Source organism: Lepisma saccharinum, unplaced genomic scaffold, assembly GCF_977018435.1.
Source record: "Lepisma saccharinum unplaced genomic scaffold, izLepSacc3.1 HAP1_SCAFFOLD_117, whole genome shotgun sequence".
NCBI lineage: Eukaryota > Metazoa > Arthropoda > Insecta > Zygentoma > Lepismatidae > Lepisma > Lepisma saccharinum.
The window spans coordinates 497,654-641,832 of record NW_028142937.1 but is presented as its reverse complement, the minus strand read 5'-3'; the positions used below and the strand labels follow the sequence as shown (position 1 = coordinate 641,832).

The 144,179-nt window shown below is 37.0% G+C and overlaps 1 protein-coding gene across 1 annotated transcript; it reads right to left on the bottom strand.

Annotated features, from left to right (window-relative positions):
• Positions 1–47,186: 47,186 nt before the first annotated feature.
• On the bottom strand, positions 47,187–141,149 carry LOC145982326 (uncharacterized). Its single transcript, XM_083115887.1, has 9 exons — positions 141,090–141,149; positions 130,232–130,345; positions 125,303–125,341; positions 87,145–87,216; positions 82,245–82,418; positions 78,472–78,525; positions 75,878–75,925; positions 64,105–64,308; positions 47,187–47,252 (listed from the first exon to the last, which is right to left on the bottom strand). The coding sequence occupies exons 1-9, from the start codon at positions 141,147–141,149 to the stop codon at positions 47,187–47,189; spliced, it is 831 nt and encodes a 276-aa protein (XP_082972013.1).
• Between the last annotated feature and the right edge of the window lie 3,030 nt (positions 141,150–144,179).

Here is a 144,179-nt window from a genome sequence, read left to right as displayed (position 1 = left end):
TTAAACGTAAAGGCATTTATCCTTACGAATATGTAACCGATGAATCTAAATTTGACGATGACACTCCCACCTCAAATAGAATTCTTCAGTCAACTGTAAAAAAACGGAGTTACGAATGAAGAATACGAGCGTGAGAAATTAACATGGAAGGAATTGAGATGCAATACTCTCGGGGATTATCACGATGCATATCTCAAATTAGACGTAACAGTACTTGCTGATGTTTTTCAGGTATTCAGAAAACAGCAATAAATATTTATAAATTAGATCGAGCATACTTCTACAGTCTTCCTAGTTTGGCGTGGTCTGCTATGTTGCTCCAGACCGGGATCAAGTTGGAATTGATATTGGATGTGGACATGTTACTTTTTATAGAAAGGGGATACGTGGGGGGATGGTGCAATGCTCGCAGAGACATGCAAAGGCAAACAATATTCACATGTCTGAGAATGAATATGATGCAAATCGACCATCGAATTACATATTTTACGGTGACATATATAATGTCTACGGATTTGCAATGATACAAAAACTTCCCTACGGAGGATTCGAGTGGATAGATCCCATTTCAATTGATATTAATCATTTCGACTATCGTGAATTTGATCTGTTCATTGAGGTGGATATTGAATTTCCAAATAATTTGCATGATACTCTTTCCGATTTACCTCCGGCTCCCGAAATTAAATGTCCACCTGATTCTAATCAAAGCAAGCTCTTGTTAACTCTGTAGAGAAAAGAGAGATATGTCGTCCACTACAAGAATCTCCAGTTTTTGATTGGCAAGGGTGTTCAGGTAGTAAATGTGAGAAGAATTCTCCAGTTCAAACACTCTCCATGGTTAAAATCTTATATTGAGACCAACACAAGACAGATCGGCTGCCATTTCAGAATTAGATAAAGATTTTTATAAACTAATGAATAATGCCGTGTATGGAAAGACGATGGAGAACGTCAGAAAGCATGTAGACATAAAATTGGTTTCAGATAACAATAAATGTAGAAAATTGGTATCTGATCCTAGATTCAAATCGTGAAAAATTTACAACGAGACTTTAACACTTTTTAATCTAGATATAAAATTAAGAATATTCAGAAAACCTATTTACGTTGGTGCAACAGTCCTCGACTTGTCGAAACTGTACATGTTCGAATTTCATTATAATATTATGAATCCCTTCTATAATGATAAGCTGTCAATTTTGTACATAGACACCGATAGTTTTATTTATGACATACAAACACCTAACCTTTACGAAGATCTTAAACACCCTTCCATGCTTGGGTATTTCGACACTTCTTCCTACCCTCATTCCCAACAGATTTGGAATTCCTTCCCACAACAAGAAGGTTCTCGGCAAATTGAAAGATGAGTGTAACGGTAATATTATTGTTGAGTTTGCTGGTTTGCGTTCGAAGATGTATACATTCAGAACAGAAAGCAGCGTCACGAAGAAAGCAAAAGGAACGTGCAAAGATACCGTGGAAAACAAACTAATATTCCAGGATTATATTTATTGCCTTTCTTCACAGTCGAGGATACTTCGAGAAGATAATAGAATACAAAGCTCAAACCATGAGATTACAGCTTATAAATTAAAAAAGTAGCCCTGGATCTACACGACGATAAGAGGTGTATCCTCGAGTGTGGAATCCATACTTTGCCTTGGGGGCACTTTAGTTTAGAAGTTAATAATAATTGCACTCAACACATGTAAAAAAAAATAACCTAACATAAAACCAAAATTTTGAAAATAACAAAAAAATCTACACGTAGTCTAATTTTTTATATATTATTCTCTCCTATTAAAATTTTTCAATCACTTTCATTTTTACATCATAAATATATGATTTCTCCATAATTAAAATTGCACTGCATATTGTATTTTCAGGTAGAGTTTCAGGAAATTCACATACTAATTTAATATTAGTTCGATCATTTATAACTACCAATTTTCTTTTTGATGCATTTATTAAAAACATTGGTCTGTGAATTATGAACTCATCTGGATTATAATACATGTCTATGTTTCCTTCAGTAACTCTTTTAAATGGACTATAAGCTTCATATAATTTTAAATAATCTTGTTCTGTAATATTTAAATTGCAGTTTTCACGAAGAAATACTTCATTTCTGCCATTCATCAGATACACATTAACTTTACAATTATCAAACTGGCTGCTATCCTTCTCCTGATTGTCATCTCTCCCTGTTTGAAACAGTACAGCTACGAACTTTGGCATGTCATATTGCAAAGATTGGAATTGATTAGTAAGGTCAAATTCAAACAATTTACCTTCCACAGGCTTGTGAATGCATTGATAAGTATAAAATTGAATCGGAATTTGGGGATTTTTCAAAATATTGGCTTTGTATTTGAGAGCATAATTCGATTCATATTCAACTATAGGCATTCGCAACTCCATAGATTGGATCACACATTTCGCAGCTTCGGGTAAACTAGCCTCATTAGCTGTTTCATCTGCATTTAAAGTTTTGTATCTCATGATACCATTATGATCATTGGGTGCTCTGCGAAATATGACACTCAAACCACCTTTCCACATAATTTCTTTATAATCAGAGAAAAATCTAAATAGCAATCTCATGGGGAACAGTACTGTGTGACTTTTTGCTTGAATTTTTGTTCCAGCTTCGAACCCACCAATTTTATAATATGCACTCTCTGATTTGGATGTAATTCCAGGACAATCATTCCTGTCAATCACTGTACCATGCTTCCTGACTTCAATTTGAGAAAATAAGAATGGAACAAAATTATCTACAACTTTTACATTAGCCCCGGGGACGGGATATTCTTCACCATTACTTTGTTTTACAATATCAAATTTTATATACAGATCAGATCTATGTGGATGAATAAATCCGTCCCCCACCTGATGTCATAGTGTATCTCTTTATTGGGCTGATTCAAATTTGCAACTGTCCTGTTTAGAGGGAAGGACTGTAATTCATGACTCTCAATATTTTCCATTTGGTATTTATTTATATTTTAAATATTAATTTCTATTATCGCAGTGCTATTAGCACCGGCAAAATCGATGATCTCATTTTTCTCATTTGTAATTGTTATCTTTATGTAATTAACTTTACCAATACAAACAGGGAAATAGACTGGTGGGATTGGGGAATAGAAGATGGGTTCCATAAATTCCGAATTCTGTTTGAATGTAGCAAAGATACCTGTTTCTTTGTGACTACCAATCGAATTTTCTTCTGCTTTGATAATAATACCTTTGGCAATGTTGCATTGAATATTCAATGTATCAATAGCTAAGAATTTTGGTAAAAATTTACCTATGTGCCTAACACTAGGTTCTAATTTGCTATTGTTCTCAAATCCTAAAAGTTCTCCCAAGTTTCATTGGTAGACACAATCTCCACTCTGTGTGTTACAGAATTTTGAGAAAGCAAAACAGTGTTTGGAAGTTCAAACTGTAAAGTAGATAAGTTATACTGTCCAGGAGGAATAATTATTTTCTCATTACCTACTAATATAGTATTGTTGTAGGTAGTTACATTCGGTATCAGATACATACTGTAAAATGCTCTTAGAGCTATGGATTTTGGATAGATAATATCATCGTGAAGTAGTAGTTTCAAAACCGAAGTTTCGCTGGAGAGATGAAAAATTCCCGTATTTAATATATAATACAACTTTTTGAAAATCTTTTAATTTGGTGTTTGGTATTTTATTTAAAATTCTGAGCATGCAAACATGACCACATATAATTTGATCGAAATCTTGAATACGATCGTAGTAGTTGTATTTACAATATAACCAGGACGAGAAATGATGAACCCCCTCAGGCAGATTTGCCTACACTTAAAACTAGCTCAACATGAGCATATGAGCTTATTGCTCAAGTGTGGAACCCTGTCTAATCCAAGATTTTTGTAAAAATGCCCTCGGGAATTTCCTGTGAAATGATGAGCCCCCTCAGATTGATTTGCCCACACTTACAAAAATTGCATCAGCCAGATTGTTGTCCATAAACTTGTCAAAAATATGCCCCTCTTGATATTTTTTTGGCTATACTTAAAATTAAGCTAAAAAGCCACACACACACACACACACACACACACACACACCTACCCACACATATTTACTTCCGGTTTAAGTTTAATTGGACCCCAGCCTCAACTTGCATATCTAATATTAAAACAAAGTAATATGCAAGATTTTCTAGAATTGCTCTGTGACTCTCTCATTTCTTACATCATAAACATATGATTTTTCACCTATGAGAATAACATTACATATGGTGTCATCGGGGAGTGTATCGTGGAATTCACAGATAATTTTAATGTTTGTCCTGTCATTAACTACAACTTGTTTTCTTTTTGAAGTGTTGATGACAAACATGGGTCTCTGTGCTTTGAATTCATCTGGTGTGTAATACATGTCAGTATTGCCAGTAGTGACCCTTTTGTATGCTGTAAATGCTTCATATAATTTGAGGAAATCATCCTTGGACATGTCTAAATTATAATTTTCTCTAGGAAATACCTCATTTCTGCCATTTTTAAGATATATGTTCTTGATGTTGCAGTTATCAAATTTACTTGAATTTTTTTCCTGATTATTGTGTCTTCGAGTCTGAAACAGTACCACCACAAAATCTGGCATGTCATATTGTATACTGGAGAATGAATTTGTAGCATCAAACTCATAATAGGTACCAGATGCGGGCTTCTGTACACATTGATATGTATAAAATTGTAGAGGAATCTGTGGATTTTTTATTATATCAGCTTTGTATTTAAGAGCATAACTGGCCTCATATTCAACAACAGGGATTCTTAGCTCCATAGTCTGAATAATGCATTTGCCTGCATCTGGTAGGGTATTAGGCAGAGCTTCCCCTGTAGAGTTTAATGTACTGTACCTCATCAAAGCATTATTATCATTGGCAGCTCTTCTAAATGTAATTCTTAAACCACCCTTCCACATAATATCTTTGTAATCTGAGAAGAATCCTGGCAATAGGCGCATGGGGAACAGTACAGTGTGGCTTTTAGATAATATCTTATCACCAGCCTCAAATCCACCTATTTTGTAGTAAGAAGCCTCGGTTTTGGATAATTTTAGTGTGGCCAAAGCTGTGGAGGTAATGCCGGGATAATCTATTCTGTTTATAACAACACCATGCTTTCTGATCTCAATTTCAGAAAATAGATGCGGCACAAAATTTTCCACCAATCTTATATTTGAATTTGCCGGATAATCTGTACCATCGAGCTTTACAACATCAAATTTGATGTATAAATCTGCTCTGTGGGGGTGTATAAAGCCATCACCTACATCAAGGTCAACCTCAATCTCTGTGTTGGGTTGATTTAAATTTTCAAATGTCCTCCTGTTTGGAGGGAATGATTGTAGCTCATAACTCTCAATATTTTCCACTTTCTTCTTGCATGTATTTTTATTTAAATATTAATCTCTATGATAGCAGTTGTTGTGGCTCCAGCAAAATCAACTAATTCTTCTTTTCATTAGTGACCATCAATTCAATATTATCTATTCTATTATGACACACAGGAAAATATAATGTTGGGGATGGATTGTAGATGATGGGCTCCATGAATTCAGAATTAGATTTGAATGTTGCAATGATGCCAGTTTGTTTGTGAGTGCCTATGCCATTTGATTTGGTGATCATACCCTCGGCCACATTACAGTGAATATTCAGAGTTTCTATGGCTAAGAATTTAGGTATATTAATAGCAGTGTGTTTGATGGCCGGTTCAAGTTTTGTGTTGTTCTCAAATCCTAACAGCTCTCCTATAGTACCCAGATCTACTGTCTCTGTAGCAGATACAATTTCTACTCTGTGAGTGACAGAATTTTGACTTAACACTACACCTCTGGGTAATTGAGCATTTAGAGTGGAGAGATTATATTGCCCTGGAGTGATGACAATTTTTTGATCCCCTACTGCAATTGTGTTGTTGTGGTGTGTAATATTAGGGATCAAGTACATGCCATAAAATGCTCTGAGAGCTATTGTTTTGGGATACACTATGTCATCATGTAATTTGAGTTTCAATATTGAATTTTGGCTGGTGAGATGGAATACCCCCATGATGTTTTAAATACCACAAGGCTTTTTGAAAATTTTCAATTGATGGTTTATTTATTTGAGACATATATCTAAGAACAGATAAACACAAATGTCCACAATTAACATCTTTGAAGTTTTGAACACGGGTATTATTGTAATAAAGATTAGCTGATTTTAGATATTTTATTAAATTTTCAGGTGGAACACCTCCAAATGAATCAAACACAAATGCCTCATTTTTTAAATATATAAGATAACAGATCCAGTGAGTGCCTTGATTTTTGTACTTATCCAAATTAACAATGCCACACTCTTTGTTGAGTGGTTGTTCTGGCAAAGAATCAGACATTTACACACCTCTAAAATGTTTGATGCCCAGTGGCTTGATTAAAGCTTCAATATCTTGGTTTGTAAGCGGCTCTTGTTTTTTTAAACTTATTCATGGCTCTCTTAACACCTTTCCCTTGTTTCTCAATGGCCAGGTTATGGCGCTTCAATTCATCTAATTCTGCCTTATTCTTCTTGGCATCTATTACTGTTTTTGCTATGGCAGCTGATCCCCCAGCCAAGCTCCCAACAGCCCCAAGTGCTGCTAAGATGGCCGGGATAGTAAATATAAATCCCCCCACATGTGATTTTTTTCTAGATTGTTGTAATTTTTTTTAATTGGGGGGGTACTAAGTAACAATTTCATACCATGGCCCTTGGCAAGACAAGAGCTTTTTTTCTTGCGCTGCTTTTTTGTTAAAAGACTATCAATAGTTTTAAGAGATTTAAGACCTGCATAAGGTATTTGATACATAGCACCCTTGGCCTTCATTGTAGGTTTATTATATACATATTCACAACCCCCACCCCAGTTTTTGTTTGGTGTTCATAGCTATGGTGGTCCCCAATGCTGCTATTTTTTCACTCAAAGAAGCATCTTTGCTTACAAATCTACCAAATGCAGCCTCTTCTAATTTCTTGTCTGCAACATGTCTCTTGTCAAGATCAGAATGTGTGTTGTATGCTATGTCATGGTCTCTACAAGCAGCATCTAGGGGATTAACACCAGGATCACCTCTGTTTAATCTATGCTCCAATTTTGTGCCTGGACCACAATACTGATAGCCTGGAATGTGTAGTTCAAATGGCAGCTTGTTTATAATGTCATTAACCAGCCCCCGACCCTCAGAAATATTCCAAAATTTAGGTGGTAGAGTATTAATAATTTTTATAAGATATCCAATCCCCTTAGTGTCATTCATTATAAAATTAGACAATTTGGTGCTTATCATGTCCATAATTCCAACCTTTTCATTGTAAAAATTGTGGTTGCCAGCATTTTCCTCCCCAGCTATCACCAATAACCTATCTACAAGTTTCCTGACATCATCAACCCAGACAAATTCTTTAGGCAGGGTGTTGTATTGTTTGATTCCACTGCCAGTCTTGATCTGTGACCATATGGGCTTGATTAAATTGTTGTATTTTGCTCCACTGCTAGACTTGACTCTTTTTTGTGTGGGATCATTGTTCTGGTACAGAGCATCTGATTTTATTAATATTTCTTTGTAATGCTCATAATCTTGATCTGTATAGCTGCCAGGCCTTTTCCTAGTCATCAGTTCCCACAATCCAGGTGTTCCGGGATACTTAACAAAAGCACCTTTTTCTCTGAGACGAGATTCTGAATAAAAAAATCAGATCATCTCCCATAAATGTTACTCTGAAATTGCCAATTCTATGTATGATGCTACCATCACGCTCTGTGTCAGCATATAAGCCAAACACCTCATCTTTGTTGTCTTTAGGTGTGCTTAAATATTTTTGAGCAAGAAGACCCAATTCAATAGGATCCAGACTAGCTTCAATTCTTCGAGGAGCAACAGGACTAGTTGTATGAATACTAGAAAGTGGGGTGAATGGATAATCTACTATGTTTCTTGCAGCTACAGGTACAAGCTCTGTGATCAAATTTTGATTTTGCTCTGTAACAGTTTTGATATTTTTACCTAATTCACTAATAGCATCAATAACAGGCTGCTCTGTTTGTTTGTGTTTTTCATAAATTCCTCGGTTCTCTGATTTCCATCCCTTAAATCTTTTTACAAGATAATCTCTTAATTTAAGATCATCAATAATTGGCCTTTTCATGGTTATTTATATATGTTTCAATGTCTAGAAAATTGTTGATTTTATTTCTATATTTGCCACTATTAGGTGTTCTTGTCATATCAATTGCGACAAACCCATAGCTGTCGTGGTTCCAGCACCCACTGCAAATCTTGGAAAAATCATTGTAGCTCAAGTCCCCACCTACATATTCATCATGTATGTGTTTGAGGTTGGTATGATCTTGATGAAACACACATATAAAATTGCTGTTGTCTCGGATCAGCTGCTTCGGAATTTTAGAAAAAGTCTGTGCAAGGTAGAAGCAATCAATGTTTTTGTGTCGGCCCTGTGTAAAAAAATTTCTAACCTTGTTTTGATTATCCAGTATAATGTCATCAAACACAACAACAGAATTAACGAGACATTCATGAAGTGGCTTAACATCTGGTTCAAAAGTGGCTATATCCAGTTTATCATATAGCTTCATCAGCTGCTGATATTTTAATTGTTCCAAGCTTTTAGAGAAGATATACAAGTGCCTGTTTTTCCAGTCTAACCAGTTGGGTGCCAATAAAAAAATTATCAATCATTAGTGTAGTTTTACCACAAGCAGATGGCCCAACAATAAGACACCTAATATTATCAGGCAGCAATTTTCCATTTCTCTTATTCTGCTGTTCAGGTTCTGGCAGTCTTTTTATAACATCCCAGGTGTTCATATTATCACTTTGTTTGCATCGATCCAGCTGTGTTCTGGAAGTCCTAGCCATTTGACAAATAACTTGTTGCCTTTTCTGCGGATAATTTTTTCTATGAGATATGTGTCAGGCTGTTTAGTTTTGTTGAGTTCTTCTTCATAGAACCTGCCTTTGAGAATTTCTCCTCGGTGGTCTTTTATTATATATGTGTTAAGAGTCCCAGGTTTAACTTGAACCACTGTAAATAATTCAGTGCTCCAGTTTCTTGTAAAACCTCTTTTGAATAAGTGCTTATATTTACTGATTCTTACTTGATCACCCACCCTGTATTTGGCTTTTCTTGTTGTTGGCTGATATTTAGGATAATAAACAGTACTGATCAATTTTTGCTCATCAGATGAAGTTACTTCAGAGGGTTTCATGTTGATTGTGGAATGGACCGAGTTGTTATATTTTTGTAGAAGTTCTGGAAGAATATTAATCCATTTATAATTACCTTGGAGGGTAAATTGTTTATACATAAGATTTTTTAAGGTTCTGTTGAATCTCTCTACAATTGAGACCTTGAGATCACTGTAACTCGAGTAATGTTGTATTGCCTGGCTTTTAAATAATTGTTGAAACACTGAATTATAAAATTCTTTGCCATTATCTGTTTGCAAATAGCACGGTGATCTTCCACTCTGATTGATGATTGTCCTGAAGGCTTCTGTAACACATGTTCCAGTCTTGGATTTGAGTGGCACAGCCCAGGCAAATTTTGAAAATGTGTCTATTACAGTGAGTAGATACTTGTAGCCCTTGTTGATTTTGTCTAAGTTTTTCAGCTGTCCACTTGCCATTTCAATCAAGTCGCTCTGCCATAAATCATCTATGCCCTTTGTGACTACTGGCAGTCTCTTAAAATTATGTCTGGCTTGTCTGTGTAATTCATCAACAATAATTTGTCTAGACATAATATGTAAACAAGAATATTGCAACTATAGGGTGTTCAGCAGCTGATACTACAGGATTTTCTAAATATAATTTGTCCCCTATTTGTATTTTAAATTCCAGAGAGCCATCATCTTCAACATATGCTGTTTCTAATGTATTGGGATCTGTAAAATCCTCTAATTCTACATGGGTGATTTTCACTTTGTTATCAGCACTTGTTATTGATAAAGTAGGGTAGTGGTGTGCCTGTGGTTGAAGCCAATATTTGATCTTGATTGGTCTAAGTGTACCCCCAACAAAAAACTGGTAATAAAATTGTGCAGGGGACAGCATATATATTTTGCCTCCTGGTGTAAATGGTGAATCATATTCTTTGTTGGGGATGCTATACAATTCAAGAATTACTGTATGTTTAGGATTCTCGATTATGCCTGTTATTTCTTTTTCTGCTGTAAGCAATCTGCTTGTTACAGATTCAAGGTGCTCATTGATGGTCCTAACAATCTCATCGTGCCCCGGCTTGATTCTTATGTCCACAGCAAGTTTCTTGTATTGTTGCACAATTTCTTGAAGCTGTGTGGCAAAAACAGACAGAGCATTTGCTTGATTGGATTCCATGGTCCCTAGCTGTTGCTTGATATTGGCTACAATTTGCTGTAAATTTTCAACAACTGCCAATTTTGAATTTTGAGCAGTAAGATCATGGACTTGTCTTCTGATATCCTCAAACAGGGCATGCAGTTCATTAATATGTTGATTGGTTGGAAGAGTGGCCACTGTCTGAGTAAGTTGTTTGATCTCTGTCTGGATATTCCTGATATCTTCTGATTTCAATATGCGATTCACTGCTCTCTTAATATTTTTAAGTTCCTGTGATGTAGGCAGATTTGATACAGTATTCTGCAAAGATTCAAGTGCCAATTTTACATTGTTTAATTCAGAAGCATCAGCCACACTTTGCATAGCATTTTGGAGCAGGGCTATATCTGCCTGAGTGGGTGTTGATTGTTGTAAAATTTCAAGCTTTGTTTGGATATCATCAATCAAGTGATGAAAATGAGATAGCTCAGATTCAGTGTTGAGGTTTTCAAGCTTTGTGATCTGTTGCTGGACACTGGCAAAGGTATCTACAATACCGGGCAGGCGAGATTCTAGAGATTCTTGTACATTTGTCAAATCACTTTGCACTGCTGCTATTGTACCCTCAAGATGGGATATGATACTTTGAATTTTTCCAAAATCTTCATATGTTTCAAGTTGCAGCTTAATATTGGCAACACTCCGAGTTATTGCACTCAAAGCATCAGAAGATGGCAAGTTGTTCATAAAAATTTCAAGTGTCTCAATTTTTTCTTTAACCTCGGATATGGCATTGTTCAGAGGGTCCAGATTAGGTATCTGTAATGATTGAATCTGTTCTTTTAGAGTGGAAATCACTAGATCAAAATCTTCTTGTGATTTTATGCTTTTGACAATTGTTTGGAGCTGTACCTGGACATTATTTATCTGCTCTTCCAATTGTTGTTTCAATTGCTCAGAGTTGGTAGCCTGGGACTTAAATTTGGCTTGAAGATCTGCTACAGCTTCTTCTAAACTTTGAAAATTATCCAATGTGGTCAAATCAGTATATTTCTGAAGCAATAATTTGAGTTCAGAATCAATTTTAAGAAGAGGGTCCATGCATTGTGATTGCAAATTTGTAATTTCTAGTTGAAGACTGGCATTCAGTGTGGTTTGTAAAGCTTGTAAATCACTTCTCAATTTCTTGACTCGGACATCAAGCATCAGAATCTCATCACTGTGATCTTCATGTCTTGTATTGCCAAATATATCATTAGGCATTTTTGTTTTAGTGGTTATTTATTATTGAATATCTAATTCTTAATTCTATAAAAAAGGGTATAAGCTTGTCATAGGATCCAGGGACCTAAATATATAAGCAGTCACCAGCAGAAACAGTATAAACAGTGCCAGAAATCATGTTTGAGTGCTTAATTCTATAAATATTTTTCCCTATTGAAATCTTGACATCACCCTCAGGGGTTGTAATAAATTGCAATTGACCACCTACAGGTAATTGGTAATGATTTAAATTATTGTTAAATATGTACAATGTTTTACCTGTTTCATCATCAACATCTGTAAGTATGCTGTTCAGATGAATAATTAACAAAGCACTCAGTTTAGATATTATATCAGAAGAGGGTTGTGGTGTTGGCAGCTCCACAATAGCCTGTTTTTTGAACCCAAATAAGTTCATAGGCATTTTTATTTATTTCAAATTCTGCTCTGTAATTGGGCATTGATTGCCATTTTTCAAATCACAATGACCCCATGGTAAAGTATGTATGCCACATGATAAAATGCATCTCTTATCATCATGTGGGTCCAGAGCCACTTTTCTTACAATATTGCTAGTCAGCAAGTGACCCACACTCTGAATTCTGGATTCTGATGTTTTGATTGTGCTACATGATTAGAGGCAATTTTTATAATCTTCAAATTCAAGCTCTTTGTCTACAGTTACTCTGCCAATGCCCTTGGCTTTTTTGGCAACAATATCACTACATGTTTCAAAACTGTACATCTTGGCCCTTAACCCAGCAAATGCCGCAATAACATCACCAAGTGTCTCATCTTTTAACTTGCCAGGCACCTTTTTGTTGTGGGGTTGAATCTTTGTATGTTCACTGGTATCAAAATATTCAAGCAATGTAGGCTGTGCTATATCTTGATAAACATCTTCTGTTTGAATATCAAGAACAAAACTATCTGTATCCATGTACATCAATTTTACACAATCACCATAAAAAGGTTTCAGCACATTATAATACAATTTTAACATATGTAATTTGGCCAATTCCAATATCACAGCCCCTACATAAATAGGCTTATCAAACTTAATTTTTGTTTTTTTCATGTTGAAGAGTGCCATATTTTCATCATAAATTCTTCTATAATTGAAATTAGGCTTTGCAATCAATTTTTTGCTCAGGCTGGGGTCAGTAATTATTTTAACATCAGTATGTTTTCTGACATTTTCTATTGTTTTGCCATACACAGAATTGACCATCAATTTAAACAAGGCCTTATCAAATTGGCTCATTGCAGATGTTCGAAGCTCTGTGTTTGTATCAATATATGGGTTCAACCATTTTAAGTGTCTGAACCTCAAAACTTTGCCAAGTTTGGTCACTTGAACACCATGATGCATCAGGAAATGGAGGTTTTTGTAATATATGACATAACCCTGTTTTGGCTCCAGAGTCATCATCAATTTCTTTTGTTTAGAGCCAGGTAAGCACTGAACCTCGGGAATTGGGGGCAGATCAGAAAATGTGTTGTGTAAATCATCAGGAATTGTCAGATCAACCTCTAAGAAGAGGCCATAGTCACTGTCATCAAAATCCTTAAGATCTGCAATATTGAAATCTTCAACCCACTCAAGCCCTGCATATGGCAGTTTATCCATCATGGCATAACCATAGAGGCTGTTTGCATCCACATACAGTATATAATTTGATGGCAGTGCTGGATCATAATCAGGCATATATTTGTTATTTGCTCTGGCATATCTCTGAGAGCATTGCACCATGCCTCCTCTTATACATTGCTCCATAAACAGATACATATCTTGATCTTGGATAAGATCCAATTGCATTTTAGTATTTAAAAACATTGCAGACCATGCTAGCCCCGGAGCACTGTAAAAATACATTGGATCCAGCTTATAATTTTGCATAGAAGATTTTCTGAATGCTTGAAGTATATCAGCTAAGAGGGTCACATCAAGTTTTAAATATGCCATGTGATAATCACCAAATGTCTGGCATTTTAAATTGTTCCACATCAACTGGGCATGGTGATAATCTTCATCAGTGATTCCAGATCCTCTGATTTTGCTGTAAAACTCTTGTTGTGTTGGCAGAGCACACTCATCAAATTTATAAAAATGTGTAACATAGTCATATGGATATACACCCTTCCGCCTAATTAATTTCAGGTCCTGATTTGGAAACAAAGCACATGTGATTTTGAATTGATCATCAGATAATTGAGTGGCCAGTGTAGCCAGGCTAGCAGACAGAATTCTGTATGAATCAAGAAATCTTAAGTGAATAGGAACACCATTAACTTTAATTATTTTGCTAATAGCAATATATTTTTCATCATTTTCAGCTAAAATATTTAAATTCTGTTTGTCAAACCCCTCGTACCTGATCAAATGATGAAAATCATAATTGGATGCTCCATGGCAAAATATGGGGACAAATTTTGGTCTCTTGATCTTAATATTACAGCTATTACACAGGGCCATTTTGAATTTACCATCTGTATGAGAATGGTGTTTCACCTTGATTTTTGTATCTGAAAATTCAGAATCACATACCGGGCATTTTTCTGCATTGTTGAAATCTTCAATCTGTTTCTCTGTTAAAGGCAACATAGGTTTTGATTTTAATAAGACATTAGATGCTATGTTATGGCACTCATTTTCTATTCTATGTGCAAATTTTTTGATGGCATCTGGTCCCATGTATAAATCTTTCTTACTAACAACACCATCCTGTACAACAACATAATAAAAACTAGAAGGTTCATGTAGCTGGTATGATGTACTTGAAGGTTCATCAGGATCTGGGCTACAGAATGCAAGAGGTTTGAGATTTGATTCAAAATCACAGACTATATATGCTGGGTGTTCCAACAAGGCTTCAAACTTTTTGAATTTTGCATTTTCTCTTGGATTGGGCATCACCATATTAACAGGTTTATGATTTTTACAGTATTTTAAATGTTCAATTAACTTGTTTTTAGCAATTTCTGCATTCACTTCCCGAACCCTATTCACCATTTTTTGACCATCAAATACAGTTAAACATCTTCTGCACAACTTGAATATTGTATTGGATTTGTCTAGTTGTGTTCTCACTAAAGCTTCAAGATTATGTATCAGAGTGTAATGATATGTGCCATCCCCTTCAATTAAGAGCAGATCAATCGGAACAGCAGAATCATCATCAAATGTACTGATTCTGAGAGGTGCTATCAAGCAATTGCCACGGCCAGTAGAACAAGTAAATACATTAATAGATAATTGTTTATCATTGATATTCCTGGCCTTTTTTTCAAATTTATCAATATTCTGAACAGACATTGGATATTCTAAACCCTCCATTGCCTCATCAAAATCGTGCTCATGTTGTTTGTAATAAGTTATTCTCTCAGGATGCCTTGAAACTGGATACAAAGCAGCTAAAATACACCACAAAAAGCATTTCTCATCATTATTTTTTATATTAACCACGGCTGTTTTGTTTTTAATATTGGCAGGTAATGGCAAATATGTAGAACCTTGTAATGGGCTGAATTCAGAAATATTAACATAGAGCTTGTGTGGAGAACCGCATAGGCTCCATCCAGACTCTTTTGCTGCAAATTCAGAATGTTTAATATTCAATTGATATATCAAACTGCTTATTATTTTGTTTGAATTTGTATTTGAGTATACAGGTACAGTTTCTGTTATGTGGGGCTGTGTAAATTTTGTGCCATTTGGTTTCTTATATTGTGTAAACAATTTGAGAGACAGCTTATAAGAGCCATTTTGTGCATTTAGAATTGCCTGCACATCAGGATTTACACTGTTCAAAAAATTCTTAATACCACATCTTGACTCTGATACAAACCGGTAATCCCTAAGTTGGCCATTAAAACTGCTATGGATAGGTGGTTCATAGCGTGGCTGTCTTGCCGGTCCAGCATTAACAGGTGCTTCATGCTTCCTTTTCAGACCAGATATAGATGGTTGTGGGGGCAATATTGATGACTGTGCAGAGCAAGTACCTTTATGTTTATATGTGAAATATTCCATGCTATATTTTCTATGGCATTTAGGGCATATTTTAGTGGGAGTTCTGCATTTGTCTAGAAGACAATTTCTTTGGTGCCTGGCCCAATTGGGACTGGATATATTTTTATTACACTGATTGCAATATTTTTGATTCGGCATTTTTGTTGTTGTTTATTATATAAGATTTCCTGGGGTTCAATTCAAAATTTTGCACTTAATATATATATATATTGTTCAGCTGTGTGCTTTGTATATTTCTTGTGTATATTTAATATGTTAATATTATTAATTTTTATCCTCGGTTTATTATATAAATTTTTTTGGGTTTTAAATCAAAACTCTATGCCTATTATGGCAGGTTGTAAAGCTAATAGCCTACAAGTGGAAAAAGAGAATAAATATTGATCCACACTGACCTAGCACAAATACCTGCACGGACATGCATGTCTAGAATGGCAATGACCTAGCACTGTGTTATGTATTGATTTTTGTATAACAGGCTGGGACAGATATAAGCCCGACTCTAAATATAAGTGGATTACAACAAACAAGCTGGGTGTAACAAATATCAGATTTTTTATACAAAATATAAGCCTTTTTGTTCAATATACCAGAAATTGAATAATAAGAAATATGTTAAATTAAAACAAACAGGCCTGTAGTATGAGAAGCACTGTAACAACACATCTGTACTCCTCAGCTATTCTCACAATACTAGCTGATATGTGATGCAAAATCTCTTTATATACCCTAAGCCAGTCCGAGAAGAAAAAAACAGGAATTTCCCGTGAATTTTGTTTTTACGGGAAATTCCCAAGGGCTTTTTTTTACAGGAATTTCCCGAGGGGTCATATTTTTCACAAGAATTTCCTGAGAGCTTTTATTAAAATTATCTGGCTGATGCAATTTTGTTTGCACGCAAAGTTTCAATACTCGGAAATTGTACACATTAATCACTTTGATCTAAACACTGACGCAGAGGAGAATCACTTGAAACATGCAAAGCAAAAGTTCAATGCTACCGTGTCGGGAATTGTGCACATTAATCACTTTGATCTCAATACCATAAATACTGAGAATCAATCAATATGAAACATGCAAACATATGATGTAAGAAATGAGAGAGTCACAGAGCAATTCTAGAGGGTCTCTGCATATTACATTGTTTTAATATTAGATAAACAAATTGAACCTGGTATCCAATTGAACTTAAACCGGAAGTAAATATGTGTGTGTGTGTGTGGCTTTTTAGCTTAATTTTAAGTATAGCCAAAAAAATATCAAGAGGGGCATATTTTTGACAAGTTTATGGACAACAATCTGGCTGATGCAATTTTTGTAAGTGTGGGCAAATCAATCTGAGGGGGCTCATCATTTCACAGGAAATTCCCGAGGGCATTTTTACAAAAATCTTGGATTAGACAGGGTTCCACACTTGAGCAATAAGCTCATATGCTCATGTTGAGCTACTTTTAAGTGTAGGCAAATCTGCCTGAGGGGGGTTCATCATTTCTCGTCCTGGTTATATTGTAAATACAACTACTGATCGTCGTTGTAATAAATTTCAACATGTTTCAAGTAACGAATTAATTCTGTAGGGGGTACCCGCCGAAAGAATCGAAAATAAAAACATTGTCATTTTGTTTATAATAGTATATCCAGTGAGTACCAACGTTTTCGGACTTATCCAACTTCACCACGCCACATTCTCGAGAGTGAGGACTATTTTTAGGGAGAGCATCAGACATGAAAACCCCCTGAAGTGTTTATTTTTAAATATTTTAATTAAAGATTCAATGTCAAGGTTGGTAAGAGCTTCTTTTTTTAAAATTTTGTGAGTGCTCTAGACTTCACATCTTTGCCTATTTTTTTCTCCATGGCAAGATTATGACGCCTTTGCTCTTCTACTTCTACCTTATTTTTTTTCGAATCAATTACAGTTTTGGCAATAGCAGCACTACCCCCAGCTAAGCTCCCCACTGCCCATATGCAGCCAGGATGGCTGAAATGCTAAATATGAATCCTCCACTGTGTGTTTTCCTTCTTGCATTTTGCAATCGTTTTAATTGTGGCGTACTGAGTAATAACTTCATTCCATTTCCTTTGGCTATACATTGCTTCTTCTTTTCTTGTTGTTTTTTTTAGTTAAAATCGAATTAAGTTTTAAATTTTTAAGATCGTAATATGGTATTTGGTAAACAACTCCTTTTGGTTTCATGTTGTTTTATTATTATTATTATTTTTCAGGGTATTTATATTACAAACCCCACCCTCATTTTTGTTTTGTATTCATAGCAATAGTTGTACCCAACGCTGTTATTTTTTCACCAAATGATACATCTCTGCTTGTTAATCTTCCAAACGCTGCCTCTTCTAGTTTTTGATCAGCCACATGACGATCATTCAGATCTTTGTGTGTGTTGTATGCAATATCATGTTCTTTACAAGCTGCATCCAGAGGATTAATACCCCTGTCCCCTCTCTTTATTCGTTTCTCAAGTTTTGTACCAGGACCACAATATTGGTAACCAGGTACGCGTAACTCGAACGGAAGTTTATTAATAATATCATTTACTAAACCTCGACCCTCTGATATATTCCAGAATTTAGGAGGTAAAGTATTGATAATTTTAATTAAGTATCCTATACCTTTAGGATCGTTTACAATAAAATTAGCTAATTTGTCACTAATCATGTATACAATACCCATTTTCTCATTATGGAAATTATTGTTTCCAGCATTTTCCTCCCCTGCTATAACCAGCAACCTATCTATAAGTTTTCTCACATCGTTTACCCATACAAATTCCTTAGGTAAAGTATTCTACTGGTTTATACCACTACCGGTTTTTAGTTGATTTCAAATAGGTTTAATCAGATTTTTGTATTTATCCCCGCTGCTCGATTTCCCACGCTTTTGACTGGCATCGTTATTTTGGTACAAAGCATCACAGAGTGTCAAAATTTCAGAGTAACTTTGATAATCATCTGTAAAATTTTTTGGTTGTTTTTTGGTAATAAGCTCCCATAGCCCTACGGTACCAGGATATCTGGACCAGCTGTTTCTCCCACCCAAATTATTTTTTATGTTGTCCCCTTCGAATGTTATTTTAGATTTGCCAATTTTCCATACTACACCTTCACTACCCTCCATAGTTGGATACAAACCAAATACTTCATCTTTTTCGAATTTTCCTGTACTCAAATAGTCCCTTGCTAAGGGACCCAACTGATTCTTCTATAGCTGCTTTAGCAGGTGGTTCCTTAAGTACCAGAGGAGTATGAATGCTGGATAATGGCGTAGGAGGAAAATCTGCAAACTTTTTAGCAGTAAGAGGTACCAATTCATTGATGAGGTTTTTATTTTGTTCTGTCACACCCTTAATCTCTTTACCGACACCACTGATTGCATCGATAATAGGTTGGTCTTGACGCTTCTGTTGTTTGTAAAAACCTCGATTCTCTGATTTCCAACCTTTGAAACGTTTGGACAAGTACTCTCGTAATTTCGAATTATCTTCTATTTTATGTTTTGTCATATTTATTTTTTTGATTAATGGTTATTTTATATCGTTTCAACGTTTAAAAAGTCGTTGATTTTATTTCTAAACTTACCATTGTTAGGTTTCCGAGTCATGTCGATAGTAACAAATCCAAAATCGTCGCTGTTCCAACAAGATGAACAGAATTTTGAAAATTGGTTGTAATTTGTCTCCTCCCACATAATCATCGTATACATGTTTCAAATTAGTATGATCTTGACGAAACAAACAGATTAAGTTTGTATTATCTCGTAGTAATTGTTTGGGAATTTTGGAATAAGTTTGAGCTAAATAACAGCAGTCTATTTCTTTGTGACGACCCTGTGTAAAAAAAATTCTAATTTCATTCTGATTTTCCAGAATAACATCATCGAATACCCAAAAAAGAATTTTTCAAAGATTGGTCGAGAGGTTTTATTGTTGATGCAAATGTAGCTATGCCCAGTCCGTCGTACTGCTTCATTAGTTGTTGGTATTTTGGTTGTTCTAAACTCTTTGAGAAGACATAGAAGTGTTTATTTTTCCAATCTAGCCAATGGGGGGCAAGCAAGAAATTATCAACCAGCAAAGTGTTTTTTTCCACAACCTGATGGGCCTCCAATGAGGCATCTTATGTTATCAGGTAAAAACTCTCCATTTTTTTATTAGTTTCCACTACATCTGGTAAACGCTGTACCACATTCCATGTTGGTGTCAAAGAATCACCTGGTTTGTTTCTATCCAACTTTTGTCTGGCAGACCTAACCATTTCACATACAATTTATTATTTTTCTTCTTCAATATTTTCTCGATTAGATATGTATCTCGATATTTTGTTTTACTAAGTTCCTCTTCATAAAATATCCCTTTCAATATTTTGTTATGATTATCCCTCATTATATATGTATTTCTACTCCCTGGTAAAACTTGAACCACTGAGAATAACTCCGTACTCCAATTTTTAGTAAAACCCTTCTCGAATAACTGTTTATATTTACCTGATCCCCTATTTTAAGCGTTGGCTTCTTGGTAGTATATGTATATTTTTTACAATAAACAGTAGAAATCAATCGTTGCTCATCAGATTTGGTTACCTCAGCAGGTTTCATGTGAATAGTACTGTGTACTGTATTATTATAATCATGGACTAGCTCGGGTAAAATTTGCACCCACTTATAATTGCCTCCACATGCGATTTTTTAATGTTCTGTTGAATCGTTCCACTATACTAGTTTTCAGATCACTGTATGTAGAATAATGTTTAATATTATGTTGTTTCATTAACTTAGCAAATGTAGAATTGTAAAATTCTTTCCCTCTATCTGTTTGTAAATATTTTGGTATCCTTCCCTCACTAAATATCGACTTAAAAGCCTCGGTAACACAAGTACCAGTCTTGGATTTTAGGGGAACAGCCCATGCATATTTGCTAAAGGTATCAATAACTGTAAGCATATATTTGTAACCATGATTTATCTTATCCAAATTTTTTAAAGTACCCCTTGGGGGGGGGGGGGCATCTCGATGAGATCAGCCTGAAACAAATCATTTACATCTTTTGTTACTACACTCAGTCGCTTGTAATTGCGACGGGCTGGTTTGTGTAATTCATGAACTATATCTTGTCTTGGCATCGAGTTCGAAGTGAGAATATAAAATGGATATTTTGTATAGGGTATAACCGCTTTATGACGAATACTAGCTTGTCACCAATTTCAATATCAAAAACTGATAATTGTTCGTCGTCATGTACTTTATATTTATTGGAAGACTCATCCCAGTATGCAATAGGTATTTGAACTGCCTTGTGTATACCATCTTTTCGCAATATAGTAAACTGAGGAACTTCAATATGTTTTCCATGTTTTAGAAAACTAAACTTCAGAAGTCGTAAACTACCATCAACAAAAAATTCATGTACCTGAGTATACGGATATAATTTGTAAACATTTCCAGCATTGACGTACGTCCAGTGCCCTCGAGCATTTGGAACACTTTGTAACCTAACAATTTCCATAGAATAAAATTGACGAGTATCTACGTCAGTTTCTCTGATTTGCGCAATTTCGGCTTGAATGTTTTTGATATCCTCAGATTTTAAAATTCGATGTACCGCTCTCCTCAAGCTCTGATTTCCTGAGAAGTAGGCAAAGCAGCTACAGTATTTTGAAGTGTGGTAAGAGTTAATTTTATAGCATCGAGTTCTCTTGCATCAGCTGCATTTTTCAAAATTTCTTGCAGTTGCGTTATGTCATCCTGTGTAGGTGTAGACTGTTGCTGTGTCTCTAATTTACTCTGAATGTCGTCAATAAGATGATGGAAATGCGATAATTCTGATTCAATATTCAAGCTTAGTAACTTGCTGTTGAACTATAGCTAAAATATCAGTAATGCCAGGCAGTTTCAATTCCAGAGTTTCCTGTACACTTGTTAGCTCATTTCTCATAGTTGCCATAGTATGTTCTACGTGAGCTATGGTACTTTGTATCTTCTCAAAATCTTCATAAGTCTCCAAATGTAATTTGATGCCGGCAACGCTCCGAGCAATAGCATTTAATTCAGAAGATGAAGGTAAATTATTGATAAAATCTTCCAATGTCTGTAGTTTCGATTGAACTTCTGTTATAGCTGTAAGCAGTTCATCTGTCTGTAATTCAGATTTGATACTTTGCAATGTAGGAACTTCGAAAGATTGAAACTGTTCTTGCAATTTAGCAATACTAGCATTTACCTGCTCATATTCTTCTTGAATTTTGATATTCTGGATGATGGTTTGCAGTTCGGTACGAATACTGTTTGCCTGGTCATTTAATTGCTGTTTCAGCTGTTCGGTATTTGTTCTCTGGATTTGTCTAAATTTATCAAGTTATTTTTTCAAGTTGGCAATATTCTCTTCTAAGTTCTGAAGATTATCTATTGAAGCTAAATTAGTATATTTCTCAAGCAAAGATTTGAGTTCTCCATCAATTTATACTATAGGATCAATCAGTTGAGTTTGAAGATTTTTAATCTCTGCTTGAATATTTAGATTTAGCGAATTCTGTAATATGAGTAAATCTGATTTGTTTCTTTAGACGTGCATCTAAACTAGCAATCTCGCTGGAAATATCTGGAATCTCCTGTCGCCTTCTATTACCAAATATATCCATGTTTTTTTGTTTTTAGGTATTTTATATATTAATAAGAGGATAGATTATTCTTATTTCGATAAACAGAGCAATCAATTTATCATACTCTCCAATTATCTCAGCATACAAAAATTCACTAGCTTCCACATCATAAGACGTATCAGGAAGTAATGTACTATGTTTAATTCTATACAAATTTCGACCTATGTGCAAAACTGCCGCATTGGGTGGAGAAACGTTTGTTTGAATTTTCCCACTAACAGGTAACTTACATGATGATAAATTATTATTAAATACAAATAAGTGCTTTCCAGTATCCTCGTCAACATGAGACCAAATACTATTCAAGTGAACAAGAAGTAACCCTTTCAATTGATGATAAATTTCTCTAAATACAACCATGTTTACTGGAATTCTCTCTACAGGCTGATTATGTTGTTGCTTCTTAAACCCAAAAATATTCATGATGTTTTATTTCATATTAGCCATTTTTTATTATATATAAAATATATATATTTGTACTAAGTATAAAAAAATTAAAAATACACCAAAACTCAATCTGATCGAAATTACTATGTAAAAGAAATCACTTGATACACTTTTTTAAACTTAAAAATAATAAATAGTATGTAGCTTTAAAATAAATTAAATACTTAACTTTTAACAATGCAACAACACATCCGTACTCTTCAAACACTCTCACGATACTGACTGATCTGTAATGCGAAAACCCTTTAAGTAACCTAAGCGCGGATGAAAACATCCGAAACAGTAAGTCAATCAGAAGACACCCATTACGCCATAATCAACAACACGTTAGATACGGGTCTGCGTAATAACTTGTTGCGTAAACATTGCACAATAGTTTACCTTACGAGCCATCGCAATGTTGCGTAATAACTTGTTGCATAACATGATGCAATAATTTACCCTTACGAGCCATCGCAATGTTGCGTAATGTTGCGTAATTTAACTCGTAAAAAATTATGACACTCGTACCAAGTACAAGGTGAAAAAACACAGATTTGCAATAGTATAAAATCGACAAAAACATCGTCAAAATAGGTTTACCATTGTGGTTAAATTAATAAAAACAATAGGCCTCGTACCAAGTATTACTTTGAACCCCTAAAATATATGTACTTATAAAAAACTAGAAAAACCCACAGGTGTCTGTCAGTAGACCGGAAGTAAACCGGAAGTAAATTTGTGTGTGTGTAAGTATAGGTGTGGTTGGGTGTGGGTGTTACGTACTTTAACTCGAAAGAAATTATGACTCTCGTACTAAGTATGAGATGAAAAATCACAGAGTTGCAATACTATAAAATCGACAAAAACATCGTCAAAATAGGTTTACCACTGTGCTTAAATTAATAAAAATAATAGGCCTCGTACCAAGTTTTATTTTGAACATATCCAATCACACTACTCATCTCTAAGTTTATTAGCTTCACTTATTATTTGATCCTGCGTGGTCGTTGTATTCTGTAAACGTTATCAGTTATTTTGATTTACACTGTTCCACTATTTGTTCAACAATTCGGTATCTGAAGCAACAGGCTATGCTCCTTCAGAATTATTATTCAACAGACCCGTTCCTAACGAAGTCTTTGGTAGACCCGCAAATCTCCAGGGTTTTTTTTTTATTATTAGTTATGGGATACTGAGTATCTCGAACATTTCTTCCCTATTATTTTCCCGCCATTCTCTTGTAAAATTGGACACTGGATTGCGTTAATAATTAAAATGCAAGGCTTTCCTGTAACTGTTTCTTTTCACTCGGCACGTCAGAAAATTCCCTGCATCCGGTGAAAAACTTTAGTGGTAAGTAACACTGCAGAGTGCTGTTTTCTCGAACCTTTACTTCGGCTGTACTGCAACACTCCATCGGCTCCGAAGCTGATCTTTAACTGAAACGAGCGTGGCACTTTCTGTTAACAGAAGTGTACAACAACCCACTTGCTATGAAATACATGAAGCTATGAAGCGATTCAATCGTGTGTAATTGTTTTATTAAATGATGTGTGCGTTGCACTGCGTCACCAATATGTATGTAGATGTGCCGGATTTGTTTGGATTCTTCATTTCACGAAGGCGGTGCAGATGAAAGTTGTGTTCCTCTTTCCTAGTGCCGGTGCATCTTGTTGATCATTGCAGTGGCGGCGATTGTGTTCCAAAGCCGGGGGGACAAAGACAGTATATTTCCATTTCTAGATAAGGTTTAGCATAGTGCGGGGGTAAAAGTGGCGAAAAGTGGTGGGCAAATGTCCCCTCGCCTCTTCCCCCGCCGTAATCGCCGCCACTTTAGGGATGCTGCTCTGGGAATCTCGGAGTATCTCTTGGAGTTTCTAGATAGATTCATTCTTCTGGAGGTAAGAAGAAGTTTATTTGTTGTTTCAAGTAACCCACAGGAAGATTATCGTGGAAGGATACGTGCTTATGCTGGTTGTATGTATTACAGTAAGAAATCTTAATCATCTTATGGAGATTGGAAATTATCGGAAAATCATTGTTTGATGTGCTCACCCTGTTTTCGAAATTAAGGCACAGATGCCAAAGTGATCATTCCTTTTAAAAGAGAGTTTATTAATAGTAATAAAAGTCAGTCGTCGAGCAAACAAGTTAGACTATTGAATTTCAGAAAGCAATTTAAAGACTGCATGGCAAAGTGATCATAGAAAACCTCCTTCCAATGTCATAATCGGTTTTCTTTTGACATCACTTAGCCAGGGTTATATAAAAGTTATTTGGTATTGACGATCCTCATTTAAGAGTCTAGTTTTCAGGATAATTAAATATATTTCGCCTATAGATAGCAACTTTCTACATTTAGAATAGGCCGGAAACGTCTCCTCATTAGTGAATAAAACGCATTAACTTCAAGTTCCCACGAGTGCATGAATCAGCCTTGACTCATCCTCGCGTATAAGAAGAGCATAAACTGGCTTAGAATAGGCCGGAACTGGGTAGCTTGGTTTAGAATATGCCGGAACCGGGTTCCATAATAGTATCTATTATGCACTAATGGAAAACCATGAAAACCAAGCTCCACATCTGTATGAATCATCCGTGACTCATATCCATCTGTGACGCATATATAAAGTACAACAATAGGGTTAGGTTAGGGTAAAGAAACAGCCTCCATAACAGTAGCTCCCATGTGTGCATGCGGCATCCATGACTCATATCCGGCTGTAACACATATATAAAATACAACAATAGGGTTAGATTAGGGTAAAAACGGGATACATAATAGTATATTTTGTACACTAATGGAAAACCATTAAAACCAAGTTCACACATGCGCATGAGTCATCCATGACTCATCTCCTCCCCTCCCCCTACACGTGCCTCTTGATTAATTAACATAAAAAACCCATTAATCATAATTAAAATGACAGCATAACAATAGCCGAGCGTTGTTATAAATAAATTAATGTCCGGGAAGTATTTTCAATTCTACTAATCACGACATTCGGGACGGGAAAAATTCGCAATTTCCCGACATTAAAAATTTCCCGAAACTCTGGTAATCTCGAATTCTACACGTCATTTTCACTTTAAGTGATTGTTAGTTTTTGTACCAGAAATGCAAAAACAATTTCCGATAAGTTCCAGACATTTACAATGCAGAAAACGTCGAGAATTAACGACTTTTTAAAATAACCATTTGGTATTCTCAGACTGCTCGGAATCCTGATAAGTCGGGAATTCATTTCCCGCACACCCCTATAATTTTGTAATAGTCCGTAATTCTTCGTTTCCTTAATTCACATTTCTCAAGATCCGAAAGCGTCATAATACCTATAGTGTTCCAGCTTACTGCACTTAATTTCAAGAGTTCATATATATCTACATATAAAAACACACATTATTTCGTTAATATTTTTTTTATACCTCGCTGCTCATTAAATGTTGGCAACATTTATACATTGCTGTTCATTCTTATTTGGTTTGTGATTTGCCAAAAGGAGGTACTGGACTATAATCTGAATCAACGAAACTTAGAACGCCATTGGTTTCTGTTGGATTAGATATTAAGCGCAAGGGCGCCCGCAGAGGGTGTGAAGATATCTGGAAACACTTCATACAATTCAAATTTTGAAATTGTAGCATGAAAACATGGATGAGGGGTCCGGTGAAGGACAGCAGATTAAGTGCCTATGCAAATTATTTATCCAAGTGGTGGGGATGCTATGAAAATTCTCGTAACTGAGGAAAGCATCAGCCCACCTTTCCTCCACTTAAGTACTACTGACCCCCTGAGAAAAATCCTGTGGGCAGCCTTGATTGAGCAATTAATGTCCAATTATAAGCATGCATAGTATATTGGTAAAAGAGAACATCTGCATACAAGGTTTAAATGAATGGAAACTAATTACAGCCTACTAAATATTATTCTGGGGATCTCTTTGCAAACATTTATAACATTATTAAGATAGCAAAACAACTAAGTTCATTCCCTCTCTCTCTCTCCTCTCTAAGTTCATCTTAAAGTTTTCTTCACAAATCTAGTTCTCAGTTGTAGTAAAATTAGGAAGTTTTGTTGTACAGTAATTAAGGAAATTAAAATTTTTACTATTCCATTACCTATATAGATTGTGCTTTAAAATACCTTGCGGCATTATAATTTGCTCAGTACCATGAACACATTAATCTATCACATATTAAAATTATACCTTCTTTATTATAAAGAAGAAATGTTTTCTTTAATAAATTTGTAACCATCTATACTAGCGTATTTATTCCATTTAACAATTCCATTTCTTTTGGATAATTGTGAGGATCACCTGTCTCCCAAGGATAGGGTGACCATACGTCCCGTTTCAGAAGCGTGTCCCAGTCGTCTCATTGATATTATTAAAAAGCCACCATTTGTCCCGTCTTATAAAAGTCTAGGAGTAATTTGAAAACTATGTCTAAACTTGAGATATATTACATTTAAAAAAATATATTTTTGTTATGTGCGTGTTACGTTATTTGTAGAGCAGTGAATAAGCATGGCCAAGAAGCGTACATGCAGTTTCAATATGGAATTGCAACAAGAATTTAAATTCCTGTATCTTTACACAAACTCAAAAGACAAATCTCGCGTTGTGTGTCTGATATGTGGGGTAAGGTTTTCGGGGAGATTTATAAACTGTTGGTGAAGAATAAAACTGCTCTCGTGGTCGTCGGTGCCCCTGTTCCCCATTACAGAGCGACCACAAGGCAAAAAAAAACTTGGACAAAGGTCCCCATGCAGCTTTCCCTTCTTCCCTTCTGCTTACGCCATAAAGAAGCATGGTCCACTCTCTCCCTCCCCTCCTCGTGGGAGTGCGGTGCACAGGAGTCACTGGTCTGTGCAGGTTTTTTTTTGCTTGTGGTTCCACTATAGAGAAGCAGCAAAATTCTTTACCCTCACGTGCCGTCTCAGGAACGGAACATATAGGTACTATCCACCAGGCCCATAGCTAGTATTGATCTCTAGGGGGGGCTCACGGTTTATCAGGGGGGGGCTCATGGTATATCAGGTGACTTTTTAAAAAAAGGTTTCACATTAAATAAATGTAAGCTATTTTGTGTGTGTTAAGGGGGTCATTAAAGAAATAGAAATATAATACAAATAATACCCTCTTTTTCAATATCTTCTAAAACACGGTCATCTCTCGAAGTGTTAATTGAATGCTACTGACCTCATTCCTTACTAACCACTTCATACACTTTTGATTACACAAATATTTGTATCCCATATGAAAAATGCATGTTACTTCTCTCTTCATAAACTTTTGTCTTCTCGTTTAATATCTAAGAAACTAAAAGTTAAAATATACAAAACAGTAATTTTGCCTGTAGTATTATATGGATGTGAAACTTGGTCCCTTACATTGAAAGAGGAACATAAATTGAGAGTATTTGAAAAGAAGATCCTTAGGAAAATCTTTGGACCTAAAAGGGATGAGGAGACAGGTGAGTAGAGAAGGTTACATAATTTAGAACTACATAATTTGTATTCATGTCCAGATATTATTAGAATGATTAAATCAAGAAGACTTAGGTGGGCAGGCCATGTGGCACGAATGGGAGAGGAAAGAGGAGTTTACAGGATTCTTGTTGGGAAACCTGATGGTAAGAGACCTGTAGGAAGGCCAAGACGAGGATGGAGGGACAACGTTGAGATAGACCTAAGGGAAATCGGTAGGGATGGAAAAGAATATATAGATCTTGCTCAAGATAGGGAAAGATGGAAGGCCTGTGTTGCTGCAGCCATGAACCTTTGGGTTTAAGAAGGCTAGAGAGTTAGTTAGTTAGTTAGTTAGCATATGAAAAATGCACAATATTCAACATACCTCTGCCTTAAAAAAGTTGGAGTCGGCGATTCTTCATGTTGTTGAACCTGTGAAGCAGTCTCGACATATCTATGTTTGATGCTCGTTTTTCTCAAATGCCAGAAAAACAAGATTTGCCAGGCGCTTGCTGCACATTGACAGTCTCTGAGGGCTATTGATGTGGGTTAACACAGAGAAAGTGGATTCACACAACGCTGTACTGCATGCAAAAGTTCTTATGCCAGCAAGTAGAGCGTAAGTGTCTTCGTAGGCCATTCTAGTTTTGTACAGTTCTTCAAAAGTATCAGGGGAATCCAGTTTCTTGAGATATGCATTGGCAACAGTTAGTTCCTCTTTTGACGGAATGGTGATTCCAAAGGCTGATAAATATTCAATGTTGCTAAATTGAAGGGACTCAGCCGATGATACAGCCTCCAATAAGTCGTCGTTATTGGTAAAACGTCTATTTATTTCTGTTAGCACAAGATCTAAACATTCGTAGAATATTTGTGTGAGAGATGTGAGCTTTTCCTCTCCTAGGACGTCAGTGATAACGAAGTCTTGCAACTGTGTATTTCGTTTTCTCTTTCTTGTGGGGTGCTCAGCAATCTCGTCATGAATTCCATCCTCTTCTAGCAGTGCATTACTTTCGTGCAGAATGCCTTCATACACATCTTCCTGACGCATGCTCCTTAATGTTTCTGTGGCAGCTTCAATCATCTTTCTACCAGCATCCAAATGAACATTACGTGCTTGAAGCATTTTATCAACTGGGCTTAATATTTCAAGGATCTTTTTCAAGTACACCAAGCAACCGAAACTGAGGTTTGCTAATGACTACAAGCAAACTAACACTTGCTGCTACGTCATCCCCATTAAAATTTCCATTTTTCACCAACTGCAAAACATGAATTATATCTCTGTAGTTTTCAAATATTGTTCTCGTCATTTTTAAATGTCCTGACCAACGTTGTTCTAAAAGTCGGGAAAGACTTCTCCCCTCGTATAAAATGGCAACTTTTCCCTTTTTTAGAAAATTGTGCAACATGGAACTCTGTTCGAAAAAGTGTTTAATTGGAGAAATTTCATCCACACATTTAACAATTACCAGATGTAACCGATGGTTAAAGCAATGAACGTAAGGAATTAGACGCCCAAGCCGTTGTTGGATTAAAGCTTGCACACCCCCTTTCTTCCCACTCATAACTGAAGCCCCGTCAAAACACTGGCTGAGCAATTTCGCACTATCCAAACCATATTTCTGAAAAATATTTAGTGTTAGATCTGCAAAAGACTCTGCATCAAAAGCTGACAGTGTTTCTATGCACAGAATTGATTCCATGACTGTCCCATTCTTTACATAGCGGATTCCTATGGCTACGTTTTCTCTGTTGTTTTTATCTCGTGTACCATCTTCAAGCAAAGTATACAAAGGAACATCTGCACTGTTAATGTCACTAACAATGTTTTCATGTACAATGTCAACCATTATTTCAATAATGTCATTTTGAATTTCAGGGGACAAGTAAGATGCGTTTTTAGGCACCTGCTTAAAACAGTCTGCCAGTTTCTCATCTTTTCGAAGCGTGAACTCGAAAAGATTTTGAAACAGGCTTTGTTCCTCATGTTCTTCTAAGTGGTACGTTCCCCTAAGAGGCAATTCGTTTATTGCAAGGAACTGAATAACTTCAGCAATGCTCTTGATATAATATTGATTCTTTTCAAGAACATTCTGATTGACTAGTGTAGAAATAGATTTTCCCACCAACGAACGGTTTTGCTTTTCTGCCCACCTTGACTTTGCTTCTATGTGTGTAAGTGTCGCATCATGTTTCACTAGCCCTGCTTTGGTTTTATCGAGAGCTGCCTTCCAGTTCTTAAAACCTTTAGATGTAAAGGCCACTTCTTTGCATCCGAAAGGCCGATATTGTCTACAAGCATAGCAGAATGCTGCATTTAAAAATTGTGAATACTCTAACCATTTGAACCTTTTAAACCAGTCACTTTGAAAACACCGTCCATCAGCATTTCGGGGGTAATGTTTGAGTTTTAGCTGTTTAATTTCCTCACCTGGTTTGGAAATGTCCTTTACTTCTGTAGGCAAGAAATCCTCTTCTTGATTGGAGGCAGCCGTAGATGGGGAAAGAGTAGGTACAGTGGTAGCCATGGTCAAAGATTCAGATATTTTTTTACGAATTATAAATTTATCCATGGTGCTGGGGAATCGTTAAAATATCACAATACTACACACCAAGGATGAAACATGGTTATATTATTCGTCACTAAAACCACTCACTATCACACGAATCAGTTTTACAAAGATACGAAACACAATAACACCCGCGCAAACGCGAAACCTTCTTTACACGAATGAAGAACTCAACAAAGTGTCTTTGTTAATGTTTTCCCCCGATAGGGCATGGGCAAGCCCTTATATTCCACCCCACCCCCGACTGGGCAATAAAACTTCCCTTTGCAAAACTTGGGAGCCGATGACCTTTGATGCAGATGGAAAGGACCTGCTACAAGGGAAAGCCGAAAGAGGGGGAGCGAAGGTGCATAGATCCCCTGTGGAAGAAATTTGGAGAACCTTCTAAATACTTCCCGTTACTTAAACTTCGGTTTATAAACAAGAAGAACAAATGTGATAGCTGCTCTTTATGTACTGTGAATTTATCCTTCTATCAAGTTATGAGCAAATAATATCCACACTCTACATTTTCACTTGTCACGGCAAACAAATTATGCAATAGTTTTACCTAATACCAGGGGGCTGACGACAATGCCAGGGGGGGCTCAGCCCCCCTGGACCCTGCCTAGCTACGGGCCTGCTATCCACCCGGAGAAAAAACGCAGTTATACAGATCAACCCCCCCCCTAACCTATACCACTCATTAAGTAAGAAATATGAGCACTCTTTCATGTATATCCTCCCCTTAACACTTAGGTAGAGATATTTTCTCTTCTTCATATATCAACAACAACTATTTGTTATAATAAATCTTGTTACTGTTGACCATTACTTATGCACCTAATTGTGTCTATACCTTACCTTACAGGTGCTCCTACTTAGTATTGAGACCCTACCAAAATATTAGATGTATTCCTTTACAGCTCTAAGCCCAGCCGTCCAAGTTACATACCCCTAATAGTAGTGTGGGGTCTCTTGAACCCTACCGTTACATTTGGGTGTTAAGGTAAGGGAGCTGCTTGGAAAGAAACGTAGATTAGTGATACTTAGTAAGCTGTACGTGAAGATCCTTGTCCATCTTTTAAGTGCCTAAAGACAGCCTGGACTTGGCTGGGTGGATAGGCATCTGGGGTCAGAGACTGGACAGTGCCTCCGGCTCTACTGGTCAACTACCACCCTTCTAGTTCTGACTAGGATTTAAATACTACGGATGTGGGTGAACCAACCATAGGCAGGGTTATTTCTGTTGCCTTATGTCATTCTCAGGAAGTGTAGAAGGTCAGGGATGAGTAGACAGAGGATTGATCGTATTGCTATCGTGTCATCGGGTCATTCTCACGTGGTGTCCTCACATGTAGAGCTGCCCTCATGTGGGGGTAGCTGATCGCAATCGGTTGCAAGTAACCAATGCAGTAACCACAGTTTTCCTGTTGTTGCCGACCTTACTTCTCTGAAGGGTAGAGAGTGCATGTGAACTGAAGACAAGCGAAGATAAGATCCACAGTGCCTTGAATGTTTGCGGAAAGTCATGAACGTGCGGAATCTTGCACTTTGCACCGTATCCAACAAGAAACAGTAACAGCATAGCAATAAGTTATGGTGTATTCTCTTTAGAGCTGAGCCGATACCACCATTAGCCGATACCGATGCCGATACAGATACCATGACTGATACCCACCGATACCGATACTTGTATAATTCCAGTATAAAATAAAAAGGCTAGGAGTTACATCTCGTCACATCACTGGGCATGTATCTAGAAATATATTTGGGGAGCTAGTCCATTCCAAGTGTCTCAGAAATATAATAATAAAATTGTTTCTATTTAAAACGTTAATATAATTATTTGTAATAATATGAAAATTAATTAATTAGTACTTAATTTCTCTGACGTGTGTGGAGTATTGTTGTATGTAACTACAGACTAAGAAACGGAGGAAAACAACGCTAATACCTATTTTTTTCTTTCTATCGTGACTAAAAAATATTATTACATAAATAGTAAAAAGATGCTACAAAATCAGAGATAAAACAGCAAATATTCATCATCTAGCTTACGTGTAGTTAAGACCGCTAAAATTTGTGTAAAAATAACAGTCATGACAAGGAAATTTATGTCAAAGAAGTAAAAAAAATTAATATTTATTGAATAACAAAAAGTAAAGTTCCTGATAAATATTTTATGTCCATTATTGTAAGTAGTGGTGTACATAAATCTTTAGAGGGGCTTCTCCAATGATGTCGCCTTCGCCTTGTAATCAATAGATCGCTGGTTCGATACTCAGTGGAGGCACACACTGGTTCAGTCCCACTTTAAAATGTAGGTCCAGTCCCGATTAGCTTACCTTTCTTAATACTGTCATTCAAAGCCGTATGTTCTCAAGCTAATGTCAGCGGAAATTATTGATTGATTGATGTGATTTATTTTACTTTGCTTTTTGTGCCACTTTTGGCTAATTTGCAAAGATGGGGATGAGTGATGATGTGATGAAATTGATGAATGGACACTCCCAAACATCCATGCCCAGACCGGGATTCAAACCCTGGCATCGAAGCACGATGTGCTAACCACTCCACCACCGGGGCCGGCTTTCGGCAGATATAAATAGCCATCTTGGCCGATACCGGCAGTCACACGAAAGACAGAAGTGAAGAGTATAAATTGCTGATTCCCTTTCACACTTGAACGTAGATAAAACAAAGCTAATTTCACAGTGACCTTCATCATTAATCTTTTCCAAGAACCTCGCAACTACCTGAGCCGGCATTACTGTGGCGGGGGGTTAAAAACATCCACCACGAGTTTCAAGCAATACTTAGCAATGAATGGTTATTTCCCACAGCATTAACTAAGCAGTTACATGCCTTCATAGTCACGTTTGGGTTCATCTTGCCCAAGAGGGTGGGGATTTATGATCCAGTATTTCTAGGAAAATCCATGGAACTTCCTGTGCTGGTCTCCCAATCTGTCACAAGAAAGGGTGAACGAACTTTTGAAACCGACAAATGTTGAGACGAGCTGTTGCCTTTGCCCGCTTTTCTAGCCACAGAAAATCTTTGTTATCGGATGGTATCAGTAAAAGAAAATGAACAGTATCGGTATCAGCTCAGCCCTAATTCTCCTGTATGTTTTTTTCCTCAAACAGTATGTTCCACGGTACAGACAACTCTTCAATCTGTTGCTAAAAGGTGTCACCAATTTTCTTCCAGGTTTTAATGTTGGCAAAACTGTTGGTTCCAACGTTGTGTGATAAGTAACTGTATGTCACATTATAATTTACAACATAGGATAAGTACAACTTCCACTTACAAATTTGTGTATTTATTAAATAATATATTCATACAAACGCAAGAAAAAACACTTTGTACACACCTGATAATCCAACAACTTACATATTGCCTGAGTACAATGTCAAAATACAAAGAGAAGTTAGAATGTAAACATGTTTGAAAACCACAAAACTCTTAATGCTTCTGCAAAGTGTTAATGAAAACTGAACACTGTTCAAAATTGAATACTCCTATCCTTCAAATGCTTAAGACATTAAGGTGCAGAATTAACTCAGTGGCGGAAACTCATCCTGCATTGTTGCAAACACTGCAAATTTTACACACACTTTCTGTCTGCAGCCACTACCTAATACACTGAAAAGAAACAAAATAAATTAGTATCAGCAATCTCTACATAATTACTATTACTGATGCAAAATATATGAACATTTGAACACACAAACCCGAACATGCAAAAGAATAGGTTATCACGAATTATGTAAATCAGTATTTCTTTATACTAAGGTAGAGCCAACACAGACTGTGGCCAATACTTTTTATAGAGTCCAAATAACACAGAGGGTTTGCAAAATGCTGGCACACTTTTGAAGAGTTCAAATATTCTGGGAATTATTTAAATTCAATTTTCCTAAAATCTGTACCAATAACAAAAGTGGACTTCATGTTAAATAATAGATAAATTATTTAATATTCTTACTTTATTTGAATTAAAGATGGGACACATTAATTAATTAGTATCAGTATTTGCCGATATAGTCTTATCAGTGTATCAGTAAAATTACCTATAATTCTACCAAATCAATATATCTATAAATATCTTAGAATTTAGTGCAATATTATGCTATTTTGTTAGAATTCTTATGGATATAAACATGTAACCTCAATTCCATATTTTTAAAAGTATCGTATTGGTCTGAATATAAGCTGCACATTTTATACAAATTTCAATTGTGAAAAATTAGGATGCATCTTATATTCGCAACCTTAAAAAAATTATGACATTTCGTCAAATCATATGCTGTTCAAAATGTGCTGATTTCTCATTTGAAATAAGGATAATGCAACAATAGCATTGTAGATACTATGTTATCCAAAAAATAGTATTGTTGTTTCTAACTGGAACAAGAGCATTGTTGCTTCTAACTGAAACAATGGCATTGTTGGTTCTAACTGGAACAATAGCATTGTTGTTTTTAACTGAGCATTGTAAAAGCTGTCGATATTCTTGATAACGTACTCTTTGATTTTATTAAGATTGTGTTCGTTCTTCTCTAAGCTTATTCACGTATTCATTTCTACTGAAGTGGATCTACAGGTTTGTCGCCAATATGAAGGATCGTGTGGAGAAGAAAGCTTCATCAAGCCTGGGAATAAGGTATAGTTACGATGCAAAGTTTCAAACTTGCAGTTGTTCGTTACTCTAAAGTCATAAGCAACAGAGAGGCCATAAGGAAATATGGACTTGGCGAATCTAATGTGCGACATTGGGTTGCTGCTAGTGACAATAGTGATGGCGGTGAATAGGCAAATGTTGTTGCCTAATATAAGTACTGTGCTGGTAGTTAACAGAAAACTACCTTTGAAGTAGGTATAGCACACAATTGTAACCTTAATTTTTCAATAATGATACTGTATTTTGTATGTACTGTATTTATGATAAAATAAAATATGTACCTACCTAATTATATTTCCCTGAATCTGCTGGTAAATGGTTACCGGTATTTTCTTTTCTTCCCTCGGCTTATATTCGAGTATCATCTTTTTTACTTTTCGGTCCTTCAAATTTTAGGGTGCAGCTTATATTCGGGCCAACACGGTAAATATAAAATATGCAGCTTCTTTTGCATTGCAAAAACTGGGTTCATTTGGTAAGAAACATTTATTAAGGAGGTGAATGAACCATTTAAAATTTTATATGAGATCAGTAGAATATCAGTAAATTTTATATCGATACTTTCATCATTACCAGCCAAAATTTCATATCTGCTCATCCCTAATATGAATCTACGTATAAATATATTAAGGCAAAAGAGCCATGCTGGTCTAGTCAGTAGGGCATCCAACTGCCATGAGGGAGACCCAGGTTCGATTCCCAGGGTAGATCTAAGGTTGGAATTCTTCCAGCCTTGTTCCTTTATAAAGTGGCTCTGGGGCTCACCCAGCCTCAAATCAATGTGTAACTGGGGTAAAGGCAGTACGAGTGTGGTTCTGATCACACCGAGAATATGTTCTGACCCTACCCCTACATCACCTAAATGTGCCTTCATGGCATGGTGCTATATGCAGTCTCTGGTATTGATTGATATATTTATTTCAGGATAGATGTCTGCTGCGTCACCAGGGGTGCATATATCGAGCACCTGTTAAGGCACATACCAAACTTGGAGAGATTCTTTATGTACTGATATGCACCTTTTTGCTTTAAGCATTATAGTTCTAGTGCTATAAATGTGAGAATTATGAATCACCATACATAATAAGGTACCTAAATTGTAAATTCTGTTCAGAGAAAATGCCACACACATCTACACAGTTGCATTTTGTGACAACTATACTTCAACTTATTAAAAGTTGCATGTTTGATTGAAGTCTTAAAAATATTGGAAGTTTGTAATTTAATTTTGTTTGTGTGAAATTTGAAATATTGAATAACTACTGTTCAACTGAATTTACATAAAACTCTCTTATTTTTATGGGGCTTCATTCACATTATATCTAGAACACACATCCTCCATATACATTGGAAGCTCAAAAAAATGATACGATTGTCTATAAAGATAAAAGATACTGCATATTTTGTTGCCATTAATATGCCATTTCAGCCAAATATGAATATGGAACATGTGCAGCATTATATGCACTATCCATCTTGAAAGTAGGAAACATCCAGAAATATCATAATATCCAGTGAAAATCACACTGTCCAGAGACTGTCATCAGAATTCATATGAAAAAGAATTAATACAAACAAATATATTTCATGCAGAGCCAATAAATCAGATGATATTTCAGAATTATGAATAAAATATAATGGGTGTCCACAATTTATTCTTTACAACTTCAAATCTAAATAACTAAATAAAACGAGGTATCTCAGTTCTGTTTCCTCATTTAAAAGAGAAACTCTCAAAGTTTTTTTTTACCACCTCAATGCATCTCTGTGTGTGTCTCTTGTTGCCCATAGGATATCAAGGCGATACTTGATTTCCTGCCATGTTCGCTCTAGTACCTCCTCAGTAACTGTTGCAATGGCTGCAGTAATCCTTTGTCGTAGGACTTGAATATTGGGAACTGGCGTTCGTTCCACAATATCCTTAACATAACCCCATAAAAATAAATCCAAAGAGGTTACATCAGGTGATCTTGGTGGCCAAGTAATTGAGCCATTCCTCCCAATCCATCGACCAGGAAAATGTTCATCTGTACCTCCAGAACCCAGTGAGGTGGTGCACCATCCTGTTGGAAAAAGATATCTGGCTGGAGATGCTCCAGTCGTGGGAAAACAAATTGGTCCAGCATATCCAGGTAACAATTGGTAACAATTGAAGTTAACAGTTTGTTCAGCGAAGAAAAAGGGGAAAATGATTTGATTGTGCATAAGACCACACCACACATTAACCTTTACACTGTGCCTTCTCCTGTGGAGTAGTCATTTTGTGGAAATGTGACCTCACCTCTTCACCACTTACTCAATGTACCACAGTAAAAAAAATTGAGAGTTTCTCTTTCAAATGAAGGCAACAGAACTGAGATACCTCATTCCATTATTTTGTTATTTAGATTTGAAGTTGTAAAGATAAATTGTGGACACCCGGTATATTAAATTAATTTGATTTTGACAGAGTTTGGCAACATTTGTACTTACTGAAGTTACATTCTGGAAGCAAAGTTTTACTCTGTAAATCAGTTGACATCATTTCTATATGCATGTGAAAAAACAAATATGCACACTTACTTTAAAAGCTTATCAATTATAGCGACTCCCTGTTTGTATTCACTACAGGCTGTTTCAATTTCATTTCACAGCCAATATCTATGTCAACAGGTGATTAAAATCCTTTTCTTTCCTCTTGCACATATTACAGAAGTGAACTATTATGATATTTTTTGGAATCAATAAAGTAACTTGGTCATTAGAATATTACAATAATCCCAAGAATCCGTCACAAAAATTCCTAAAAATAGAGGACTGTTTTTGACTTCAACATGAGACTGAAACATTGTCTTTAAATCAAGCCACAACAATTTGAAGAGAGTCCTCAGGAAATGTGACCAAGCCAGTTCCCTAATTTTAATTTCATATAGTTAGTTCACTATGGAGAAAGCTGGTCACAATTATACATGTTGCCAAAAAAATGTCATATGGAAGCATGCTATTTTTCCTTCCAGTAACGTAAAGGATACTGTGATTTACTCTAGTTTTAACTTTATGCTTCCTTGATAGTATGCCCTCCAATTCCAGCATGTAGTGCATGAAAGTTTCATAGTTCATTGATGGTCAAAGTTTGGCTAAACTTGTTTCTATTTAAAGCTCACATAGACTAAATTAGGACTGGATCTAGTTTATAAAGTTGAATCCAAACCAAAAGTGCATTGTGTCTCCACAGAAAATTGAACACAGGATCTCTTAATTGCTAGACAACAACATTAGCCACTATGCTTCATATAGGCTCAATTATTGAATAATTTTATGTATTTAAAAATATTATAAACATTTATCTCTTCTTTATTTCTGACACTTTAAATATCTTTTTTTTAAAAAAAAAATAACATCAACTCTCTTCAAATGAAACAGTTCTATTCTGTCAGGGCACACTGTATTTATTAAAAAAGTTTCAGATATAGCATTGGTGGTGTAGAGGTGCCATAAATACGTTTTAACATTTAAAACATACATATTGTCTTCTATTTTTAATAACATTAATATTTATTTACTTATAAAATTGAGCAATCTAGTTTAGGCGATGTGATCAAGACAGCTGGTGGATACTGGCATACATACTCCTATTACTGATCACAAGAACAGTTTGCGGTATTAACATACATACAGTGTGTCATCGACAGTGGAAGCCAGTGTGACTTAGTCAGTTATGAGTTATGGTGTAGTATAAAATTTATTATTCTGACTGCCAAATTTAATGCAGCGGATCAACTTAAGTTATATACAGTTTGCAGAGCAATCTCTCAAACTGCAGTGTTTTGATTTCACGTTATATCATGTCCCAGGATTTTTGAATAATACTGCTGATACGTTGAGCAGATTTCCACCTTGTACTACATATTGTGCACTTGATGATAAATTATATATCAATCAAGTAATTTTGGAAGATTCACAAGATGATACTTCCTCTATTTGGTTGAAAGCTCAACGAGCAGATGAGAATAATATAACTTCTCACTTAGAAGATAGTACAATTGATAATGGCTTTTCAATATGATCTAGACGGACCCTGCTTTACATTAGTGCGAGCAAACTGGTCCACGTTCACCCGCGACCTTCGTTTAATGTTTCTTGAGGGGCAGAAGAAATTAACTGTTTACAAGAAGTTTCTCTTAGATCGAAAAATGGAGCATTTTCATTTCATGGAGTATTCGACACTGTAGTTGCATTACAACTGTTTCCCATTGACAACTGAGATGATGAATATCCACAATTGGCACATATATTGCATGGTTGACATGAGTGGACATTATCGTCAGAGAACTGAGAGTTAGGATGCAGTGTAAATTGCTGTTTTTTGTTGCTGGTTTCTGGTATTGAAACTGTTGGTCATAAATCTACCATTATTGTTGAAGTATCGACAGCTTTGTGGACTTCTATTTTGCCGGAAATGTTGAGTTCCTGCATCATTATGTCTGTAACGATTATATGGTCTGTTAGTTAGGTTAGATTTCACTAAATCCAACCTCTTTAGTAACGCAATTAAATCATCCATTTTGTCCAATCTAGCAGCTAATATTGTTTGTGCAATAGATGTGGGCAACTGATTGATTAAAATATCAATAACTTCTGCATCATTCGGACGATCAACTAAATTATAATATGCTGAATGCATACGAATAGCAAAAACTCAAGATTTAGGATCATATTTATGGCTTCTAAGTTCAGTCAATTGAGCCTGAGTTAAGGAATGAGACATGTAGTGATTCAGAAATTCGTCAACAAATTTAGGAAGAACAGTAAGTTCATTCAATCTTACCAATCGTCGAGGTTCTTGAGTAAGCGAACGCACACAATTGTCAGGATAATCACATCGATGATTCTGCAGGTTTGATGACTATTGGTTTACGGGTTGATTGACATAACTTGTTAGTGTTACTAGCTCTCATGCGATTATTTCTAGAACGTTTGTGTCTTTGTGAAGCAATGCGATTGTGTTCGTCATCAGAAACATCACATGCTGAAGAATCAGATGATTTAAGAGAGCTTACGTTCCGTGCAGGAATACCAGGTTGACAGTTACCATTCACATGAGAACTGTAAACTTGTACAGGATTACTTGAGTCAACATTAGTCGAAATATTAGATGTTAACTTAGAAATCTTTTTCCTCACATGCTTCCACGCCCTTCATTATTTTGTCCTTGCTCACAACGACTTCAAGTCTTTGAACTTGCCGAGACAACCCGGAAACATTGTTCTGGCATTCTGTAATCTGATTATTCAATCCAGCAAGTTTATCAGAATTCTCTGGACAAGTAGTGTTGACTTTCTCGATTTTCTCTGTTAGTCCTTGCACTTCTCTTTCCATTTCCTGATGTAATGAACGTGTTGCTAATTTGCATGACTCGGAAACTTCAGCTAATTACTTCTGTAACGATGTACTCAATTTGTGGAAGTCAAGGTTGAGTAGTTGCTGTGAATTTTTAATTTCCTGTTGAGATTCCCTCATTTTTGTAAACTCAAGCTGTTGAGACTCTTCAGTTTCCCTCATTTTTGTAAACTCAAGCTGTTGAGACTCTTGAGTTTGCCTCATAGAATCTTGAGTTTCCCTAATTTTTGTAAATTCCACCTGTTGTGACTCGATGATTTTCCTTAACTCTGCAAGTAGATCAAACATTTGAAAAGGAACACAGAAGGACGAATGTTCATTTCTTGAACATTTCCCTGCCTTCGTTTCCATTGCACAAAAGCTTCAATACTGAATGGATCATAAGATGGATCACAATCTCTTCTTATTCCGATCCTCTTCTATTGATTGGTGTCGAGGTTTTGTAGAGAGCTCGCCATCTGTCACGATCTTCTGTCAACTTCCTTCCTTGTTCCTCCTGCTCAGGATATCCTTCATTCCCTCATTCCATGTCCTACGTGGTCTTCCTTTCGGTCTCTTTGCACCCAATCCTCCCATTCTTGCTTCCCATACCTGTTTAGGTATTCGATGTTCAGGTATTCTGCTGAGGTGTCCAAACCATCTGAGTTGTGCTTGCTCCACATCCTGATATATTGGTTTTGTGTTTAATGTTATTCTGATTGTTTCACTTCTGATTTTGCCCCTTCTGGTCTTTCCCACTGTTCTCCTCAAATATTTCATTTCTACTGTTTGTAAGTTTTGTTTTTGTTTTTCATTAATTATCCAGGATTCACTTCCATATATCAATGTTGGTACATAAGTTGGTTTGTACACAATCATTTTTGTTTTTTGGCTTATTTCCTTTTTCCCTAAAAATCCTTTGTTTATGGCATAATATAATCTGTTTGTATTCTTTATTCGAGTGTTTAATTCTTCATCTATTTTTCCATTACTATTGATTGTAACACCTAGATACTTAAAACTTTGTACTTGTTTTAGCTCTGAATCTTCAAGGCTTATTATGCAGGGTTTTTCTATTCTCCCTATCCTTAACACAGTTGTTTTATCTTTGTTTATTTTCATATATTTCTTTGACATATTACCATTTATTATTTCTAAATTCCTTTGTAGGTTTGCTTGTGAATTTGCAAACAATACAATATCATCTGCATATAAAAGTTCAGATACAGTTACAGTTTTCAGTTTCCAATTTCCTACTTTGAATTGTCTCATCTTTGGTTTTATTTCTTTCAGAACATCATCCATCAGAATAATAAACAAGTATGGGGATAAAATATCACCTTGTCTTACTCCTGTTGATGTTTTGAATTCCTCTGATCTGTTATTTCCAGTTCTGACATAGCATCTATTTGTTCTGTAGAAACTTTGTATTGCTTCTACTAATTGTTTGTTTACATTGTTTTTCTTTAGGGTTTTCCATAGCTCTTGCCATGGCACCCTATCGAAAGCCTTTTCCAAATCTATAAAGCATAGGTATAATTCTCTATTGTATTCTATAACTTTCTCTATTATTTGCCTTATTGTAAATATGTGATCTTGGACACCTCTACCTGGTCTGAATCCACTTTGTGTCTCCTCTAATTTATCCTCGATTTCTTGTCTTAGTCTAGTTTCCAAAATTCTTGAATAGACTTTGCCAGGCACACTGAGTAGTGAAATACCTCTGTGATTTCCGCATTCCCTGTTATCTCCTTTCTTATATATTGGTATTAGTATTGATATTTCCCAATCCTTCACTATCTTCTTTTCCTTCCATGCCACTTTTATTATTCTGAGCAGCAAATCTTCTCCTTCCTTTCCCATATACTTGATCATTTCTGGTGCAATGCCATCATGACCAGCTGCCTTTCCTAGTTTCATTCTACTAATAGCTTTCTTTAACTCTTCTCTCGTAATTACTTCTTGTTCTACATCTAGCATATCTGGTTCTTCAGGCCTTCTCTCCTCCTCCTCCTCCTCCTCTTCATTTGGTACGTTTCTTTCCTTTTCACTTAATAATTTTTGGAAATAGTTTTTCCATCTTTTCATTATTTCTTGAGAATTTGTTAATAATTTCTTATTTTCATCATATATAAATTTTAAAGGGCAATCTTTTTGTTTCCTCATGTTCTTCAAAACTTTGTAAAAAAAAGTTTTTGATTTTCCTTACGATTTTGCTCCATATTTCTTCCAAATTGCTCCCACATTTCTTTCTTTGCCTCTTGAACCACTTTCTTCACTTTATCCCTCTGCTTTCTATATTCTTCAAATGTCTCCAGAGTACCCACTGACAGGTATTTCTTCCATTTTTCTTTCTTATCTTTTACCTCTGCTTCTATTTCTGGATTCCACCAATTTGTTATCTTTTTCTTGCTTCCTATTCTAGATGTTCCACATACTTGTTCAGCTGCAGATATTATTGCCCCTTTCCATTTACTCCAGAGTTTTTCTAAGTCCTCTTCTCTTTCTTCTACTTGCTCATTCGCTAGTTCTTCTTTCACTTTCTTTCTAAATTCTCCTCGAAAATTTTTCTCTTTCAACTTGTATACCTTTATCTTCTCTCTTATGTTGAAATTTATCGTTTTCTTCCTTCTATTCATCCGTGATGTCTTACTTTTAACCCCTATGGCCATATCTAATATGAGAAGTTTATGATCAGTGTTTACTTCTGGCCCTCTTTTAACTCTTGCATCTCTTATGAACTTTTTCATATCTCTCCGCACAATGATGTAATCTATTATAGATTTTTCATTTCTACTTGGTTCCTCTCTAGTATATTTGTGTATGTCTTTATGTATATACATAGTGTTGGTGATAATCAGATCATTTATTATGCAGAGTTCCAATAGTCTCTCTCCATTGTTATTTATAACTTCTTCTCCATACTTTCCTATCACTTTTCCCCATCGATCAGTTTTATTTCCCACTCTGGCATTCATATCTCCTAGGATAATAACTTCTTTATCTATGTCTTCAATAGTTCTTTGTAGTATTTCATAAAACTGATCTTTGTTGTTTGAAGTTTCATTCTCGTTAGGGGCATATACAATCACTAGAGTTAATTCTCTCTGCTCTAAAATGTCTACTGTCATTATTCTCTCATTTATAAATTTCCATCCCTTGACATTTTCCTTTCTAAAACTTTCTTCTATTCTACAGTGGAGTACCAAAACAAGAAAGAGCAAGATCAGGAGTGGCATGTATGATACATAAAGATAATCTTATATTCCATGTTCCAACATTCACTGAGCCATATCCTCGCCAATTCGTCGTCGTCGTGATCTGTCCGGCTTGCTCTCTTGTTCTTCTTTTAATCATTGTAGGTTCAAATGTGCAGGGGATTGGCCTACAGCATTTTAGCCCAGTGGAGGGGCTGCCTCCTTTCTGCCTCTGGGCTTGCAGTGAGCATAGCTTAGCTGTTCTTAGCTGTTCTGCTCTACGTTTTACGGGTAGAGTTAAAGTCTCACACTCCAACCCCCAACCTGGGGGACCAGGATTTTCTTTCGGGGTTTACTCCCTTAGCCTTTGAAGTTCCCCTTCTCCACAAGGCAGTGGTTTCCCTCTTCTCCCAAGAGGGTGGATCACAATCTTTACAGAAATAATTTTCATTTAACTGATATAACTCCCAATGCTTATCGGACAAACCCAAACATTGTAAATGATACAAATGACCACAATTTTCACAAGCTACCAACCTTTCCTTATTGGGATGTTTGCAGCACTTCATCATATTCATGGCACCATTCTTATTTTGTGATTCATCACGTTCTTCACCACAATTGATATATCTAGCTGTAAGACTTGTTTTGGATCTCAGATTATAAGGATTACTTGATGCGTACATAATAGAAATTTATGTAAAAACTAGATTCACGAGAACAATGGTGTAAGTTAACACTTACGAAAAACACATCACTCAAGATCGTGCTGACAACGTTCCACAATACTGGACCACCAATTATACTGTGACGTTCACTAGTCAATCATTTGCACGATTACCTTTCGTTCATAAATATTTCAAACTAAAAACGTGAAGGTGAAGATGCAACTTCTATGGGTCTATATATATATTAGTGAAATAACTGAGTAATATGCAGTTCACTATTACCTATATTTCTATTTTGTCACACACATTACCACATAATGACTATTGATTTTCCTTGCTATAGGAACGTTAGAATTCCAAATATTACCTCATTTATACAGCGTATAGCACAATAAATAACATGAAACATAATTAATGTAGTTATTATACATTTTTAACTGTTATTTGAAAGTGACTTGTATAACATGAAATTAATAATTTCAATAAACATATAATTAATTATATTGTGCGGATCCACAGGACCATGACAAATTACAACTTAGAAAATAATGTATCTGTTGGATTTCGCGTTTGTTCTGTTCTTCGGAGTAAAGAATAACACTGAAGTTCCAACACAAACAAAAGTGTATAATTCACCAACACAATAACATAATAAGTACAACAACTTACATATCGGTATAAATGAAAGAAACCTCGTCACGAAGTACGGCTATGACTTTGAGGCATACATGACAGGAGCTATAACACAGACTGATGACAAACAACACTTAATAACCAGGTCTGGCGTTCTCTGCTGATGCAGATCAAGTCCGGCGTATATGTTTAATTGGTATACGACAGTATCTAAGTGGGAAGTGAAATGCACAATATCACCAAGTACACTGTAATGACTTAAAATCTGCAAAAACTGAATGTAAAATCATCCATGACAACATTCTTCCTATTTGAATTTACTTAGATTCTTCATTGGGTTAAAAGTCAGGTTTCTGGGTGGGAGCTTTCAAAAATAAATTTCTGTAACCATTACCTTTATTTTTGAAACAACTTCCACTGTGCAAGCAGAATAGGGGGACTGGCAGCAGTAATAGTCAGGAATAGCAAGCATAGGGCAACTTTACAGCAAGAAAAATTAGCTAAATTTTCCACTAGCTATGAACTTTTACAAATTTTTTTTTAAAATTTATATATATCCATTAAAAGATCACACAATATGAATTCTTCCAGTTTATAATGCAATAATTTGCATATTGCTTATGAAATATATTAATCAAGACTTCAAAATTAACTACATGAACAACTAATTTTCAAAATAAAGGACAAATTGCTAAAAAGATAGGTTTGGAAGTTAGCAAAGAGAAAACTAAATATATGCTTACAGGCATAAAGCAAGTAATAATAATAATAATAATAATAGGTAATAATAAAAATCTAATTATTGATAACACCTCGTTTGAACCAGTTTCCAAATTCAAGTACTTAGGAGCTTAATTCAGGAAATGCATGTTACTTTTCTCTTGATAAACTTTTGTCATCTCGTTTAATAACTAAGAAACTAAAAGTTAAAATATACAAAACAGTAATTTTGCCTGTAATATTATATGAAGGTGAAACTTGTTCCCTTACATTGAAAGAGGATCATACATTGAGAATATTTGAAAATAAGATCCTTAGGAAAATATTTGGGCCTAAAAGGGATGAGGAGACAGGTGAGAAGAGAAGGTTACGTAATTTAGAACTACATAATTTGTATTAATGTCCAGATATTATTAGAATAATTAAATCAAGAAGACTTAGGTGGGCAGGCAATGTGGCACGAATGGGAGAGGAAAGAAGAGTTTACAGGATTCTTGTTGGGAAACCTGATGGTAAGAGATTAGTAGGTAGACCAAGACGAAGATGGAGGGATAATGTTGAGATGGACCTAAAGGAAATTGGGAGGGATGGAAGAGAGTATATAGATCTTGCTCAGGATAGGGACAGATGGAAGCCCTGTGTTGCTGCAGCCATGAACCTTCAGGTGTAAGAAGGCTAGAGAGTTAGTTAGTTAGGACAAGTTGCTTCCATAAAACATCATGCACATGAGTAATGTATAAAAACATTTCACCAAAGATATGCATACATGAGTGAATATTTTTGAAACTTCAATTCTTGATCTCACTTGCAATTTGACTTAGAAGGAAAGAAAAAGAATAACAAATTAATTCACATTAAACATATACGTAAAACATGAAAGTATGAATAGAGACAGAAATTGCTCCCATCTTCCTAATAAATATCCGTTTTCTGACTCAGATTCATTTGTATACTCATATGCAAAATTATATGCATTCACAAAACATTTAAACCTTAATGCAAGTATATTTGAAAACAAGCACCTGAAATTGCAAAACTTTAAGGGTTCGAAATTTAACACTTACATATTTTATTACAAAAAACTAATATTCTTACATCACCTTTTAATCCAACTCATCCGGACGTTCCAAGTCAATCTGTGAAGCTTCATAAGGAGAAACTTTCGAATCCTGGAAAGAGAAAATATATGCTGTAGTTCCAAGTGGATTTAATGTAAACCACAATAAAAGTTGACATGCTATATTTCATTAGTATCAGGCAAGAATTTTGATTTTTTATGAATGTAATAACACTGAAAACATTAATTCATGCAATAAATATTTTAATCATGTTTCTCATGTATCTGAAATTAATCAATAACAGATAATTTACCTAACCGCAATTTCTAAGGTTTGTTTCAAGTTTCATTACAGCTTGTACAGTGAATTTCACAATTGATATCAAGAAATTTCTAACATGTTCCAAAGAGTGAAAAACTACAGAGTAATACGTGACGATCATAATCATAATCTTCATTCATCCGTTCACCCATTTTGCGTGGGTATGAATTTCGTCAGATACATGAAAATATAATATAAGCTATGTTATCCAAGCTATTACAGTATAGGAACAAAAATTTTTACATGCTGCACATATGTGATAATAAAGTTTACATAAATTGTACATTATATTCACAATGTTAAAAACAGTGATAAACATATATACACTCTGTGGCAAAAAAGAATCGCCCCTAGTAATAAAGAGTAAAAATTTTCTTTGAAGCAGTATTTCTTCATTTATGGATTTATTTCAACAATGTAATATTTACAACACATTATCCTCTAACATTTGAAGTATTCTTCCTCACTTTCTTGGACTAAGATCTGTAACACCCTGCTTTGTACCCATTTCAATTTACTGTACTTTGTGTGAGCAAGAAGGAAGAGTTATGATTAAGAAACCTTTCAGCGAGGTTATGAAACCAATCCCTAAACAAATGTAACAATTGAACTATGCATCAGACCAAACAAAGGTAACTAAACAATAGCAAAAGGCAATAAAGGCCATAAAGCTTAACAATTTAATCAACTAACTGCTTTCTTTGTTGATTTCTTAAATATTACCTTCATTGTAAGAGTAAGTAAAATATCAGAAATGTTAAAATTACGTAAAGTATGTTCAATTGTCAAAATAATTACAAAAAAAAAATAAAACATACTGCTTGAAAAATATTAGATTTTATCACTAGGGGGTGATTCTTTTTTTTCTTTCTTGCCGCAGAGTGTACTTGTAGAAAATATGTATGTGTGTGTGTGTGTGTATATGTATGTATGTATATATATATATATATATATATATATATATATATATATATATATATATATATATTAAAAGGTAAAGTGCTCCCCTGTGCTTAGCACCATGCCATGAAGGTGTATAGGGGGTGTGGGGGTATATTAGGTTGGAGGAGTGGCAGGTGCCCTTTGGGTGAAGGGTGAATTCACAAGCTGCGTCGGGATCTGGAGGGTAGGGGAGGGGATGTGATAAGTATGCGGCAGGTCTTGCATCTGGGTTTGTTGCACTTGTGGGCTGGGGGTGGTGGGATGGGAGCGGTGGGTGTATTATGGACCAAGATGTTCTTGAGGTCGGGGGAGAGAATTGTGACACCTGCCCAATACATAAGAGACTGAGTGTCAACGCGAGTGACTGTGTCTGAAGTACGCCGCAGGCTGCGTGCTTGCATATGTAACCGGGGAGGCAATTTGAACAGGATTTTTAGTTTTCGTAATAGTTAATTCTGACAACCTGGAATCATGAGAAAGGTAAATAACATTATTATTTCACTCATTTTTCTTCCTTTATTTCTCACAACCGAGAACTTCTTTTCACTTTACAAAGAGGTCTACAACGCGCCTTCTCCGCTGTTAATTCAGATTTTCCCCCAAACCAGTGTTCCAGTTGACAACATTTCTATCTTTTTGGAGAGCGAGGAAGTTTTTCCCGTAAATGTGTTACCATTTTTTTGAGTAATCCTCTTCGATTTAAATGATAATCTCCAAATTTCTTCATGACGTGTGCTCCAATTACTGTTTCTTTCTGTGGGTATGGAATTTTGGGCATGAATTTTTTTTTCCCAGTAGTCACTCATTCGTCAGCTGTTAGCAACATGTCAATTAAGTGCCCGGGGTGTAGTAATTTGTTCACAATTAGTAGTTTTTTGGTCGCAAGTCGGAATATGTCACGAAAATCTAAAAACTGCAATAACTCGAAACCCATTGATTTCCGACCCCCGGTGCATAGGGTCAAATTTGTTGCAAATGTGCTCTAGTATTACCCCTTTCCAGGAATAGGTTGAATTACCAATCACCCTGTATATATATATATATATATACATACATACATACATACACACACATATATATACGTATAAAGTATATGCATGACTTTTTAAGATTAGAGATACATTATTCCTTCTATGACATTACTGAATTTCATTGTGTACTTGATTCTTGTACCCAGCATGGTCCTTGGTGGGTGGGGGACATGGGAGACATATCACCCTCAATAATTGATGAGGGGGTTGTTCCCCCCAATATTTTTCCTAATTTTGAAAATCGTATTAGTTTTTGAAAGGATGAAGTACTGTAAAGAATGGTTTATCGAGTGGAACTATACTCATAAGCATGTAAGCAGTGAAATAGTGTCTATAGTCTTCATACTCTGCTGCAGTTACCATTCCTTGCTTGATGATTTCATGTGGCTGTCGTCTGTTCAGACATTGAATATGGACAGATTTGTAATAAAGATCACAAACACCGATAGTGGTAAGGAGTTGGATACAGAGAGACCAAAAAAGAAGATAAAAGAAGACAGTGGAAATGGGAGTGCGCCTTGTGATAATAGTTCTTCATCAGTTGAAATTACGGCTTCTGAGTGCAGTGCCAATAATCAACAGCAGGCATCATCTTCAACAGCATCAGTACGACCAGTTACACAAGATTGTCAATTTTCGCACTGCTGCATGTCCTGAAATGGGGGTAAGTATGCCTATGTTTTCCAGTTCACCACTGGAGCCAAATCATGTGCCACATGATTTTAGCAATCAACAACTTTAAAGGATGCGTTTTAAAATTATTCAGAATTATTCGGCATTATTAAAAAAATGTTGAGTGCTAGTGAGATTGCTTCTAGTGATCCCAACATCTTCCTATGAGGCGGAAAGGAGCTTCAGCAGTCTTCAAAGGTTAAAGACATACCTACGAGCATCAATGACACAGACGTGCTTAAACAACATAGCTGTGTGTCACACTCATTAAAGTGAATTGGACAGAAGTAATCTGCATGAAATAGCAGAAACTTTTGTATCCATTAACAATTTCAGAAGAAAAATATTTGGGTCCTGGTCCTTTATGAAATTCAGCATGTTAAGGATGTAATAGTATAAGCTTTGTTCAACAATGGTTAGTGAATTGAGAAAGGTTTGTATTACATTTATAAGCAGTCCTGAAATTCCTCGTATAGTTACTTTAATTAAAATATGTTTTGAGACATTATTTCTTTTAGATAATTTTGATAATGTTGATATAGAGTCAATAGCAAATATTGTAATATTTTTAAATTAATACCCAGTGAGTAACATTGACCAATCAAAAGAGAAATGTTGAATAATGGTTCATTTCATGTTAATCAGTTAGTTTACCGTATTGGTCATATATATTAATTAAACATCTGTTACATAAACTTTCTTCTTTCACTGTATGGTTTCAATTTCTTGAGCCCCCCCACCCAATAATTAGTACCCACCGACGGCCGTGGTACCCAGTCTAATTTATAGTTCAATATTTTGATACAGAGCTTTGTCTGTGAGGTATTTTTTGCCTAGCTGCAATTTTTTCTTTAAGGGAGTGGGATTTTTTGCCAAGCGGGAAGATTGTTGTGGAATTTTGAACCTGAAGAATGTGGTGATCTATATGTCAGAATTAATCTGTTAGTCTGGATATGGAAGTTTTGTCTTTGTCTTGTATTATGTCCATGAATTTCTTCGTTTCTAAATTGTGTTTTGTCATTAAGTACATAGGTAATAGATTTATAAACATACAGCAAGTATAAAGTCATAATTTTGTTTTCGCGAAAGGCAATTCTGCATGTCGATCTGCATGGTATTTTGCATACAGGTTGTATCTAAATTCCCATTACAAACATTGAAGGCTTGTAGTGGGGACCAAAACGGTTAAGTTTTGCATAGGAACCAATGTCCGGAAACGTACCATTTCCTCGCTACAAGTAAAACACCACCACAACACACGTTGAACTCTCCGACTTCTGCTGCTTACTGTACATTGTTTTTGCATAGCTGCAGCGTTCACTTGCAAGGTGGGCTCGAGGTGGCGACCATTGACTTCAACACAAACACCGTACCTATGTATCATGTTCTGGTACACACAATCAGCAACACCTGCTAGTCCAACATCCGCTGCTGCCATAACCCGCGCCAGCAGGTCTCGTAAATCAGGCTTTTCATGTGGTCCCACAGAAAATAATCAAGCGGAATCAAGTCCGACAAACGTGCAGGCAAGGATTTTGGTCACCACTTGCACTCAAATTTGTGGTGGTGTTTTGCTTGTAGTGGGGAAACGGTATATTTCCGGACATGAGTTCCTATGCAAAACTTAAACGTTTTGGTCCCCACTACAAGTCCTCAAAGTCTGTAATGGGAATTTAGATACACCCTGTATAAGTCTTTTCTGTAGTGTGAACACTCTTTTTTGTATGTACGTGAGCTGCTCCTCCACAAGCTGTAATACAGTAATCTAAGTGAGGATAAATAAGAGCATAATAAAGATTCAAAAAGAAACTAATGAAGGACTAAAATTAAACGGTGTGACTCAGCTGTTAGCATATGCAGATGATGTAGACTTACTGGGAGATGATGTAAATACAGTTAAGAATAATGGTAAAATATTTCTCAAAGCCGCTAAAGAGATAGGTTTGGAAGTTATCCAAGAGAAAACTAAATATATGCTTACAGGCCAAAACCAAGTGTTAGGTAATAATCAAAATCTAATTATTGATAACAACTCGTTTGAACCAGTTTCCAAATTCAAGTACTTAGGAGTAATACTAACAAATGAAAATGATATTAAGGAGGAAATAAAAAGCAAGCTTAATTCAGGAACTGCATGTTACTTTTCTTTTCATAAACTTTTGTCATCTCGTTTAATATCTAAGAAACTAAAAGTTAAAATATACAAAACAGTAATTTTGCCAGTAATATTATATGGAGGTGAAACTTGGTTCCTTACATTGAAAGAGGAACATAAATTGAGAGTATTTGAAAATAAGATCCTAGGAAAAAAAGAGATGAGGAGACAGGTGAGTGGAGAAGATTACATAATTTAGAACTACGTAATTTGTATTCATGTCCAGATATTATTAGAATGATTAAATCAAGAAAACTTAGGTGGGCAGGCCATGTGGCACAAATGGGAGAGGAAAGAAGAGTTTACAGGATTCTTGTTGGGAAACCTGATGGTAAGAGACCAGTAGGTAGACCAAGATGAAGATGGAGGGATAACGTTGAGATGGACCTAAAGGAAATTGGGAGGGATGTAAAAGAATATATAGATCTTGCTCAGGATAGGGACAGATGGAAGGCCAGTGTAGTTGCAGCCATGAACCTTTGGGTTTAAGAAGGCTAGAGAGTTAGGTAGTTATAATAAAGATTCATATTGATTTACTTGATATTAAATTGTGAAATGATTTTCAACAGATAGAGATTTTTGGTGAGTTTATAACAGATATAATCAGTATGACATGCCCAATTTAATTTATCATCAATGATCAATCCTAGAAATTTTACATGGTTAGCATAGTCTAGTTCATTTTCATCTAAGTAAACCATCAAGGTATCAAAGTTCTACTTGTTGCCAGGGTTAAAAATCATGAAATTTGTTTTTTGATGGTTGACATTTACGCTATTAGTGTTCAAGTACTGGGTTATTTCATTAATTGAGATGTAAGTTTGGATTTCTAATTGTTCTTTTGTTTTTGCCCTACATATTATATTAGTGTCATCTGCATAGGTGATAGTTTGAGTCATGTTGTTCTTCAGTATATCATTGATGTAAAGGATGAATAACAATGGACAAAGTATAGATCCTTGAGGGACACCTACCTTTGACAATTTAAAGCTGGAATAGAAGGTTTTGATAGATGAAATATCTATGTGGTTAATTTGAGTGCATTGTATTCGATCAGAGAGAAATGACTTAATTAGGTTGAATATGCCACCTCAGATACCTAAACTATATAGTTTATGCATAAGTGTGTTGTAGTTGAGTCAAATGCTTTGGACAGGTCTAGGAATACTGTGCTCGAAATTTCATTGTCATCCGAGGCTTCAGTAATTATTTTTATAAATTGTACAGTTGCAGAATTATTGATTTGACTTTTTGAAAACCATGCTGATATTCATTTATAATATTAAATTTGGAACAAAAACCATGAATTTTATTGGAGATTATTTTTTCGAGAATTTTGGAGAAGGGTGAAGTAATTGCTATTGGTCTGTAATTTAAGGGGCCTGTTTTAGGCCCTTTTTTTGTATATCAGTTTTATGATACTCTTTTTTAAGATCTTTGGGAATATACCATTTCTTACTGATAAGTTTATAGCAAATTGTAGAGGTAGGAGTAGACACGGTGTACATTTCTTTACTAGATAGTTAGATCAACCATCAATATCACATGATTTCTTGTTTTTAGGGAAGTAATAGCTTTCTCAAGGTCATTTATGCTTATTTCTTCCGGTATCGTAAGAGTTTTGAATGGCATTTGTGTGTCGTCCCAAATTTTCACTGTGTTTTGTTTGCAAACTAGTGTTTGGGTTATCATTCACAAGACAGTTATTGAATATTTTTGCTATGGTTTCAGGGTCTTTTACCTCAGTTCCATATATAGCTAGTGAAATATTTTCTTTATCTTTATTATTATTTTACCCTCTTTGCTTGTTCAATATATCCCATATGATTTTAGATTTATTGCTATTACTTTTTATTTTTTTGTGATAAATGGTGAGCTTTCTGATTTCATTAATTTTTCATATTATTTTTTCTTTGGTAGCTATGAATTTGTCATGGATACTCTTTAGTTCAAATTTTTTCTGCAGAATTTTGTTTGTGACCCAATCTTTATTTCTTTTATTTAAATATATAACATTTCCTACCTTAAATCATAGCATGCCAGCCATGAATTTGACGGAAGAAAGAAGAATAAAACGATGATACATTGTTCGAAATGAAAATTGTGTGTGTGCAGAAACCATTGCAGTACCTATACAAAATATCAGATTTGTCAAAATAACAATATTGAAGAGTGACAACATTCAGTTACTTTTATTTGAGTCAGTATGTCTTCCATCTATATCGATTGTAATTGTTTTGTTTCGAGGTTGGCAGACCTGTTCTTACCAATGTTGGTATCTGTTGTCATGCCAATTAATGTAGCCTGAATTGTTTGGACTCGTTTGTTGTGGTTATGATATGAAATCCTTACCTTACTACATGAAAAATTCCTGCAACGAGTGATCCCTTTGCACGGTGACCAGGAATGGCCGGCAAGGTCATGTGATCTTACACCCTGTTATTTCTTCTTATGGGGGTTTGTGAAATCACAGGTATATGCCAACAAACCACGAACCTTTTGGAACTGAAGGCGGAAATCATACGGGTGATTGGAGCCATAGAGACAGACATCTGCGAGAGGGTTATCAATAATTTTGTGGAGCGTATAAATGCATGCAGACTCAGTAGGGGTGGACATATGCCTGACATTTCCTAACACTGAGGAAAAGGTAAAGTTCTCAGTGTTATAGCATCGTGCATGAAAACACACTTAGGGGGGTCTGAGGGCAAGGCTAGGGTTGTGCAATATCGATTTTCCTTATCAAAGTTTGATATCGATTGAATATCGATATTGATTCAGTAAAAAAGTAAAGTGCTCCCCTGTGCTTAGCACCATGCCATGAAGGCATATAGGGGGTGTGGCGGTAACGCACCACACTTTCTTGATTCGGTCGTGGGTGGGGGTGATGTGATCAGATTGAGTCAGTATAATGAGTATTAATTAAAATATCGATATTGACGACAAAGATATTATCAATATCGACACATCTATATCTTTCAATTTCAAGCTTCAATTGCAGTGTTATCTATGACAATCAAAGAATCATGTTGTTCTTTGGTGGAAGCGAAAATAGGAGTCCAATAACACAATGGAGTCTGTTGTTTTTAACCACATTAATCGAGGAACTGAAAATAAGCTAGCTCGAATGATGATCTTGCATTTCTTACATACAAGAACAATGTTTATGATGACAAGTACAGCGTTCCCTGCAGGGACAGGACTTGGGAGATGAATAATGATTGCCTCTGATTAACATGGAAAGCAATACATTCAACTACCGAAAAGAAGAGGAAGGTTCCTACTTTATAGAACTTGCTGGTTATCTGGATGTGCCCAAGTGTAGGGATGGTATTGATAGATACAAAATGACACTAGGCAAAGACTCAGTCTCGAGTTGCAAAAGCCTGTTTCAATCTTGTCTCACCTTGACTTGTAAACACTGGTCTAGGTCTGCAAGTATTGGCCTCATCTCGATTGAGTATAAACAACATATGCAGCATGTCCCAGCACAAATATTTTGTAATAACTTTTTTCAGTTTGATGCATCATTTTGAAGCCACGAGCAGTGACAGTGCCAGAAGAGGGCAGGGGCAAATGCACCCTAGTCATCCAGTCTTCCCCCACCCTCCAGAAAAAACGAAAAACTAGATAAATAAATAAATATTTATTTGAAGCCTAAATATGGATTGTTGTGTGGTGTTTAGAAGATTTATAAATGTAACTGTTCCCCACACCCAGAAAATACCACTCTGCCTCCTCACTCATTATTCTGGCTTCCCAACTGTCTACAAAATCCTCTTCAAAAACACAACTGCACCCTGTATGTGCATAGCTTAAACTGGTCACTATAAGGTAAGTAAGGTAAAATTTCCTATGCATATGGCACTGTGCCATGAAGGCACATTCAAGGGATGTGGGGATTGTACTCCACACATTCTCGATCTTGGCCATTTTTGTAGGTGATGTGATCAGCACCATGCTCCAGCCACCTTTACTTCCCAGGGTTGTCCCCAGGTACCCATTGATTTGAGGCTTGGTGAGCATAGGAGTCGCTTTATGTGTTGACAAGATCTGAAAAATTCCGACCTTGGATCACCCACCTCAGGAATCATACTATAGTGTATTTCCATTAATCTTTATCATCGTTTGTTAAATAATGAGAAAATAATAATAAGAAGAATACACTAGATGAACTGAATAGCATGAGCAAAATGATATATAGTTCTTCAATCTGAAGTGATTACTCAACAATACAGAGAAAATATTTGAAACTCATTCAGCGTTACTTGTGTGGGTAATACTGTACTATTTAATAATAAAACTGCAACAATAGCATGTTAGGGATAATGATGGTTTTGGTTTGGTTTGAGTTGCTGTTTTAAGTCCGCTTTATGCACAGTAAGGCTAATCGGGACTGGACCTACAGTTTAAAGTGGGATCCGAACCACTTGTGCCTCCACCGGGTATCGAACCTGGGACCCCTTGATTGCAAGGCAAAGACGCTACCACTGCACCATGGGGGAGGCCCCGTAATGATGGTTTTGTCGTAGCATGTACAGACCAACATGTATTTTAATACCAAGATATTTAAGGTTGGCGATACTGATATATCAACATCAATAATATCAATATCGACATATCAAATATCAACATAGATGTATCGATATCAAATTTAAGGTCGGAGATACTAACTTATCAACGTCAATAATATCAATATCGAAATATTGAATATCAACTTCAATGTATCGATATCAACATCAATATATCAATATCAACGTATTGATGTCAATATTTTTCAATATCAATACTTTAATATTTTAAAAATATTGACTCGATATCGATGTATCATACAGCCCTAGGTAGGGCCCCACACATTCTTGATCTCACCCATTTTGGAGGTGATGTGATCAGAACTATGCTCCAGCCACCTTTACCCTGCAGATTTGCACCCCCGTACTCATTGATTTGAGTCTGGGTGAGCCCCAAAGCCACTTCATGCAGGGACAAGGCTGGAAAAATTCCAATCTTAGATCACCCACCCTGGTACTCAAATTCGAGTCTCCCCTGTGACACTCAGATTCCCTACTGACTAGACTACTGTGGCTCTCCAAAACACTGTCAGCAGGATATTTTTCTACTTATGCTTGAATTCCTGCCTTACTAGGGGTTAGAGAATCGCAATGTTCGACTACCTTTTACGTTCAGGTTCAAAATTAGACAAGATCTTTCAACTTCTTGTGGCTCCATCTTTCTGCTTGCCTGTCATCAACGACTGAAGGAAGGTGACCTGAAATGGGCTCAGATTCAACCAGTGTCTGTGCCAGTGCTTCACATTGCCACAGGGTGAGGACTAGTTTAGATTAGTTTATTTTCTCTTATCCAAGGACTACCATTTGTACAACAAAAAAATTCATCAAGCTAATGTAGGTCATGTCATCAAGATTTCAATTTTCCTATTTCACTGGATCATTACATGTAGAAAATGATTACCAAATGGAAAATACTCAGATATTTTTTACAAAGTGGAATACAATGATTATACTTTTAAGCATTACACAAAATGTCATATGAAACAAAAATATATGTATAGGCTATACACACGCAACAGTCATCTCTTCTTATTTTCTTGTGAGATTTTCCCTTCAAAAGTGGTTAGTGCATTAAAGCTCTGATTTCATCTTTCTCTACGATGCTGCTTTCATGCATATTCAACCTTCTAAAAGTCACCCATGTACTATTCAATGTGTGTCCGTAACTAGCATATTTTTATCTTGCTTATTTATTTTTATTTTATTCATAGAGCCCAACAGGCCGAGCCCAATTATAGTGCTCTAATTACATAATACGTATTACTACAATGGATTCACTTCAGTGTTCCAGGAATAGTATTTTTAAAATTGTATAAACACATTGTAAAAATATCGATTGTGTTATTTACACTTGGAATTGTGTTGAAAGAGTTCCATGCTCTCCACACCCGAGAGGTAGAAAGAATTGAAGTCTTCGCTCTCTGGCAATGAAAGATTTTGTGCTTGAGACTGTTTCGGAAACATGATATGGCTGATAACAAGTTGGAATCATCCATTACACAGTTATTACTTTGTAGAGAAAGAGCAGGTCATTTACTTGTCGCCTGAGTGCTAGTTTGCTGAAGTTGTTCTCTGAAACTAGATTAACATATGAATCGAATGTTGGATATTCTCCACAGGCCTTGAAGCAACTTTTGAGAATATTGTATGCAATTAGGTAAGTCGTTGATAAGTAATAAAAACAAAAGCGGTCCAAGATTGGACCCTTGTGGAATACCAGAATATTATGTGAAGGGATGACTTTTGATTTTCCTATATATTACAGTTTGCATTCAATCGGCTAAATATGAAGCAAAAAAATTTAAAGTATTAAGTGAAATATTGAATGAAGCAATTTTCTGTATAATATATCATCGACAATTTTGTCAAATGCCTTAGTAAACTTGGTGTATATTGCATCAACTTGTCCTGTGTTATCTAGTACATTGCATGCGTAATGGGAGAAGTTAGCTAAGTTTGTTACAGTAGACCTCTTTGGAGTAAATCCATGCTGATGGGGAGAGATAACCAGATTGACATGTGCTAACACTTGTAAATGATTTGTTCAAATATTTTAGCAAGACTAGACAAGATTGCTATTGGTCTATAATTTTCTAAGCTTGACCTTTGGTGGGACTTGTGGATGGGACAGATCGACGATGTTTTCCATTTTGAAGGAAAAGTGGTGGTAACGAGGGAAAGGTTAAAAATTTGCAGGAAGGGATATTTTAAAATATGGCAACATCATTTTACTATATATGGTGGTATGTTGATGGGACCGGTCATTGATTTGAATTTCAACTTCATAATGGCATCTTCTACTTTGCTTAGGCAAATGTTGGGCAATGTGAAAATATCAAGTTGTTAATTAACAATTTCTATTTTTAAATTGTTTAAGTCATATTTAGCTCTTTCGGCTGCGTACACAGAGCATCCGCAATGACATTTACGTGTGTCAATATGTCTGTACTAGGGATGGCCAAACGGATCCGGATCCGAAAAATCCGGATCCATTCGGATCCGGATCCGGATTCAAAAGTTACGGATCTGGATCCGGATCCGAAAATTCCGGATCCGGGTCTAAAAGTTCCGGATCTGAATCCGGATCCGGGTCCGAAAATTCCGGAGTTTTTGGATCCGAATCCGAGAGTTTCGTATCTCAATCCCATTAAATATTACCACACCTTAAAAGGTATTATGATCTTCGATTACAAAGAAATTTTTCATTAGTTAGTCCTACAAGATTTTTTTTCAAGTGTTGTTCCTAAAATACTTTGTGTAACGTTCGCATCGGCTAACACACTCGTGCACAAAAATAATCTTACTTGTTTAAAATAAAAAGTCAGAGGTGATTTTTTAAATGCCATTGAAACGAATATGTATTCATTCGAATGTATTGGAAATGAAAACATACATAAATGTGAGACCTTCAATTCCAGGATGAAACCTTTAACACATATAACAAGATAGAAATGTTATACAAAAATTATACAATTTTTCTACAGTTACAGTTTTACAAATTAAAATAAAACATTATAATATATGCAGTGTTATATAATTACAAAGTGTAAGACTAACAAGGGAGGTTATCTAAGTGTCCCCCTCTGATTTCCATGAAACTTGGCAGGCGTATAGTGGCCCAAAGGAAGAAATACGTGTTTTTTTTTTGTTTCAGCTAAAAAACGGTTTTACGGGGCAAAACCTACTCAAATGTCAAGATGAGGACAAATTGAAGTGATTGAAGTGAGGATCTGACCCCTGTGTCCCTCCGATTTCCATGAAATCTGGCAGGTCTATAGTGGGGCCCAATGGAAGAAATACGTGTTTTTTTTGTTTCAGCTAAAAAAAACGGTTTTAGGGGGCAAAACCCCCCTCAAATGTCAATATGTGGACAAATTTAAGTGTGCATTTGACCTATGTGTCCCCCTCCGATTTCCATGAAACTTAGCAGGTGTATAGTGGGGCCCAATGAAAGAAATACGTGTTTTTGTTTTTGTTTCAGCTAAAAAACGGTTTTACAGGCAAAGCCCACTCAATTGTCAAGATGAGGACAAATTGAAGTGGGGATCTGACCCCTGTGTCCCCTTCCGATTTTCAAGAAACGTGGTAGGTGTATAGAGGGGCCCAAAGGAAGAAATACGTGTTTTTTGTTTCAGCTAAAAATTGTTTTAGGGGGCAAAATCCCCTCAAATGAAAAGATGAGGACAAATTGAAGTAAGGATCTGACCCCTGTGTCCCCCTCCGATTTTCATGAAACTTTGCAGGTGTATAGAGGGGCCCAAAGGAAGAATTACGTGTTTTTTTTGTTTCGGCTAAAAAACTGTTTAGGGGGCAAAACCCGCCTCAAATATCAATATGAGGACAAATTTAAGTGTGCATTTGACCTATGTGTCCCCCTCCGATTTCCATGATACTTGGCAGGTGTGTGTATAAACGGGTCCAAATGAAGAAATACGTGTTTTTTTTTGTTTCAGCTAAAAAACTGTTTTAGGGGGCAACCCCCCCTCAAATGTCAATATGTGGACAAATTTAAGTGTGCATTTGACCTATGTGTTCCCTCCGATTTCCATGATACTTGGCAGGTGTGTGTATAAACGGGCCCAAAGAAAGAAATACGTGTTCTTCTTTTTGCTTCAGCTAAAAAACTGTTTTAGGGGGCAAAACCCCCTCAAATGTCAAGATGAGGACAACTTGAAGTGATTGAAGTGAGGATCTGACCCCTGTGTCCCTCCGATTTCCATGAAACTTGGCAGGTCTATAGTGGGGCCCAATGGAAGAATACGTGTTTTTTTGGTTTCAGCTAAAAAAACGGTTTTAGGGGGCAAAACCCCTTCATATGTCAATATGAGGACAAATTGAAGTGAGGATCTGACCCCTGTGTCCCCCTCCGATTTCCATGATACTTTGCAGGTGTGTGTATAAACGGGTCCAAATGAAGAAATACGTGTTTTTTTTTGTTTCGGCTAAAAAACTGTTTTAGAGGACAAACCCCCCCCCAAATGTCAATATGTGGACAAATTTAAGTGTGCATTTGACCTATGTGTCCCCCTCCGATTTCCATGAAACTTGGCAGGTGTATAGTGGGACCCAATGGAAGAAATACGTGTTTTTGTTTTTGTTTCAGCTAAAAAACGGTTTTACAGGCAAAACCCACTCAATTGTCAAGATGAGGACAAATTGAAGTGGGGATCTGACCCCTGTGTTCCCTTCCGATTTCCAAGAAACGTGGTAGTTGTATAGAGGGGCCCAAAGGAAGAAATACGTGTTTTTTGTTTCAGCTAAAAACTGTTTTAGGGGGCAAAATCCCCTCAAATGAAAAGATGAGGACAAATTGAAGTAAGGATCTGACCCCTGTGTCCCCCTCCGATTTTCATGAAACTTTGCAAGTGTATAGAGGGGCCCAAAGGAAGAAATACGTGTTTTTTTTTTCGTTTCGGCTAAAAAACTGTTTAGGGGGCAAAACCCGCCTCAAATATCAAGATGAGTACAAATTGACGTGGGAATCATCTGACCCCTGTGTCCCCCTCCGATTTCCATGGAATTTGACAGGTGTATAGAGAAGCCCTATGCCCCCTGTTTCTTCCTATGCCATATTTACGTGGTTTCGGGGTCAGATCCCCACTTCAATTTCTCCTCATCTTGACATTGGAGGGGGGGCCTCTATACACCTGCCAAGTTTCATGGAAATCGGAGGGGGAGACTTAGACCTCCCTTGTAAGTGTATTAATTAATTAATTACAAATCGCGCATGCGCGTACACACACACTATATATATATATATATATATATATATATATATGTGTGTGTGTGTGTGTGTGTGTGTGTGTGTATGTATATTATATATATATATGTATATTAGCAGGTAACAATATGTTATAAACACATTCTTACTTTACAAAGAAGCGCATGTGAGATGGCAAAACGGATCCGGATCCGAAAATTCTGGATCTGGATGCAAAAGTTCTGGATCCGGATCCGAAAGTTCTGGATCCGGATCCGAAAGTTCTGGATCCGGATCCGAAAGTTCTGGATCCAGATCCGAAAGTATCGGATCCGGATCTGAAAATTCCGGATCCGCGGATCCGGATCCGAAAGTATTGGATCCGGATACGAATATTCTGGATCTGGATGCAAAAGTTCTGGATCCGGATCCGAAAGTTCTGGATCCAGATCCGAAAGTATCGGATCCGGATCCGGATCTGAAAATTCCGGATCCGCGGATCCGGATCCGAAAAATTTTAGGATCTGGATCCTAGGGATCCGGAACCAACCGGATCTGGATTTTGGATCCGCTAGGATCCGGATCTGGCCATCCCTAGTGTGTACCGTCTTTAATAGCTTCGCAATTTTGGTGGGACTTTTTGCTTTTGATATAGGACGAATCGAGGAGGGTCAGCACTTATCTGGTCCTCAGACTGTTTTGTGTAGTTAGCGTAAGTTACACTTATGTGTTTCTTAACCTGTGCGCAGAGCTGAAGGAATTTTTCCCGATGGTATTCTTTGTTCGTAATACTTTTCTTACATTTTAACCTGTTGCAAGATTTAGCTATAATTCTTTTCACTATAGCAGGCTTAAACCAGCAAGGATATATTGAGTACTTTTATTTTTTAAGGGGAACGCATTCATCAAATATGCCATAAATTAATGCGTAGAAAATATCGACAGCTTCATTTACGTTATTGGCACTATTTATTAGGGTCCAACACATTTGTGATATCAAACTGTAGAGTTTTGAATAGTCAGCTTTCTTAAAGTTGTAGGTTGAAAAGTTTTGTTTTGATTTATTTGACTTTATGGAAAGACATTTGATTTCGGTTATTATTGAGGGGTGATGGGGAGAGGGTGCTACTCTCTGCTTGCATCTATATTACTAACATTAGTTAGTAGCCTAGTAGCCTATTGTTTACATTTAGAATATTGTTTACGTTTCTGAGAGTATGGTATGACATAAAAAGTTGTAGATTGTGACACACTGGCCTAAGACTTTATAAATCTGCGTCTACACTTGTAATTTCTGGTAAATTAAAGTCACCACAGAATAGTATTTTATCTCCTGGTTTAGTATGGGTTTCAACAAAGTCGTAAAATTTGTCATATAATGCTTTAGTTGATTTGGGGAGGAAGTACACAACACCAATATAGAGAGGAAATTTCTTGTTAAGCAGTACTTTAACTAAGTCATGAACTATAACAGAAGGTAAAATGAATCATGGTGCACAAAAAAGCCTCTAATTACCTTAGAACAGTGGTAACCAAAATATTCAATCAACTGAGTGCATCAGAAATGTCGCACACAGCAACATGAAATTCCAATTTGTCATCTATTCATGAGTAATTACAACCATTACCATATAGCCTCTTAATATAAGAACTATTCATAAATTAACTTAATAGGAAAAGTAAAAATCCTTGCAAAACACATTGTAACAAGTCATAGAGGCCAGAAGAAGTGTAGATGCAGGGACTCCACAGAGTTAAGATTTTGACCATTGTGGAGGTGATGTGATCAGCACCTTGACCTCCAGCGTTCTCCAGGCACCAATTCTATTAGAGGCTGGGTGGGTGTACCCACAACTGCCTTACTGAAGAAGGTCCATCTGAGATCACTTACCCTGGAAATCAATTCTGGGTCTCCTGCAGGCAGTCAGATGCCAAACTCACTGGACAACTGCAGCTCTAAGTAAATTAACTTAATATCTAACAAAATGATTTAATTTGCTTTTGAGTTGATTTTATTTTATTAGCATCTACAGGCTACAGTTTTGTAAGAAACAAAATTACAAAAACTTACCTCAAAGTATTTGCTGTCTACTTGCAGCCACAATGACATGAAAGGTGCAATTGAATTCATTGATTTGTTATACATGTTGTATACCCTATTGGTCTTGTAAGCTACTTCAATGTTTGCACTCAGCTTGCTTAACAAATAGTCAACTAGAGGCAACTTGTCATCTTCATTTTCTTTCTTTATACGTGTCTTAAAATTAACTGCATCCTGCAAGAAAAATAGTAAAACTCAATTTAGGAAGTTGATATATTTCAGTTTGGGAATTAACATGATTTGACATGCAACACTTGTATCGATTAATTTCTCATCTGCAAAATGCCTCAAAAAGTGTAGAATCTGAAGCAAATGCTTACTTTTCATATGGTCATTTAACACACATGGATAGGTAACAAATTCTGCAACTCTCAGTCCAATTATTAATAGGTTGTGTTTACTGGGTAATCATGTTATGTTCCATGAGAACTAATCAGTACCTGCAATATATTGGCTACAAATTTTTACAGTGAATCAACTAATGAGCTTTAGTACACCAGGCAAGAAAAAAAAACCTTTTACCTGCATGGAATGTTAATGATTGGCACCCATGCTAAATCAACCAGTCATACGCCAGACTGAAATACTAGGGTGGATGTCACTAAAAATTTTGACCATGAAGGTAATTTAGAGTCATATTGTAAAAGGGTCACACAAAAGTCATCCAAATATAGTCATGTAACACATCAAAAGAATGGCATGGACGAGACAAACAGTTTGGTACAATTTTTAGGTCACAATATCGATCTCAGAATTAGGTCATGAAGGTCAATATTTTTATGAGACCTGCGGTCAATTGGTTTAGCATTGGTGCTTGCTATCAACATTACATGTATTAAAAGTCATTTTAAGCCTACTCAAAAGCTCATGTTACATGCTGTCTGGACCATATGCTATGTACAGTCCTGGAGATAATTTTAGATATACGTGGGTCGTTCAATACATAAGTTTCCGTATGCTGTAATTTTTTTTATTTTTAAGATACATTAGAAAACTATACATATATGTGTAGGAGGATCCTTCCTCACTTCTCCACATAATCCCCATAGAGATTCAGGCATTTGTCCCACCATTGCACCGATTTGTCCATAGCCTTTGCAAGAAAATCAGGGCTCTGGCTATTGAGCACTATTCTCACATTACGCTTCACTTCTTCATCTGTTTCGAAACGATAACCTTGCAATTCAGACTTTAACACCGGAAAAAGATGCAAATCACTAGGTGCTAAATCGGGGCTGTATGGAGGGTGGGGCAGCCGTTCCCACCCCAATTCTTCAATTTTGTGTTGTGTTTGCACTGCTGAGTGGGGGCGATCGTTATCGTCAAGAAGAATGACACCAGCTGACAGGAGACCTGGTTGCTTATGTCGAATTGCGTTTTTCAGTTTATCCAATGTTTGACAATAACGGTCAGCATTAATTGTTCTTCCTCGCTCCAAAAAGTCCATCAGCAGAATGCCCTTAGCATCCATGCTTATCAACTTCTTATGACGCGAGCCCACGTTTTCCGAACAAGCATTTACTTTTCGCCCTTGAGTGCATGCTCCTTCACGTCTGATAACAAATTGATTGTTGTTCCTTGTAGACGAAGGATGGCGCTTGTCAACCATGTGCTTCTTTTTAATGGCGTTGCTTTATACAATATTTTATAGCACAGGGAAACTTATATATTGAACGTCCCTAGTATCAAAAATGATAAGTAACGGCATATTAAAACTTAACTGTGATATGAAAAGTTTTATAATAAATATATGCTATTGTAAGTGAAACGCAACATTTCTGAAACTTAAAAAAATATTTCAATAAACAATAATCGAGATGATGAAAGGACGAACAATGAACATGACAAACACAATGACACATCCATGCCTTGACTAGGGTTCGAAGCTGGAACCCCTAACTTGACATTGCCCACTCTGCCATGGAGCCACATGTTATTTAGTTATCTTATTGTTAAATGCAAATGAACATAACTATTCATGGAACAAGAATGCTCTAACCTTTAACATGCTTTGAGGTTGGCAACACTGGAGGTGATGGCCATCAGCCTGCAACCACCCACTGCCCATACACTGGGATAGAGGGAAAGACATGTATAGAGCCTGAAATGCATGTAAAATGATAGAGAGGCCTCCAATGCCCTTTTGAAGTGGCAGAAGCCAAGTACACCACTGCAATGCACTGCACGGAAAGATTATCATCTCATGCATAGGCACACAACAGAATATGCTCACTGAGAAAGTTCAGAAATATGTGGGGTTTGCTCAACTTGCCACCTAGAGAGCAGCCTCTGCTGCTTCTCATCTAGTTCTATCAGTCCTTTCACGTTCTTGTGAATGAAAAGATCAGAAAGCTGCAAAACTCCATTGTGGAGTTCTATCAGTTGCACTCTTGTTTCTGAAAACATCAGCCATTAAATGAAAATGTCGAAATCAATGAACCGATCTTTTCTCACTGCCTGGTAGTATGCATTTTCCATTCAAAATGAGTGTTGGCATACTTTCGGGAGCAAATAATGAAACATTTGGCATTTATAACCGCACCAATTGATGGAGACACTATCAAAGTTTTCTTCCATTCATTTTTCCCCATTCAAATTCCATCAAAGTCAGTCAGTTACCATTGAACAACACACTCCTCTGAAAGTCTTCTTTGGATAGTGATCCTTAGGTGTTAAAAGTCGAATCAGCATAGGCCACATTGCTTCTTTCTTTGTTGCTTTGCTTTGTGAAGTTCCCTCTGATTTTCTAAGACTCCATTGGAAAGCCTCTCTAACGTGGCCCACTTGTGCTTCTGTTTTTTCCACTTTGCAGGCACTCTGTATCCTCAAACTGTGCACATCACCGGCAAATGGAATGTGTCATTGGACAATGACAACAGACTGACTTGACCTGCTAACTTGTAAAATCTGCCTCCTAGTGGCCAAATGCATAACTACACAACACTGTCTATGACGAAAGAAAACTTTGAGTGTCTCCACCAATTGGTGTGGTTATAAAAGGCAAATGTTTCATGACCTGCTCAGAAAAAATATTTAAATCCCGACAATAATATTGAATAACCCTGTATAACATTCTCAAATTGGGACTATGACCTAGACCTACTTCTAAGATCGATATGCTGATCCAAAAATAGTACCAAATTGTTTGCCTAGTCCATACCTTTCTTTTGATATTATATGACTATATTTGGAAAACTTTGTGATTAGACCTTTTAGGTCACAATATGACCTTGCAATAAATAACCTTCAAGGTTAAAATTTTTAGTGGCATCCACAATAGTATTTCAATCTAGCATATTACAGATTGATTTAGCATTGATGCCAATTATTAATATTCCATGCAGGTAAAAGTCATAATTTTGGTCTTTGGCTGGTCTATTATTTATTGTATCATAATAAATTAAAATTTGATAATTTCATTTTTAAAAATTGTACTTAAGAAGATGTGTTACAAAAGAGTTACTCCCAGGGGTGCAGTGAGCAACGTGATCGCTCAGCTACTCGATGGCCAAGGAAGTGTTATTCGGTGAGTGTTGCTTACTTACTTGCTGAGCAAACTTTAACCTTCCTTACCACAGAATATATCATTCTTGTGTTTCCATCTTACGGAACAAAGAGTAAGAATATGGTGGCTAATGAAGAAGTATTTGTGACTATTGGCTGTGATATAGGGTAATTACAGAGAAAGTTCAAGTAACAGAAGGTAATATCATTTTCCACTATTTATAATTGTATTCAAATTAAAGTGTTGTTTATTCCAAATATACACTGTAGTTTTAGAAAGTTTGTGCAAGTGTGAAAAGGAAAATTTCAACAGTTATGTCCACATCAACCATTTCACCATTTCAATAATTAATAGCTTTTGAAAATCACTGAAATCTTGTTTAGTCAAAGCAGCCACATTGGTCACAGATCAATATTGGTTTGGTTTGATTTGGTGTTTTAAGTCCACTTTATGCACAGTAAGGCTAATCGGAACTGAACCTACAGTTTAAAGTGGGATCCGAACCACTTGTGCCTCTACCGGGTATCAAACCTGGGACCCCTTGATTACAAGGAAATGACGCTACCACTGCGCCATGGGGGAGGCCCACAGATCAATATCAAAGGCACTCATATTTGATCAATGAGCACACACAATCAAGCAAATACTCTGTCTGCTCAAGGAGTGAAAATCTTACTCATCAAGCATCACTCAGGTACTACACACACACCCAGGTATCTGAAATTGCAATGCAGATCATTGAGTATAGTGGGACAAGAAGAGAAAGACAGATGAATGAGCATAGTATCGATGAATGTTGTGAATGGAACATATGCTATACTGTAACATATGGATTAATTATATGATAAAAACTAGGGATGGGACAGATTGATCAATACTCTATCGGTATCGACCAATATAGGCGTATCAGTAAAATTACTGATTATTTTTTTTAAATCTGATATATCTATAAATATCTTATAATTTAGTGCAATATTCTGCCTTTTTGTCATAATTTTTATGGATATTCTCCATGCCTTACTTTTTTCAAAAGTAAATATCTAAATATGCAGCTACTTTTGCACTGCAGTAACCTGGGAAGAAACATTTACTAAGGAGGTCAATGAACCATTCAGGTTCTTCAGGGATCATTTGGAATTTTATATTGGAGTGGTAGAATATCAGTTATTGGTATCAGTAAATTTCATATTGGTACTCTATCGATATTGGCCAAAATTGCATATCAGCCCATTACTAATAAAAACATATCTTCTGGTTACTGGAAATGAAAACAAGAAAATATGGCAGTCTGCATGTTCCGTAATTACAATAAATGTAATTAATACTTGAAGAGAGTGTTTATTATTTTTTTTAAAAAAAAACATACAAGAGTACGAAACATGGCATCAGGCTCACGGTTTGATAGTTGAAACAAGTGGATGTGTTGAAGTACATAAGTAGAAATTTGATATTAAGTCTTCAAAAGCATTGAAATGTTTAATGTGCCAAATGTTAATTTTAGGAAGCAATTTAATAGATTATAGTGCAATATTGTTAAATTTACTATAACTTCTTTGAGAAGGAGCATAATGCCCCTGGACACTCCCCTGTAAGAAACAGTCTGATTAATGCAGAACTGGCAAATACAGAACAATTTACAGGAAATAACTTCATTCAGTATTATTATACTGCAGGAGGCCTTAGAAACAGCGTTTCGCGGGCTAACAGCAAACATCGCTCGCACACTATTGCCGATACTCTCATGTCGTCTGCTCCTCAGCCGAACAAACAGGCCGAGGTAGCAAGAGGCAGAGGTCACTCACCCTTCCAGAAGGGTGCAGCGAGCTAGCTGTGGCAACCAGGCTCGCTCATTCACGGACCTGATTGGTTCTCGCAGACACACCCCTATATTTTTGTCTGCTGCAAGCCCGCAAAGCGATCCTTTTAAGGCCTCATGGAGTATACTCAAACCACAAATTGAAATAGCTTTTCAGAATAAATCTGAATTAAAATGAACACTTGGCTGATATGTTCAAATAAAAATGTTTGCTATTGTTTGCTAGTAGAGACTTTAAGATGGAGGAAATCCTATATATTTCACTAAAACAATTGTAGCATGCTGAAAGCAACCAATGTCTCCTGGATTCAATTCACAGTCAGCAAGAGAAAAGTTCTCACCCAACAAAAGATGCAAAGCAGGGAGATATTGCTAATAGTCTACTTTGTTTCCTGGAAAAGATGTTTCCTTATGAGTGGACAAGCATTAACAGAAAAAAAATATTCAGTAATAAATAAAATCTCAAAATATAACAAAAAATGTCATTACTTTCTAGAAAACTATACCTGAAAAATGAAAAAAGCAAAATTGTAAATTGGTGCAATTATTTCATGTTGCATATTTTTATATGGAAAAGAAGCAAGGCGAATCCAGTTTATATTTAAATACAGGATTCAAGATTGAACTTGACAACACCAAGGTAGCATACTTTAAATGTAATTTAAATTATGTGATATGTAAATAATAATATAATAATAATAATAATAATAATAAAGGGTAACCTAAAACATGAGTTTCTATGACTTAAGGGGAAGATATGTAATCTTGCTCTGCCTCTCCTGAGAAAATATCCTGTGGCACTCTTATCCTCATGCATTCTCATTGCTGTGATTAATCCAAGAAGTAGAACATCAATGTAAAAGAACACAAAACCCTTTTAAAGTTCCAAATGAAAAGTTATTTTTTAAACAAATTCCAAGTCTGTTATACAACAAAATTCAAAGCCTTTGTCAAATTTCAAAATACCATCACACACTCCCTGCTTTTCTTTCACCTGTAAAATGTAATCAGTTGACTTTAATAATCATTGTGACTCCTGCAACCATACATAGTAACATAATTATATTATTACTAAGTGTGTTAAGTATATACATGTGCATATTCATATTATTTATTTTTAAGATGCACATTGTTCATATCCCCGTTTAAGGAAACTTTACTTCTCATGGGAACAAAGCAGATTCTTGTCTCCCAGATCTGACCTAAATTCCACATCTTTCTTCCAAAAGGGTTAATCTTTTGCCTGACATCTCCCACATTTACATAACAATAGTAGCGGATATTTCGGCCCAAAACTTTCACCAGCACCTACAGAGCTTGGCCAGTTTCTTGAAATTTGGCCTGCAGGACCCTGCAGTTGCAGTTTGCAGTTCAAATGGAAAGGGCCAATCTGGGCTTGTCCCCTTTATGTGGTACTTTGGGAAGAAAGGGAGCCTGTGAGAGAAGAGAGGACAACAGTTTTCGTGAACACGTACACGGACAGTATTTTGACAAGCGTTCATAGAGGACACTTTGTGGAGTAACACACGCACGCATGCAGTTTGTTGTGAGAGTTCATCGCAGTTTAGACAGTTTGTCCAGTGCCAGTGTGCTTAAGGTGCTCGCCGTGCATCAGTTCGCTGCATGTGTTAGTCTCAGGGTTGACCCGGGTGGGCCCAGACCAGTCTTTCCCATGCAGTTTTTTTTAGAAAACCTATTCGAAAAAACCATCAAAAAAACCAGTCAAAGTGTGTTTTTTTTTTCAGAAAATGTTGTAAATTATGGCTTTAAATACTTGTGAGGTTCTATAATTGTCAATTGTTTTTGGAAAACTTGTAAAGATAAAGCTTATCAGAATTTATAATACTGAAAGTAGTGAATGTAGTACAAGTCATAGTGGGTTTTTCAGGTTGTTTTCCTCAAATCATGCTAGAAATGAACATTTAACACAAATAAAAAGATCATATATCCAAGAAACAAAAAAGAAAAAGTATCACAAATTTTTAAATAAAACGTTTGCATTTATTGATGCATCATACTTGAACAAAGCTTATAATTTTGAAATGTGGGAGCACTTTGGTTACCAGTCACTTGCTTATGTGGGGGGAATCCATAGTGGCACATCATAGTTTCAACTGTGATGATTAATTGATACAAGAAATGTTTATATGTTTAAACATTACAAGGGAGAATTGAGTACATTTTTTATTGAAATATTGTTAATTGTGACATAATTAAATTCGAACACTCTTTAAATGATTTTTGTCATTTCTCATCCTAATGGGTTGCTTGCCTATGCAGTAAAATGTCATTTATGTCTGTTTAGGAGCTCTGAGGCCATGCAAGTCGTGCATCTTCATAATTACCACAATGTCAGCTTTGTGCACGAAACTTACAGCAGCATTATGTACTTGCACTATAATTTGACAAAAAAATTATCAAAATATATAGTGCATAATTTAGGAGGAGTATGAGTTAGGGTGGATGAGCAGAGAGGGATAAGTCATCTATTTAATGATGATGATAACTGCTGTAAATTTAGAATCATTTAGGTGAAATTATTTCTGCAGCTAAAAAATGTGTGAACAAAATCGAGCAATTTGTTTCAATATGGTAGATTGGTAGATGAAAAATTAATTTTCCACAAGTTGCAGGCAGGCTCTATGCTATGCTCTTAGGAGTGGAGGTAAGAGGTAAAATCACACACATTCTATTTTTGATACCGCCATAAATGCAAAGCTTTTGAGTTGCAATTTTTATAGTTGCAAGATAACTTGAAGGATTGATCTCACATTGTATTTGAGAAATATTGGCTATCATGTTTCAAGATAGTAGATGAGACTGGTTTAACATGTCTTGCGAAAACTTTAAATTATGCTTATATGACTAGGTTATATTTTCGTAGATTAAGAAACTTAAGTCTCAGCAATGTTGCGATATCACTTGAGTTTTAAGTTTTTAGTAAAAACTCTGTAATGTAGTGTGTATTTTAGGAAGGTTATGGGTAAGTCACCAATTTTGAGACCATTTACATTTGTTCAAAGTATTTCAAGATTGTAGAAAAAAAATGATTTTTCGTATGCCGAGGTAGAGTCCAAATTCTGATGACGATTTCAAAACTCTGCCTAAGCTACATTTCTGGAGATTAAGAAAGGAGACTCTTTAGAATATTACGGCTTTGCTTAAGCTATAATTTGACAATAAATGTCTTAAAATATAGTGCACGTTTGGGAAACGTTGGGAACCAAATTGGGGACACCAATGTTTTGACCATGGGAATTGCCATTACCATAGCAGCCAGATATTTTGGAAGATGTATAATGTATTCCATTTGGATTAAATCAGCCATGCAATTAAATACAGCAAATTTGTAATTTGGCATAGTTAATATACGAAGGAGGTATTTATGCTTGCTTGAAACATCCAGAAAAATAATGAGAAAACACAACTGTGACAAACTGTGAACAAACTGTATTGAAGCAGATTTAAAACATTGTGTTACATACTATTTTTGAATAATCTAATGGTCAATGGCATATGAAATAAATGAGATAAAAAACATGTTTGTAGCTGTAGCATAATTCATTCCAACATAGACACAACACTTCATTCACAAAATAATGTGTTTCATAAACTGAAGTTCAGAATGGTTTTGATTGATATGCTTTATTTTCCTTTGCTTTTTGTGCCACTTTTGGGTAATTTGCGAAGATGGAGATGAGTGATGATATGATGAAATTGATGAATGGACACTCGCAAACATCCATGCCCTGGCTGGGATTTGAACCCAGGACCCCTGGCATCATAGCACCACTTGCTTACCACTCCGCCATGGGGGCTGGCGAAGTTCAGAATGGAATATTTACTAATCGTATTAACTAAAAATGTGCTTGATCTTGAAAAACACATACTTTCACCACTGAGGTGCCAGGGGGCATGAGAGGGTGCTTGCGCAACCCTTAATTTTCTTCTGCACCCCCTACGTTTATTGAAAACACTAACATTAATATGTAATATTATGTCATGTTGTCATATTGAGCACCGAATGATGGGTACTGAAGTAAGACCGTTATTATTGAATCCAACAGGGAAGCACTGAAAGAGGTGCCGATACTTTTCAGAACTGGCGGCAGTCTCTATAAAGATCAGCGGCCAGTTTCTTTTCTTTTGTCGGCATTGTTGTTATGAATTTTTTCTTCTTTGGTTTCTTCAAGTGGTCTGTTCGTGGTTTTTAATAATTGCCTATAGCTTAATGTGATTTTTTTTTTTTCTTCTTCCTTACATTGGAGCAAAAATTTCAGCTGCATTTAAGGTATCACCAGGTCATGCTCGGGAAATTATTTAATGCGAGTTGTAACATGAAGTTTAGTTTTCTTCTTAATACGTTCTATGAATTTGTTCCATGTAATATGTCTAGTAAATGTACCATTTCAAGCTTTTTTCAAAAACTGTTAGGAAGAGGCCCAATGTTCACGATGAAATTTTACAGTTTGTTGTTGGGGATAGTATGACAGAAGGGATTTTAAAGATGACACAGTTTCTTGCTCTTCACGTTTTGTCTTGTGGCAGACGGAAGGTATAAAGTCTATGTATTTTGTACCTCCATTGGTTACATTGAAAAGGTTCAAGAATTGTGTTTTTAAGGGCGGAGGAAAAAGGTAGCAAACCTGATTGATAAAATTAAATCTGTAAGAAGTTATGATTATTGCTTTTTTTCTGGGAAGAAAGATTGATATGTTACCATGTTGTTTGTTAATGTGTTCATCATAACAATTACTCAAAATTGTGTTATGTTCATAAACGATGATGCATACACACACACACACACACACACACACACACATGCATTTCTCTTGTTTGTTTCACTGATTGATTGATTGATTTGCTTTATTTTACTCCTCTTTTCTGCCACATTTGGCTAATCGCAAAGATGAGAACAAGTGATGATATGATGAAATTGATGAAAGGACACAAAGAATACCCATGGCTAGGCTGGGATTCGAACCCAAGACTTCTGGGATAGTAAGAATTTATCTTGTTAGAATAAAATGTTATTAGTCCTCACCTATAATAAGATGCCAGTATCGAGTGCCGTTGTTGACTATCAGAAAAAAAAACACTGGTCACAACATATTTTGTACCCCCACCCCTTGGTAGTCTGATTCTTGGATAAACCAAAGTATATGCTTCCTCAATAACTATTACACCCTCCTGGAAGAATAGAATCAAAGTGTTGAAAAAAAAAAATGGAACAGATTATGTTAACATAATTGTTAAATAGTTTTTGATTCAGTCAACTATTCCCTGTCACAGTTATTTCTGGAGTAAGGGTGCGCATAGCATCAGAGAAGGGGATGAAATAGAGTGGGCAGAGCGAAGCAGAGTACATGCTGCTGTGAAGGCTGTTAACTGCAGTTGCTTGCCCCCCTCCAGGCAATCCATTTCTCTTTCCGGTGTTTATTAGTGGAGCCATCTCGTGTTACTACTTGCGCAGAGACTTGTTTTCGTTTACTTGGATAGTTGAGACAGAGTATAAAGCAATACAAATTGAATGTTACAATGCATTACTACTAGGAGAAAAAATATTTCATTTTTAATATATATATATATGTGTTTAAACATAACCTGAAAAAAAACAACAAAACCCAGTTTTGCCCAGGTTTTATCTGAAACCCCCCCCAAAAAAACTGGACAGTTTGTAACCATGTTGGATGACACTTCGTCCATAACAGTTCGTCAGTGCATTAGTCCGGTGCAGCAGTACACTAAGTGATATTTGAGTTGCCCAGAGGGACAGTGCCAGTTGGGAGTTGTGCGAGACAGGGCTGGTGGGCATGCATTATGCTGAAGACAGTGTGCATTCAAAAAGTGTCACTCAAATGACACATTTCCACAGTCACATGAAGAATAAGTTACAACTGTGGACAAGGCCAGTGTGATGATTTTGAGTCCTGGCTACTGCTGGAAGTTTGCGCAGCAACTTGTTCTTGTGAACCAGGCTAGAGTCCCGGCAGTGGGTACCACAGATAAGTGGGACCAAGATAGCAGATGTGCATCAAATGAGGAGTAGAAAACAATATAAATATCATGTAAATAAAATGTATATAGTGTATACGACATATCTCCATAAGAGCCCCTTGATCTTGATTCACTTTCCCCTGGTATCTGCGGGATTTTGTTGTGTTTAGGTTCGTGCAAACTGAGTCGGCCACATTGGTGAGAATTATTGTATGTCAGCCATATTCTCACTCAACGTGGTCTGGCTACATTGTGGCTTCCAAAAGTGAGACAGCAACTATTTGCGTGGCGTCTTGGCTTGGTCGCTTACACTCCTCAAGGATATATCGCATGTAACGTACATTATTCACAAAAATCCACATACAATCAAAGAGAACAATATTACAAAAAAAGAAATTTTTAAACTTCAAAGAAATATTGCTTACCATCATTGCAGAATTTACATCATCTCTGATAGCAGCCAATTCACATTTCTGAAATGAAACAAAATGTATATATATATTTTTTTAAAAAATAATGATTCGCAGGGATAATTAAACAAATGTTCTACATTCAAGTATTTACAAAATTATAAGTTTAAATGATAAATTATAAGCTGTGGTAGCTCAGTCATTAAGGCATCTCCCCAGTAAATGAGAACCAGGATTTTTTTCTTTTCAAGCAGCTCCAGTGCCCACCCAGTATTGAATAGTGGGTAAATGGAGGAAACTATGAAGCAGGGGGGGGGTAAAGGCACCATAGCCATGGTTCTGATCACATCATCTAAATCATGGATTATTGTAATCCCTAAAGGTGAATAAATAAATGAAATCAAATCCACACCTTCAACCATGATCAAGAAAGTGTAGGTCCCTAATTCCATACCCCATATACACCTTCATGGCATGGCGCAACACACAGGGGAGAAATTATCAGTAGGTTGTCATGCATAAAGGGACTCTGGGGTCCATCAAGCCTCAACTAAATGGGTACCTTGAAGCAACCCTGGGGAAAAGGTGGCCAGAGCATGTTGCTGCTCACATCACCTCCAACATGACCAAGATCAATAGAATGTGTGTGGTCTTATACCTTCCCCCCCCCTCCATCCCCCTATACATGCTTCATAGCATTGCACGGACAACAAATTTCTAAGTGAGGTGAGTGTACAAAAACATTCAGACCCTGGCCAGGATTCGAACCTGGAACCTTCCATGGGCCTGTTCCGAAAGTTGCACGAGTTATGGTCAATAAGTGCTTCCGTGCGTTTTGTGAGGTTTATTATGCTGTCCCAAAAGTCGCATTCCGTGCATCTCTGAAAGAACGAGATTCACTAAATACAGGGGCCAGGAGGTTGGTTTGTTCGGTGAGAATTGTCTGCTGCCCGCAGACAACGCGTGTGCATGATGGCTTCAAACTGCTCTAGTTCGGAAAATGTATTATATTTTTAACATAGAGCAATATGAAGCAACATGCACAAGCTGAGTGTGCCTTAACTCTTCCTACAATGTGATTAAAATGAGTAACAGTGCTCGAAGCAGAGTTTATTTCTGCTAGTAGCACATGCCTTCTGCTGGACGCCATGCAGCAAATTTCTATAAACATAAAGCTGTGCCTGCGCTTTCGTCTAGAGCAACCCAGAAGTCTGTAAAATAACTGGTTTCACCAGGTTCACGAGGCCAGTTACTTTCGTTCGATTCGTTAGTTTCGTTAAGACCTTCGGAACGCACCCCATATTTATTGTAATTTCATTGTACACAAGCCACAGCAAATCAGTCATATCATGAAATATATTTGTTCTGTGCCAAACCGACAGCAAACAGCCTCTCACAACAGAAAATGGCTATAAATTAACAATTAAGTTAATATGATGAATGTGAACCTCTCTCATCGCAAGTTTGTTGAGAAATTTTCCTAACATTTGTAGGAGATGTTCATAATGGCATAATTGATGAGTGTAGTTACAATTCCATAAGTGACGGAATGTGTCTAACACGTGTAGCTATTCAACATTGTTCATGAAGACGTGTTTGGCAATTTCAAAAGTTTAATAGGTCTTTTAAAGAACCATGTGAACTTTGTTTCTAAGAAATCACTTCTGGTTTTTAGAATGGTTTTAGAAGGAACATCTACAGGAAACCCGATTACCAGCAAGAAAGCATCCTTTGCAGAACAAGAAAAAATTGCAGCCCTGACTTTTGCATAGTTAGTTAAATGCGTTAAGAGTGAAGGGCAACTAGCTGCTTAATTGAGCCGTCACAATGTAGATCAAGGAACACTTCTACCTCTGTACTTAGGATTGACATTTAACAACCAAAAGGAGGAGAAAAAAAAACAGGCCTTATTCTTAAGAAAATATCAAATTAGATTGAAAATAATTTATTGATAACAAATCATCAAGGAGCAATATTAAGTAGGTAAAACTAATAATATGTGCAAGCATACAGCAACTTATAGTTAAATTTTAGAAACTATTTTAAGCAACCTTGAACATAGTGTTGCATGGATATCGCATTGGGAATAAAACATTAAAATTCTGACTAAGGCAAACTTTAAAAAAATATACATAAAAATATAACGTTTCCACCCTCTTTTTTGATACTATAAAAGTTTGCTTTGGTCAGCATTTTCATGTTTTATTAACATGGAAACAAGGCTTAACAGTGTTACGCATTGGGAAGTGGATGGGACAGGAAATAAGGAAAATATTCATAATTTGAACTTTATTAAAAAACAATTGAATTTACAGAAAACTGTGTAAAAATGCAATTTTAGATAAAAAAAACTATTCCTTTAAATGACTTATTTCATTAAAATCCGTTCAGTAGTTTCTGAGATATTAAACATCTAACAAGCTGCTTGGTGGCCATTTTGATGACGTCACTGCACGTGACAATGATTTCTGAGATTGTCTCCCAGCTGATTTATAGTCTTTGATATGTATTTCATCAAACCCTAAAGTTTGGTGCTGGAATCCAGAATTAAAATATTTTGGGAACTTATTCACTGCACTATAAACATTTATTTAAGAATTAATACTTACAGTCAAGGATACCTTCTGGATCTCCTCTGCCGCATCCTGCTTGTGCACTTTGTCCTAAATTGAGTGAGCAAGAAAGGAGGAATATTTATTATATAAACACTTAAATAAGATGTATTACATTTATGATACAGTTGGTGATGTTAAGAGTATATGGTGTTAAGAGTATATGGTGTTAAGAGTATATGGTGTTTCTTTATGGAGCTCAATGACTGGTTTCGTCGTGCTGGCCACATGTCCCCTGTAATTGGTTCTGCTGAGGCCTGGGCAAATTCAAAACAATTTCAGGATTTAAAATGTGATTTCAGTTTTTCAATTTTAAATACAACTAAATAAGTGATAATTTCGATATATGGGTTTCTAAAATAGTCTTATAATACAGATCAAAATGCAGTACAACAAGCATATAAAAATTAGTTGTTTACTGACTCCCTTCTGAAACATTATCTTGTGATGTAATATTGTTGCATTGTATATTTTGTAACTGACCTTACAGCCTCTACGATGGCACAGTGGTAGCATCATCTCCTTGTAATCAAGGGGTCCCGGGTTCAATACCCAGTGGAGACACATAGTGGTTTGGATCCAACTTTAAACCATAGGCCCAGCCCTGATTAGCCTTATGGCTTCCCCGATGGTGCAGTGGTAGCATCATCACCTTGTAATCAAGGGGTCTCGGGTTCGATTTTTGGAGGGCCATAGTGTTTCGGATCACACTTTAAACTGTAGATCCAGTCCAGATTAGCCTTACTGTGAATAAAGTGGACTTAAAACACCAAATCAATCCAATATGATTAGCCTTACTGTGCATAAATTGGACTTAAAACAACAACAACAACAACAACTGACCTTATATTTCCTTGTTGAAAAAAAATGTATATGTAGTATGTCAAAATTAAAGAAAAAAAACACTAAATATGCTGATGAAATTTGTGTATATTTCAGTAAAAAACCCTTGACACATGATGTTTCAACTCTCTGTCAGGGTGTTCCTGAAACTCAGAACCAAACTACTATCTGATTAAAACCTATGGATACTTGAGTTTGGACTCCAAACTTGTGGCCCGATCATGATGTGAGAAGACATAAAATTCATTCCATAAGAAATCAACACAGCTCCTAACCTGACCATCTCAGATTTGCATGAAATTTGGGGAGTTGAAACTATGCATTTTATTTTTATTCACAGGTAGGCTTATTACATATCACTGAAAAGCTTGTTCCATTCCCTGTACAATAAACATTATTTCAGCTTCCTAGGTCAAATAGGAGCAGAGTTACAGCACATTTAATACAGCTCAACAAGCTCAGAAAGGGCAATTTCTGCGAACTTTGACCTTGAATAATTTTACAATTACAAGACAAATGAGACTCAAAATTTTCATAGTTACAGTGGAACCCCGATTTTACGTTCCCGGATTTTACATTTTCCCACATTATACATTAAATTTGCTGGTCCCAACATAGTAAAATGTTAAGAAATTTTCCTTGATTTTACATTTTCCCGTATTTTAAATTTCTTCAGCTTGGCCCCTTGAAGAAAGTAAAATCGAGGTTTCACTGTACTAAGTTCCATGCATAGTTTCAACTCCCCAAATTTCATGAAAATCTGAGATGGTCAGGGTGAAAATTGCACATATCCGTGTTGATTTGGCATGGAATGAGTCATAACCGAAATAATCTTAAATATGCTATACTTTTTTTAAAAAATATCAAATCCAAACTATGAATCTTTAAATACAACCTCTATTATTTTTTTTATGAGTCTTTTTGTCTCCTTATTTAAAAACATGCAGGTTCTAATTTTCACAAACCATGGCATATGAAGAAAAAATCAAATGATGCACATAAAATGTTTGTGGTTGGAAGTGCAGAGAGCATCAAACATTTTATGCGCATCATTTGATTTTTTCTTTGTATGTTATGGTTCCCCCTAACAAATAACTAGGGCTGAGCCGTTACCGATGCGTCAGTATCAGCCGATACCAGTAATATTGATATTGGAAAGTATGGGTTGGAATTTATTTGCTGATACCATCCGATATCTCCCACCATATTCATCTTTCATGGGCTAGGAAAAACTGCTGTGGGTCACTTTCGCGGGGTGTAATTATCCTGAAAAGTATGCAAAATTCAAAGTTCATTTTTATTTTACACCAGTTTTGTATGAAAAAATTAATTTCTTTATAACATAACATGCAATTTAATATTCTGTTGTAATTGTCGAACATTTTAAAGCAAAACTCTTTGTAAATTGATTAGGGCTGAGCCGATACTGGCGGTATCGGCATCGGTGAGTGACGGTTGATTTCTTTTACCAATACCATCCGATACCAAAGACTTTTAGTGGCTAGAAGAGCTGGCAAAGCAACAGCTCATCTCAACATTTGTCCTTTTTAAAAGTTCGTTCACCCTACCTTGTGACAGATTGGGAGACCAGCACAGTAATTTCCATACATTTTCCTGGAAACACTGGATAAAACCCCACACTCCCGGGATGCAGATGGCAAGATCAAAGGCATGGGTAAGTGAAAGCTGAACCCAAACGTGACTATGAAGGCATGTAACTGCTTAGTTAACGCTGTGAAAAATAAACCATTCAGTGCCAATTTTTGCTCCAAGCTCATGGTGGTAAGATATGTGTATGTTTTAACCCCCCTACAGTACTAATGCTGGGTCAGGCAGTTGCGGAGTTCTTGGAAAAGAGGGATGAAGGTCACTGTGAAATTAGCTTTGTTTTATGTATGTTCAAGCACGAAGGGAATTCAGCAATTTATACTTATCCTCTTCACTTCTGTCTTTCGTGTGACTGCCGGTATCGGCCAATGAGGGTTATTTATTTCCTCCGAAAGCCGGCCCCCATGGCAGAGTGGTTACAATACCACATCGTGCTATGATGCCAGGATTCGAATCCCAGCCTGGGCATAGATGTTTGGGAGTGTCCATTCATCAATTTCATCACATCATCACCCATCCCAATCTTCGCAAATTAGTGGCACAAGAAGCAAACTGAAATATAGCAAATCAATCAATCAATAATTTCTGTCGAGATTAGATTGGGAACATACGGCTACATTTTAAAGTGGGACCCAAACAACTATGTGCCTTCACAGAGTATCGGACCCACGATCTATTGATTACAAGGTGACGGCGACACCATCGGAGAGGCCCCTCTAAATATTTATGTACACCACTACTTACAATAATGTACATAAAATATTTATCAGGAACTGTTATGTAATAACAATATTTTTTAGTCAAGATAGAAAGAACAAAATAGTATTTCCTCCGTTTCTTAGTCTGTGGTTACATACAACAATACTCTATACACATCAGAGAAGTTAAGTACTAATTAATTAATTTTCATATTATTACAAATAATTATATTAACGTATTAAATAGAAACAATTTTTTTATTATATTTCTGAGACACTTGGCTCGGACTGGCTCCCCAAATTATATATTTCTAAATAGGTGCCTAGTGCTGTGACGAGTTAGTATGATGAAGTAACTAGCCTTTGTTATTTCATACTGGAATTATACAAGTATCGGTATCAGCATCGGTATCGGTGGGTATCGGTCATGGTATCTGCTCAGCTCTAAAATTGATTTATATAATTTGAGTGGAATACTTACACACCAATGTTAATCAATATTTTGAAGAACTTTTAATCATTAGAATTTTTAAGTATCAGTATCGGTATCGCTTCAAACTGGTATTGGCTCTGCCCTACAAATAACATTCTCGTTTTCTCTACAAAAAGGTAAATACATACCATGTAATTCTTGACTTGGCATGATAGATCTAATGCAATTCTGAAGTTTTGCATGCTGTACAGAAGATCCTTGCTGTGCTTCGATATGTTCTCACTACAATTTTGGAAATGATTCACATATGAACGGAGAGTACGCTTATTCATCCAAGACGTGTTCATAAGAGTAGCCACTTGCTGAAAAGAAAAGAAAAATCTATATAATACATTATAAATAATTAAAATATATAAATATTATAAATGATATAAAATGGGATTGCTGCCATCTGGAAGACAAAACTTTAGCATTTACTCTGGTAACGGTGTTCAGTCGAGATAGAGTCGTGGACTGGTGAACAACGTGCATTCGCTGTGAAGACATTTTACAAAACAACGATCTTGCCCTTATCAACGATCTGATTATGAGTGATGAAGCCAATTTTCATTTTTCAGGCTTTGTAAACAAGCAAAGCTTTCGATATGGGTCACATGAGAATCCTCAAAGGGTCTATGAAAAGTCACTTCACAGTGAGAAAGTGACAGTAGTGGATGCAAAATAGGGGATACCTGGGTGATGTCATTTTCAAGTAATTGGGCATTCTGTGCCGTGACATGTATGTGCACGATGTTTCTAAGCATTCATCACAATTGTAAGTATTGTGCTTTCATTTTGTATTTATTACCATGAATAAATTTGTATCTCTGGTGGTGCTTTTAAATTCACCCATTTCACTGCCACACCCTATATAAGGAGTATGATAAGCTGTCTGCACACATAGTACTTGTTTCTGTCATGGCAAAAAGGGATGATTATCAGCTTTTGGGCCAAGAGTGGTAGTATTTCTGAAACAACTAAGTTTGTGAACTGTGCACATGCTGCTGTGGTGAAAGTGTATTGTGAGTGGACAAATGGCACCATTGCAAATAACCAATGGGGAAACTGCGGAGCATCACATACCATTGATGTGAGAGGCGATCGTTGGCAATGAAGCTGCATGAGGGCTGACTGACATGTTACAGTGAAGCAGTTCATCATCAAAATGAACCAGGGGGCTATTAGACGTGTGTGTAAAATGACAGTTCAGCGAACCCTGCTATGTATGGGCTCTGAAGCAAATGGGTTGCCACTGCAACAATGATAATGAAGAGCAGCAGAAGAGGTTTAAATTTGCACAACAATATCAGAATTTGGCCTCTGCTCATAGGGAAAGGTTGCCTCCTACTATGAGGCCCATTCTTTGCTTCATCGAATGGATGTACATATGCATGTAAGGTGGTATCCATTGCTGAAAGAACAGAAGCTGGTGCAGCAGTGTTATGACCTGGGAATCTGGGGGATGTTTCCGTGGCATTCTCTGAGACCACTTATCCATGTGGAAGGGATATTCAATCAATTTGGTTATGAATCCAACCTTGCCGATCATACACATCCATACATGCTGATTGTTATCCCTGAAAAGGATGGGATCTTCCAGCAAGACAATGCAAGATGTCCAACAGTAGTTTCAAGAGAACAACCAAGACTTCCAAGTACTTCCCTGGCCCCCTAATTCTCTGGACTTGAAAGCCTCTGTGGGACCACCTCGATGGTCATGTTCGCTCTATGCATCCTCCACCACACACCCTCCAGCAGCTGTGGTATGCACTGCAGGAAGCATGGCTCCGATACCTGTGACAACTTAGCTGCACCTTCGATTCACTCCCAGCCCCTCTAGCAACTATCTGTGCTGACCCTGTGGTTACTCTGGATATTAGCTGGTGGTCATAATAATGTGACTCGACTGTGTAGATCATCTGTAGGAAGGTGATGAAAGCGGAAAATTATGAAGTTCATGATGTCATCAAGTATTTGAAAATTAAAACCTTAAAATGGAAGAAATTCATGAGGACATGGTACAAACTTTAGCACAATCTACTCCATCATATTCTATTGTCACTACTTGGTATTGGTACTGTGAGTTTGAATGTGGCAGAGTCATGAAGATTCCCATGCAGGTGGCCTGCCAGTGACATAGACCAGTCAAGAAAACATTGACAAGATTCAATACATGGTAAAGGCAGACAGACGAGTCAACATCACATATTTAGTGGAGTGTACAGGGTTATCAACAGGCACAGTGCATAATATACAACATTTGTATGAGGGAGAATCGAAAAGTCTTATCGCCTAATTTTTTTCTAGCTTGTTATAACTGTTATTACAAAAGCGAGATATATATATACAAGCGATGCAGTAGGCTTTTCTTGGTATGGCCCTATTGTAACATCCGATTTCTTCCACAGCACGGCGCTGTTATCAGTTGGCAAAGATGGCTGGAGTGCTCAGGAAGTCCATGCAATATGAGCAGCGAAGCGTTATTCGTTTTTTATGGTGCGAAGGACAAACAGCCACAGATATCTACAGGGAAATGGAGCCAGTGAATGGGAACAAGTGTTTGGTATTAAGCACCACCTCCTCCCACCTCCCCCACCACCCCCCCTTGGACTTGGAAAATGATTAATTGATTGAATTGCTTTATTTTACTTTGCTTCTTGTGCCACTTTTGGCTAATTTGCAAAGATGAGGATGAGTGATGATATGATGAAATTGATGAATGGACACTCACAAATCTTCCATGCCCAGGCCAGGATTCGAACCCAGGACCCCTGGCATTGTAGCATGATGTGCTAACCACTCTGCCACCGGGGGACTCTTGGAAAATGAGTCAACAAAAAATTATGTATTTCACACATATAATGATTGATTGATTGATTTGTTGTTTAAGTCCACTTTATGCACATAAAAGCTAAAAGGGACTGGACCTACAGTTTAAAGTGGGATCCGAACCACTATGTGCCTCCACCAGGTATTGAACCTGGGACCCCTTGATTACAAGGCAACAACGTTACCACTACACCTTTGGGTTCACACATATAATTTCATTTCAGCCACAATAATATGTGTTACTTATTGCATGAACATGATAAATTCGAACCAAAGAAATGTTTTTTGAAGGAAATTAAGGTACCTTGTTTCTTAAAACTTATTATTGATCGCTGAGGTGACTTTGTAATAAATGTAGGAAAGTAATTATTTTTTTACTTTGCTATGGAATTGAAGAAGAGTAGTAAAACCTGAAAGAGTTGTTCCACTAAATGAAAGCAACGATGAAAAACCAACTTTTTTGTTACAACTGATAAAGCAATGGTGTTAAGCATATCAATGTTGGTAGAGATCATGTTGAATAATAACAATGGTTTTCAAGTCAGTTTCTCAGTATTTTTTTGATAAATGTTTATGGCCTACTTACTGACTTAACTATGAAAAATGCTATGTGATTTCTATGGTGAAAAACAACTGTTTATAACGTGGAAAAAAACAATGTGTTCTTAGTTTTACCTATGGACTAAATTAGGCAGTGCAGTCAAAGTAATTAGGCAGTGCAGTCAAGTAATTAGGCAGTGCAGTCAAAGTAATTCGTAAGATTTTCACTTCCAGTCCAAGACTTTGAGACTGAACTGTGTGACCATTCTCAAATTTGGTAGCGGTGGAGTAATGGTCTGGTCAGCAATTTTTGCTGATTTGGGCTTATGGCCTTAGTTATAATAAATGGGTCAGTGTTCGCTGATGTGTACCAAAACATTTTAGACAATACCATGCTTTCCACACAGTTTGGAAAAGGCCCTTTCTATATCAACAAAATAATACTCTTGCTTAAACAGCAAGGTTAATTGAGTCGTAATCTGTAGAAAATTGGGAGAAAAACTGAAACAATGTTTTTTGAAGGGAACTTGGGTACATTGTTTCTTAAACCTTATTATTGATTGCTGAGGTGACTTTGTAATAAATATAGGGTAAGATATTTTTGTTTTTTCTTTGCTATGCAATTGAAGAAGAGTAGTAAAACCTGGAAGAGTTGTTCTACTAATGCCGATTATTTTGTTTCCAATTTTAATCCACACTCAATGAACTTGGTTTAAAGATGTACATTGCACTAACGAAAACAACAATCATGAGATTCCGTTGAATTGTGTGATTAAAGTCACAACATGGAAGAGAAAAGAGTAATCAAACATTTCGACAAGAGCAAGGATGTAATAGATTAAAAGAAACTGACAGCACAACAGAAAAGAAAGTGAAAACATGGATCTTCTTCAACTGACCTAAAAAAACCAAACATGTTATGAAAACATGAAGAAAAGATTAAGAAACATGCTGGCAGAAGTAAAAAAAATGAAATGTACAAAACATCGTATGATTTATTTTGGTGATGACGTGCTGCAATATATTACATTAACCACAGGTAAGGAGGCCTAAATGAGGTGCTCACACTTCCACAAATTTCTAACAACTTAATGCACACATTTCAGAGTCCGGGGTAGAAAATATTCTGAAATATTATGTTTTGTACCATACAATCTCAAATTAATTTGTGCAGTTTTTGCGCAATTCGCAAATTGTCACCACTGTACAGAACAATCAACACCTCGTGCATTTGCACGTCCTTGATTTAACTTTCCACCAAATTTTTATTTAAAATCAACTGCCTGTAGTCAATACATCAGTATTGTAAACCAAGTTGAGACACCAAAACAGCAGCAAATGGCTGATCAGAAGATGAACTTATTTCGATGTTTCTTGGCTGAGATTAAGTGTTGAACTGTCTTTGTGCAATGGAATTTTCCAGTGCTCTTTTCCCGATCCAATCTTAAATTCTGATATTTGTTGCTGCACACAGCAATCAATCAACAACCACACGTTAACTATTCACCATGCGACAAGAAGAATGAAAACAAATTCTGCCAGCAGTTTACTAGAACTTAGTGGTAAGCAGTAAAAACAGCAAAGGGATGTTCAACATCCTATTCATAAGATACTGGTGGCTTGGGGTGAGTCAAAAGTCACAGAACACCATTTTAAAATAATCTGAAAAATGACACTTACCTCTTGACATAAACTATCCGCTTCACTTTCCTGTGGAGCTTCATTATCAACCTGGACAGGTAGTTGTTGTTGCTGCAATGAACAAGTTACAGCAATAAATATACATGTCACACACATACAAGTAAATTTGTGTTGTCACACACATACAAGTAAATTTGTGTTGATTACATTATCAAAATTTGACATGCAAATCTAGAATATGCTCAGTCTAGGATGACCATAAAATTTTGACATCCCAAGGAAGTCAGTTTACCTCCCCCTTCCTAAAAAAAATTGGTTAAGCCTTTTTATAAAGTTGTTGTTATTATTATTTATTTATTTATTTGAAAATTCCTGAATACAGAAAAATCCATTTTACATCAGGATATCAATCGGAAAAGAAATAAACAAAATAATGAGATGGACACATACACACACATATACGTATGTAACAACAATAATAACAACTAAGGCAAAAATAATATTATTTACTCTTCAGTTGCTTTCTGCATGCCGTTCTGTAAGTCTGTTTAGATAAATGGAAGCCTGGAGCATCTTTAATGAGTTGCAAATTGTTTGTAGCCTGTAGAGAAGTGATCTTTGTTCTAAAGATAGCCTTGAAGATTTAATGTAAAAGAAGGTTCCATTTACTGTTGGGACGTGGGATTCTGATATTACGAAGTGGCAAGACTTCACTGGTGAAAAGTTGTCCATTAATGATTCTGAAAAGTAGTGTTAAATCTGATAGTTGACGGCGAAGAGAAAGGTCATGAATTTGTAGAGTGGATAGAATTTATTGCTTGGAGAAGTTTCCAAGGGTTGGGCACCTATGTTTGACTATTCTCACGAAGAAACTTACTACTTTGTTTGTTTTCTTTATATTGCTTTCACATGCCATTGACCAAATACAGGAACCATATTCAAGGATAGGAGCAACACACATTGTAAAGTAGGTTTTTAGGGCAGAAACGTGTGTTATGTCTGTAAATCTGTAGGTTAATCCAAGCATTTTGATCGCTTTCGAAGTTATGTAGTCTATGTGATGGTTGAAAGTCAGTTTGCTATCAAAAATGACACCAAGATCCTGGTGCTGTCGTACGAATGGGATAACCTGGTTGCATAGCTTGTAGGATGGCGCTGTGCTATTGTATTTTAGGGTAAACCTCATGACAACAGATTTTTCCGGATTTAATTTGAGGTCCCAGTCTTGACACCAGCGTTCAATATGTTTGCGATTGTCTTGGATATAGAATGTGTCCTGAAGTGAGGTAATGTTTTTGAAATAATTTTCACTCATCAGCATACAATAATACTGAAAATTTGTAATAAATATATTTGTGAATGTCATCCATGAAGAAAAACACAGGGGTGCCAGAGAACTTCCTTGGAGCACACCAGAAACTACAGGAAGCCACGAAGAAGAGCAACCAGATATGATAACCTTTTGCTTTCTATTGTGCAAGTAAGATGAAAGTAGTTTGAGAAGAGTTTCGTGAATATTAAATCTATTTGAAAATTTGTGGATGAGTTGCATATATGTATATGTGTGTGTGTGTGTGTGTGTGTGTGTGTGTGTGTGTGTGTGTGTATGTGTGTGTGTGTGTGTGTGTGTGTGTGTGTGTGTGTGTGTGTGTGCGCGCGCGCGCCGTCCTCGGATCGTCTCGACAATATATTCAAGCATCCCAATGCTTTCTCAGTCTGTGGTTCTTTTCCCAGGCGTGACTCGGAACGTAGGTCTGGTGCTGGTAGCGATATACACACTCACACAAATGTCCCTATATTAACGGTCTGTAGGCATAAGTAACACATCTCGGATTTCACACTCCGCTCTCCTCAAGGTCACGAAAGCCCGACAAGGGTCCGGGGCAAGAGGGGGTGAAGTCCTCGGACTCACTGTCGCGTGCTCGTCACAGTACTTCTCTACCGCCCCCACCTCCTTTCCACGCAGGGGACAAAGACCTCCCAGGGTGCACCGTGGACATGTGTTTACTATAACTCCCCCTCGGTTCTGGGAAGAAAGTTTCCACTGAGTCTATGCCCTTTCACGTTTGCCTTTTGGTCATGTCGACGAAACCACTAAGAATGAGAATTTTCCAGTTTTACTTCTTTTTGTAATCTGTACCATGATTTTTAAAATCATTTTCCCTTTTATACCCTTCTTTGTTTTTCTTTGCTTTTCACTCAAACGCATCTGAATTATTCAATTGGATGACACACCAAAGAGGACAAAAACATTCATAACTTACCAGTGGTTTCAACGCTTGATTCGTAGCTCATTAGGGGCGTAACTGCAGGGTGGATGGAATGACAAGAGTCAGAGGTCGTGATATGAAGTGAGCCAACCCGCTTTTCTCTCGCTATTTATGTTTCTTTCTTCCCTCCCTTCCTTCCAATAAACCATTTTTAATCATTCAATTAAATACATAGCGCATGAGTTCTAATATCTTACAGAGGAAAATCACTTTCCTTCATCCAGTTTTCCGGAAAAATGAAATTAATTAATATAATCTATTTTTTGATATATTATATTTTCAGTAATGTATTTTTCATATGCGTGGCATAGAAATCAATTCAGAACATCTCTTTTACACGTAAATTATAGTGTAGAAAATTCAACGATCTTTCAATTTGCGAACAAGACGCATGGGCGGTAAATTGTACAAATCAATTGGGGATCTATCTTGAAACATTGGCAGGGGTCTCTACGTTTGTAGTTAAGCCTCTGTAGCTCGTACACTGTACACTTCCATTCCTTCGTGTTCTATATGGCTTTCGTGTTTAGGACTTAATTGTTCTTACGATTCTGCCGACAAATCAGGAAGCCAACAGCATATATTTTTAGTAATTCTAAAAATTACGCCATACTGTGACAGTAGAAGCTAAACAAGTTTCAGCAGCATTTACAAGGTAAACGCGATACTCCACAGGCCTTTATCAATCGGAAATATCAATATATAACTCTCATTTCAGATAGACAGACGAGCAGGTCGATATATTATATCCTATTGTAGAAAGTGATACTATTTTTAGTCCATAGAATTTTATCTCTGTATCTGTATGTGATTCCGTTATTTACCTGAAAGAAGGATCGGGCGTGCCAACGAGGACATCTTATCTAATGAAGATTATCAAGTTTCAATCGAGAATATATATATAATGCATCATGTTCGTGTTCAGGAGGTGTTTCAGTATTCTAAATTTCAAAATCAGAAAACGAATAGTTTCAAACGTTAAAAATAAAAAATGACAGTTGTTTATTTTCGGGGGGGGTGTCATCGGCCTTGGTGAGCGGGTAGAGGAGCACCTACACGACTGCTACACGAAAGGTGAGAGAGAAATGTTATAGGAGAGTTAAGCTGCATTGTGTTCTCCAAATACGCAACTATAACATACTAACTGAAATATTAATATTTGTTCGAAACCATGTGTAAAGATCAGCGCTCGTACTGGAAATTGTTAGGTGAGAGAAGTTGTTCTAGCCTTGGGGGTATCTTTGCATAAAATATTCTATTGAGGAGGAATACAACTCTCCGAATACCCAACTTAGAGCATTGGTAAAGATATAATAGCAAATACATTTATATTTATATACGTATATGGATATACACTAACACAGGGTGTCGTTGTGAAACACCGACATCCTTCCACAGCATGTAAACGACATCAATGTGAACGAAATTTTTTCGATAACATTTTGTTCGTTGAGGTCTCATTTTGACAGTACGAGCCCTCAAAATATACCACTTTTATCCTGTGTGCTTACAGCCATGAATCACATGCCGATGCCACTAACATTTTTTTCTATTGTAAAACGACAAAATTTTTAATACGCTACTGACAGACAAGGAAGGATAGCCTCCAGGATATGAATATCTCTTAATAAAACTTAGAAAATTTGTAACGTAAAGGTATCAAACACGTTAAGCAACGTACGTGAATTGAACGAAATTTAAAATCAGGAATGTCGTTCTGTCAGATTCTCTGCTACCATGATAGGCCAGTCAACAAGGGGGTCCAATAAGGAAAAAAAAAAAAAAAACAGGGAAAGGTGGAACAAATTTTATTATCTTCATAAAATGGTTCAAAATGGTTCTTAACAATATATTAATTTTGCACGCCTGTACCACCCCAGATTTGGCCACCATCTTCGAAGTTGGCCCCCAAAATAAGTTTTTTTTCCAAATATCTAACTTGGAAAGCATTTTACAGCAGAAGACGTTATAACAAAAATTAATCTACATACAATTCTCTAGAAAAAGGTTCTGTGCATTTTTCTTCTAGGATGCACCGTTTGGGTGCTAGATGAGCGAGAAATTTTAAGTCCTTTTTCAGCCCCGATTTGGAAGTGCGGAGCTCATGGAAACATGTTTTACATGAAGTTTTGGTAATTCTCTTCTATAAAACTAGATTTTTTACATTTGTTCTTTCTCATAGAACGTCATTTATTGGTTCAATTGCTTTTATCACTGCATGCAGTACTTACAGGTTATAGTTTAGCGTCCCTGAGTACAGGAGATAATATATTTTGTCAAAAATAGAAGATAATTTCAAAGGAACATATTGACTTGGTCCAAAAAGGTTATTTCACATTAAAACGCCCTTGTAATCGAGGGTTCCTGGATTCAATGCCCGGTGGAGGCACATTTCTCAGTGGTTTGGAGCCCACTATAAACTGTAAGTCCAGTCCCGATTGTCTATCTGTGCATAAAGTAAACTTAAAACAACAATTCAAACCACAATAACACGATCAGAAAATGTTTGGTCTGGGATCTTGTCAGATATGACGATGGAGCCGTCCGTGATGCGCTCCAAGGAGAGTTGTGGGGATGGCAGAGGAGTGATCAACTCAATTTTAACCAAGTGGATTTTTGGCATGACTACTAGTTCACAGATAGGCAATTGGGAAACTGTTTGGGAAACCTGATGGTAAGAGGCCTGTAGGAAGGCCAAGAGGAAGATGGAGGGATAACGTTGCGATGGACCTAAAGGCAATCGGTAAGGATAGGAAAGATTGATCTTGCCCAGGATAGAAACAGATAGAATGCTTGTGTTGCTGCAGCCATAAACCTTCGGGTTTAAGAAGGCTAGAGAGTTAGTTAGTTAGTTACCAGTTCACAGATAAAATAGATGAGCTGCATGTCGATGCACGAAAGTCTCGTACATAAAGAGATAAACAAGACTCTCAGTTCTTTTGTCAGTGATTCTCATCTTAGCCACCATTCCCTGCTTTTGATTGATTGTTTTGATTGCATTTGATTTTTAAGTCCACTTTATACACAATATGGCTAATCGGGACTGGACCTACAGTTTTCAAGTGGGATTCGAACAACTATGTGCCTCCACTGGGTATCGAACCGGTTACCCCTTGATTCCAAGGCAACAACATTACCACTACGCCATCGGGGATCCCTGCTTTTGATTGTATAAAGCCAATAGTTACAAGAGTAATAGGGAATAAGAAAACCAATCCTTCCAATGCTCATGATGTTGGAATGTCTTCAATGTTGAGCATTTGGCAAATGTCAAGTTTGAACAAAATAAGAGAGATTCACTGAAGCGATCACTTCTGAAATAAAAATCAGAGATGCGTTGTATCCAGTTTTAATTTAAATAATATTTTACTAACAAATCAAGATCAATTCAGAGAAAACTTTAAGTACAAATTTGCCCCGTACTCGTTATAGCTGATGGGGTAAGGATGTGGAAAACCAAGAAGTCTTATCTTTATGATCTCTGTGTAGCACTCCCTGAAAGTATCACAACAGACAAGAAACTGCACAGTCTGAGCTTCTTCGCATTATATTCTGTAAAAGCCTTAAAAGGGGCCTTGTAGCTGTAGGAAAATTGGGCTAAAGTGTTCAATGATCTGTGAACATTGCAATATATTCATGTGTTCAAAATCTGACACTGTTCTATCCTCTGTCCTGGGAATCTCTGGAGCAAGGTCGTGTATTACAGTAGAGAAGGGAAGTAAGCGAGTGGGCGGAGCGAAGCAGTACACGCTCCTGTAAATGGCTAGTCCTTTCAGTTATTTTCTCACGCCACGCAATCCCGTTTCCTCTCACGTGTTCATTCGTCGAGCCCTCTCGAGTTACTACGTGCGCAGAGACTTGTTTTTATTCGCTGGCTCCATAGATTCCCGGGACAGAGGATAGAAGAGACGGAAGCTAATCTTAAGAGATAAATGCAACTTTTCGAAGCAAGCTGCACGTGTCGCTCGAACTGCGCCATGTTCTCAATACCGTGCATCGTAGCACGTCTGTTGTTCGTGCTTGCACGGGGAATGTTTTACTATAGACTAAAGGGGGACATATCATCATCACATCGGTTTGAAATCCCTGGGTAGATTATGGTCTGCTTCGATCTGAAAGCTCACGACAACTGTGATGATATTTTTCATACGTATTTCAAGAATTCTTCCTGGTAAAAGACAAGGGATGGTTTGGTTTCTAACAGTAGCAAGAAATACAGACATTATATTCATTTGTTTTGTATTAAATACTATAAAATTATTGTTTACGAGTGATTAATATACATATATTACCACTTGAAAATACGTTTTCAAGAAAGTCCTTAGAACATTTAGAATAGGTATTTTAGTACCTATGCAAGTTACAATGCAAAAATGTTTCTTTGTCTTTCTCTCTTGCAAAGTGGAGTGAGGAAAAAAAAGTAAAATTTCTCGCTCATCTAGCACCCAAAAGGCGCATCCTAGAAGAAAAATGCACAGAACCTTTTTGTAGAGAATTTTATGTAGATTAATTTTTCTCATAACCTCTTTTGCTATACAATGCTTTCCAAGTGAGATATTTGCAAAAAAAACCTATTTTGGACGCCATTTTTCCAAGATGGCGGCCAAATCCGGGTTGTAGAGGCGTGTAAAATTAATATGTTGTAAAGAACACTTTCAGGAAAGCAATAAAATTTGTTCCAGTTTTCCCTGATTTCTTTCCTTATTGGACCCCAAAATCATCCCTTGTTGACTGGCCTATGATCCCGCTTCATGTCTTTAGTATGTTGGCAACGATGAATCTGCAGTGCATGGTTACATATACACAAGATAAGAATATTATGTTTTTCGAGGGCTAGTGGGCCTGAAGTAGGTCCTAAAGTAGCAATAGCTATTACGGAAAATTTTTGTCTTGATATCCTCTACACGCAGCCAAATTTCGTTGATGGTTGAAGGGAAATTGAAAAGGGGTAATAATTACGCAATATTAATAACTAGTGTGCAGATTTTTGACCATTTGCCTTTTCTATTCTTCTATAGCATAACGTAGGCTTCAATGTTTTAAGTTCGTTTCATGGCGTTTCTAGTTTAAGAACGCATTTTCATCCTGCCTATAATTGCCTATTTTTTTGGGTTAGTGCCTATTTTGCTTGATCGTGCCTGAAATGCCTATTCTGCAATTTCTGCTTACTTCGGCTTCCCCCCCCCCTTTGACTTACCCTGCATTGAAGAAGGCAAGCCTTTGTTTAATTTGAACCGACTGAAATCTGATATTCGACAGATTTGAGGGAAGGTCAGATCTTTGAAAATTCCAAATGTCGCTTAATCAGGGTAAGCAAACTGGAAATAGGTTGTTGACTCGTACTCCGACAAAACGAAGCTGGCCCACCACTTCTTCTCCTGTTTTATTTCAACTGGAAGCTTGTAGGAGTCACAGTACTCATTTGTTTTGTTGTGCTTGTAAAAGGATATAAGGTGGCTACGCTTCAAATTTGTGAAGATATCCTTGGTTTCAAAATACCAAAGGACTAGGCGGCCCGAGGTTCCGCGTGCGATTCCTGTACTCGGTATTTCAGCAATTTCATTTAATGATCCTCTATCCTCATCGACGCGATTCAGTAACATGGCGGAAAGCAACGTAAGATAAGAAGCATATGAAATAACGGTTCACAAAGAGTGACATTTTTTTAAAGGCAGAATTTTTAGCCAATTTTAGTGCAATTTTTAATTTTTAATTTTAGGATGCCTTTTAAGTGCCTATTTCAGTGCTTTTTAAGTGTATTTTGATCCTTGGGCGCCTATTTTTCGGCCTATTTGAGCTATTTCTAGTGCCTACATATCCGCACCCTATTAATAACTATGTGAGTTTTAGTGTATAATTTTACGAATAATTGAAGGTGTATACATATTCATTTTTCAAAATATAAGGGCCTCGTGCTTCCTAACAGCGGCCCTGGCATCGGGCACTGATGTAAGTCAGCCATGTCAAGCTCGCGGCCCGCAGCATCTCTTGATGAGGCTCGCCTTGGCCCTACCTACATTTCATGCATAGAGGACTATATATACAATTGAAGTTATCCCGGTTTTTTCCCTCATAAAGCAAACGTCGACTCATCGAAACTTCAGCAGATTAACCTATTTCCCTACATTCTTGCATTCCATTAAAAGGGGGAGGAGGCTGCCTATTAAGCAACTTTATTGACAGGTTGGTTCTGAAGTATAGAAATATCTTGCTGGCTGGTGGAGACGAGCATGGATACTTTCTGTCGCCAACGAGACAATTGCGAAGGTTTTGCCTTGATGAAATTCAGTTTCTGGAAAAGTTTCACACAACCTTGCCGCTGCGTAATACTTGTGGGTAGTAAGAAAATGACTATAGAAGAGGAATGTAGAATTTTTCAAACGAAATAGCAGATTGCATATTTTTGTTGTGAAAAGTGTTGATATTTTGTTTCCTCATAACGTGTATTCACTCAAAAATATTTTTTTGTTACAAAATAAAGTTGTCGACTGCCTTGGTGGAGTGGTTATGTTATCACAGTGTCGCGGTGCGACTCGACTCGAGGGTTCCCAAGTTTGAATCCCGGCCTGGATATGTGTGTGTTCTTTGTAAGTGCCCTTTCTTCCATTTCATCATATTGTCACGCATCATCAAGTGACACAAAAGCGATGCTAGATAACAAAAATCGAAATGAAATGAAAGGCTAAAGTATCAGAATTACAGATGAGGAGAGGATTGGTAACTTAACAAGCTATGTCAAAACGAAAAATTGAAATCATAACTTTATGGTTTTGTTGGGTTTTTTCTTCAAATAGATGAAAGTATGAACGTCTGTGGGCTTGCTCAGTTAGCTGTATTTACTCGTGGATGCGAGTCTCATCTCAGTGTGACAGAATAACTGCTTGTCATGATTTCCCTCCGTGACACAAAAGAAATATTTTCATTGACGTAGAGATCATTTAGCAATGATACAGTATTCCTTTATCTAAGTTAGTAACATATATATTTTACAATTTACACATACAAGTTATAAGTAACTTAAAACTTGATTAATTTGATTGTTTATTGATTTGCTTTATTTTACTTCGCTTTTTGCTTTTGGTTAAACACGAAGATGGGGATGATCGATGATATGATGAAAGGGACTCTCACAAAAACATTGATGCCCAGGCCGAGATTCGAACACAGGACTCCCATCGTCGTAGCGTGCTGTGCTAACCACTCTGTCACCGATATCGGAATTGATGAATTTGAAAACAGGGTTCAAGGCTTCTAAGGGGAATTTTCTTATTCGCTAATTCCTTTTCCTTTGATGGTGCGTGTGCAAGTTCCGACCTTGAAATGGAACTTTTTTAAATACAACGCAACTCCGCATTGAGAGAGAAATATCATTACAAGGTTAGCCTTTCTAGATATTTCTTATATCTCCCAGAGCAGCATCCTCGAATAAGTCATTTTGATGCTGGAATTTTAGTGATGTTGGAAGCATTTTCCTTTGTGAACACCTGTTCTCCATTATGAAGATAAATGAAAGAGCCCAACGATCAACAATGACTAATACACATTTGATGTCTGCATTAAGAATTTTCTACTGACAAAAAAAAATAGTACGGACACTGGGACATTGAGAATCTGATGTCCAATCTGTGGAACATGAAACTAGAATTGCCCCCCCCCCTCCTTTATTTTTTTTATTTTTTTTTTATGTTTTCAACAATTGTAACCGATGTACGCTTGAAACAAACATAAAAAATACTTTCACTTTCTGCCAAAATATACTTCAGTTTGCTTTTATTTCAATAAAATATATAACCCCACACCTCCTATACGCCTTCATAGCGTGGGGGAGCACTTTACTTTTTTTCCTTTTTATATAAGAACTAAAATTTAAATATTTTCCTTTACAATTACATACGTGCGTAATTATGGAGTCATTCAGTTCTAATCAGGGTTATTTGTGAAGGGGGATGAGGGGGAATTTTTTCTTCTGGTTGTTGCGTCCTCCTCCGGTTGCTAATTTTTAGCACCTGAGGGTGGGGACTCTATATATTTTATATAATATACCGATGCTGGAACAGTAATCACTAGAATCCTCCCGCCTGGGCCAACCTCCAAGATATGCGGCCCTACTTCCAAACTGAATTTGACATGGTTGATGTAAGTGAAAGCTTCTTTCCTCTTTTGTTCGTGGATTCGCCTCTGGCCTCACCATCGCCATTCTTGTCGAAGCAAACAATGTGTTACCCTCGACAAGGGTGAAATCCGAAGAGCAACACACCTTGGCCTGGCTTTACGATGGGGGGTTTGCACAACAATTGCGTTCAAGGTTACCAGAAGAGTATTCCCAACGAGCCTAGTATTCCAAGGTCTGTGGACCACCCATCCATGTTGATTCAAGAAGTATGTCACCCATGCCAACGGCCATACCACGCATAATGAACGGTCGGAAGAAGGCAAAAACATGACTGAATATAATTCCAGCGGATATGGTTTTGTTTTATTTTATTATTACCTACAGAGGATGTTGCGAGGGAAGTTTTCCATTTTCTTCTTCTTGCGCAAGTATAGATTTTGAATCGTTTCTCTAATCAGCATAAGCAGGAAAACTAAATAGGCAACGGTAAACTGATTTACTAACAAATTAGTAGTCCGTAGGGATATGAAAGAATTGTAGCTTCCATCGTCTGTCCATAGGGGACAATAATATATCTTACATGATCTACTTGTAATGGCACGAAAATTCATTAAATTTAGAACTTGTATTTTTCCGAATATAAAAATGTCTGCCATTACTTTTCCTTGAAAGATCTCTCCTTGAAGCTCTGTTCTCCACACACCCTATACGCCTTCATGGCGCGGTGCAAAGCACAGGGGAGCACTTTACTTTTTTTTTTTTTTTTTTTTTTTACTTTTCCTCAAGGTGTCCGATGAGAAGAAAATCCCTTCTTATGGACCATCGTCTAAGAACCAATGACAGATCTTAAATTAAGCCTTCATTTTACTAGTGTTGCCCACGAGACGAGACTTTGACCTGTCTCGCCTCGTGGAAATGCTGTGAAATCCTGTCTCGTCTCGAAAATATTCGTTTGTCTCGGGACACATGATAAATCTCGTCTCGTCTCGAATTTTTAAAAGCCTGTCCCGTCTCGTCCCGTGGGCAACACTACATTTTACACTCTCATTCTGTCTTCTTGAAACTGGATTACGCTAAGAGAAAGTAATTTCCTATTACCTATAGCCCCTACACATGGATTGTCCGCTATTCATCTCCAATGATACGACAATGTCAATTCTATTTTCCAAAGTTGTAGGAACTATTGCAAACACTGTGATGCTAGTTGCGTCAGCTTACGAAGTCTCCCCCCCTCCCCAATTCTTAAATCAATAACCGGACCGATGCCAGAAGGCATAATGTCATGTAATCAAATATTCGGAAGCATATTAAGATAATCTGATGTAAGGTGTCTAAGACAATGTAACCATTTATTGTATTAAGGGTAATTCAAATAATACAAGGAAAGAAGATACCTGTTTGAGTATCTGAGACTCCAAGGGTGATCGATATGAATGTTATGGTTGGATTGTAACAAGCACCAAGGTAATTAACGTGACTAAGAGAAAGGTTCAATAAAATTTTGGTAGTTAAACATTAAAATTGTAAAGAGGACTAACAGTTTTCAAACCACATGAACCAGTGGCTAAGTCAGGAATAAATTACCAGAGCGGCCAAGAGAGGACCAGAACGGCAAGTGAAGGGGAGGGGAGGGGGCACAAAAATATAGTAAAAAGTCTATTTGTTTTGGCTTCTCTACCCTCATGCAGGACTGTGGGATATGTGTAAAAAAATCCCCGGTGCATTGCAACGTCCCCCAGACGCACTTGAGATAAAGGATAGGGCTCCACATATTCTCGGCCATTGCCACAGTGGACATTTTTGCTCCATAGAATTTATTATTTATTTGAATTTAATCTTACCATATTTTCACAATTGTATTTAATATGCTTCCACTGTTTTTAGTACAACAACAACATGACATCCATTTCAAACTAGCTATTTTTTTACTTCATTTGGGAGGAACTGCATAGCCTATCCATTAGGTGGACCGAAAGGTTACTGTAATGGATGCGAACGATAGACGGGAGGGGAGGGAAGGGGGTCTGAATACATTTTTCCTTGGGAGTGAAACGTGGCAATCAGACATATTAGCCGATCTATTTTGATTTCCAGGAAGTTCAAGGCAAATAATACATAACAACATACTCCGGTTAAGGTTCGCCATCATTATTATTGTACGTGACCGAAACAAATAAATAAATAAATAACGGTATTCTTTGTTTCAACAATAATAGGACAAGTAATGCATATTAAGTTGATATGAGTCAGAAACATTTGTATTGTGAGAGCAGCGAGCAAAGCGACAACAATATTAATGTATTGCTGTACTAATACTTTCAAAGTAATAGGAGGTTCCCTTACAAATGTTTGTATTGCGAGAAGAGTAAGCACAAGTAAATTTGCTGAATTTAAAGTACATTACTGATCTGCTATCATATCTACATGAAATATCGAACTTCCAATCTATGGTAGCAATTACATCCACGGTTTTCTTAAAGTTACTTTGATCTACGCTGCGACTTTTGAGTCAGGAAAAGTGTGTGTGGGGGTGGGGAAAGGAGGTAGACGTGTGTCTGGCGGTTTGTGGCCAACCCTGCCACCCCTTAGCGTTGCCACTGATATGAACACTACGCCACCCCTCCCAAATACTCTTATCGCTCACCGAGAATACACATACTTAACATGCTATCATTACGCATCGTTCATGCACCAGCAAAGTAGCAAATACAGTTAAGAAGTACAATTTTACATCACAAATTGCACAAGGAACGTTTCTCCAAAAGTAAATAAAATACCAGAGCATTTCATCCAAAATTATCCATCACTGGTTCGGAAGAAACAAGATAAAAGAAAGGGACTTCGGTCCCGAGGTAACACCATTTGCGATGAGCGTCGTACCAGGCTGCACAGCATAATTCTCAGCAACACATTAGGCACATTACTCTTCACGCTGAAACGTTTATTCCACACTTTAGTACTAGACCTTTCTCGACCTTAGTTGACTGATTGATTGGGTTGGTCTTTTAAGTCCACTTTATACACAGTAAGGTTAATCGGGACTGGACCTACAGTTTAAAGTAGGATCCGAACCACTATGTGCCTCCAGTGGGTATCGAACCCGGGACGTCTTGATTATAAGGCTACTTGGATTGGATTGATTTGGTGTTTTAAGTCCACTTTTTGCACAGTAAGGCTAATCTGGACTGGACCTACAGTTTAAAGTGAGATCCAAACCACTATGTGCCTCCACCGGATATCTAACCCGGAACCCCTTGATTACAAGGCGAGGACGCTACCACTGCGCCATTGTGAGGTCCTCTCGTCCTTAGACAAAAATTCTTGACTACAAGAATAATTTCTTCTGGACTTTCTTGACCTACTTGTTGATTTCTTGACTTTTTCTTGATTTTCTTGACATTGTTGACTGGTAGACACCCTGTAAATACTCGGGAAAAGCCAGAGTGGTAAATGCAAGCCCCATAAAATTACCCCCAGTTGCCATTCTTTATAACATTGGGTTCTAAGTTAAGAAAATATCTGAAATTCTCCTTTCCATGTATTATGATATTAATGCATCATACTCGCTATTTCCAATCTGTTATTTACTGATTTCAATACGAAAATACGTAATAACAAATATAATAGTAATAACACGACAAATTATCCCTACAAGTTTGCGCCACTGAAAGCATCCAGTTATTAATTTCCAGCCCCTCCCGAAAAAAAATCTTGCGTACGCCAGTGCTTACAGTACATTTAAACCATTCGTTGTTACAAAATGGGTTTTTACCTCTCTCCCCTTCTAAACTACGCATTTTCGTCTCAAAGTTTGTTACTAATTTATGTTCCAAGCAACATGCTAAACTTGGAATAAGAAAAAGTACTGTAGTTCCATTGCTTCACAAACGTCTGAAGTCCGTGTGTTATTTTTTAAAAAAATAATTTGCATTGTTTCTAAATGATCAAAACAATATACAACATACATTGAAAATTATAATATAAAATGTGTACAGGTTGATTATTTTCCCGCCTCCGTTACGATGTCATGAGTGTAGCAGGCTTCGACGCCAGAGGTTCTCTGTCATGCTGGAATCCTGGGGGAGGTATTAGATTTGTGTCTATTTAATGATGTTTTTCATCGCTTCATCATTCATCCTCAGCTTGCGATTATCCCAGTCTTTTTTCGCTTGAAGCGGGCGACAAAGGCAGTGGAAGGACCAACGAGATGTCTTTCGGGGGGAATGGTTTTCAAAGGGACAAGGTTACTGACGACAGTTTTATGAGGGTCGCGTCAGGCCCAGGTTTCCATTGCCGAAATACTATATACAACACCTTTGCTGTTTCCTGTGTGCGCTTGCTGTCATGGTCATCAATCATGAACCTGATTTCCTGCATTCATAATATATCATAATATTATATAAAGAAAAAAACAATTTGAAAGCTCATTCAGTACACAATTGAATCGTTTATTTAAGAAACCGCCTATCGACCACTATTGGCCAAAACGACATTTTTACAGTTTCATTTAGCCCTTACCAAGATGCATCATTTGATGTAGAAACCGCTCATATAACCGCATCCGTAACGAAGGTAAGTGGCATTGAAATATCCGTTTACTGCAGAAACCCCTCAGGGGTCGCAACATAGAGGCTTTCTACAGTAAAGATGTAACTCAGTTGGTACCAACTGATTCAATCGGACGTTCCGTACAGTTGGCAATACTACGTACATTGTATCCAAGAACAAGTGTTCTCCTGTGGAGTGGCGTGTTTAACATTGTCGTGAATTCAGTGGCGTGCCCAAGGGGAAGGGGGGTTGGTGGAGGTCATGCCCACCCCCTTTGGCCCAGCATTCAAGAATAAAAGAACATCAAAAGCAGGAAAAAGATGGCAAAATGAAGGCTGGCGACTAAACAAATGTATACGTAAACCCGTCCCCCTTTAGAAAATCCTGAGCACGCCACTGCGTGAATTGTTGCCTGACAAAGTTCATCTTCAGCTAAATTCACCAAAAGCCAACAGGAAAGGTTCCCATAATCAGGAAGAAACTGGACGATATTCGTAAGTTGCTGGATTACACACGAGAATATGACAACTTCTACAACAACATTCTGCTGTGGCCAACAACACATGCTGAATGCTTCAACTTGGTCTAGGTCAGTGGCGTAGCAGCCGCCCCCGCAAAATCCCCGCAATGCTGGGGATGGGGCGAGTTATAGGGGTCCCACTATGTTATCTCTCTGTCATCCTGAAATTTTATATAATCCCAGAAATTCAGCAGTTACTGTCGCTTATTTAAAAAATGGATTTACGAAACAGAAAGTTGGTTCCCAGTAACATATCATATGACGACGTCTGGGATAATAAGCAGAGGGGCCCGGGCAACTTGACATTATGGGTCTCTTCCGAAAATCAGAATTAAGTTACTTGCTCATAGATGGCAATCGGTAGGAAGATTCTCTCATCTCATACCTTTATACCTACGTGGTTTTCGTAATAGTAGTGTAGTGTAGTGTAGTACAGTTGTGAATCGAGTAGAAAGATTCAGTTGCTCAACCGGTTGATGTCTTATTGTTACACAATACCTAAACAAGCAAACTTGATAATTTATGACATTTTTATTACCAGTAATATTACGTGATATTTAAAATGTAACTTCCCACCAAATATTTTCAAGCCCCCCAAGCCTCAGTATGAGATTGAAATTAGATAAATTTCCCACATTGTCCACACCTATTACATTTTACTTCAAAGGGGCCCAAAAACTCGGGATGTTGAGCCCAGGAGCAATTTTCCCTTTGCCCTTAGGTCCAGTAGCCCCAATTCCGCCACGCAGGGTATACAACGTATACAGTACTCGAAGTGATCCAATCGCTCCAATAGGGATTTCATTGAGTGACAAATTTTCAGTGAATAAGTCCAGTCGCTGCTTAATTTTCTATCTCTTGAGTCCGCCTCTATTTCTTAGCAGCAGATTGCAATTGACCCTTTGATATTAGGTCACCATTGACAATGTAGAAGTCCAGTTCAGTCCCCGTAACTGAAATGATAAGTTTGCTTGAGTATATAACTCAGTATTAGTATTAGAAGCGTAATGTGAGCGGCTCTTACGTTGAATCTTGACCTGGCATAGCATGGCTTTTTGGGCTGAAGGTGCATCCACCTCTAAGTCCAAAAAAGGAGTGTTTACTATCCTTTAAACAATTTACCCAAACAGTATTTTTTTAAATATATGTGTATTATATGTAACCTACATTAAAGAAAAAAAGCTTCGAACAAGAACTACAAAGGATCACGAACAAAATAGTTGGCTGTGTGAAGCCTCCACCCTCCTTAAAAAAAGAATCTTGGCCTTGCCACCGCGTTGAAGTAAGAGAAAATATTTCTAATTTCTTCATCCAGTTATTTATGAGAGATTTAGACAACCATGATTTAGTTTCGACAAATTACTAAACTGATATATAGCCTAAGTTGATGAGGAAAAATTGGAAGGAAGGGTTAATTCATTTTACAACTTGGGGGGGGGTTGCTAACTATTGTGCGTCCTTCCCAGGCCCGTAGCTAGAACTGACCTCCAGGGGGGGCTCACCGCTATCAGGCGAGGCTTTGTGAACCAAGTCCATTTTTCAAAAGTTCAATAGTGTTAAATGAAGGTAAATTATGTGTGTTGGGGGTCATTAAGTTAAATTAAAATATAAAATTTAGAAATATCATACGAATACTACAGTTTTTTTCTATATATCTTCTAAACATCTCTTGAAGTGCTAAAGACTGCCACTGACACCATCCCTTAACACACTCTCCATGCTATTTTTCATGATACAAATATTTTTATCATACATGTTAAAATGTACAATATTCACTTCAATCATAGTGCATACCGTACATTCCACCCCCGCCCAAAGCAATAAAACTTGGGATCTGTTGACATTTAACGTAGATGCGGAAGGAATGTGGATAATGACATCAAAGTCACAGATTTCTGTCAAAAGAGAGGCTGCAACAGGAGCAAGGAAGGTACAGATAAAGAAGGCTCCTTATGAAAGAACATTCTAAAGTCTTGATAATCTTCTAAACACTTGCCGCTGCTTAGACTTCTGCTCATAAACAAGATGAACGAACGAAGTTGTGAACAAAATAATATATTCTGTCTAAATTTTCGCTCTTCACCTCAAATTAGAATACAAAATAGTTTTGCCTAATGCCAAGGGGAGGGGGTGGCGACCCTGTTAGGGGGGCTGAGCCCCTTTGGCCCCTGCCTGGCTACGGGCCTGGTCTGTCCCACTCTGGCATCATCTCGATGTTTATTCTTTTCCACTGAGGGGGGCCCAGTATTTTAATTGCAGGGGTTCCAGAGAACTGCGCTACGCCACTGGTCTAGGAGAAAGATTAGGTACGTTAGATTACTACCTATTTTGTTCTCTGAAAATGTGAATTTTTTAAGTGATTACGTAGAAGATTTTGTTCTTTTGTTCCCCTTAAGTTTAGCTCAAATAATTTGAATAGGTAATGATTATTATGAAGAAAACAATACATTTGTGTTTTCAACCTTTTTCATTTTCTTCACGCTCATCTATTTCATGAATAAAATAAAGTTTTATTGTGATTCGTTGCGATTTTCTCCCTCCATAAACAAAAAATAATAATAAATGAGCATTATAAAATCGCGCTGATAATGGCGCAAAATAAATGTACAGAAGTGGTTCACTGAAAAAAAAACCCTGTGAAATTGGAAAAATAATTATTCCCCCACTACTTAATATCGGAAACATTCAAAAACCATGTAAATGTGTTTGGACAATGGGACTTAATTTTGACCAATTTGTTTTACTGCGCTCAAATATTATGTGGGACAATAGCATTTTCTTTTTGTTTTCTCACAAACGATATTTGTGGAAATAGGGGGTTTCTGAAATAAACTATTCAATTTCTGTCTAGGAACATAAACAAGATTTATTAGTTCCTCTTGACAGTAGTGTATTTGAAGGAAGGGTGTCGGGATGGGATTTTTAGGGAAATGTTTGTAGTGCGAACTAGTAAAGAAAACGTTTATGACTTTCTTAATTAGCAAACCAACTGCAAAATTACTCGGGATGTTTTTTTTTTTAAAAGGGAGATAAAATATAATGAAAAGTGTAAGGGAGGGTGACCTAAGAGAATTATAGCTGAATGAAAGTGAGAATGCATAAATGCATTATCTATTGTTCTTTGATGTCTACAATGTGTCAGTTGTCAAAGGGAAATAGGAAAGAACATATTGTTTTTTTAAATTTGTTTGAGAGCCATTATTTTGACATTCGAACCAAAAAGTTATATTTGGATAGTTGTATTTTTTGATCTCCGTGATTTTTTTTATATGTTGAAGTAAGTCATGAGAAATGAATTTTGTGCAATTTTCAGACACTGGAAAAATTTTCCCTACCCTGTAGAAAATGTCAAAGTTCAAGGTCAAACCGTCCACTATTCATGAAAAGTGAAACATGAGTACGCTTGGAGTGCTGTATCTTGGAAAGCAACAACACCCCGAACTTTTGTTTTGATATACTGTTAGTATAAGACTGCTTGTATACATTTAATTGTTTTGATGGGCTATTGTTGCTTTCCATTGTTATGCGGCAACAAAGAGGGTCCAAAATGCAGTTTTTGCCTGTTTTCGGCCCTTAATATCTTGGTTAAGTAACACTACCCCAAATTTTGCTTACTGTTCATGGAAGCTCACTATTAGGGCAAGCTACCTGATATAGCACATTACTTGGATATTGACGCTGTTAGCAGATATAAACACTCAAAAATTGCGAAATCGGCAACTTTAGAATTAGACTTATCTCAAAAGAGCGGAAGGGTAGCAAAAACGTGGTATTCCATCTTGTAGCTGAATACATGTACTAACACATGGAAATAAAAAATCATTGGAGCCTCATCCCATTTTCGAGGAAAAAATATTCAAAATATTAAGAAATGTCAATCTAAATTATCACGCTTCCTCTCCTATCAGAAAGTGGAACGACCATTTCTCCTCCCTTTCTTTGTTCCAAATGGAACAGTCCATGTCTTGAAAAGTTGTGGGTTAGCTTTATTTCTTTGATGGATAAATTAGTGGTAATGCCACCTCCTTGCCATCAAAGGGCGGGACCCTTTGCAAAGTGGAGGTACAAGTGGTTAGGATTCCACTAAACTCCAAATCCCCAGTTCCGATTAGCCACCTTGTGCATAAACTGGGTTTAAAGACAAAACTCTACATACAGTGGCGTACCAAGGACATACGAAATGGGGGCACTTATACATTTTTACAATAGTCAGCCATTATTTCGCCACCTGTTCCTGCCTTTCACATTCTTTTTACTGGGCCAAAGGGAGATAATAATCTACTCCAGCCCCATTTTTGGCACGCCACTATATATTTTCTTTGGAATTCATGCGATGAGAGTATGTTTGTAAAAGATGCTGTATCATTGTACTAAAGAGAACAGAACTTTCCTGTAAAAGTCTGTACTTGTAACACCATACTGTGTGTGAGATTCCCAAAATAAACCAGTATCAATTCAGGTAAGCCTAGGAGCGGACTTCCTTGCGTAGTGGATGCCAGGGGTCCTGGGTTCGGATCCCTGCCTGGTGTTGATTGTTCTTTGTGAGTGTCCCTTCATCAATTTCATAAATCATCACTCATACTCACCGTCTTGATTGGCCAAAAGTGCCAGAAAAGCGACGTAAGTAACCTAGTATCAAGTAATCTCAAATAGGTCTAGGAAAAGTAGGTTTAGGTTATTTCCATCACCTTAATATTGTTCCTGCAAAAAAAATCAATTTATTTTTGTCATAATAATGGCCATTGTTTCAAAAGAATTTAAAAATATCAGACACAAATTTATATTTTTGGATGCTTTACCTTGCAAGCATAATGGTGTACTCCAGATGCGCTTGGTTTTCTTTGGATTGTGGTGCTGTGACCAGTTTTTTTTAAAAAAAAATTACGTGTAAGTAGGGAGGAATCCAGAATTTTTCTAGCAACGTGTTAATACAACCTCAACGACAACTGTTGCCTTTGCACACGGACATTAGATTTCAATTTAGAAACCATTTGTTTTCGTAAATCAGTTTCACTTCTTTTGAGTTTTGATTAAGTTGGTGTCTTAAGTCCACTTCATTCAAAGTAAGGCTAATTGGGACTAGACCTACAGTTTATAGTGGGATCCGAACCACTATGAGCCTCCATCGGGTATCGAACACGAGACCCCTTGATTACAAGGCGACGACGCTACCACTGCGCCATCTTCCAAATAAAAGGCCAAGTAATACCCAAGCTAGACAGAAATTAAGATGTAGGAGTTGTAATGGTCGGGTTGACCATTACTGGTTTTGTATTATTGTATTAATTAATTGCTGGCCAGCTACAAGGTGTAGGGTTAAGTAATATGTTTCCATGTTATTATTGCATGTAAGTGTATATGCTTATTGGATTGTGCTTTGCTGGATATTAGATTCCCCTGTTTTTTTTAGCTTCCCGGTTTGGGGGGAGCTAGTTGTCTTTCAAAAGGCCGTTGCAGTGGAAAATTCCACTGCTACGGGGTTCACGTTCACTGACGTTTACCCCGACTATAAAAAAGAGCCATTTGGGCTTTAGAAAAAAAAAAGTTTTTTACTACCTTCATAACGACGAAGACCCTTCGAAAGTCTTGTCCACTCAGGGTGGCTAGACTGAATGATTGAGAAGAAAATGTAATACTTGGCAAATGAACAGCTTCGAGAGTCTTAGTCCACTTATGGTAGCTAGACTGGTGACTGAAATTAATGTATCATTTGGCTAAGGAACATACTTCGAAAGTTTAGTCCACTTATGGTGGCTAAACTAATGATGGAAAATATATGTAGCATTTGGTAAGGCCAACCCCTGTTTGATATCCCCAAGATTCCCAATTAGCAAAAGAGTTGCATTTGTACGATATTGCCGAATCGCATCAGAATGTCTAGCGGGCTGAATGAGGATGCTGTGTAAGGAAACACAAGACTGGTCGGAACATCAAGTAAGTCGAGGGTAGGCCACAGAGATAGTTAGGCTAACTCTGCGTTAATGAAAGTATCAATGGTTAGGCCATAGGTACGCCTTTGCTTGAATTAAGGAACTTGGTTGATTATGTAAATGCACATACGGAAACACTTTGTAAATAATAGCAACGTATAATAAATCTATATAATCCTACTAGAAATGTTATGATTTGGTGAAGTAACTCCAAGAACTACAGTACTATCCATTTTTAACCAAATATTTTTTCACTTTCTGTACATGTGTAACGAACCAGGGACTAAAAATATATATGTTATGTGAAACCCCCCTATCGTAATTCCGGCGAAAATATGATCTGCTCGCTTGGCACCCAGGGTGAGGTGGAAGGAGAGATTGAAAGGATAATACAAGGGAAGTAATCCCGAGGGCCGGAGTTAAACCAGAGATTGGAGGCCGAACTTTCACAGAGTCTAGTGGTGGTGTTTTAGCTGTGTGTTAAATTTATCAATCTCCAAATTTTGTCTCTCTGGCTGTTGTAGTTCCTGAGATACTCACTTATGAGTGTCTCAAAAGCTATGGTTGACACGGAGGGACACGTTGGTTCTCGATGTTAATGTAGGACCTAACATTGTGACTTTAAATCAAGGTTTATCGTGTTCGATCCCCGATTGAGGAACTTTGCACAGTGGTTCAGACCCCGCTTTAAAATACAGATCCAATTATGGCGGTATCCAGGGGGAAGGGGACAATACCTACTTTCTAAAATAAATATAATGGCTAAAGTTTTAATATTACTTCAAAACTTATCACTCCTCATTTCGTTCGTTGCCTCATTGACTTTTCAAATTTCTCCCCTAACGATCGAAAAGAAAGTAAATAAAGTAGATTAAAATAGTCGCAATCTCGTACTATATGTTCTGTTGCAAGTGACCCAACAAAGGTCCTTAAAATCTCATGCCAGTCACGTTCCCTGTGCCGTCAAACAAATTCCGGCAATTGCACTTCCATAATTTTTAACTTAATTTTTCTTTGCCATGGTCAAGCGAAACCTGTAAACATTGATGTAAAATAGCCAGAAATATAAATAAATCATGCAATTCAACATTTAGATTTACTATTGTAGCCTATCGTTAAAGATAATCACGTTGCACATAAATACCGTCAATATCAATATAATCTATAATCTTTGTGGCCCTTTGAAGATCGTTGAATATCTTAAAAGAAGCCCCACGAAGTGGTTCACCCACAGGGTAAAGTCTGGTACCACCTTTGTTCGTAGAGTGCTTACTCCTAGAAGGGAAAGTGTTAGAACTAACAAGCGAAATACAATAAATGTGAAGAGAGTGAAGGTTTTCACTTTCTGAAGGGGGAGATCTCTTCACTTTCTCTTCTTGCACCCCAGCCTGCTAACTCCACACGTGCCATTATGTAACCCCTTAACCATCTGAGGGATGTTTCTCTCATTGAGGCCAATTCTTAAAGGCAGGCTCCTTTTTATTATGTTTTTGCGACTTTATGTGCAACACCCCTGTTGTTCCCCATCCCTCTGCACGCTTTCTCTGCCGACCCTTCTCTCTTAAATGTTTTAAACTTCTTCACCCCCATCACAGCCTCATCAATTTTACCAGAAGGGTTGGACATTCTGGTTCTAAAGATCGGTTATTTATGACAGCTTTCCCCATCTTTGGTGAGTTTTTGAAAATTACTTGATTGACCCCTAACGCATTTCGTTTCAGAGTCGCACCCTATTTTCCCCTTTTAGTTTCACGCTTTTCACTGAAAACAATATAAGGCTGAAAGGTCTGTCTTCAGTGTCCCCACACTGACCAATAGCATGACTCTAAACTGCACTATAGTTTCTAAAGTTCTTGCCTGAATTTATTGAAACTGATCAGTATTTGCTCACACATTGGACTGTTCAGAGGATGGAAGAATCCTACGTGCTGAAGGGTGAGTATTCTCTTGAACAACCACCACTGAAAATATTCATGTTTTTATATACTCCAGTGCATATGTTATTTGTTCCAAATTGCTTAACGTTTATTGCTATTTTTATTATTATTATTTATTTTTTTCAATTCGCAAGTTCAGAATATTTCCTTCTGATGTTTTTAAAGTATCGTGAAAGAGTTTTAGCAGACCAATATGAATATGAAACGGAAATTGTGTCTTCGGTCGTGTTTCTGGTAAAATAGATGCCAAACTCTGACAACACGCGCCTGTAGCTTGGAGTGATCTCTTGAGGAGGCGTACATGGGTTACAGGTGAGTGGGGGTGAGCTTGTTTCAAATGTAAAACATGATACTTTTACTTTCAATAGTTAAACAGAAATGAAACATGAACTGCAACTAGAGATATTTTTTTCCTTGTATTCATACATATAACCAAATTCTTCTATCAGAATTGTATTACTTTTGAGAAAAGTTGTTATGGTGGTTTCTAAAGCACTTTCATTGCGAGGAGAGCAAGTGAGAAGATTTTTCCTCTTCTTTCTATTTTTTTAAAATGGACAACAATATTAATTTTACCGGTGAGAGGGGCTAGTTTTCATAGTAATAAGAATGAAGTTGATATGACTAATATACAAATCAACGTGGTGCTAGCGCATTGAGCAAGAACAAATTACTATTTTTCTCTTTTAAAATAATCTATATTTTAAACTGAATTATTAGTTAAAATTTTGAAATTGAAGGGAATGCATTGTTCCTTCTAAATTGCTCCTAGTAAATGTTCTCGTTTGCGATATGAGAGATGCAAATTTATTATAGATCAATAAACTTATAAATTCTTTCTGACATGCATGTGAAGAAGTAGTATGCTAGGAAATTGTGAAATACGATGAAAGGGGTCTCGGTCCAGGTTAGGCTAAGCCTCCCTCGTCCCTGCCTAGCTACGGGTCTGACCACACGATATTATAAAATAAAAAAAAAAGAAATGTGTAGAAACCCCAGTAAGTGGGTGGCGAAATACATATAATTTCATTTGGAATGGTTCCATATTCCATACTGTTTTTCTACTATTTGCTACCTACCCTTTAATACGTCGTTTTATTTTGAGAATATCTATAGCAAAGGGTCAACACCGGCATTAATTTTCCCGCTTGGTGCTATCGTGCGATTGTAATAGTCAGTTTTAACTCGGCATATGCGTGTGCTAGCAGTGCAACTATTTTACCAAAGCGCTTCATTTCAATTTGGACTTGATCTTTTTTACGCCGATTTTCTGCCACTTTTTGACTAATCGCGATGATGGAGATGAATGATCATCAGATGAACTGCATGAAGAGTCAGTAGCTTACGACTTTTGAGGCGAGTTTTGTCACAAATAGGAGTCCCCAAAGACCGAGTTTCCACTTTCTAAGCAGGGGTGAGTTTTCTCACACCAATCTAGGCTTTGTAATTATTCCTCTAGCAAATGTATGTGGTGAATATGCTTACCCTGGCTAAGGGAGTGTATTTACACCATTTCATCTGCATACAGTGCAAATGCACCCCCTAAGCTCGGGTGAGTATAACCACCCCTCATTTCGCGGGCGGATAAATGCGCTTCCCAAGTTCATGAAGGAAAACTCACCTTTGTTTAGAACGAGGAAACTTGCCTTTTGTGGACGTCTATTTGTTACAAACCAAAGTCACCCCTGTAAGGTGAATTTACAGAGTTTGTTTATCAGTGTACTCAAAGCTCTCGGCTACCGGGACGTACTTCATTTCAATTGAATATCTGATACTACATATAATATAATAATAATAATAATAATTAGAAATTCAAATGAACGTGTGTCGTGATTGCAGGGGTTTGGTGTAGGGTCTGGTCAGTGAAAAAAGGTTGAGAACTACTTCATGAATATATCCAAAAGCTTCGGAATCAGAATCATGTGTACATTCTGTGTCGTAATAATACAACTGGGATGGTGTTTTAAATAATACCATGAACTTTGGAGAAAAAAGACCCATTGCCACATCCTAAATACGTCCTTTGCAATGAAACCATTACTTTCATCTATTATTATTATTATTATTATAAACTTGGTGCATTTCTCTACTCGAAACAGCAGGCCCCTGTGGCGGAATGGTTAGCACATCACGCTACGACGCCAGGGGTCCCGGGTTCAAATCCCGGCCTGGCCATGGATGTTTGCGAGTGTCCTTTGTGAGTGTCCATTCATCAATTTCATCATATCATCACTCATCCTCATCTTCGCAAATTAGCCAAAAGTGGCACTAAAGGCGAAGTTAAATAAATCAAATCAATCAATCAATCAATCCACTTGAAACACCTGATGAGCTAATATCTGGCATAGTTGTATTTTGTCAGATGTCAATGAAGGACAATTTTATTCATGAAATTTATGTTGTTTTATCTTAAACTTTATCGGATTTCGGTAATTTGATAAACCCTCTCATGTAACAATTTCATCATTCATCATCATCGTCACGATTAAACAAAAAAGTAGAATGGCTACGTAAAATAAGAAAAATAAATTACAAATAAATATATTTTCCTTCTGGCATGCACTACAATGTATTTTCTGATGATTGTAAAGTCTGATACACATCAGTACCAAATAAAATATTCATACAGTGCAAATGAATGGAATACAAGTAGAAAGGAAAATTTCTGCTTTCGCTAATATTTCTAAGAAAGTCCCCATGTAATATTTTTGGAAAAGTCATACATATGTAGAAAGTAGGGATGGCCAAATCAGGATTTTTTTTTAAAATCCGGGTAGTAAAAACGGAGAATCCGAATTCCGGATTTTGGAGGGAATACGGATTTCGGAGGGAATACGGATTTCGGAGGGAATCCGAATTTTGAATGGAATCCAGATTTCGAATTCGATCCATCCTGGCTCACGCTTATTTTAAATGTTTAAATAGTACGTAATTAAGTCTACTGAATATGTTTGCAGCTAATTCCAAACTGAGAAAGAGAAATTTTTGGCTAACTGAAAAGCAATGAGATCAGTGTTGTTGCAGTAGTATTGTACAACAGTTTTTTGTTTCCGCCAAACACGCCCACATTGCTCAATGACTCCTTATCTGTCGTAGCAGTTGCACAAGGGCGATATTTTGATAGATTGCGAAAATAATCGATGTCGTCCGTCACCTGTTTTATAGCCTCTTGGCTATCATTCCTATCTCTCCTATCGGATCACACTTTAAACTGTAGGTCTAGTCCCGATTGGCCTTACTGTGCATAAAGTGGACTTAAACCACCAACTCAATCAATCTATCTTTCCTGTGTGAATCTTGATTCTCTCATATATGTGCCCCTTCCCTGATGCCCTTCAATTGCTCAATTGAGGATGGATTGTGGTAAGATGAAGCAGACGATCACAAACACATATGGGCAGATCACACAACCACAAAAAAGCTCCATGTAGGATTGTACTGGCTGTGAGTCCAGACGCCATAGTCTCGTTAGTCTGCTAAATGCAGTCCAGGGTGCACTACGTGGAAGACATTCTGACATTGGATTGGTAGATTAGAGTATATTCTTAAATTCAAGAGACAATTATTGAAAATATGGGTCGAAATCAGTTTTCACTCCAAAATTCGCTTTCTCTCTGTAATCCGTTATCCTTCCACAACCTGTCTTGCCTCCGGTATTCTTCTCGCTCTGATATCCGGATTCCCTTCGAAATCCGGATATTATATTTTCCGAATCCGGATTTCAAATTTTCCGGAATCCGGATTTTTTGGCCATCCCTAGAGAAAGGTGGCTGCTTGCAAGTACGATTAAAAGAGAGACAATTTATTACATAAGATGAATTATATTAAATTAGATTATAATTAGAAACAGTATCACGTTATACATTCTGAGAAGGTTCAGTGAAACTACCTGGACAATTTTTTTTCTTGGATCAGAAATGACATTTCTGGCATTGTTTCTAAAATGGAACCCAGACCCTCAGGAGTCTTTTAAAGTTGTAAGTTTGCTAACCGCAACACGGTTTACTTCAAAGAAGGAAACACGTGGCCTTCATTTAGAACAGATTCCTTCGCGATAGCCACATCCCTCCTTATCCGACCCTCTCCCTCCCCCCTGCGGTGCACCAGCTGCGGCAACATACATACACTCAGGTCCTCATATAGTTTGTTGCAGAATCTACAGTTCGAGGACATCAATGTCCTCGCATCGTTGATAGAATTATGTGCGATGCGAGGACCTGTGCACACAAAACACAGGTGTACATTTGGTTATACAGATGACCTACAGTTAGAGGACCGTCCTCGTAATGTCTGTTACATGCCTGTAAGGAGAAAAGTTGTCATATCTTCGTTATTATTTAGCCATTGAGTATGCCGATGCGAGTGGTTTCATCTCAATAAAACGTCTTTCTTGAGCCCACTAATTGCAGTTGAGCCATGTCCTCGTATTGTATGGTAGGGTAGACAAATCTCTGTCTGTCTGTCTGTCTGTGTCTGTGTGTGTGTGTGTGTGTGTGTGAGAGAGAGAGAGAGAGAGAGAGAGAGAGTCAGAGAGAGAGAGAGAGAGTCAACAGCTTTTGTAAAGACTAAGTATACGACATCCGTGTCTTGCTTGGCATTCAGGCAATTGACCGCTTTGGTAAGCAAGCAAGGTTTGTGTCACAGGAAGCATGAGGGAGTGGGAGTGGGAGTGGGAGTGGGAGTGGGAGTGGGAGTGGGAGAGAGGAACGGAGAAACATGTGCAAGGATACGATTAGAAATTATTTTTTCATCTAGCAGTGCAAGTGCAAGAAGTAAGGAAATCGAGCGACTGGAAATAACATGAGTTTTGTTTCCGTGTTTGAGGATAGTGACTATATTTGCTTGCTTCCATGTATGAGGAAACACACCTTTGGAAAAGCATTTATTAAAGATTGTGCTTATTGGTTTGGATAGAATATGGACTAAATGTTTCAGAAATATCGCAGGAATATCATTAGGATTGGTAGCTTTGGAACTTGAAACAGATTTTAATAATTCTTGGACTTCATTGCAATTAGTCAAGGTTTGAAAGTGTGTGTAAGGAATAATGGGCCTAACTTCCGGTAGTGTCGTGGTGGAGTTCTTTGTAAAGTACGAGTTAAAAAGCGATGAACGCTCATCCTTTGTAGCAGACTTACCGTTCCAGGGGAAGGTCTTGAAGGGGAATACGGTCATGTTGCCGGCATAAGTTAATTAGCGTCCAGAATGTTTTATGGATTTTAGAAACACTTTCTGTTACACTTTGAATATAATTATGTATTATAGTCCCTTTGAATTAAGTTTTTGCTATGCTTCCTTAAGTAAGTACAAATGTTCAGTGTATAAATGCTCGGAATTTGTTTCCAAAGGATCCACACATTCTTTTTGTTCATAATCTTAGTTTCTTCAGTATACCACACTGGGAATTGGGATATTGTTTGTTTTCCTTAGGAGCACGTGGTCTTTAATTACAGCCTGCACACAGTCCACGAGCAAATCCACTGCTTCCATCATTGTTGAAGGAATGAGGCTGCTGAAAAGAGAAAGTTGCTCCCAGTTGACTGTTTTCAAGTTGTAGACTGGTCTGCAGGATGGATAGGGCCTGGGGGCTTTTCCAGGGACTTGCTTGCAATTTGGCAAGCATGGGGGTGTGGTCCGAGGCAATGAATACTCACCGGGAGTGGCCTTGACCTTTGTGTGTGAGGACAGCAACAGGTCGATAGTTTCTGTATGCCTTGTGGGAAAATCTATATATTGCAGATTAACTTAGCATATAATAATTTATCCACAGAGTTTCCGGGTTCGAATCCCAACCTGGGCATGGATGTTTGTGAGTGTCCATTCATCAATTTCATCATGTCATCACTCAACTCCATCTTTGCAAATTAGCCAAAAGTGGCACAAAAAGCGAAGTGAAATAAAGCAATTCAATCAACTATTATTTATTCAAGTATGGATCACATAAATGATTCATCAGAAACAAATGAAATATGGTCTCCCGTTGTCAAAAGGTATTAATTATGACTTACACAGTGTTTCTGGTACCTTCTGATCAACCTTTGATCTTAGTCCTACACTGAAGTTGAGGAATGCCAGAATAGATTAATTGTTCACCAACAGTTGGAAAAAAAAACTTGCCCCAAATGTCGTGCTCAAGATGCAGGAATTTAAATTCTTGGAATTTAAACTAGGAATCCTGGGGATATTGGAATAAAGGGAAAAGCTATAGCTTAGCTAATATGTTAGTAGACTTTTCATCTTTTCCAGATGTAATGAATTAGTGACTAATGTGGAGTGTCAACTGTACAGAGAAAATGATTATTTTCTGTATGGACAGAAATGCAAAAGTCAAATATACAATGCAGATAATTCTCTGGATATTTTTAGATATATATGAAGTGTTTTAATTGAGAGATGAGATAGGACTCTGCACTGACTTCTGTGCAGAGTGGTTAGCACAGAGATCTACAATGCTAGGGGTTCCAGGTTCATATCCTAGCCTGGGCATGGGTGTGGTTTGTGAGCATCCTTTCATCAGTTGTATCATGTAATTACTCATTGTAATCTTTGTGATAAGCCAAAAGTGGCAGAAAAGCGAAGTACAATAAACCAAATCAATTGTAAGGTCCGCCCTGGATCGTACTTGGTTTTATGGGTCTATTGAGCCTCGGCTTCAAGCTCAGCATCTCTTCGGGGCTTGAGTCTCCTCGGCTCAAGGTTCGGGTTAATCCAGCTGCTTCAGTCCTCGATGTAAGGTCCCTCGTAATTCTGGGTCAAAGGTTCTTGTATGATAATCATGTGTTTATTTTAACTTTGAAATGTCATCAAGTACACAGCACTTTTGCGTGCATAACAACATGCATTTGTTTTCTTTATACGCACGCCAGTAAGAATGTTGCGCCAGTCAGGCGAGAGCTCGCGAACAGTGTGGCTGCTCGGACGTTTATAGAAAGGCAGCTCCGGTGTGCATTGCGATATATACCAGAATATATTTTATTTGTTATTTGTAGTACTCGTGTTAGTGAATAAAACATCAAAAACACAAACATATGGTCCTCCATCGAGCCAAATAGTGATACGAATCAGTGCACAAACATTATCACGCGTACGTACAAGTTGATTGTGCAACGATCATTCAGCAGACTTCAGTGATTACGCAGTTTCATCCAGCAGTGTTGCCGTATCGACCACAAGCGACACCCGGAAAGCATCACTTCACACAGCATCGTAGAGCGCCGCAGAAAACACTTCAGCGACTTGGCAACAAGCAGGTGAGTTGCATGCTCATTGTTTATGTCTGGCTCTTTTTACGTCAATTTCAATTCCTTGTTTTTCTTGTATCCCATAATAAACACGCACAACAATGGAAGAATTACAAACGTTGGTAAAGCAAAGGGGAACCCAGAAGGGACAGGTGACAAGAATGCAAACATTTGTACGTGCCTTTGACATTGAACATGGTAACGTAGAGGAAATATGCACCCGTTTACAGCATTTAGAAACAATATGGGGTAAGATTCAAGACGTGCAACAAGAGATAGACATCTTGTCTACTGATTCTTGTCAGGAAGAGGTATGGGCAGAAATAGAACAGCTGTATTTTTCTCTTAAGTCAACAATGAGAACGATCATTAAAGATCACGAACTCGATAACACAGCAAAGCTGCAAAACAATGTAACGTCGACTTCGAGTTCACACTTGAAACTTCCAACCATGCATTTACCTACATTTGAGGGGGATTATAAGCATTGGCTGGCGTATGAAGACACGACAACAAAGACATTCCGCAAATACAGAAGTTTCAGTATCTGCACACTTCGCTCAAGGGGGAAGCGTTGCGTCTCATTGAAAATCTTCAGATCAGCGAAGCAAATTACAAGGTTGCATGGGAGCTGTTATTAGAAAGATATTCAGACAAAAGGTTGATTGCAGCTTCGTACATTGATGAAATCCTTCACATTAAACCCGTACATAAAGAAAATGCAACAGAACTCAGGGAATTCGTCAATACAGCAACAAGTAATCTAAATGCACTTCGAGCGATACAAATAGATGCGTCGTTAGAAGACATGATTCTTACGCAACATTTCGTTTCACAAGTAGACGTTACAACTAGAAAGGCATGGGAATTACAATGCACAGAATCTTCGTTTCCCACTTTGAAGGACTTTTTGTCATTTTTAGAAAAACGATGCCAAGCGTTAGAATCCATCAAAAATACGGTCAATTCAACTTCTGATAACAAACAAGCAGGCAAAAAATCGTACGTTAATGCAAAGCAAGACAAATTCACAAGAGCATACGTCACTACGTCGTCTCCGACGTGTCCGTTTTGTAAACTGCCACATGCTATTTACAAATGTAAAGACTTCATTAATGCAAATCAAGTGCAGAAATATCAATGTTTGCGAAACAACAATATCTGTACTAATTGTTTAAATACAGGACATTTTTCAAGCGTATGTAAATCAAGCTCATGTAGAAAGAACCACAACACCTTATTGCACATAGATCGCGCAAGAGAAGCGTCAAGAAGATCGCAACAATCAGATACTCGTTCTGATAACTCAGAGCCTACTAACACAAGTCAGTACAATCAGAATGAATTTTCTTCACCACAAGCTTCGTATTGCACAATAAAGGGAAAACCTCAATCACACGTTTTGCTAGCAACTGTGTTAGTTAAGCTGAAAGATCGAACAGGAAGATGGATAAAATGCAGAGGGTTATTAGACAGTGCCTCTCAATCGAATTTCGTAACTTCAGATATGGTTCAACAACTAGAGCTCGCGAAACAAAGAAGGGTCGTTCCAATAAGAGGAATAAATGGTGCCACATCAGAAACCAGATCAAGTGTTGAAGTATGTTTGCAATCCACAATAAACGATTATTCTACAACCATAGAATATGCAGTGAACCATCACTGGCAATTTACCGACAGAAAAGGTTCCGTATGAAGAATGGAACATTCCAAAAAATATTGCATTGGCAGATCCTATGTTTGCTATTCCAGGCAAAATACAATTATTGTTAGGTGCAGATGTTTTCTTTCAAATATTGAAGCCAGAACGTATGACTCACCCAAAGAACTTCCCAGTACTTCAAGACACGCAATTGGGCTTCATTCTATCTGGACGCATCCCACAACAATGTAACGCCAACACATCGATTACTTCATGTTTCACAATGACACATGACAATCTAAAAAGGCAGATAAGAGCTTTTTGGGAGCTTGAAGAATTAGGAACATCGGTGACAACAAGAGAAGAAATGGCATACGAACAGCACTTTGTAAACCACACCACTCGTGACCATACAGGGCGTTTCACGGTACATTTGCCATTCAAGGAGGCTAAAGAAACATTAGGACAATCATACAACCTAGCTTCAATCAGGTTTCATCAACTTGAAGCGAAATTGCAACGTGAAACAGAATTACGTCAAGATTACGTAAAATTTATGCATGAATATGAAGAACTTGGACACATGAAACAAGTTGAAGAGGAACGTCACACCTCAGAAGGAGTCACGTATTACATGCCTCATCACGCTGTAGTAAAACCTAGCAATTCTACAACAAGGGTACATGTTGTATTCAACGCATCAGCCAAGACAGACAACGGAAAATAATTTAATGATATTCTCATGATTGGACCAACCATTAAACCTGATTTGATGTCAATAGTCTTAAGATTTAGAACACATCCAATCGCTTTCACGGCAGACATCGAAAAAATGTATCGAATGATACAAGTGCATCAACATGATACTCCTTTGCAGAGAATCTTATGGAGAGACATGCCAAACGAAGATATCAAAATATATGAATTGCAGACTCTCACGTATGGGACAGTGCCAGCATCATTTTTAGCAACACGCTGTATGCAGAAGCTAGCACAAGAAGAAAGTTGTAATTATCCTCAAGCAAAGAAACATTTTAGCAGAGAGCTTTTATGTCGACAATTTAGCTAGTGGATCTCAACACGTACGACAAGCGGCACAATTGCAAGCCGAACTCATCGAGTTACTAGCTAAAGGAGGCTTTGTATTACACAAATGGTGTTGTAGTAACGCTGAGTCATTAAGAACAATTCCACCAGAATACAAAGATAACTTTCCAGTCCAATTACATTCGCAAAAAGGAGTAAACACACTAGGAATTTCTTGGAATCCTGTAGAAGACAAATTCATCGTTAGCAGTAAATTTACTTCTGGTTCTATAACAGTCAGCATTTCCACTAAGCGTCAAATAACAGGCATCATTTCATCCATTTTCAATCCATTAGGGCTGTTAGTCCAATAGTCATCAAATACAAAATGTTTCTTCAACGTCTTTGGCAGAAAGAAGTTGAGTGGGATCAACAGCTGTCACCAGAATTAATTACTGAATGGCAGAAACTGCAAGTGCAACTTCCACTTATCAATGAAATAAAGGTCGAAAGATTTGTACTACAAGAAGGTAACGTGACACAAATACAATTGCATGGATTTTCAGATGCAAGTGAAAAGGCATATGGTGCATACTTATATATTCGTTCCATCAATCAGCAAGGTCAAGTTTCAGTCAAACTACTTTGTTCAAAGTCACGCGTAGCTCCAATAAAGAAAGTAACATTACCCAGACTAGAACTTTGTGCAGCATTACTTTTAGCAGAACTCGTGCATGAGGCAATGCCAGATTTGCATTTGCAAATTGAAAGCACACATTTATGGACAGATTCTCAAATTGTTCTGTCCTGGATATCAGCCTCACCTGCAAAATGGAAAACATTTGTAGGAAACAGAGTTTCTAGAATTCAGGATTTAACAGAAATCCGTAATTGGAGACATGTATCTTCAAACGATAATCCAGCTGATTTAATATCAAGAGGTATTGATGCAAGCATCATGAAACGGTGTCCATTATGGTGGCAAGGACCCGAATGGTTGAAAGAGAATTCAGATTGGTGGCCTCATTCATCAATAAAGCTCAAAACTGAAGCGCCAGAAATGAGACGAATATCAACATTATCATTATTCATACAGAACAAAGAGACTCACATCATTGACAAATTTTCAAAATTGTCTAAATTATTAAGAGTTGTGGCATATTGCCAACAGTTTATTTACAATCTCATGAGAGACTGATTGGGCATCTCAAACACAATGAAGTGCAACGTGCATTACACACATGTATAAAAATTGCACAACAAGCGTTCTATTCAAAGGAAATCAGAGAACTTAACTCGAACCACGAACTTACAAATAAAAGTTGTTTGAAAACATTGTATCCATTCTTAGACAAAGATCAGATGCTAAGAGTTGGAGGATGTCTGGATAACAGTCAATTATCATCATTTGACAGCAAGCATCAGATGATATTACACCAAAAAGTAACCTTACAAAATTGATTGTCGAAGAAGATCACAAAAGACTTCTACATGCAGGACCACAGCTATTAATAAGCTCTTTAAGAGACAAATATTGGATTCCACGTGGCAAACAAGTAGTTAAGAAAATACTACATAAATAATCATAATCTCTTTTAAGCTAAAAAGCACAATTTCGTCGCAATTGATGGGACAATTACCTGCAGCTCGCGTTCAACCATCAAGACCATTTACCAATGTGGCTGTAGATTACGCCGGTCCAATACATGTCAAAACAGGAACCGTAAGAAGCAAAACAGTTACTAAATGCTACGTCGCCATATTAATTTGTTTATCAACAAGAGCGATCCATTTAGAAGCAGTCAGCAATCTCACCTCTGAGGCTTTTATTGCTACGCTTAGACGTTTCACATCACGAAGAGGAAAGAGTAGTAATATATACAGTGACAATGGAACCAACTTTGTTGGTGCGAACAAAGAGTTACAAGAACTTTTACGACTATTTCAATCAGAAGCATTAATAAGAAATTACAAGACTACTTATCACTAGAAGGTCTACAATGGCACTTTATGCCAAATGGATCACCACATTTTTCAGGACTCGCTGAGGCAGCAGTTAAATTGATGAAACATCATTTGGTAAGAATAATAGACAAGTCATCGATAACATTTGAAGAATTGACAACATTATTGTGCCAGATAGAAGCGTGTTTAAATTCAAGACCCATTTCTGTAATCTCACAAGATCCAACAGATCCAACCCCACTTACACCTGGTCACTTCCTCATAGGTCATCCTTTATCCTCGTTACCCAAGCCAGACATCTCCGAATTACCAGTCCACAGACTGACAAGATGGCAGAGAATTCAGCAGTTTCACCAACAATTGTGCCGTCGTTGGTCGAAAGAATATTTACATGGACTACAACAGAGATCCAAGTGGACTCGTCAGCAGAAGATTCAAGCAGGTACCGTTGTGATACTGAAGGATGAAAGACTTCCTCCCCTTGTTTGGAATCTCGGCATCATTGAAGCAGGATATCCTGGTAAGGATGGACTTGTTCGAGTTATCGACGACAAGACTAAAGGAGGTGTATACAGAAGACCAGTAGTCAAGATTGTACTACTTCCCATCGAAGATGATTTTGAACAATAGTTTAGTGTTCAGTGCAGTTTAATGTCAATATAACAATTTGCAGTTATAAAGTGATGAAATTTAATCACATCACAGTGAAGTACAGTATAATATATAATTTTGGTCTATTGTACGACCAAGAGGGGGGGGGGGAGAATGTATGATAATCATGTGTTTATTTTAACTTAGAAATGTCATCAAGAACACAGCGCTTTTGCGTGCATAGCAACATGCATTTGTTTTCTTTATACACACGCCAGTAAGAACGTTGCGCCAGTCAGGCGAGAGCTCGCGAACAGTGTGGCTGCTCGGACGTTTATACAAAGGCAGCTCTGGTGTGCATTGCGATATATACCAGAATATATTTTATTTGTTATTTGTAGTACTCGTGTTAGTGAATAAAACATCAAAAACACAAACAGTTCTCAATCTGCTTATAGATCTTGACCAAGATTCTACAAGTAATCGACAATCCTTCTTCCCACTAGGTTCTGTCGATATCCAGTTAAGTATCCAACTTCCTTTTCTCTTTTCAGCCTCTGACCAGAGAACCGAAAATTAATCCGTGACCACAGAATAAGAAAAGGAGTACCCTGACCAGGGTCACAAACATTTGACTACCAACAGTCTATCAGCCGATCCCGAATTCCGGTATATCTCAAGACAATCACAACCCTCTCAATTATATCTCCTGACCAGAAGCATAGAACAGAGAGAATATAAGCCTTCTGACCAGAAGAGCTAAGTAACTGTCCTAAGGTAATCCCAGAATGAACTAATTCCTAATATCGAAGTGGATGTAAACGCAGAAGTTCGAATGTTGAAAGAAAAGACGGTTATACGAGTTCCGCATTTATCAGAAGTTCAAATACAAAGGCCACGGGCCACCGAGCTTCGCTGCTTATATAGGATTTCTCGGTGCCGTGATGGATTTATAAACTTTTATCTTAACACCAATTTTACATCACAATAAAATACAAATTAATTAAATATCAATATGAGGAACATAATTAGTTACATGTCAAAATTACTATTTTTACCCTTTTGTGAATATTAAATATGCAATAGAATTTTAATTGTTACACTCAGTATTTAATTTGACCAGGGAGTATGGCTTCTTTCAACTCCCCTCTCTCCCTGCAACGGCCACGCGATATGACAACAAAGAAAGAGAAAAAAATTTACAACGTCAAAATGTTAAGCAAAAAAAATATTTATATACAGGTTTTGTTTTGCGCGGGCATAACTTTCTTTTGCGTTAACATAACTAAATTCTGAATACACTGTCTTGCAGTAAAAGAATCAGGGATTATTATGATATAAGTCTAATTATTGTCCGCCAAGGGACAGGACAGATATAGCGTGGGAAAGACAGCCTATTCTTTCGTCTTTTCCCTGTGACAACGTTTTCATAAGGTTGAGTCTGCCTGGCTCTTACACAATAGCGTTATCATTATTGTCACCGATAATAAACTTCCAGTTCAGCTTGCTGGCAGAAAGAAACAAATTCTTGGAACTTATATCTAACACCAGGATGAATGTTTTATTCTTTTTATATACGAGGTGCGTTCCACATTCCTTGGTAATTAACCATTTACCTATATAATTATAAGTACAAAGCAAAGAAAATTTGAAGTTTATATACATATTTGTAACGTGAACACTGCTACACGTTACACAATGAATCAACAAGACATTGCCAAGCCTCATTTCAATACAATTGAAGGTCTCGGGTGTAAAACATGGTAAGTGACATTTTGGTAATTTTTGAGTTGTATAGTAAAATATGCCATCCTTCAATTTTCAAGTGAAATTGCTATGTCAAACAATTTGCATTGGACTCAGTGAAGCTTTCTTGCATTGTTGTCACCAATAATAAACTACCAGTTCAGCTTGCTGGCAGAAAGAAACAAACTCTTGGAACTTATATCTAACACCAGGATGAATAGGTTTTTTTATACGAGGTGTGTTCCACATTCCTTGGTAATTAACCATTTACATATATAATTATAAGTACAAAGCAAAGAAAATTTGAAGTTTATATACATATTGTAACGTGAACACTGCTACACGTTACACAATGAATCAACAAGACATTGCCAAGCCTCATTTCAATACAATTGAAGGTCTCGGGTGTAAATCATGGTAAGTGACATTTTGGTAATTTTTGAGTTGTATAGTAAAATATGCCATCCTTCAATTTTCAAGTGAAATTGCTATGTCAAACAATTTACATTGGACTCAGTGAAGCCTTGTAAAATTGGTAAACACAACATGAAAACAATTTACAGAATAGCTTCTAATAACCTATTTTCTTAATAAATTCAGAAATGACCAAAATGTCACTAAGCATGTTTTACACCTGAGCCCTTCAATTATAAGTTACTATTACTAACCTGAGCTGCATCTGATATATCCATCGGCGATGGCTTCCTCTGAAAATAATTTAAAATAAATTTCAACATTTTTATTGCAATATTAGTACTTGGCAAAAACATTTATTATGTACAACATTATTATAAATCAGTGGAGGCTGCTGATATTGTTGTAGAAAGAGGTTTCTCTTTCCTTGACTGAACTTCAAAAGGAAGGATCGTAACCCTGATAGGATGAAAGTTGTAAATAGTTTACTGACTAAGAGTTTGTCTCGAGTGTCTGATAAGGAACTTGGGGGAACAATAGTGGACTAAAATATTGTTCTGAATATCACAATTGGGAAAAGGGGAAGAGAGAATACAGGAGGATACTTAAAAAATACAGTTATAATAGTACTGGTCAACATGGGTTTCAATGTCTCATAGTTGACTGTTGTCTCTGAATAATTTCAGCACGTTGATTCTCCATGAATGTTTCCAACGTAAATTCACGTTCTTCCCTTGCAGCTTACGTTGGATTTGTGACGTAATAAGGGGAAACGAGAAAATTAAGGGGAGGGGAAACATTCATGGAGAATTGACCTTCATGTGGATTGAGATACACAGTTGGGTAGGAATGGCCAAACCTGCATGTTGCATTGTGATTCATGCAGGTTTTTTAGATTTTTAACTTTTTTAACTTTTTTACCTGTGAATAGGTCTACTGTACAAGTTTTTTAGGGAACAACTTGCTTTTTACGTACTTCTAATAGCAAAAACTTAATATTTTAAATGTATCCTAACCAACCCTTAACCACAATCCTCATATTACATTTTTGATGCAGTACTATGCCAAGTACCTAGTTTTTTATATGAACCTGAGGAAGGAGATAGTCAATCTCTGAAACGTCGTTCTACAATAAGAACACTATACTCACATACGTAAGTACAATTTTTAACTTTCCTTTTTTTATATTCTGGATTTTTGAGTAACACGCAACCTACCTACAAAAAAAAAAATTCTCCAGGTGTAATTTCCAAATAAATTTCAATACTACTTTATAATGTTATGACTTCTCTAAATTATCTTACAGTATATTTTTAGAGTGGAAATGTTAGGCTCAAAGATCGAAAATGTTTAATAAATTAAAAAAGTAAGTGAATACTGTTTGGCTTTAGAAAAACAGCCACAATAGAAAATATCATGCACTGGCTGATTTTAAAGATCCACACTGAGATCAAGTGATTCCCGGTATTATGAAAATGCACAGCGGTTGTTTCAATCTTTGATCCTAACAGAAAAATGAATGCACTGGGCCAGTTACAAGTCACTAGTTCTTAAAATATTTATTTTTACATATCAACATTTGTTGCAGAAAATGTATGTTTACAAATGTATAAAAATTCATGTTAAATAATTAAAGATGAGTTCAGGGAACATAACTTTTCTACAACAAATGTATATATGTAAATTATTAATATGCAGTTCTTGAAGTGGAAATTGATAGTTGGAAAGGGGGGGGGGTGCTCTTATGCTTTAACATGAAAATTAAGACAGCTTTACAAAAGTTGTTAGCTGAGGAATACCATCGTCCTGCACCCATCCCCTCACTTCGAACACTGTTAATATGTGTGTGTGTGCACATATACAAGGTGTGTAAGGTATTTGAAGACACATTGGAGGCAGTGCCGGATCTACAAGCCGCAAACCCCGCAGTGTGGGGGACCCGGAGACAAGTAAGCCTTTAGGGGGCCCTCAGCCTTGGCATATTAGAGGGTTCGCGTATGTAAAAAATAAATGTAGTTACTCAGGGGTACAGAAACGAATACAATATATACAGGTAAAGTATAGTTAAAGTTCCCTGTGTACATAGCACCTTGCTATTTAGGCACGTTTAGGGTATGTGGGGGTAGGGCCCCACAAATGCAGTGGTGGAGGTTCCTTCAACCTATCTTTAATCAAGAAAAAGTTATGACTGCATGATTGTAACAAATGTATAATTTTCCAGATGTGAGAAAACAGTGACTCACTATATATATATCACATCACCATGGGCGCCGAAACCGGGTGGGTCAGGGGGCCCGGGCCCCTCCAGTTCTTCTTGCCCCCCTCCTATAGGGACCCCAATGTATAACTTTGAACATATTACGTAACTTTTGCACAGAGAAACTTCGCACACAACAGGTGGGAAATTAGGCATAATTCTGCTCTCAAATGCACAGAATCAATAATGTGGGACTATCCCAGATAGCATGTAAGTTAACTGCAAGTTAAATAGACATTCGATTTAACTTGCAGTTAACTTACATGTTATCTGGGATCACTCAGTTTGAATGTTTTTCTTCTTCCTTTTTCAAACCGAGAATGAATTAAGGAAAGTGCTTGGTATATTATGTATGTTATATTATGAAAGGGTGCAGTAGGGGTGCCAACAATCGACCTCACGTGGATGAAAATTTTATCTTGGGCTTTCCTCCTTTTTTTTTTTTTTTTTGGTAAATATGTGTGAAGATATTAAACTTCTATAAAGGATTGTAGGAATAAGTATTATAAACCGAATATGATAATCAAATTCTCAGTCAAAAGATACATGTAATATATTATGTTGTAATATATAATCACAGTAGTACAGTGATTTTTTTGTCCAGCTAATATAGATAGATGTATCCCGGTATATGTTTTTTTGTCAAACCTAGTTATTATAATTACAATTATTCAAAGGTTAACTCAAGTTTATTAGGTCCCAACTTAAAGAAAAATACTTCTCCCCCCCCAAAAAAACAGAAAGAAATCAGTATTTATGCTTTACTCAGCTTTGCACCCCAATCTCCAAAGAAATCTATGCCTATGCACATCACCCCTTTCCTATTTTAAAAAGAAATTGAATTGAAATGAATATAATGGACATTCGCTTGGAACAAAACAATGTGGTTCCCCCTAAGCCTAACCTGTTGACTTTTGAATCACCCTGTAGGCCTTATATGCAACTTTATAATTGTAATATACGTATATACACAAGCGCGCGCGCACGCACGCATATTCATGTGTGTGTGAAGGTAGGTAGGTAGAGGGGGCCCTTTGGTAACATTTTGCGGGGAGGGGGCCAAACATTTATAGATCCGGCACTGATTGGAGGCCATACGAAAAACATCCATATCAGACGAACAACAAAATGTACTGATGTAAAACTTGGTACACAGTTGGAGTACATGGTTATTTAATACAACCACTTTCAGCTACAATGATTGCTTCAATGCAGGACTAGAAGCTTTGACATGCATGAGTTAAATAGTTGTTATTGATGTTGGATAAAGGTGACTTTCAGTGAATCACTCATATTGTAGGAATGTCGATTAGTATCCCATTCAACAACACTCCACATGCAATAATCTAGAGGATTTAGGTCTGGTGAGTTAGGTGGCCACATGTTTGGTGTGATGTGGTTGTGCAAATTGGCCGCCATCCAATCTTGGGTCGACACATCTTTGTGTGCAGGTGCTAAAATACATACAGCCTTTAATTGCACAAGATTCATAACTGTTTCCATCACCTCGATGTAGCCAGCAGCATTCACCCAAAGACTCTGTGAAAACAAGTGGGGTGGCATGATATGTTCTTCCCTATTCACCACCACTGAAACCGTAACAGTTCATGATACTTAGTATAATAACACATCAGAAGGATCAGAACATAACCAGTTGTTATTTCTTCTGCTCAACTTTTAAGCCTGGTCGGATTTCTTTGTGTCAGGGGAAAAAACCATGGCAGCCCAGTTTCTTCCGGATATTTCACCTTGTTCAGTAGTCACTTTCCTCTGAGTAGCCATTGGTGTTGTTTGTGTACCAACATGAACTGCCCTTTTCTCGTCACATGCAACTTATATCGGATGTCATCACGCACCAAAGTGTGGATTGTGTCCTCGGTCACCAGGTCTGCCAATGACCCTCATAGACGTTCCGGGATTCACATCGATGATGTCCTACCCCTGCTGTATGAACTGTGGTGTCAGCATACTGTCTGAATGCTGTGAATGATTTTTGTGTTTGGCTAAAGGCGATACATCCAACATTCCAACTCCTTCGAACTTTGTGCTCAAATGGCTTGACGACTTTCAAAAACCAGGCTATATCAACATTGCTGTGATTTGCGTATATTGCAACAGTCACAGTGTGCCTTTTTATCTCTTGCATTAGCTGATAGTCTGCCAATGTTGTTCAGAAAATATACAAGTACAGCAATTCATTTGCACAAAAATGCAGGTGAATAATTACATGTCCTCAAATACCTTTTGCACCATGTATAGTCTTCTAAGAGGAAGATTATTTTCTCCTGTAGTAAAAAATAAAGTAAAGTGCTCCCCTGTGCTTTGCACCATGCCATGGAGGCATATAGGGGGTGTGGAGTTAGGGTCCCATACTTTCTTGATCACAGCCAAAGGTGGCGGTGATGTGATCAGCATCATGCCCCTGGGCACCTTAACCCCCTCCCCTGAGTGGGCACCGGAGCCACTTGAACAGGTGGGAAAAAATCCCAGTTCTCCCCGTCAGGGATCAAACCTAGGTCTCTTGCATGCTAGTCAGACGCTGTAATGACGGAGCTACCGCAGCCAATATTTTCTCCTGTAGTCGCACCAAATTGCAATTTTCTTGGTTTGGCAGAAATTACAGGAATATTTGAGACAGATCCACGATTTTATCTGGGAATGTACATTCAGTCTGAGCATTTAACTTAATGGTGTCGAGAATGAGAAAAGCAATTCTAGACAGGCCCAATAAATCCTTATATTTTATCTGTTTAATTATATTTGGGCCACTAATAACAAATGCCATTAATTGTTCAATTTGTAAATTTGACTGAAGAAACTAGAGGAATAGAGGGAGTTCTTTCGTGTTTGTGCATCCACTGAAAAACTTCCTTCCATGTAAGATATGAATTGCTAAGAAATATAAAATATTCATGTTTGTACTTACATGAAGATCTGCATCTACTGCTTCCTGTACATCAGTATCTACAGCTTCCTCATACAAATGCTTGAACCCTGTATTTTCAGTATTGTCTGTTCTTTGCTTCTTCCTAGCAGTCTCCTGTAATGCAATAGAGAAAGCATTGGCAACTAACTTATTTCTACTTTAAAGTTTGCTTTTCATTAATCTGATTACTAGAGGCACATATTTTTGGTAAATAAAAAAGCAAAATTTCGGTACAAAAACAGAGTCAATTTCAGGTTCAAAAGGGGTAAATAAAATGAAATTTCGCTGTTATAGCAGTGAAAAACTAGCATATAAAATGACATTTTGGTTTTAAAAATGTGAATATAATCTCATTTGATTTAAAAACTGTTCTATTACACAAAATTCGTGTGGGTATTAATATGTCTGACAAATTTACAATTCACAGTGACGTGCACTGAGGAGTAGCTAGTCTAGCAGAGATAGATCAATTAATCTCACATCTCGAATTATATTCAAATCACAATATTTATTGTCTTGTTAAAGCCACCACAGCTCATATGCAACACCTTCTTTTCCACGCACTTCTCGTCCATCGGTGTTCTCCGCGGGCAAGGCAGGCTGGATACCCTAGCTCGGTCTTCTTCAGCCAGGCCAGTTTCCAGGTAGAAACGGCCGGCCCAAGGAAAAGGAAGATTTCTACCTCTACTTCCCTTGCCCCCACGCCCCCCGCTGCAATGGTTGAAAGCCCAGGCTTTCAGGTCCCCCAGTCTATCTTCTATAGGACAGATAGGGGATTGGTTTCTCATAATTTTTTATAAATCCTCTAAAGAACACAGGGTAAAATTTTCTGCAGTACTTATGTTCTCTGTATTTACACAACCTTTTACACGTTGTACAATATGTGTGTATGTATAATATGGGATGTAGTTTTATTATTTATAAAATGGGAACGTGTTATGTGCAGACAATAATGTTATGCTTTCTTTCTTTTTTTCTTTTTCAAATACGGCATATATAATGATTAAATTACAAATATGTGCTCAGGCTTTCTCTGACTCTCGTTTTAGTAGTGTTTTATTTAAATATACTAATATATTGGCCTGTAACAGTCATAAATACGGATGTATTTATTTGGGCAAGAGAACGCGTGTTCATATTGTTGTTGGTTTGGTTTATTTTACTTCGCTTTTCTGCCACATTTGGTTATCGCGAAAATGAGGATTGAGTGATGATATGATGAAATTGGTGAAGGGACCTCATATGAACAATCCAGGCCAGGATTCGAACCCGTGATGAGTGCGCATTCTTGTCCTATGTGTTGCAGTGAATAATGAAATAATTTGGAATGAAAAATGTATCTCAGAACTCAAAAAGTCAAATGAATATCATTGAAGAAACTACAAAAAAGTGTGTTGTGTTTTGTTTCCTGTCACCAAATCAACCAAGCGCGGGGGAGTGGTTATCACAACGCGCTATGACACCAGGCGTTCCGGGTCCGAACCCCGACCCTGACATGGGCGTTCCCTGTGCTCGTCCCTTCATCAGTTTCATCGTATCATCTTCACAATTAACCAAATGTGACAAAAAAGCGACGCTAAGTAACAAAAATGAAATCAAATCATTGATCGATTGCTCACATTGGTTTATTTTACTTCGCTTTTCCGCCACCTTTGGTACAACAAAATAGATGAAGGAACACACACAAAGAACACAAATGGCCAATCCGAGATTCGAACGCAGGATCTCTGGCTTAGAGTCAAATCAAATAGTTTTTTATTTTCGAATGTGGGTGGGGGTTACGTGTACTTTTTTCTAGTACTCATTCATAATTTTGCAATCTTTTCCTGTTATTGACATTTTTCTTTTTTGTAGGAATACTGGCCCTAAAGGGAGGAGGGGTGTGACTCACACCAACCCCCCCCCTTGAGCACGCCACTGACTGCTACCCCAAGTGTCGACGTCACCGCACGTCACTGATCATGATGGGTTAAAACAAGGAGATGCATTATCTCCATTGCTCTTTAATTTTGCCTTAGAATATGCTGTTAGGAAAGTAAAAGAAACTAAAGAAGGACTAAAATTAAATGGTGTGACTCAGTTGTTAGCATATGCAGATGATGTAGACTTACTGGGGGATGATGTGAATACAATTAAGAATAATGCTAAAATATTTTTCAAAACTGCTAAAGAGATAGGTTTGGAAGTTAACAAAGAGAAAACTAAATATATGCTTACAGGCCGAAACCAAGTGTTAGGTAATAATCAAAATCTAATTATTGATAACAACTCGTTTGAACCAGTTTCCAAATTCAAATACTTAGGAGTAATATTAACAAATGAAAATTATATTAAAGAGGAAATAAAAAGTAGGCTTAATTCAGGAAATGCATGTTACTTCTCTCTTCATAAACTTTTGTTTTCTCGTTTAATATCTAAGAAACTAAAAGTTAAAATATACAAAACAGTAATTTTGCCTGTAGTATTATATGGATGTGAAACTTGGTCCCTTACATTGAAAGAGGAACATAACTTGAGAGTATTTGAAAATAAGATCCTTAGGAAAATATTTGGACCTAAAAGGGATGAGGAGACAGGTGAGTGGAGAAGGTTACATAATTTAGAACTACATAATTTGTATTCAAGTCCAGATATTATTAGAATGATTAAATCAAGAAGACTTAGGTGGGCAGGCCATGTGGCACGAATGGGAGAGGAAAGAGGAGTTTACAGGATTCTTGTTGGGAAACCTGATGGTAAGAGACCTGTAGGAAGGCCAAGACGAAGATGGAGGGACAGCGTTGAGATGGACCTAAGGGAAATCGGTAGGGATGGAAAAGAGTATATAGATCTTGCTCAAGATAGGGAAACATGGAAGGCCTGTGTTGCTGCAGCCATGAACCTTCGGGTTTAAGAAGGCTAGAGAGTTAGTTAGTTAGTTAGTCTATTACACAAAATAAACATCTCCCTTTTAATAGCACATTAAATCATTACCAGAATATTAAGTTTATTCCTGTATAATGGGGTCTGTTTTTGCTTCTCAAACGTTTGCAGCAGGAAAAATTAACATTACAATGTATTATTTGTGTTATTTCACATTTCGTATTTTCGTCAAAAACGAAATATGCATGCCTCTACTGATTACCCTAAAACCATTACTTAACATTTGTAAAGATACAATTTGATCCAGAGAATGACCAACAAAACACTAGTTTCTTACATCATTCAGTTCCTTTACAAATCTGTAAATAATTTAATGTCTATTTGTGGTTTTCTAATTTAGCAGATATCCTCCAGATGTTGAGCATAATCAAAGACTGGCACAATGTATTAAGCGTGTGTAACCAAAAAAAGCACATACAACAAATAAAACAACCAGGGGCCGGTTGTATAAACATCCCTAACTGGAGATCAGATTTGATCCATGATTCGAAGATGATCTTAGTTCACACCTCTGCTTTGTTGTATAAAGCTAACTGCCGTTTTACAGATCAGGGATCAAATCTGATCTTAGGTCAGATACAGTATGTAACATTGTTATTCGTACACATAGAATTTCCGAGGAAAAAATGTCATATCTACTAGTAAATATAATCATTTTCATATGTAACTGGAAATTAATGTTAATGAAGGTTTCACCAACAAATGTCAATAAAAATGTATGTTCAAAGTGTATAAACAGATCGTATAATTTGTGTGGAAAGAGAAAAGCACACTGTTTCATGCAACATTGTTATTCGTACAGGCAAGAGTTTCAATCTTCCTCGCATAGAGCGCCACCGCTATTCGGGCGATTTCGTGCAGTTTGCAACTTCGTAACAAGTTTGAACATGTAGGCGCGCTCCCCGTCAAGTGGAATGCTGGCGTAGGTATTGTTGTAGGCCTATCGTCTATCTATCAGCGTGTTCGAAATGGGCAAGGTGAAGGAACGTAGTTCCGATCTGAAGGATGTTGTTATAAATTTGGCCCTTAGAAGTTATTCGTTAAGAAAAATTGGACAAACAGTCAATAAATCACACTCCAGAGTTCAATACATAGTAAACAAATTTAGAGAGGAAGGTTCAGCACAGAATGTGCCGAGAAAACCAAAAGAGAGACGGCTGAATAAACGTGGTGAACACTTTATTTTAAAAAGAGTTTGAGAAAACCCCCGACTAAGTGTTCCACAGTTACGACCGTTAGTAGAAAATGTTACTGGCAAGATGATGTCCGATCAAAATGTCCGACGTGCCTTGTGGAAGCATGGATATAATGGCAGAATACCACGAAAGAGGCCGTATGTAAATAAGGTGAATCGCAGGAATAGACTTTCATTCGCAATAGAGCACATCCACAAGGACCAGGAATTTTGGGATAGTGTCATATGGTCAGATGGGATAAATAGGGTCTGAAGAAAATCAAATAAAGACAATGATCACATTAACACAGTTCCAACAGTTAAACACGGTGGTGGGTCATTATTGATTTGGGGCTGTATGTCGTCCAAAGGTGTTGGTACCATCTAGTTTATTGATGGTATCATGGAAGCATATGTCTATTTGGACATATTGAAGAACAATATAAAGCAGAGTACCGCTTATCAACAGATTCCAACAAGACAATGACAGTAAGCATAAGGCGCGAGTTAAAATGAATTTGTCTAATATGGAATGTGCCCAAACTACTACAACACCAGCTCAAAGTCAAGACTTAAATCCCATTGAGCATTTTATGGGCAACTTTGAAGAGGCGAGTCCATAAAGCAGGCGTCAAGTCCAAACAACAGTTGAAAACTGTTGTGCAAGCCGAGTGGAATAAAATAAGCTCTGAAACATGTCGGAAACTGGTTAATTCTATGAAGAACAGGTGTCAAGCAGTAATTAAAGCCAAAGGATACGCATCAAAGTATTAGAACTGTCAGTCAATTTGAACTGAATACACATTTTTCTTTTATATTATTAAGTGTACGAATAGAAAAGTTGTATAAAAAATGGCATGTTTCTCCGGTTTCTCTTTCAGTTTCATTTAATTTATTATTGTCATTGGTTATACAGAATTTGGGTAAGATTTTATGTTCGTAATGATATTAGTTATTGAATTGTAAAGAAACAATTTCAAAAGAGTGTATTTCCTTTCAGATATTAAAGCATTTTCTTTGAAAATCCGTGTGTACGAATAAGAATGTTACATACTGTATATACGTTTGGCAACACGGCGAAGCGAGGTAAAAATCGATTCTTTCCGATATATTGGAAGTATGCTCGTTATATATGTGAATTGTCCTGCATCGTGCCGAAAAACAATTAATCCACTTTTGTGAAAAAATAAACTTTTTTTTTCTTAATTCAGACAATATTATTCTCCGACTAAAATATATTTTTTTGGGGTGAGATTAAACTAAAAAAAATGTAGGAGTTGAAACTAGTTAATGTCATTACGGTGTGTGTCAATTCGCGATTAACCTGTAAACAATCAAAGAGAGAGAGAAGTCGAATTACAATCGCAGTCTCTTTGGAAACAATGGCGGAAAAGAAAAAATATAGAGCAGCAAATTTTTCCAAAAAGGAAAAAGATATACTAATAGACATTGGGTAACATTATCGTATGGTCAAAACGGATTCCTTGAAATTTCCTTCAAATTTACAGGAGAAAGTACTTACGGAAATCATTTTCTTGAGCGTTTTGGAAGATCCTGAATGTAGATTTGATCCATTTTAATGTGAATGCGTGTTGTTTTCTGCGAAAATCTCTGTCCGACACGCTGTTTCTCCTCACGCCATTTGCTTTTTGCATGAGAGTGCAATGTTCCGTGTGTTAAGACGATGCAACCCCGTAGCCAGTGTTTCAGCCTCGCCGTGTTTTCACTAGAACCACCTGTCGAGTTCGGAACAAGCCATTTTTTCCGAATTGGTGTCACTTATCGCACAACATTGTAGCAACATTGTGTTCCGACGTCACAGGAGAGAGGTTTTTTAATATTTTTTCTTTGTAATTATGCTAATGGGACCTAACCTAACAGGCCTAACCTAACCACGTAGGCATTCATCGTCTCACGTCTGACGTCTGACGTCAATATTCAAGGTTGGAAGGAAGAGAATTACGAAAGAAAGATGATTCCGACCCGAATGGGTGTAACTTATCGCACAACACTGTAGCAACATTGTGTTCTGACGTCACAGGAAAGTTTTTTCATGTTAGGCAATACAAAGGTAACGCGTCTGTTAGCGAAAATATTATTTTTTCTTTGTATTTATGCTAATGGAACCTAACCTAACAGGCCTAACCTAACCACGTAGGCATTCCTCGTCTGACGTCAATATTCAAGGTTGCATGATGGTTGTGCGTAAAGGAAGAGCATTAACAAATTTCGAAAGAAAGATGGTTCCGACCCGAATGGGTGTCACTTATCGCACAACACCCTAGCAACATTGTGTTCTGACGTCACAGGAGAGACCTTTTTCATGTTAGGCAATACAAAGGTAACGCGTCTCTTAGCGAAAATATTATTTTTTCTTTGTATTTATGCTAATGGAACCTAACCTAACAGGCCTAACCTAACCACGTAGGCATTCCTCGTCTGACGTCAATATTCAAGGTTGCAAGATGGTTGTGCGTAAAGGAAGAGCATTAACAAATTTCGAAAGAAAGATGGTTCCGACCCGAATGGGTGTCACTTATCGCACAACACCCTAGCAACATTGTGTTCTGACGTCACAGGAGAGACCGTTTTCATGTTAGGCAATACAAAGGTAACGCGTCTCTTAGCGAAAATATAATTTTTTCTTTGTATTTATGCTAATGGAACCTAACCTAACAGGCCTAACCTAACCACGTAGGCATTCCACGTCTGACGTCAATGTTCAAGGTTGCAAGAGTGTTGTGCGTAAAGGAAGAGCATTAACGAATTGCGAAAGAAAGATGGTTCCGAATTGCGAAAGGAAGATGGACAATGAACGTGGTAAATCGCAAGGTTATTTCACAAGTTCTACACGTAAATGCGACGTATTAGCATAATTTCAAATAGGGGCACGAAAGTAGATATTTTCCGGTGAACGAGGTTGCACCACTGCATAAATCGACAAAACACTCTCAGAACGCCCCCTAAACCAGTATGCTATCACGGCCATAATGTGTTACAGATTCGAAACAACAAGTAACAGTAAGTACTCGTAAATAGAGAAAATAAACATTATCTTAGTTAGAAATGCATTATTTCGCCTTAAGAAATGTTCCGCAACAAGGTACCTTTATAAGGTATGCCATTCCCGAGGTTCCGAGATTTATTCCCATGATGCTGTGCGCGCTATGACGTCATTAAGCGGACAGAATGGAATTTACTTCGTTAGCGTTCACGGAAGCTTGCCATAAATGTATTGATTTTTATGTGTACGCACCTTTTCTTGAAGTGCCCGTATAATGAGTACAAATCATCTTGTCTGTTCTGTTGCCACGTGCAAAAATAATGGAAGGAAATCGTCTGGAATAAAATACCATTGCTTCCCAAAAAATAAGTTGCTGCAGCAGGAATGGGTGAATCGCTGCAAACGAAGAGAGAAGTTTAACGTTAACAATTCACGTGTATGTTCAGTTCACTTTTTACCTGAAGATTACAAAAGAGACCTGAAAAATGAATTATTAGGGTTGCCTTTGAAAAAAGAACTTCGAGCCGAAGCAGTTCCAAATCAGCACGTTCCTAATTGGCACGGAATGCCAAGCACATCACAAGAATCTGTAAGTAATGCATTTCTATAAATCAAATCAATGTAAAGTTAAGTTTAGATTGTGTAATGGTTCTTTGCCCTTACCCGTGTGAGATAGGTCAAGAATGGTCATTACAATTTTATTGTTACATACTTAGTGTTGGTCTTAATACTGGGTTGGAAATGTTATGTTTAACAGCCTTATTATTATCCACGCTTTTAAAATGCCTTAGACAGCAGCAACTTACGAGTTGCACAATTAACTTTTCATAAATTATTCAAATTAAAGAGGTTCAATTTGTTTCTCCAAACTTCAGACTTATTTCCACATTACTCCAAACGCCCTCCACATCATCACATGTGTAACTTCTAAAAACCACTACACGATCAAAACTCAGTTTCTGGTTATTTATTTACTAAATATTGAGAGTAATATAGACCCTTTCAGCTTTGAAGCTCAAACATCACCGAGAAATAAATACTTTGATTATCCCGTGGATAGCCAACACTAATTTTAATTTACACTTGTATTCACATTGTGCTCGTTTGTAGACAAATTTGTATTATACAATTAGTTGAGAAAATTTAATATACGACTTATAAAACAGACGTTTTGCCCTTGCACATCCTTTGAACATTCTCGTCAAACATTGAGGTTGTAGATAATAGCTAAAGAAGCGAATCATTGTAATGCATACGTATCAAAACGAATAAAGTTCTATCAATGATATTTTAATTATAATATTATAACACAATATATTGTCATGGGAAGGCGAACAAGCACCAAAAACGTAAAGAGTCAGTCACATTACAATATATATTTATCATAGCATAAATCAATATATAATTTAAAGACACCATACAAAATCTAATACTTTGTGTTTCTGGATTGAATTGAATTTATTTTATATAAGCTCAAATGAGCCACAGTGGTCCAGTCGGTTAGGCGTCTGACTGCCACGCTGAAGACCCGGTTTTTCCATCTTTATACCGAAGTTCCAGAGTTCAAGTTCCAGCGTGGGCATGAGTGTTCTTTGTGAGTATCTCTTCATCAATTTAATATAATCACCACTTATCCTCATCGTTAGCCAAAATGGAAGGAAAGAGATGCTAAATAACAAAAACACAATTACAAAATCATCCTAATCGCAATCAACTTGGAGAATCTGAAGAGTAACGTAAAATAGCTAACATACAAATACATACCATCTGTATGAAAGTGTTAATAAACTACAGAGTGGGTGAAAAATAACTCATAATTAGAAATATTTAATAACCATAATATTAATTGATCGATTTTAATGGAACCAGTTATACGTCGCACAGTAGAATGGCACAACTTTACAAGTGCTAGAAGTTCACATAGGCACAATTGTTAAAATTCCACATGTGCCAGAACATGCCGAATGCAATTCTCCAACTGATCCAAAGTCTTTGGCTTTGTTTTATAAACTTCTTCCTTCGCCCACTTCAACACTTAAAAGTCACGTAGGGTGAGGTCAGGGCTTCTTGCTGGCCATTCATGTGGACCGCGACAACCCAGCCAACGTCCCGGTAATTTGATGTCGAGTCAGTCACGAACAGTGCGTGCAAAATACGAAAGGGCACCACCTTGCATGACTATGACTTCATTTAAGTTTTAATAGAGAGTTATTTCTCACCCACCATGAACTTAGCAATTATTGTGATACTTACAATATTGTCTTTTTTTAGGTTGAAGCAAGAAGACAGCGCCTTCAATCAAGAGAGATAAGAATCAGGGCAATGTCGAAGCTAAAGGGACTCTCACCAATTAAACTAAAATGCAGTCAAATGACTAATACTCAACCTATCATAAAGTTACAGGAAGTTACTGAAGCTCGTGAGGAAATTAACAAATTAAGATCTGAAATCGAACGTTTAAAGAAGATTAATTCAGCGAAAGACACGGCGTTAAAGAAATACGATGCAGCTTTAAAGAAAGCAAAATATTTAGGTTCTGTGAAGAATGCACGGAAAGTGCTATTGACAAAGACTTATAAAAACAAGGTAGTGAATAAGGAAGTATACAAAATATTGTCCAGGTGTTTTACAAAAGGGCAGGTTAAGTGCTTGTTAAGTGAAGGGAAACGAGTGAGGTGGAATTCAGAAGACATTGCAAATGCATTAGCTTTGAGGGCTCTCTCAACAAAATCATATTCATTTTTGAGAAAACGTAACGTTCCACTTCCTGGACGTTCAACTCTTCAAAAGTGGACTAAATCATTTAAATGCAGACCTGGAGTTTTAAATGAAGTATTATGTTTATTGAAAGCTAAAACAAGTGATTTTAGCGACATGGAACGCCTTACTGTACTTTCGTTTGACGAAATGAATATTGACTGTCGCATCTGCTACGATTCGTGTGATGATAAAATATTAGGACCACATAATAATGTCCAAGTAGTCATGCTTAGAGGTTTGTGCGTTCAGTGGAAGCAACCTGTGTATTATGATTTTGATATAACCATGACAAGTAAATTGCTTCAAAATATTATCGAAGAATGTGAGAAATCAGGATTGAAAATTGTAGCAGTCACGTGTGATATGGGGGGAAAGAATGCCAAGGTGGCGAAGGAATTGTGTATTGATACATCGAAAACTTCTTTTTCGAACCCTGTTGACTCTAACAGGAAGGTGTGGTTTTTCTACGACGTCCCCCATCTTCTAAAGCTTTTGCGAAACCATTTTTTAGACGAGGAATTTATTTTACCCAGTGGTACAGTAATAAAGAGAAGTCTCATAGAAGAACTTCTGGAACGCCAGGCATCAGAACTGACAGTAACTCATCACATAACAGATGCTCACATAAATGTGAAAGGTCGTGCCCGTCAAAATGTAAAAATGGCTGCAAGATTATTATCTCGCCACACAGCATGCGCCATACAACATGTGTTACACAAAGATCGTGAAGCAAAGTTCTTCCAACTAGTAAATGATGCCTTCGACGTATTAAATTCTAGACGTCCTTACGACAACAAAACGCCATTGCGTAGTGGTTACGGTCTTAATATCCAAAGTCAAGAAAATACCATAAAGAGGTTTGCAGAAATTTGCTCACAATTGCGTGTCGGAAAGAGAAGTAGCATACTTCCATTTCAAAAAGGTTTCCTAATATCAATAAAATCTGTGATTAGTTTATTCGAAGAAGTCAAAGCATTCAACGTACCATATATTCTTACCTCCCATCTGAACCAGGACTGTTTAGAAAATTTGTTTTCACGAATCCGAGGTCTTGGCATTTTTCATAATTGCCCGTCACCTTTCGAGGTACGCAATAGAATTCGGTTGCTCATTATGACAGGAAATGCTTACGACATTCCCCTCTCTACAAGTGCTCCAGTTTCTGCTTCTGAAAAACGCCAGGAATGTGCAGAAACTACCGAAGATCAAGAAGAAAACTTAAAAGATTTTATAACTAATGAACTTTTTATAGGAATTGTTGATGAGAAAAATGTAACATCTTTTCAGAACACGTCACAGGTTACAGTAGATCTAGACTTACTTTCACATGAGACCTTACATGCAGACTCGACAACTTTACAATGTGATCAAGACGTTAATTTGGATGCATTGCGTTATCTTGGTGGATATATCGCACACAAGTGTCGCCATATCAACAAACATTTGGGAAAGCCAGGCACAACATTTCCAATTCCTGACGAAAGTTCCAGTGACAGTGATTGGATAGCCATTATATCTCGTGGAGGGCTTACAGTTCCATCAGATCAATGGATGGACACCATAAAACAGTTTGAGATTGCATTTGCACTTTTCCACGGAGAAAGATATGCAAATGCTCCCAGCGTTATGACTTCGTTGTGCAAGATATTAAAGGAAAAATTCCAGGATATTCACGAGAAAGTTATATCAGAATATGTCCGGACAAGAACTTTCATTAGAATTAGACATTTAAATAAGTCTCTCCAAACAGATGCAATAAATAGGTCAGCAGCAAAGAAAAGCCGGCAGTGGACTACATCGACAAGAAATCACGCAAAATAATGTATGATGAAATAAAAACTATGCATTGTTTTGGAATAAATGTATTCTCCTATCGCGTATTTCATCTCTTGTTATCAAATTAAATTAACAGTTTTGGTCAGGCACGTATTTAAACATTTATTTCGGGGAGGGCGAACCAAGTGTCTCAGAAATAATAATAATAATATAAACGCTTAAATTAAAATAATTATATTATTATTATATTAAATTAAAATAATATTAATTAATAAATATTAAATTAATATTGTAGGTAAAAATCGGTGTAAGAATAGAGATATAAAAGCATGTATTCATTATCTAGCCTACGTGTAATTAAGATCGCTAAATTTGTATAAAAGCAAATGCCCTGGCAAGGAAATCAGGTTCGAATCCCGGCCTGGGTATGGATGTTTGTGAATGTCCATTCATAAATTTCATCATCACGACTCGTCCCCATCTTCGCAATTAGCCAAAAGTTGCAGAAAAGTGAAGTAAAATAAACCAAATAAAAAAAATAGATTTAATATTTCATATTTGTGTTGATTGATTGAATTCGCGTTTTAAGTCCGCTTTTTGCACAGAAAGGCTAATTGGGACTGGACCTACAGTTTAAAGTTGGATCCGAACCACTATGTGCCTACACCGGGTATCGAACCCGGGACCCCCTTGACTACAAGGCGACGGCGCTACCACTAGGCCATCGGGGAGGCCATATTTGTGTTGCTTCACAAGACTTATTTTCTAATTGCGCACTGTATTATTAGTAAAACACATTTTATGTGTGTGTTGGATATGGTATGAGATTTAATTAGGAAAAGCGATGGATAATGTAATATTTATACAAAGTAAATTAATGTATTATGTTCTTACAACAAATGTAACTATTGCAGAATAGGAAGCCAGTGCCAAAATTCCTTTTTTTTTTTTAATTCCTCGCAGTAGTAAATATTGTTACAAATAAAATTTAAAAATTTAGATCCTCAACTCAGGTGGATAAGAGACCAAATTATAATTCTCAGCTTGCATTTACCTCCGATTATTAGAAGTATCATTCGACCGAAAAGCAATCTCTGACTGTTGGCTGGTAAATGCAACGTGCCTAAAATACAGGAAAACGTAACAGCATAATCGTTCCATTATTTTTTTTTTGTATTTGTATTACTTTTGTTTTATTTCAAGTATAATTTACCTCTTGGCTAATCGCAAAGATGAAAATGAATGGTGAGTAGATGAAATGGATGAAGGGATGATCACAAATCCATGTGGATCACAAACAGCACAGAGTAATACACAGATTGTTGGTTGTTGATTGTTGGATTGTTGTTGATCCCTTCGGCCCTCGACCCGAACTAGCACTACACTGAGGCTCCGGAAGATCCGCTGTCGTCAATGTCTTCAACTTTGGACCCCAATTGGAACTAGTAGTAGACTTCGTTACTTTACGGTATTTAGTTCTTTTCATCTTCGAATCACTAGATCTTGTAAAGCCACCAATGGACACTGATTGATCACTAATCGACAGTATGAATGAACTGTCACACTTACCTTTGAATTCTCATTAACAGATTCTGTTGTACAGATCAACTTGGAAATTGAAGCCACGTATTTTAACCTCATTATATTCTAGAATGTTCCGCAGATAAAACGATTCGTTAATGTTACCAGTATTTCGACTCCTTCTCTTATTCATGAACTTTCCCTCTCGCGCTTTCCAGAGATTAAAAAATTACCATGAATCGCCCTACGTGTGGCGCTACGTTTGCAGCTTCCAAATGCTGACAAGTCTTTACATAGTGCAGCGACAACACCGAAAGCTCAAAAAAAGTTTTAATGCAATATTATCAACAACAGGGTTATAGAACAGTCTCCGTATTGCCTTGGTAAGTATTTCTCTCCTTATATCATCGGCACACTATTCAAGAAAACAAAAACCTAATTTTATGTAGTGTAAACTGAAAAAAATTAAGGTGGACTCCAGCCCCCTGATCCCACCTTGGGTGCGCGCTATTAACAATAACAGGGTTATAGAACATTCTTCTGTGTCTTGCCTCGATAATTATTTCTCTCAAATTATCATCACATTATTTAAGAAGCCATGAACCTAATTTTATGTAGCGTAATTTCCTGAAGGGGGTGCTGGAGACCCCTGATTCCCACCTTGGATACGTGCTTGACTCGATAATTATTCCTCTCCTTAAATTATCGTCACATTATTTTATTTCCGACCACAAGAAACCAAATACCTCATTTTATCTATTGTAAACAGAAAACTTTTTGGGGGGTTCGAG

Excerpts from the sequence above, each read along its gene's own strand:
- LOC145982326 (XM_083115887.1), bottom strand. The coding sequence starts at position 141,149 with ATGCCAAGACCTCGGATTCGTGAAAACAAATTTTCTAAACAGTCCTGG. Across the intron at positions 87,217-125,302 it reads ATATATCAGATGCAGCTCAG|CAACAACAACTACCTGTCCA; the intron begins GTTAGTAATAGT and ends TGTTCATTGCAG. Across the intron at positions 47,253-64,104 it reads TAGACAGCAAATACTTTGAG|GATTCGAAAGTTTCTCCTTA; the intron begins GTAAGTTTTTGT and ends TTCTCTTTCCAG.